General features: G+C 43.6%; 6 protein-coding genes and 1 pseudogene across 14 annotated transcripts; 3 read left to right on the forward strand and 4 right to left on the reverse strand.

Annotated features, from left to right (window-relative positions):
- Window positions 1-1,118: 1,118 nt before the first annotated feature.
- Window positions 1,119-17,095, forward strand: TRIM31 (tripartite motif containing 31). The gene is given in 11 exon segments (XM_039467880.2): window positions 1,119-1,610; window positions 2,254-2,343; window positions 3,448-3,578; window positions 3,580-3,644; window positions 3,647-3,676; window positions 5,918-6,052; window positions 8,497-8,571; window positions 9,561-9,626; window positions 10,176-10,284; window positions 16,907-17,022; window positions 17,025-17,095. Coding segments are annotated over 11 exon segments (1,305 nt in total). The 5' UTR covers window positions 1,119-1,193.
- Window positions 17,096-40,452: 23,357 nt separating this feature from the next.
- On the forward strand, window positions 40,453-46,398 carry RNF39 (ring finger protein 39). The gene is made up of 4 exons (XM_003944839.4): window positions 40,453-41,161; window positions 42,872-42,894; window positions 43,105-43,196; window positions 44,975-46,398. Exons 1-4 carry the CDS (start codon window positions 40,799-40,801, stop codon window positions 45,553-45,555), a joined length of 1,059 nt encoding a protein of 352 aa, XP_003944888.3. The 5' UTR covers window positions 40,453-40,798; the 3' UTR covers window positions 45,556-46,398.
- PPP1R11 (protein phosphatase 1 regulatory inhibitor subunit 11) lies at window positions 46,335-49,474 on the reverse strand. 3 transcript variants are annotated; one of them, XM_010332857.3, is made up of 3 exons: window positions 49,383-49,474; window positions 47,949-48,057; window positions 46,335-47,547 (listed from the first exon to the last, which is right to left on the reverse strand). In XM_010332857.3, exons 1-3 carry the CDS (start codon window positions 49,425-49,427, stop codon window positions 47,345-47,347), a joined length of 357 nt encoding a protein of 118 aa, XP_010331159.1. In that variant the 5' UTR covers window positions 49,428-49,474; the 3' UTR covers window positions 46,335-47,344. The 3 variants fall into 3 exon arrangements, with proteins under 3 accessions (XP_010331159.1, XP_003944892.1, XP_074254464.1); XM_003944843.4 differs by having other exon boundaries at window positions 49,141-49,432; XM_074398363.1 differs by lacking the exon at window positions 49,383-49,474 and adding an exon at window positions 48,412-49,065.
- A 2,229-nt stretch (window positions 49,475-51,703) lies between these two features.
- Window positions 51,704-55,496, reverse strand: POLR1H (RNA polymerase I subunit H). 5 transcript variants are annotated; one of them, XM_039467423.2, is made up of 5 exons: window positions 55,315-55,494; window positions 54,722-54,876; window positions 54,370-54,470; window positions 53,985-54,094; window positions 51,704-51,932 (listed from the first exon to the last, which is right to left on the reverse strand). In XM_039467423.2, the coding sequence occupies exons 2-5, from the start codon at window positions 54,855-54,857 to the stop codon at window positions 51,908-51,910; spliced, it is 372 nt and encodes a 123-aa protein (XP_039323357.1). In that variant the 5' UTR covers window positions 54,858-54,876; window positions 55,315-55,494; the 3' UTR covers window positions 51,704-51,907. The 5 variants fall into 5 exon arrangements, with proteins under 5 accessions (XP_039323357.1, XP_039323356.1, XP_074254466.1 ...); XM_039467422.2 differs by having other exon boundaries at window positions 55,363-55,493; XM_074398365.1 differs by having other exon boundaries at window positions 55,294-55,317.
- On the forward strand, window positions 55,354-67,108 carry LOC101050545 (putative uncharacterized protein ZNRD1-AS1). Its single transcript, XM_074397106.1, has 4 exons — window positions 55,354-55,431; window positions 55,899-55,987; window positions 60,343-60,418; window positions 60,825-67,108. Exons 1-4 carry the CDS (start codon window positions 55,354-55,356, stop codon window positions 61,581-61,583), a joined length of 1,002 nt encoding a protein of 333 aa, XP_074253207.1. The 3' UTR covers window positions 61,584-67,108.
- Window positions 67,109-85,094: 17,986 nt separating this feature from the next.
- LOC101050862 (eukaryotic peptide chain release factor subunit 1-like) lies at window positions 85,095-86,930 on the reverse strand (annotated as a pseudogene).
- Window positions 86,931-116,258: 29,328 nt separating this feature from the next.
- On the reverse strand, window positions 116,259-120,036 carry LOC104650390 (saoe class I histocompatibility antigen, A alpha chain). Of its 3 annotated transcripts, XM_074398344.1 has the most exons (8): window positions 119,902-120,035; window positions 119,503-119,772; window positions 118,970-119,245; window positions 118,102-118,377; window positions 117,853-117,969; window positions 117,363-117,399; window positions 117,177-117,220; window positions 116,259-117,015 (listed from the first exon to the last, which is right to left on the reverse strand). In XM_074398344.1, the coding sequence occupies exons 1-8, from the start codon at window positions 119,972-119,974 to the stop codon at window positions 117,011-117,013; spliced, it is 1,098 nt and encodes a 365-aa protein (XP_074254445.1). In that variant the 5' UTR covers window positions 119,975-120,035; the 3' UTR covers window positions 116,259-117,010. The 3 variants fall into 3 exon arrangements, with proteins under 3 accessions (XP_074254445.1, XP_074254443.1, XP_074254444.1); XM_074398342.1 differs by having other exon boundaries at window positions 117,177-117,224; window positions 117,367-117,399; window positions 119,503-120,036; XM_074398343.1 differs by having other exon boundaries at window positions 119,503-120,036.
- Window positions 120,037-142,789: the final 22,753 nt, after the last annotated feature.

Below are 142,789 nucleotides of genomic sequence, written 5' to 3' on the forward strand. Positions count from 1 at the left end.
AAGATGGCTCCAGGCAAAGCAGAATGTATGATCACTCTGGCTATTATTATAAAATCATCCACAAGCTCTGTTTGACCTAAAATTAAGATCAAATAAAAATTAATGGTATACTTCTTGCTGGGGACAGATGGCCAATAATGGAGAGAGGGGAGGGAAGCTAGATCAAGGGAAGAGGTAGGGAGGAAGCATCTTTTTCCTTAAGACAAGAGGGAAGGAGGGAAGGTTAGGATGTGAATGTACAGAAGGGAATGTATGTGACACTGGTTGATGTATTCCTAGTCAGAAGCCATGGGGAAGACAAGTCAGGGATCAGAGAAGCACCAAGAAGGAAGAGGAAGCACATATAGACAGAACTGGCAAAGCGAAGAATGGGCATGGAGACATCAGCGTATTGGAGACATACAGGGAAGATACTAACAGAGGACAGACTGCTGCAGGTGCTGTGGGGAGGCAGAAGATCACCAGGGGCCAGAGCAAAGTACAAAAACAAAGAACCACTTTTCAGAAAGGAAGTTCTTTGCCTCTCCTGCTGACCTAGGGAGTGGCTGGTTGACCCTGTGACTGGAAATTCTCCAAGGTAGGTGATGATAACCTCCACATTTTCACAAAATTCTGTGAGGAACCAAAGTACCTAAGGTAGAGAATTGCCCTTCCCTTCCTTTCCAGATGCTGTACCCAGGCTTGAACTTCGAATACAAGATGCCCAAAGCATTATGGTGAACTAGCTGTGACCTTTCGGCAGGCATCCCCACCCACCCCTCCACTCCCTACTCAGAGCTGATGGAAATCCTGAGTGGTGTTTGGTGCCCCCATCATTCTGATCTCAGTCAGCCACCATACAAACATACCTTTAGTTCAAAGTCCAGGACAACTTATCCCACTTTATAAGCAGCCTATTACACATTCAGACTATCCATTTGTTCTCAAGAGGTAGCAAGGTAGGATTGCCCGTCTGTTTTCCTCTCTTTATAATATTTTCTAGATCTAGATTTTACCCTTTTCTATCATTCTTTTTTTTTTCTCCCTCTTCTTTTTCTCTCTCCCTGCTCTTCTAACTAATTGTCAGAATCTCTGCCCTCCACCTTTTCTGACTCCCTTCTCCCTTCCTAGAAGTGGTGTCCACAGTGGACTCCTGGACTCCTACAGACTTGACACAGCTTCCTGAAGTCTTGCAACAGCCCTGCTGATCTGTCATGGCCCGTGGGCAGTTTGTGAACAAACTGCAAGAGGAAGCGATCCGTTCCATCTGCCTGGACATTCTGGAGAAACCTGTCACCATCGACTGTGGGCACAATTTCTGCCTCAAATGCATCACTCAGAGTGGGGAAGCATCATGCGAATTTTTCAAATGTCCCCTCTGCAAAACTTCCGTAAGGAAGAATACAATGATGTCCAACTGATTGTTGGTGAATCTGGTGGAGAAAATCCAAGCTCTAGATGCCTCTGAGGTGCGGTCCAAAAGGAAAACGCCTGCATGCCCGAGGCACCAGGAGACGTTCCATTATTTCTGTGAGGACTATGGGAAGTTCCTCTGTTTTGTGTGTCGTGAATCCAAGGACCACAAATCCCATAATGCCAGCTTGATCAATGAAGCTGCCCAGAATTATCAGGTAGACATTTGAGGTTTTATTCCCTGTTCCCCTATCAGCCCAGGCGTTCAGTGAGGCCCTGGAAACTGCTACCTTCCCACTGTGGGTTTGCACCCCATTGCCCCCACCCCTTGGGCACGAGTGGACAGCTTGCAGTCAGGCACAGTGCGTTCGAAGAGCTGAGTCTACGGAACTGCTGACTGTTTAAATCAAGGCTCAAGGCAGAATGGAAAGGATATGAAAATTTGACTCAGAAGGTTTGGGCTTAAATTCAGTCTCCTGAGTTTACTGTGCAACCTGCAAGAATCACTTTACCTCTCTGAGCCTCAGGTACCTCACCTTTCAAATGACGGAAACAAAACATCTCCCTTAAAGTTGTTGGTAGGGCAGATGAAGGGAAGTGGGTAGGAGTTCTTTGATAATCCCAAAGCACCATCCATAGTCTCGGTCATAAAAAACCATGTTCTGTTCATTTAGGTCACTTGGGCTCCAGATTTCTACCTTCCCAGCAACCCTTTTTCCCCCAGCTTGAGAAAGTCGAGTTCTTAATAATTACACAAGGACTCACCTGGAGAGTGTCACGTGCTCTCCTAAGAGTCCAGGAGGATTTTATGAGGCCCAGAAATCACCAGGCACAGCCTGCCCAAACGCCCTCTCTCTGCAGCGGCAGAGCCAAGCGCAGATCGAAGTTTTACAGCAAAAGGAGACGGTGCAAGTGAAGGCACAAGGCGAACAGAGCAGCCGTGTCTTCAGGGTAAGAAAAACTCCATCCCACGATCTCCGGAAGCAGAAACATCTCTGCCAAAGCTCCTGCAATCCCCTGTTACACTGATCCCTCAGAAAAAGGCACAGTGATAACGAAGGAGTGGCGCAGAGCGGAACGGAGCGCGCGAGGAAGGGCCTGGGACGGCGGGCGCGGCGCGGCGGGTGGGCCAAGTCCTCTCCTCTGCGCCGGAGCCCCTGACCCGCCAGGCGGCAGCACGTCCTGTGACCGCGGGCTGGCTGCTTCGGTCTGCACCTGCAGGCAGGGTGGGCGCGGGAAACCGCGCTGGTCTTAGAATCGCAAGTTCAGGTTTAAGATCCGGCTGCGCCCCCAGCGGATCCCGCAACTACAAAATGAAAACATTGACCGGGCGTCGCCAGTAATCCCAGGGCTCTGGGAGGATCGCTTGAGCCCGGGAGTTTAAGACCAGCCTGGGCAACACATCAAGGCCTTCGTCTCAGAAAAAACAAACAAACAAACAAACAAAAAACAAAACAAAACAAAACAAAACAAAAAAACAACAACAACAACAAAAAAAAAAAAAACGCCGAGCGTGGTGGGGGCACGCCTGTAGTCCCAGCTACTCCACAGGCTGCAGGTGAAAGAACTGTTTGTGCCTGGGAGGTCAAGGCTGCAGAGAGCCGTGATCATGCCACTGCACTCCAGCCTCAGTGACAGAGTGAGACCCCGTCTCGAGAGAGAGAGAGAGAGAGAGAGAGAGAGAGAGAGAGAGAGAGAGAGAATGAAGACATTGTGACCCCACCCAACACCTTTACTTATTTTCCTGTGTGTGTGAAAGGAATAAAATCTATATGAAAGAGTATAAAGTGAAAAGCCTTCTGGAAATGTATCAGACACTCAGTTCTTCGAAGGCAAATGATTAACCATAAATTAATAATATCGCCTAAAGCTGAGCATGTAGTAAGTGCTTTTAAAAGTTTGTTCTCCTCTCCTTTCCTTTCTCCCAGCCCTGCCCTGGCACACTGCTCTTGTTGGGAACTTCAGATAAACTTAATGAAGTTAATAGCTGAATAAAGTGGGCTAGAAGCACCTTCGAGGCCATCCTCTCATCCTCTGCCTGTCCCTGTTTCTTAGGACCAGGTGGAACATGAGAAGCAAACGATCCTCATAGAACCTGAACTCCTGCATCAGATCCTAGAGGAGAAGAATTTCCTGCTGTCATGGATTTACTGGCAGGGTCATGAGGGAGCTGAAGCAGGGAAATACTGTTGCCTCCACCGAGCCACAGCTGAACAATCTCAAGGAGCTCATTGATTCCTTGAAGATCAAGAGAAAATGCCACTCAGGCAGCTGCTGGAGCTGAGTCCCTTGGGGAAAGAACTGTAGAGAGGCAGCAGCCCGTCCCTAGTCTCAGGTCAGAGCATGGGTCACTGGCAGAATACCTGAGATTGCCCGACCATCCTACCTCTAGTCCAGTGCTGTCCAATAGCAATACGTGAGCCACATGTATTAGAATGACAATGTGAGCCACACGTATAATTTATAAATATAATACAGGCCACATGTATGCTTTAGAAATGTAATTTCAGCCACATTTGGAATTATAAATTTTTCTAGTTAGCTACATTAAAAAGATAAAAGTGAAATAAATTTTAATAAAATATTTAACTCAATGTATCTGAACTATTATCCTTTCAGCCTGTAATGCATATTTTAAAAGTATTAATGAGATATTTCAGATTCCAGGTTTTCGGTTTTTTTTTTTTTTAACATTGAGTCTATGAAATTTTGTGTATATTTTTCACTTCAGCACATCTCAATTCAGATGCTAAATTGTCAATTGTTAAAGTAAAATGTAGTTCTACCATATCAATAAAGTTGTGTTTAATGGAAAAAAGTTTTTTTTTTTCTTTGCTATGCATGAGCAGAAAAAAGTATTTTACACTTTTTCTTTTTTCTTTTTTTTAGATTGAGTCTCACTCTGTTGCCCAGGCTGGAGTGCAGTGACACAATCTCAGCTCACTGCAACCTTCACCTCCCGGGCTCAAGTGATTCTCCTGCTTCAGTCTCTTGAATAGCTGGCATTACAGGTGCTCACCACCACACCTGGCTAATTTTTGTATTCTTAATAGACATGGGGTGTCACCATGTTGGCCAGGTTGGTCTTGAACTTCTGACCTCAGGCGATCTGCCCACCTTGGTCTCCCAAAGTGCTGGGACTACAGGTGTGAACCACTGCACCCAGCCTCTATTTTAAGTTTAAATTTGAATTAGTAAAAATTAAATTAAAAATTCAGTTCTTTGTCCACTGGCCACAATTTCAAGTGTTCAGTAGCCACATGCACTGTATTGGACAGTGCAGGTCTAGCTGGTGCTCAAAACAAGCTGAGATGATCCCTCCTCGAGCCATCTCCTATTCTCCCATAGCTTCAAAAACCCATTCACTTCTTTTAAGAAAGATTATACAAAGCCATTCTAGCCTTTCTCCTGCCCTGGCTAGCAGGGTTCCCCTGTTCAGTCTCAGAGCCAAATCCATCTTCTAAATCTCACTCTTCTCTTCTTCACTCAGTTCTTCTTGAGGTCTAAACCCTTTCCTGCTTACTGGCAGAGCAGGAGCTTGTTGGAGAAGCCCTCCGTGGGGAGGAGCGGGGAGGAGGATGGGGCGAGAGAGAATTGGAGGGGTTCTTACTCCTCCTGCTCTGCTCCGCACCCAGCAGGGTCTGCACTTCCTTTTTGGCTCCTGGGAATCAGCCAAGTGCTGAGGCTGTGCTTTTTCTTTCTCTTCTGGGATATCAGAGTTGTCTTGAGCAGGTATGATGGGCCACCCCAAATGTATTTTGCCTACTGATTCATCCACATGTACAATACTCAAAATATACTCAAATGCAGTCAACATGGCTCTCTCACCCACCTCTAACTTTGCAGTTAGACATTTAGTCTGCAGCAGCGGAAAGGTAGGCCAACCATATTAGCAGGTGGTTGGTTGTTAAAGTAACCAACTGTTTTCTCAGGCTTCCTGCTTCTTCAACACAGATTCTCCTATTTCCTGAATGCCCCCTCGCTCAACTGAATAGCTCCTGGGTCCCCTACTCTGTCTCCCTGACCCTGTTTTTTTTCTCTCTTCTCTGTCTCCATCTCTCATCTTCATTTCCACATATCTCCCTATGTCCTACCTTATTCCTGCCTCATATCCCTAGCCCTGGCCCTCCCCAGGTCTGTTTTTTTTTTTTTTTTTGACGGAGTTTTTCTTTTGTTGCCCAGGATAGAGTACAGTGGCACAATCTCAGCTCACTGCAACCTCCGTCTCTTGAGTTCAAGTGATTCTCCTGCCTTAACCTCCCAAGTAGCTGAGACTACAGGCACTTGCCACCAAGCCTAGATAATTTTTGTATCTTTAGTAGAGATGAGGTTTTACCATGTTGGCCAGGCTAGTCTCGAACTCCTGACCTCAAGTGATCCACCCGCCTCAGCCTCCCAAAGTGCCAGGATTACAGGCATGAACTGCTGCTCCCGGTCCCACCCTAGGTCTTCATCCGCTCATTTCTCAGCCCCATGTCTCAGATCCTCCTTCTCCCAGACCTTATCCCCTGATCTCACCACCCAGCTCAGCCACATCTTCCTAGGAATGAAGGGTTTCAGTTTCTCAAGCCAACCCCTGTTCCTCCGGAGCTGGAGAGAAAACTCAGTGAAGCAAAATCAAGACATGAGTCTGTCACAGAGAGCCTGAAGCAATGAAAAGGTAAGGAAGAGGCTGCATTTTCTCCATTCACCTACTTCTAGGAGATTCTCTCCCTGCTCACTCCACTGAAACAGAACTGACTTATATGTGTCAGTAATCCCTGGGCCCTTCTAATGCCAGGCTCCTGGCTGAGCACTTTCCATGCCTCTCCCAGACATTTCTTATATTCTATCTTTGTGATATGTTACTTATCTGCCTCCCTGACCACTATGAGAGCCATAAAGAGGGCCTGGACCTATTCCACACGTGGATGCCTGGCCTGGAGCAGTGTCTGTTGGGAAGTTGGTGCTGAGTTGTCTGGTGAGCCAGCAGTGGCCCTCAGGCAAGGACTGTGATCTCTGGCTTTTACTTCCCTGGTGCACACTGGCATCTTCTCCTGACTATAGAGGAAGAGAAAATAAATTTTAAATCAGTGACATTTTGCAGAAATCCCTCTTCCAGCCTTATAGGGAAACAGAAATCAGCAGAACAGTACTGGATGACTTGGATTTTAGATGTTCTGCCAGATATTTTTAAAAAACCTGTCTGTGTTTGCAGCTAGGAAGAAGGGTTGGTGTTTGTAAGGACTCCCTCTACTCTGAAGGCTGTGTTGGTCTAAGCCTGGAATACAGACAACTAGATGGCACGTTCTGAAAGTATCACCAGGAGTTCCACGCCCTCCTCCCCTGCCCTTACCCCCAGCCCTCCATACACAAACACTTCCCCTTGGGACTCTGGAAAAGGAGAACCAGAGCAATGCCCCAAGATCCCCACCCATTCAGCCAGGCATCTCCACTCGGCAGACATAAACAGATTCTTAATTTTGTGGTCTGAGTTTTTCTTTTGTCCACTAATGCTCTGCTTCGCCCAGCTCCCCCTATCCCACTGGGCATGATCTCAGCCAATCCAGCAGCTTTATAGTCTCTTCAGGTCAAGAATAGTTTGGTTCTAGTTTGGGATTTCAGTAAAGGGGACCAGCCCTTTCCCATCGGGTTTGGAGTGGGGGAGATCAGTGTGGTCTGCTGGGTATCTCCCTTTCCTCTCCCTCTCTCACATACACAAACTCACACACACACAGTCCCTCAACTCCCACCTGGCCCTATTTCCTTCTTTTATTTTTACCCCAAAGAAGAAGGCACAATGATCACCTGGCCCTATTAAAGCCCAGGAAAATACAGAAGGTGGTAGGGAATCTGTGTACACCACAGGTCTGATCTCCACGGTTCTTATTATGAGGGTTGCTTCTTCCTGCTTGAGGTGACTGAGTCTGGAGCCCATAGATGGAGATGAGCGTGGCTGGGCCCTGAAGTGTCCAAAGGGCCTTGTAGGTGAAGTGCTCCCCGGCAACGTTTCCTCTGCTCTAGATTTGCAGATCCCTCCTAAGAGGGCCACCGAGTCTGCCCCGAGCAGTCCTCATGACTGGGCTGGTGGCTCTCAGGGAAGCTGCCCATGCTTATTCCACTACCTAGCCCCAGGCTTGGGGCTGCAGGACACTGGAGGTAGGGTGCTGGGGCCAGAAGTAGCTCCCCATCTAGGGGCTCTGCCCTACAGCACTTCACTCAGTCCAGCACCCCTACAGGAAATCTAGGCCAGGAATGGGCCGTTGTCCCCAACTTCTGGACTCATCCTCTACCTGCAAAAGGAGTCTCTTATGCTCTGCCCCTATGTCTGGCAGAGGTGAACTGGGAGATGAGGGCACTCAGCCTCCCCTTTCAGGAGGTCTATCTTCGTTCCCCCTCTCAAGCCCTGTTTCATGGGGAAGAAGGCAGGACCGTCATCCAGGGTTTAGGAGAGTGGGGTCCCCCTCTTACCCCACCTGGCTTCTGGGTGGCTAGTCCCACAGTAGGCCTTCTTCTGAAGCTAGAGAGGGAAGCCTCAGAGCATTCTGTCCCTAGCACCTCCCTTCGTCATGTAGTGAGAAAGGGGCTAGCTCTGAACTGTCGTGCTTCAGGACAGTACTGTACTGCTTGGTAGCTGCTAGCCACATGGGCTGACAGGCATTTGAAATGTAGCTAGTCCAAATTCAAATGTGCTATATGTGAAGAATCATTAATTTCACAAGATTGGGTCTAAAAAGAGACTAAAATATAGCAATAATTTTTATAATACATGTTGAAATGACATTATTTTGAGACTATCGAGTTAAATAAAATGTATAAAATTAATTTTACTAGTTTCTACTTTTTAAATGTGACTACTAAAAAATTTAAAATTATGTAAGTGCCTCACATTTGTGACTCAGATTACATTCGTGCTGGACAGCGCCAGGCTAGGCAACCACCACAGGAAAGCAGAAAGGGCATCTTCAGGGGTTTCATGCCTTCCTGGTCCACTAAGCATATGAGAGATAAATGCAGCTCCCACTTCTCCCAGGCATTTCAAATCAGTGCCTTGCTGTGTGATACGGAGTCCTTTGCTCAACCCCTCTGGACTCTCACCATTTCATCCCATTCTTTATTCCCCAGACCACCTGCAGGCTGATAGGAAAAGAGATAAAAATAGATTCTTCAAAAGCATGAATGAAAATGCCATGAAGAGCTGTAACTGAGAAATGATGGTTGATTGCTCCTGCCATTTGGGGAAAGTGAGAAAAGGGGAAGAATCGTGTCTCTGTGATTGCATGAAGGCCACATGTAAGTGAGTGCCCATTCCTCAGCCAATTGAGAGAACAGGCAGATGGTTGTTTTATTATTTCAGACTTAGGCAACTCACAAAGCAGTGACTAATCCCAATCTTTAAAGTATTTAGAAGTAGTAGAAAATTATAAATTTATTTCTTCACTCTAGAGACAGAGAAGAAAAAGCGGGACAAGAAGGAGGCAGCGTCATCTCTGTAGTATTCACCGCCCTACAGGGCACCAGGTTTCTGGACAAACTCCTCTGGGTGTGAGGTCAGGACAGCTCAGGGGATGGAGACCCAGTGTAATAGCAGCCTGTGTTAAAGTTATTAGAGATGGTTTTGCCACCGAAGATGATAACAGTAGAAGTACCATTTCTGAAAAGTGCACATCTAGTGTTTCAAAACCCCACAACTATCCTCCATGGTAGGTGTTATTATCTGCAACTTACAGTGAGGTCCATGTGGCTTCAGGGAGGGGAGGTAAGTTACCCAGGTCGTATGATTATTAAATGAAAGAGGCAGAATTTGAACTTCTTTCTCCAAAGCCAGAAACTATACAATGCATTCCCAAGCCAGAGAGCAGGATTTACGGATCCTACTCCACCAGCATTTCTCCATGAAAGGAGCTACTGGTGTTTAGAAAGGCCGTCTTTATTATGCTCCACGGTTTTTGACCTGTTAAATGCTTAGCAACCCAGGCCCCGGAAAGCACTATAAGCCAGTAGAGAACCCTCCTTCTGCTGTCACTGAGACAACCTGACAGGTTTCAACACTTCCCCAAGGGTAGGGAATGGACCCCATTGAGAACCATTAACAGTTCTGATTGATGGTGGCAGGGTGCTTGTTTTTGTTGTTAATTTGCAGCTTCTGGCTATCAAGATCAAATTTCTTTTCTCTCCCCAACACCTAGGGGGCTTGTTACAGAAAAATAATTCTAAAATGGAAAAAACCTCCGAGCCTGGGTCATCTTCTCCAGGTAAGAGTCCTGTCTCTGAATGCTAAGGGACCTCCAAGTCTGCAGGTGGTCAAAATGCTGTATCCACTCAAATCACAAATGGAATGACCTGACACAGGGGAATAGTGGAGCCTAGACTGCAGAAAGGACTTCCTAACATGCAAGTCCCCCTCTGACCAAAGCTGGGTGGGAATAAATGATTTCTCTCAGTTCCAACCTGAGATGGAAGAGAATAGGGAAAGAGCAGAAAGAGGGATTTAGGGAGGCTGCCAGGGGGACCGAGGCTTGTGGGACTGTGGAGTCTATAGTTCTTGAAGACTTCAGGTGCCAGAAATGTCACAGGTAGATGTGGGGTGGGATGGAGACAGGCATCTCATCCATTTCCTCAGTTCCTCCCCAAATTACACCTCCACCAGGAAACAGTGGGCCCCCGACTTGTTCAGGTGTACTGTCTTGAGTTTCACCGCCAACCCTCCTGCGGTGTGCAGAGCTCAGCTGTGCTGTCTGGCAGTGGAGGATTGCTGCTGAGGGGATCCCACTGACCTCTTCTCTTTTCCTTTTCCCACACAGGCGGCAGAACAGTTACATCAAGGCCACCAAATTGCCACTCCTCAGCCCCATCCCACTCCTGGTCTTGGGCCTCCTCTGCTGGGAAAGTCGCTCTTCCAGAATGTCTCCTGGCCCTCCTTTTCTGTTTTTGTTTTTACATTTTCATAGACTATTTTCTAGAGCAGTTTTAGGTTCACAGCATAAGTACAGAGCTACTTCCACTTACCTCCTGCCCCGCCACATGCATAGCCCCCATTATCATAAACATCTCCCACCAGAGAGGTACATTTGTTGTAACTGATGAACCTATGTTGACACATTACTATAACCTAGAGTCCATAGCATACATTAGGGTTCCCTCTTGCTGTTGTACATTCTATGGGTTTGCACAAATGCATGATAACATGTATCTACCATTACAGTATTATACAGAGTAGTTTAACTACTCTGAAAATTATCTGAATTTTTTTCTTCTTTCATTCTTTTTTTTTGTTAGAGACAAGGTCTCACCGTGTTGTACAGTCTGTCTGGTCTTGAACTGCTGGCCCCAAGCAATCCTGCCTCCTCTGCCTCCAAAAGTGCTGGGATTACACATTCCATCCATACCAAAACCCACAGTTTTTTCCAAATTTTATTCTAAGTTTCCAGCTTTCTTTCATGAATAATCTTGTCATGAGTAAATTCCTTCTCTCAAAGCTGACCCGATTTTTACAAAGTACAACCAAAAAAAAAAAAAAAAAAACCAAAGTCTACTTGCAAATTTAAATTTCAGTGGCAGGGCCAGGTGTGGTGGCTCACGCCTATAATCCCAGCACTTTGGGAAGCCAAGGTGGGCGGCTCACTTGAGGTCAGGGGTTCCAGAGCCAACATGGTGAAACCCAATCTCTACTAAAAATACAAAAATTAGCCAGGTGTGATGGCACACATACCCCTGTAATCCCACCTACTTGGGTGGCTAAGACATGAGAATCACTTGAACCCAGGAGGTGGAGATTGCAGTGAGCTGAAATTGCACCATTGCACTACAGCCTGGGCAACAGAGTGAGACCCTGTCTCAAAAAAGAAAAAAAAAATGGCAAGTGTTTACACAAATAATAACAAATCTCTTTACAATATGAGACTCATAAAACCTCAAGAGTTTAAAAAAAACAAACTCAGACCGTTCTTTTTTTTAAATTACACTTTAAGTTCTGAGATACATATGCAGAACGTGCAGGTTTGTTACATAGGTATACATTTGCCATGGTGGTTTGCTGCACCCATCAAACTGTCATCATTAGGCATTTCTCCTAATGCTATCCCTCCCCTATCCCCAAACCCCACAACAGGCCCCGGTGTGTGATGTCCATGTGTTCTCATCGTTCAACTCCCACTTATGAGTGATAACATACAGTGTTTGGTTTCTGTTCTTGTGTTAGTGTGCTGAGAATGATGGTTTCCAGTTTCATCCATGTTCCTGTAAAGGACATGAACTGATCCTTTTTAAAGGCTGCATAGTATTCCATAGTGTATATATGCCACATTTTCTTTATCTAGTCTATCTTGCTGCATATTTGGTTTGGTTCCAAGTCTTTGCTATTGTGAGCAGTGCTGCAATAAACATACGTATGCATGTGTCTTTATAGTAGAATGATTTATAATCCTTTGGGTATATACTCAGTAATGGTATTGCTGGGTCAAATGGTATTTCTGGTTGTAGATTCTTGAGGAATTGCCACACTGTCTTCTACAATGGTTGAACTAATTTACAGTCTCATCAGTAGTGTAAAAGTGGTCCTATTTTTCCACCTCCTCTCCAGCATCTGTTGTTTCCTGACTTTTTAATGATCAAAGTTCTAACTGGTGTGAGATGGTATCTCATTGTGGTTTTGATTTGCATTTCTCTAATGACCAGTGATGATGATCTTTTTTTCATATGTTTGTTGGCTGCATAAATGTCTTCTTTTGAGAAGTGTCTATTCATATCCTTTGCCTACTTTTTGATGGGATTTTTTTTCTTGTAAATTTGTTTAAGTTCTTCATAGATTCTGAATATTAGCCCTTTGTCAGATGGATAGATTGCAAATATTTTCTTCCATTCTGTAGGTTGCCTGTTCACTCTGATGATAGTTTATTTTGCTGTGCAGAAGCTCTTTAGTTTAATTAGATCCCATTTGCCAATTTTGACTTTTGCTGCCATTGCTTTTGGTGTTTTAGTCATGAAGTCTTTGCCCATGCCTATATCCTGAATGGTATTGCCTAGGTTTTCTTCTAGGGTTTTTATGGTTTTAGGTCTTACATTTAAGATTTTAATCCATATTGAGTTAATTTTCGTATAAGGTGTAAGGAAAAGATCCAGTTTCAGTTTTCTGCATATGGCTAGCCAGTTTTCCCAACACCACTTATTAAATAGAGAATCCTTTCCGCATTGCTTATTTTTGTCAGGCTTGTCAAAGATTAGGTGGTTGTAGATGTGCGGCATGATTTCTGAGGTCTCTGTTCCATTCCATTGTTATATATATATATATATATATATATATATATATATATATATATATCTGTTTTGGTAACAATACCATGCTGTTTTGGTTACTATAGCCTTAGAGTATAATTTGAAGTCAGGTAGTGTGATGCATCCAGCTTTGTATTTGTTGTTTAGGATTATCTTGGCTGTGTGGGCTCTTTTTTGGTTCCATATGAAATTTAAAGTAGTTTTTTCCAATTCTGTGAAGAAAGTCAACGGTAGCTTGTTGGAGATAGCATTGAATCTATAAATTATTTTGGGCAGTATGGTCATTTTCATGATATTGATCCTTTCTATCCATGAGTATGAAATGTTTTTCATTTGTTTGTGTTCTCTCTTATTTCCTTGTGCAGTGATTTATAGTTCTTAAAGAAGTCCTTCACATCCCTTGTAAGTTGTATTCCGAGGTATTTAATTCTCTTTGTAGCAATTGTGAATGGTAGTTCACTCATGATTTGGCTCTCTGTCTATTATTGGTGTTTGTCTATTATTGGCTCTCTGTTTGTCTATTATGCAGGAATGCTTCTGATTTTTGCATATCAACTTTGTACCCTGAGACTTTGCTGAAGTGGCTTAGCAGCTTAAGGAGATTTGGGGCTGAGACGATGGGTTTTCTAAATATACAATCATGCCATCTGCAAACAGAGACAATTTGACTTCCTCTCTATTTAAATACCCTTTATTTCTTTCTCTTGCCTGACTGCCATGGCTAGAACTGTAGGGTCCAGCCCCACAGAGTCCTGTAAGCCCCTCTCAACTGGTGTGGAAATGAGAAACTGTGGAAATAAAGACACAAGACACTAAGATGGACAGAAAGAGAGCTTGGGCCCAGGGGTCCACTGCCAACCAAAGTACGGAGTCTGGCAGTGGCCCCGAGTGCCTGCACACTCTGACTTTTATTGAGTACAAAGCAGGGGGCAGGGTAGGTAGGGCGAGGCGTTAGTGTTCAGTGATAGCGTCAAGTACATCGTGTGTCATATAGGTAGGGGCCCAGGACTTTCAAGTAGTCAAGAGGAGGGAAGGACTATAATGCGTCAGCACTTCTCCATAATTGTCAAGAAAGAACAAAGACATTAAGATTTATGTTACTTTTACTGATTCTATCTCAGATAAAAAGGGACCAGGTGCAGAATCGGAACATGAAAATGCACGTGGAACATGACCACTGAAGCACAGCATCACAAAGAGACAATTAAGCCCCTGGATGTCTGTGGGTCTACCTGACAGCCATCAGGCCCACTGCAAGAGCTTGGGGGAGTGGAGTTTTGTCCTAGCTCCTCTGAGGATCCATAACCTGATAAACAGCAGGTGCTTTCCCAATGCTGGTTCTGCCACATAGCCAAGGCACCCTCCAGCAGCCCTTACTTGGGCATGACAGAGGGCTGAAAGCGTCTGCCTTAGGGCCACTTCTGTCACAATGTCACCTTAGGTTCACACTTCATTACCCAAGAAACATTAGTAAAAGATTATGCTGAGTATATATATACATATATATATATACACACACACATATATATACATATATACAGATACATATATACACACACACACGCACCCACATGTGTATATATATATACATGTGTATACACATATATATACACACATATATATATGTGGGTGCATGTGTGTGTGTATATATATATATACATATCTGAATGTTTACCTATGAATAACTAAGATCACTTATGAATAACTACTATGGTTATATTCTTCTTCATTATTTATATGGGAACAGGCTGAGGCTTTGGACTCCTGCCTTGGCACTTACGGGATCTCCCACCCACATAGAACTTCCAATACTATGTTGAATAGGAGTGGTGAAAGAGGGCATCCTTATCTTGTGCTGATTTTCAAAGGGAATGCTTCCAGCTTTTGCCCATTCAGTATGATATTGGCTGTGGGTTTGTCATAAATAACTCATTACTTTGAGATATGTTCCGTCAATACCTTGTTTGTTGTGAGTTTTTAGCATGAAGCAGTGTTGAATTTTATTGAAGGCCTTTTCCTCATCTATTGAGATAATCATGTGGTTTTTGTCATTGGTTCTGTTTGTGTGATGGATTATGTTTATTGATTTGTGTATGTTGAACTAATCTTGATCATGGTGCATAAGCCTTTTGATGTGCTGCTGGATTCAGTTTGTCAGTATTTTATTGAGGATTTTCACACTGTTGTTCATCAGGGATATTGGACTAAAATTTTCTTTTTTTGTTGTTGTCTCTGCCAGATTTTGGTTATCAGGATGATTCTGGCCTTATAAAATGAGTCAGGGAGGATTCCTTCTTTTTGTATTGCTTGGAATAATTTAAGAAGGAATGATACCAGTTCCTCTTTGTATGTCTGGTAGAAATCGGCTGTGAATCTGTCTGGTAATGGGCTTTTTTTGGTTGGTAGGCTATTAATTACTGCTTCAATTTCAGAAATTGATATTGGTCTATTCAGGAACTCAATTTGCTCCGGGTTTAGTCTTGGGAGGGTGTATGTGTCCAGGAATTTATCCACATATTCTAGATTTTCTAGTTTATTTGCATAGAGGTGTTTATAGTATTCTCTGATGGTAGTTTGTATTTCTGTGGGATTGGTAGTGATATCCCCTTTATCATTTTTTATTGTGTCTATTCAATTCTTCTCTCTTTTCTTTTTTATTAATCTGGCTAGTGGTCTATCTATTTTGTTGATCTTTTCAAAAAAACTGCTCCTGGATTCATTGATTTTTTTTTTTGAAGGGTTTTTTGTGTCTCTCTCTCCTTCAGTTCTGCTCTGATCTTAGTTATTTCTTGTCTTCTGCTAGCTTTTGAATTTGTTTGCTCTTGCTTCTCTAGTTCTTTTAATTGTGATGTTAGGGTGTTAATTTTAGATCTTTCTTGCTTTCTTTTGTGGGCATTTATTGCTGTAAGTTTCCTGCTACACACTGCTTTAGCTGTGTCCCAGGGATTCTGGTACATTGTGTCTTCGTTCTCATTGGTTCAAATAACTTACTTATTTCTGCCTTATTTCATTATTTACCCAGTAGTCATTCAGGATCAGGTTGTTCAATTTCCATGGAGTTAAGCAGTTTTAAGTGAGTTTCTTAATCCTGAGTTCTAATTTGATTTCATTGTGATCTGAGAGACTGTTTGTTATGATTTCTGTTCTTTTGCATTTGCTGAGGAGTGTTTTACTTCCAATTATGTGGTAAATTTTAGAATAAGTATGATGTGGTGCTGAGAACAATGTATATTCTGTTGATTTGTGGTGGAGTATTCTGTAGATGTCTATTGGTTCTGCTTGGTCCAGAACTGAGTTCAAGTCCTGAATATCCTTGTTAATTTCCTGTATCGTTGATCTGTCTGATATTGACAGTGGGGTGTTAAAGTCTCTCACTATTATTGTGTGGGCATCTAAGTCTCTTCATAGGTCTCTAAGAACTTGCTTTATGAATCTGGGTGCTCCTGTATTGGGTGCATATATACTTAGGATCGTTAGCTCTTCTCGTTGCATTGATCCCTTTACCATTGTGTAATGCCCTTTGTATTTTTTGATCTTTGTTGGTTTAAAGTTTGTTTTATCAGAGACTAGTATTGCAACCCCTGCTTTTTTTTTCTTTCCATTTGCTTGGTAAATATTCCTCCGTCTCTTTATTTTGAGCCTATGTGTGTCTTTGCATGTGAGATGGGTCTCCTGAATATAGCACCCGATGGGTCTTGACTCTATCCAATTTGTCAGTCTCTGTCTTTTAATTGGGGCATTTAGCCTGTTTATATTTAAGGTTTATATTGTTATGTGTGAATTTGATCCTGTCATTACGATGCTAGCTGGTTATTTTGCCTGTTAGTCGATGCAGTTTCTTCATAGTGTTGATGGTCTTTACAATTTGGTATGTTTTTGCACTGGCTGGCTGGTTTTTCATTTCCATGCTTAGTATTTCCTTTAGGAGCTCTTGTAAGTCAGGCCTGGTGGTGACAAAATCTATCAGCATTTGCTTGTCTGTAAAAGATTTTATTTCTCCTTCACTTATGAAGCTTAGTTTGTCTGGATTCCTTTGGCAAGGGGAGGGAGTTCCCTGACCCTTTGCACTTCTGGGGTGAGGCAACACTCCACCCTGCTTTGGCTTGCCTCTCATGGGCTGCATCCACTGTCTAACAAGTCCCAGTGAGATAAGCTGTGTGCCTTAGTTGGAAATGTAGAAATTACCTGCCTTCTGCATTGATCTCACTGGGACCTGCAGACTGGAGCTGTTCCTCTTCTGCCATCTTGCCAGCCACCTCCCGGCCTCTTATGCTGAGGTATCTGGTTGCAGAGCCAGCTCTCAGAGCATGAAGAGATTTGACGCTGCGGCTGTCCAAGGAGCTCCCCGTGGCACTGAGTGGCTGACAGCGATCCTGGCTTGTTTCGTGAGGTTCCTTCAAGCCAAGCCAGCTCAGAGAACACGGGGAGCCGGGGTGCTGCTCAGACGTAGGAGCATATAATGGCACTGAGTGGGTTCCTGATTGAGTGGAATTGGGTGGAAGGAGTGGAGAAGAGGCAGGGCTCCGGCTACTGAGAGTGGGGATGGGGGGTGATGGTGGTGAAGAGAGCTGGAGAAGGAATCGAGTTCTTGAGCAAAAGGAGGGGAAAACACAACTTTCAGCCATCCCGCCCCAGCTTGCGTTCCTATCGCTTTGGCTTTGGTGCCGCCTAGTGGAGAAAGGAAGCCCCTACAGCGGCCGGCACTCTAAGCAGCTGTTTACGGAGGGCACCAGTTCAGCCAGGCGTGAAGTCCAGAGATGAGCATCTGCCGACCTGGGTCACAGTCCGTCAAACCCATGAGCCCGACCACTCTCACTCTTCCTTACATTCCCACATTCTCCAGCTCTCCCAACCCCTCACATCAGCAAGGGAAATTAATTAATGTGATTGGATAAATCAGTAGGTAGAATGAGGTCCCCATTCTGAAATACTTAGCAGAAACTGGAACCACCATGCAAGCCTCTGTAGGGGTGGATGGAGACACTTCTAGCTTTAATAAACTGTGATTGAGCCGGGCGCGGTGGCTCAAGCCTGTAATCCCAGCACTTTGGGAAGCCGAGGCGGGTGGATGACAAGGTCAAGAGATCGAGACCATCCTGGTCAACATTGTGAAATCCCGTCTCTACGAAAAATACAAAAAATTAGCTGGGCATGGTGGCGTGTGCCTGTAATCCCAGCTACTCAGGAGGCTGAGACAGGAGAATTGCCTGAACCCAGGAGGCGGAGGTTGCCGTGAGCCGAGATCGCGCCATTGCACTCCAGCCTGGGTAACAAGAGCGAAACTCCGTCTCAAAAACAAACAAACAAACAAACAAACAAACAAACAAAAAACTGTGATTGAACGTGGGATCCTAGAAGTGTGTGTGTGTGTGTGTGTGTGTGTGTGTGTGGTGACTGTTCACTCATCCCTGTGTTTGAGGAACTCCATTTTAGAAAATTACTGGAGCTCAGAAAGTCTGAGCCTCAACACCACTTATACTAGATGCAATTCTTAGATATTGGGAATTAGGGACCAGGGGAAATGGGTAAGGAATAGATGGTCTCATCTTTGGGTGTTGAAATGATCTCTACCACCAATGGGGAACTTCTCTCTGCATCCACAGAACAACACATTGTGAAATGTAGGGATTAACTTTGAGAAGAAGGAGGCAGGGCTGGGCGTAAGACTTTTCTGGGGACCACAAAGGCTGTGACTGGGAAGAGAAAGCCTCTCTGGCTGCATGGAGCGGAGCTAGGAGTGGGATAGGGGTATCAGAGGGAGGTAGGGGGTTTGGACAATTTGATCCAGGGTTGTCAAGAGGGGTTGGCCACTTCTTTCTCCTCATCTTCTCACAGCCCCTGTAACACTGGATGCAGCCTCAGCCCACTCGGACCTCATCCTTTCCCAGGATCTAAAGACAGTGACACTGGACCTCGAATCCCAGGGTGGTTTGTGGAAGCCGGGCTACTGCAGACCCTTGTGCCAGTTCAGCTCTGTGGAAAGAAAGTTGCCCAGGTGCCACAGCAAGAGACAAGGCACAATCTATCCCAGCATAATAAATAACTGATTACTTAGTCATAGCAATGATACCATTTTTTTTTTTTTTTTTTTTTTTGTGACGGAGTTTTGCTCTTGTTACCCAGGCTGGAATGCAATCGCGCGATCTCGGCTCACCGCAACCTCCGCCTCCCGGGTTCAGGCAATTCTCCTGCCTCAGCCTCCTGAGTAGCTCGGATTACAGGCACGCACCACCATGCCCAGCTAATTTTTTGTATTTTTAGTAGAGAAAGGGTTTCACTATGTTGACCGGGATGGTCTCGATCTCTCGACCTTGTGATCCACCCGCCTCGGCCTCCCAAAGTGCTGGGATTACAGGCTTGAGCCACCGCGCCCGGCCCGATACCAAATATTTTTACTGATTACTTACAGCAATGATATATTTGCTGATTACCTAGTTATAGTAAAGACACCAGATCGATATTAGATTCAATCACATAATCAATTATACAATCAGTCTTATTACGCCATTATTCTCTATTAATCTTTGCTTCAGTGTAGGAACATTTTAGTTTTATAGTATAGACATAATCGGGTGACATATAACTAGGACTGAAGGGACATTGTGAGAAGTGATCAGGAGGTGAGAGTAAATGCTTTGCAGTAGCACCAGCGCCTGGGAAGGCGCCCGTTACTTAGCAGGCAGGCCTTGCGGCAGGTAACCCCAGCGTCTGGGAAGGCACGAGTTACTTAGCAGGCTGTGAGGGGAGTTTCCCTTTCACTGGGGAGTTCAGAGAAAACTCTGCTCTGCCGGCTCTTGACGAAGATCTGACACTAGCCGGGCCGGCCCACAGGTATCCAGGGGTTTAAACACCTCTCCACCGATGGTCACCATCCTTGTCCACTTTCATGTTCCGCTTTCCCACTGATGCTCCCTTGGAAATTCTTAGAAGCTGTGAGAAGTAAGAATAGAAGATTCCTAAAAGGCCTTTGATCTCTCTGATAAGTGCATGGAAAGATACTGACGTATGTGCCTCCCCTCCTTGCAGCGGCTACCTGAGAGAGGGGCCGTCTGTACTGTACCCACCTGACCCTCTGTACTATACTCACGTGGCCCCCTGAACTGTACCCGCGTGCCCCCCCATAGTGTAAGAATGTGATTTGCTTGACCCCTACCAATCATGTCAGATGAGTTATTCTCCCGCCCTGCCCCCCTGCCTTGTATACAATAAATATCAGTGCGTCCAGGCATTGGGGCCACTGCTGGACTCCGCCCCGTGGTAGCAGTGGTCCCCAGGGCCCAGCTGAATTCTTCTCTTATCTCTGTGTCTTGTGTCTTTCTTGTCTACAATCTATCATCTCCCTACACAGAAGAACACCCACTAGACCCTTCGGGGCTAGACCCAGCACCGCTGGGTGCTGGGCTCGCCAGGGGGCTTTCCTCAGGCAGATGCGCCTGGGAGGCGGAGCTCCAAGGTTCCGGGGCGGGGCCTACATGCTGGGCGTGGCCTCGGAGCTGGTTCCCAGGCGGGGCTTTCTGGAGGTGCAGCCTTTGCTGCACGTCACCGGCTCCCAGTGCCAGGCGCTCCCTGAAGGATCTCCAGGTCTGTCTAAACAAACTGGGCCTCGGCGTGGATTACGGTGGAGAGGTAGTCTTCTGCGATGCCACCTCGAGCACCCACATCTACACTTTCCATGCCTCCTTCCCAGGGCAGATCTTCCCCTTTCTCCAGCTTCTGTTTTCTGGCACCCAGATCACCCTGGGTCCCTAGAGTTGTTCTTCGCCTTCCTCTGCATCTCCTCCCCACTCCCTTCTCGCCCCCAACACCTCACTTTGGGATGTGCTGCAGCTGGAAGGCTTGAAGCTAGGCTACTAGCAGCCCTATGGGAAGGTTACACCCTTCGGGCTTCCTCCTGATCCAGTCCTGATGTCTGCTTTAAATATTCCTTCTGTCTCTCAGTTTCTTCCTCCCTTCAATATGCCTGGATTGAAAAGGAATTATCAAATACACTGAAAGGCTATACACAAAGCTGTTCATTGCAGCACAGTTGCTAACGGGGTAAGACCGGAAACAAACGTCTATCAGCAGGTGGTTGAAAAAGCTGCCAAGTGCAAGCATCTAGCTGCATCTGGTTAAGACAGACTCGGGGGCCTGGACCACTGACCTCGGCTTGTTCCCCCTGTCTTCCTCCACCTTATCTCCTGCAGCCCCCATGGCCCTGCACAGGGCTTTGACCCATCCGAACCTCTTCCTGAAAACCGACATACTCAGAATTTTTCTAGTTCTTCATAGTACTCAGAAACCAGAATTTATCCTAGGACCAGATGCTTCCTCCACTCAAATCCGCATCACCACTACCCGAAACAAAAGTCTTGATCATTCCTGGTGTTGCCATGTGAGGGACTGAAGTTAAACCCAGAGGAGGAGGACTGCTCCTGTTTCCTAAGAGATCCCCAAAAAGTAAAAGGGAGAGAAGGTTGGAAACACAGAGACGAAATGACCCACGGAGAGTAAAACGCACGATCTGGGCCAGAGTTTGAGATGATTATGGGTTCCTTCCTCTTCCTCTTCCTTCAGTCCGGCTGGGGACTGAGTAGGTGGATGGGATCAGGCGTCTGTAGGATTTTCCAGCCGCTTCGGTGGGGTAGGGAGAAGGCAGTTTTGCAGGAAGCTCGGGGAGTCGCCCGCCTGACCACCTGGCTGCCCGGCGCGTGGCTGCGCAGCGGGAGGGCGGGCTCTGGTGTTAGGGCGCGGGAGCGAGCCAACGCCCGGAGCGCGGATTCCAGGGGCGCGCAGTCAGCCCTGGCCCGGCTCCCCCATCCAGTTCCCCCAGTCGCCCGCGAGGCGCCGCCGATTACATAAACAGCCTTCACCTCCCTAAGGAGGGGAAAACCGGGGGCTGGAGACACGCAGGCCGAGACCAGCAAGCAACGCCCCTCCGGACGTTTATTCAGATCACCCGGGACTGCCCAAATTCCCTATTTACAGTTCTCACAGCCCTCGTCAAGGTCATGGGCTTCGCGCCTTTTATCTTGTTTCCTTTCATTGTGTACAGATTTAACTTCCTTGCTGGAAAGGGAGATCTTTCTCCACTCCACTGTCTTAAGATCATTTTATACTTCCTGGCTCTACCAACCCCTGACACTTAGCACAAACCCTGGAATGGGGTAGTTTTTAAATAAATATTTACTAAATTAAAACCATGTGTTAATTTCTCTTTTTCCCGCAAAAGACTGGTGTCTTGGAAACCCCACTCAATTTTTGTGGACCAGCTCCACCTCACCTCCTCCAGAAAGCCTTCCCTGGCAGGCTCCACCTCACCTCCTCCAGGAAGCCTTCCCTGGCAGGGCTCCTGACTCTTCTTGTTGGAAGCGTGCACACTCCCAAAGCCACTACAGCTGTCTCCCTGCAGCACTTACTGCAAGTTGACTGTGAAGTCCTGAGAACAGAAGCAGCGTCTTTGCTCATTTTCGTGTCACTCTCCCACCCTCCTTGAGCAGTACAGAGCCTGGTTCCTAAAGGGATTTAAATGAAGGAAAGATTCAAAGTAAATGAAAGAATACTTTGTGGCAAGGTTTAAATTTGGGAAAGTTTTCCAACCTGGACCTTAATTTAACCTTGAACTATGACCACACTCTACTCAGCTGTGAGGGATAGGTGTGCCCTCTTTAGAGGAGCCTCTTAGAAGCACATTTACTTAAAGACTGTCATGGCCAGCTCGGTGGCTCAAGCCTGTAATCCCAGCACTTTGGGAGGCCGAGGGGGGTGGATCACGAGGTCAAGAAATCAAGATCATCCTGGTCAACATGGTGAAACCCCTTCTCTACTAAAAATACAAAAAATTAGCTGGGCATGGTGGTGCGTGCCTGTAATCCCAGCTACTCAGGAGGCTGAGGCAAGAGAATTGCCTGAACCTAGGAGGCGGAGGTTGCGATGAGCCGAGATCGCGCCATTGCACTCCAGCCTGGGTAACAAGAGCGAAACTCTGTCTCAAAAAAAGACTGACATGAAGTCAAATGAATACGGAATCCTTGCCAAGAGCCTAGATTTCCATTCCCCAGTCCAAAGTGTTTACTGCCCCTTCACACAGCTATAATAGTACTTACAACATGTTTACAGAGCTAGACAGTTTACTAAATAGATTCAGATACCTTATTCCATTTGCTTCTCACAGCTGCCTGAATTAGGTGTCATTGCATTCCCACATGCCAAATATGGCATGAATGTTTGAACTCAGGTCTTTCAACCCAAAGTACATGCAAAGTTATCTTCAAAAGATAAATTCCCATAAAATACATAATAAAATGGTTATAACAAATAATAACCTTTCCATGATAGTTCCCTACACAGACAGTCACACACATGCACACATGTGTACAGACACACTCACAATTATCCCCTATATTAATTTCCTAGGGCTTCCATAACACATCACCATATACTGTGTGGCTTGAAACAATAGACACATTCTCTTACAGTTCTGGAAGCAAGAAGTCTGACATCAAGGTGTCAGCAGAGCCATGCTCTCTCCAAAGGGTCTAGGAAAGAACGCTTCATTGCCCTTCCAGCTCCCCGTATTTGCTGGCGATCCACGCCATTCCTTGGCTTGCAGATGCATCACTGCAATCTCTGACTCCATTTTCACATGGCTGTCTCCCCCGTGTCTGTGTCAAAATTTCCCTCTTCTTATAAGGGCCCATCCTAATCCAGTGTGGCCTCATTTAAACTTGATGGTAAGACCCAATTTTCTTTTTCTTTTTTTGAGACAAGGTCTGGCTCTATCACCCAGGCTGGAGTGCAGTGGCACAATCTCGGCTTACTGCAACCTCCGCCTTTCTGGCTCAAGAGATCTTCCCACATCAGCCTCCCAAGTAGCTGGGACTACAGGCACACACCACCATGCCTGGCAAATTTTTGTATTTTGTAGAGACAGGGTTTTGCCATGCTGGTCAGACTGGTCTCAAACACTTGAGCTCAAGCGATCTGCCTTCCTTAGTCTCCCAAAGTGCTGGGATTACAGGGGTGAGCCACCTCAACTGGCCAAGACCCTATTTTTGAATAAAGTCACATACACAGGTACTTGGGGCTAGGACTTCAGCATGTGTTTGGCAGACACAATTCAATGCACAGCTCCATAACCTGTCACCCACGGGAAAGTGAAGACATGAAAAAGAAACAGTGGCGTTGGAAAAGAGAGCCAACGACAACACTTGGGGGAGGCTAAGACGAGGAGAAAGATAAATAGATAGTGGGGATGGAGGGTGTATTCTCGAGGAAGGATCCAATTTGAATATCTGGCCCGGGAGACCAGAGAAAGGAGAAAGATGGTTCCAAAACATAAAAGACGAGAAAGCATGGCGGGAGTGAAGTCATTAGGAGGGTGGAAGAGCTGCTCTCTAGTGAGGGAGAGGAGCCACTCCACTCATGGGGAAATCCAGTGAAAACTGGGGCAAGTGTCAAGAGACAGAGGCCCACGGTGCTGAGTCCCTTCCCCTGCCAGAGCGGCCCCTTGAGGAGCCAGGGGTCTGTGAGCTCCCAAAGCATAGTCCCACTGAAATGTGAGGTCATGAAGTCATCTTGTCCCGCTTCCCAGACTTGTTCCTGCTGCATGTTTCCTACTCATTGTTGCTACCAACGCCCACCCGGTCACCCAACCTAGATGTTATCCTCAACTCTTTCTTCTTCCTCATTCTTACAGTCCTTGAGGTCCCAAACTCTTTGATGTTGGCACCTACAGCAGGACTCCACCCACCTTCCTCCCGCACTGTCTAGATCGGCCCTCACCTGGATTATGACAATGCCTTTCTCATCTCCCTGCCTCTGGACTTATTCTGCCCAATCCATCTTCCATTACCCGGGCCAAAGTCTATGCTTTTCTAAAATTTTATTTTGAAAATCCTCTGACAGATGATTGAATGAATTTTACAGTGACCATCCAAATACTCAACACCTAGATTTTATCATTAGCATTTTACTCTACTTGCGTTATCAAATATGTTTCCATTGATCCATTCCTTCATCCATCTATCCACCTTATAATTGTATGCATTTTAAAGTAAGTTGTAGATATTCAAATGATTTTTTAAAATATAATCTGGTCATGTTAGGACTTTTTGGACTTTCAATAATGCCTGACCCCCCAACCCCAGCCCAGGCTTCTCTAAAGGATAAAACCTGAACTCCACATTGGCGTGCCTTCAGCCTAACCCTTACCCCTACCTGCTTCCCATTTTTCACTCTAGAAAGGCCAAATTGCCTAAAATTCCCCACTCACCACACCGTTTACATCTCCCTGACCCGCTTTCATTGTTCCTTCTTCTTAGCTTGTCCTCAGCCTTCCAGGGCCTCAAATACCTCCGTCCCTGAAAGCCTTTCTTGATCCTCCTCTCTGACACTAGTTTAGGCACCTCCTCTATGAGCACATAGCAGTCCCCAGGGCACACCTTAATCACTGCACCAATCTCCACAACTCAAGATGGTCTGTTTCTGTGTGTTTCTCACCTCTACCCCAGCTGAGAGCTTCCTGAAAATCCAGGGATTCTGCTTTATTTGTCTATTGTCCTTGGCACCTAGAACCATCTGTGGCATGCGTGGGCGCTTCATAAATATTTGTTGAGTGAATGCATGACTGGTTCTGTCCTTTCTGCGAGTACCTCCTGCCTTTGTACCAGCTTCTCCCACACAGCATGGGGCCAGGTCTTCAATGTAGATCCCAGAGGGTTAAGAAGGAAGCAAAGAACACTGAGTGTTATCTGGGTTTTCCAGCCAAAGACCCCCCCAGGAACATAACTGCCATTGAACACGCTGGGTTCATTACTCCTTACAGCAAGGGAGAATGCACCCCACAGGGAGCGTGGGCCATCTCAAATAAGAGTGTTAGGAAAAAGCCTACGATAGGATTTGGGCTTTGGCTAGGTGATTTGGGGGGAGGTCTAAGGAAGTGGGGGTTTGTTGTAGATTAAAGCTGCTCAAAAGTAGAGCAGATTCTGTGAATGAATATCCAGATAAATATTTTCTGTAGGGAGGGGAGACTAGAATGAGGGGAAAACTGTAATTGGTAAAGAAGTAGCAAACATTTCTTTTAGCCAAGAGAAGGGGTGTTTGGTGTTTTGTGGGTGGCACAATGACCTTTTCATGGGTCTGTGCTCAGACAAACTTATGAAACAGGCTTGCTTTGTCTCACTTAATCAAGGTCCAAGAGTAAACTTGTCTGAGATTGGTATTCTGTAATATAGTTTATGCCTAATATGTGAATAACATGGTTTAGCTGTGAGGAAGTCTGGAGTTTATTTCCAAGGCATCCACCTCCAGAATCCAGGAGTACAATTTCAGGTCACATGGCTGACAGTTTCAGCCCCCTGTAGTCACAGACCCCTGGTCCAGGTCCCTGGTGGCTCTGAGTTGTGGGGAGGGAGGAGCTGCGACCTCTCTCAGGCATCTTCCTGGACATCCCTTGTTGCGCCAGGGCAAACAGTCTGCAGCTTGTTTTCTTGGCTGGCTGGTTTTGTTTGTTACCCTGCCTGGTATCACAGCCTTCTGGTGACTCTGGATCCTACTCATTTGAGCCCTGAGGAAAACCTATTAGATATGAATTCTTTGTTGGTTTTGTGACACTGGCCTCTGACTAGACGGGTTCAGCTCCCTGGACCCCAAGAGCCTTGTTGTCTCTGCTCCCTGCCTTCTAGGGTGATGATCTCACCCTTGCCCTCAGTTTCAGGGATCCAGTGACTCACTGCAGAATAAATCAACAGCACGGCAGATGCCTGGCACCCGAGGGCTCTGAGGACACTCGCTGAGGATGTGGGGCTGTGACCTTTTGTCCCTCAGTCCGGTGCTTCTGTCTGACTTCATGGTTCCCCTTTCCTGACAAAGCTTTTAATACTTCCTTCAAATCAGACAGCCCTGAAGTTGCTGCCTCCTGCCTTCATTATTCCTTTCTGCACAAGGCTGAATTAATTCTGTTCTGAAATATTTCTCATCCCTGCCCTACACACACATACTCACACAATGTGTGGGTTTCTTTTTCATGGCCTCTTGTCTTGTGCTTCTCTTCCTTTTGGTTCAAATCTGCATTTTTGTTTGTTTGTTTGTTTTTTGAGACAGAGTCTCACTCTGTTGCCCAGGTTGGAATGCAGTGGTGCAGTCTCAGCTCACTGCAACCTCAGCTTCCTAGGTTCAAGGGACTCTACTGCCTCAGCCTCTTAAATATCTGGGATTACAGGCACTTGCCACCATGCCTGGCTAATTATTTGTATTTTTAGTAGAGATGAAGTTTTGCCTGTTGGTCTGGCTGGTCTCAAACTCCTGACCTTGGGTGATCTCCCTGCCGCAGCCTCCCAAAGTGCTGGGATTACAGGCATGAGCCACCGCGCCAGCCAAAAGTCTTCTTTAGCTATGATCTTCCTGAATCCTAGTTTGATTTGGTGCTTCAGGACATGTTTCTGTGTATTTACATACATGGTTTTAAACACATAGAAATATATATGTGTTTATGTATTTTTGAAATAGCTATAGACCAAGGACAGTGGGAATAGTGAGGATATGTGTTTGTGGGACCAAGTGAGACTGTGGTTAAAAGAAAAAGCTGTATCTTTCACAACAGCAAATAAATAATAGATAATGCCTAAAATTAGAAGAGCAAATAGTAGTAATATAATGCTTGTATTTACAGATGTGAAGATGAACACCAAAAAAAAGAGTTGAAAGTAGTGGAGATGGGGGTGAGGGCTGCTATTTTTTTTTTTTTTTTGAGATGGAGTTTCACTCTTGTTGCCCAAGCTGGAGTGCAATGGCACGATCTTGGCTCACCGCAACCTCCGCCTCCTGGGTTCGGGCAATTCTCCTGCCTCAGCCTCCTGAGTAGCTGGGATTACAGGCACACGCCACCATGCCCAGCTAATTTTTTTTTAGTATTTTTAGTAGAGACGGGGTTTCACCATGTTGACCAGGGTGGTCTCGATCTCTTGACCTCGTGATTCACCCGCCTCGGCCTCCCAAAGTGCTGGGATTATAGGCTTGAGCCACCGCGCCCGACTGAGGGCTGCTATTTTAAAAAATTAACCCATCTAATTGTTTAACTTTTTATTTGCATGTGTAACTGCTATAAAAATCTTGAAAATAATCGAATTGTGTTCTGTGCTCCTTTCTTTCCCCTACCAGCCATGTCAAGATCTGTTGCCCACTCACTTCCTCAGCCCAGCTTTACACCCTTGCTTCCTGTCCTGCAACTTCGTTCCCAGGGTCCGGCCTTATGCAGCCCTCGGGGTGTCTCCTACCTGACTGCTCTCCTCCTGCCTCCAATCTGTTCCCCACCTGCAGCTAGAACAGTCTCTACAATCAGAGTATGTTTTGCTTCCACTTGAAAACTCTCTGAGACTTGCCTAGTGAAACAGGACTGAGTTCTGCCCTCAGTATGACCAGCTCCATGTCCCTCTCAGCGCCGGCCCCAGGCACGCAGCCCGCACCAGACCCAGATGTGCCTCCTTCTCTCGGCTGCCCTGGCTCTGTACTCCCTCTGACCAAAACCCTTCCCCTGTTGTGTTTCTTTACTGTGGATCACAATTTATAGTATATAATGTTCTGAACTGACTTTTTCTTTTAACCATGATCTTATAGATCTTCTCATGTCAACCCAAATAGGTCATCTTCAGTATTTTTGACTGCCACATGAATTAAATTACATAATGTATATAAAAGCATTTTGCATGCCATCTGGCATATAGAAAGTCTCAAGTATTTCCTTATATCATTGAAGCTCCCATTACCACAACATAAGGGCAAAACACCCTTTTCCTCCTGTAACACTAGAGTTGTAAGATTCTTCCTCAACCCTTATTAAGTGATGCACTGTACTTTTCAAAAGAAAATGGATTTTTTTTTTCATTGAGACAAGTCTTGCTGTGTTGCCCAGGCTGGTCTCTGACTCTTAGACAAAGTGATCCTCTTGCCTTAGCCTCCCAAAGTGCTGGGATTATAGGCATGAGCCACTGTGCCTGGCCCTATGCAATGGTTTTAAAGAGATCATGAATTACTTAATGTCACTGTTCTCCCCAATATTTCTTTAGCTTTTCCATCTAGTTCCCGACACATCCCTCTATTGTGGTTCTCAACTCCTCCGAGCTCTCCCACACACTCTGCTTCCTGGCTTTAGCCTGAAATACCCTCTGCCATCCCCTTCTACCACCCACTGGCGAAATGTTTCCTTTCTTCCCAGACATCCCCTATAAAAGCTTCCCTAGGCTGCCCTCTCCCAGAGGAGCCCTCAGCCTATGGGCAGCCCCACGCATGTCTGGTTTGCACCACCCATATCACTCCTTAACCACAAGGTCAGTCTTTTGAAAGCAGGCTGCCTTAGTATCTTCAGTGTTTAGCATATTGCCTGGCACATAAAAAGTGCCCCATATATGTTTGCTGGATGAGAATCCTCAACTTCTAAATGTTTAATCTCATTTTTCTATGTAATACACCACATACAGAAGCAGCTGCCACTGTGGTATAGAGGAGAATGTATTACTAGCTGTGCGATCTTGGGCAACTCACATCACCTCTCTGAGCCTCAGTTTCTTGATCTGTAAAATGGAGGTAATGATATCTATAATGAACTAATGATGAAATAAAATACATGAAGATGCTCTAAAAATGTAACAAGTGTTATTATTAGTCTTTCTTCAACCTCATTTCAAACTTTCCATAGTTCTGACAAAATCCTTTCCTCAGGCCCAGCCCCTTCTGTAAGATAATGTCTCTCCTCCCCACTCCTGGTCCTCATTCCTTTCTGGTGCTGTTGCTTCGCCCTCCCATTCCCTTCCCCCGACTTAGTCAGTCTTGCCTTGATCTTGTCTAATTTCTCTTCAGTGTCGACTTCTCTGAAGCCTTTGCCTTTCTCCTTTCAGAGCAGCTCTATCTTCACAGCTTCCTAGAAGCGATCCCAAGGGCTTTTATGGGTTCCTTTTCATCTGCTTCCTTGAAGCTCCTCCCTGCTCCTCCTGGGGTACATGCCACCCCGGGGGCAGGGGAGCCTGGCATGGGCGTGGATACCTGTACCAAGCGCTGGTTTCAAGGACGCTCACAAAGGTGCTCAGAGATGGCAGATAAAAGGGCTCGAGATACCATGCTCTGTGCAGGGAGGGGCTGGATGTGCGGAGCCAGAGAGTCCAAGGCAGGTCCCGGGGCCAGTTTTCCTTCCAGAGATTCAGGGCAGGGCAGAACAGAGCTGGAGGGGTGTGTTTGGGAGATGGGGAGGTAACATCTGAGGCTCAGGAGGCAGTCAGAGGGAGTGGCTCCTGAACTAATTGGCAGGCTGGATGCCAGCAGCGTGCCGGTGATGTTTTGGTGACTGGTCACCAGAGGAGAGGAAGGAAGGGAGGGAGGGACAGTCTGTCATGTGGGCCAAGACCCAGAGGCACACGGGGTCTGCTGTCAGCTGGCTCTCAGCTCGTCAGGCTTTTCTAGGTCACTCTGCGTTGCTGCCTCCCTCACTGGGTTCCCCTGCTCTGCCTTGTGCTGCCTTTCACGCCTCTGGCTTGGTTTCTCTGACTCACAGTCCACGTCCCGGACACTCTCCTCATGTCCCTGCCTCCCTGGCAGTCGGGGCTCTGACACTGTTGGGGAAGAAGCACTTGAGGCCCAGCAGGCAGCTTTGACCTCCATCCTGCATGGGCCCCAGTCTCCTCCCTGTGCCTGGAACGTGACACAGGCTCCTGGAGGAGCTAAGAAAGTGTCAAATCCTTAAGGATTTGAAATTACAAAATTACAAAATTATTGTTGTGTTAATATGAACTATTCTTGTTCTTTCTGTTTCTGCCACCACTCCTAATGTCAGATTCACTTGCACTGGTCTGCACAGTTCACAGCACTGCTGGATGGCCAACGGGCCTCCTGACTTCACACGTCCAACATGCCACCCCTGATCTCCCTGCCAGGCCAGCTCCTCACAGTTCTTCCCATTGCAGTCACTGGCAGCCAAATTCGTTAGTGCTTCCTGCCTTCTCCTTTGCCCTCACACCCCAATGCAGAAACTTGTGTTCAGAAATCAGCCCCTTCCTACCACATCCAATCCCTGCCAGAGACTCAGCTCACCCAGTACTGAAGAAAGTCCTGACAGTGACTTCTCTGACTTCCTGCTCCACGCCTAGGCTCCCTCTGCTCCAGCCGCATGGACTTATGTTAAATCCCAAACACATCAGCAACTTCAGCTTCACAGCCTTTGCCTCTGCCTTTCCTTTCATCTGGATGATCCTTCTTTCAGGTAAGCACTTGATGACTTTTCTCACCACCTTCAAAAGTCTTTGCTCGAACAGAACCTATTGAAATTGTAACTCTGCCTACTCCATCCAGCACTGAGGAAGGCCCATCTTCTGAAGTGATATTTAAGGTGAGACCTGAGAGATGAATAAGATCATGATGCACGGAGAACAGAGAAGAGAAAGGCATTGCAGGCGCAGGTGATAGCTTTACATCAAACTAGAGGCAAGAACAATTTCGGCTAATTTAAGTGAAGTTGGCACATAATGATCTGGGAGTGAAGATGGTACGAGATAATAATGAAGACTTAGTTGTGGAATAAGCAAGAGTGCAATGGGGCAGACCCAGGGCCACTACTTGCTAACGGCATTCCCTGGAGTTGCATAAGGCAGTCATCCCAAAGAGAGAAAACTATGCCAGTATTTGTATCTTTCTTCCCAGTTATACGTTGCTTCGTCATACCTGCCATACATTCCACTTACTTATTTGTTATGAGCTGTTTTCCTGACTGCAGTGTAATTCCCATGAGGGCAGGTTCCTGTCTGCGTGATCTCCACTGAGTCCCTGGCTTCCAACACTATCTGGCACATAGTAGGTCTTTAATCAGTATTTGTTGAATGAATAAATATAAATTACTTTTTCATTCCTAAAACAATTTTTTGATGCAAGTATAATTGTTTTCACTTTATAGTGTTTCTAAGTCTTGTCAATGTTCCTTCATACTGTATAATTTCTTATCCGGTTTAGTCAAAATCGGCAAGGCTTCAGTTTTTTTCAATTTAAAATGAGTTTGTACTAAGGGATTGCCCATTTGCTGGGTGGTGATGCCGGCTCCTTCCTCCAGGGCCTTCCCTGCTGCTTCAGTTCTTTTCCCTCTTCCAGCCTCACCTCTTCCTGGGGTCTGGACAACAGAGGTTAAGTGGTTTAAAGGCCACTGGGAGACTGTGGATCACAGAAGCACGGGAATTCTTTCCGTTTCTAGCTGCCTACACTCCATCCATCTCAGGCTGAGGCTCCGATTCTGTTGAGGAAATAGGATGACTACAAAGCTAAAAGAAAGGACAGAGAATTCGAAAGAGAAAATGATGAAGGGGAAGACAGGGAGGAAGGAGAGAAGGACAGGGCAAACAGGTCTCAGTGCATGTTGGGGGACATTCTGCAGAGAGGAGAGGCATTGTGGACTGTTGTCCAGCTGAAACAAAACAGCTCATCACTTTGTCCTTACCCCCTCTCTTGTGATCCCATCTCAACATCCAAAGCTCATCAAGAATGTCGCCCATTTCTGTAACAGCACATTTGCAATTACACGGTTGTCCATTCCAAAAATTAGAAATTCATCTTTGATTTTCTCCTCCCTCATCACCCAAAGGCCACTTCAAAATTTCTGTCAATTCTATCTACAAAATGCACTTTAAATTGGGCTGCTCATTTTCATTTTCTTTTTTTGAGATGGAGTGTCGCTCTCTCTCCCAGGCTGGAGTGCAGTGGTGCGATCTCGACTCACTGCAACCTCCACCTCCTGGGTTTAAGCGATTCTCCTGCCTCAGCCTCCTGAGTAGCTGCGACTACAGGCACCTGCCACCACACCCGGTTAATTTTTGTATTTTTAGTAGAGATAGAGTTTCAGCATATTAGTGAGGCTGGTCTCGAACTCCTGACCTCAGGCGATTCACCTGCCTTCGCCTCCCAAAGCGCTGGGATTATAGGCCTCTCTGCTGGCCACCACTCCTGGCTGGACTGCTCATTTTCAGCTCCACTGGAGCCCACTAACTCAAGCCATCATCCTTTCTCACCTAAATTACTGGCATAGTTTTCTCTCTTTGAGATGATGGCCTTATACAACTCCGGGAATGCAATTCGCATGTAGTAGCCCTGGGTCTCCCCCATGGCACTCTTGCTTATTCCACTACTAAAACTTAAGATTTCACTTGCTCTGGTCTCTGCCTAAGTCTTCATCATTATCTTCTGCCCTCTTCCCTCTCAGCTCATCATGTGCCAACTTTGCTTAAATTAGCCCAAATTGGTTTTGCCTCTAGGTTGATGCAAAGCCGTTGTCTGTGCCTGGAATGCCCTTGTCTCCCCTCGCTGCACGATGATCTCTTATTCATGTCTCAGGTTTCCCCTTAAATATCACCCCGGAGGATGGGCCTTCCTCAATGTCCCCATTTAAATTAAGGACTTCTGCTCTCAGTCTCTGTGCTGGATATTTGTCAAGATGTCAGATTTACCAAATAAAAGTACAGGATGTCCATTTAAATCTGAATTTCAGATAAATCATAAGCAATTATTTAGTACAAGTATGCCCCATACAATATTTGGGAGATATTTATATCAAAAACTCATTGTTTATCTGAAATTCAACTTTAACTGGATGTTCTGTATTTTATCTGCCAACCCTACATATGTAGATTGACTTCATTTCCCTCTGTTGAAGAGACTGAAAAGTAAAAACTCTATTTTTCAGAATTTTTGGAGCTAGGATCTGGACATGAATTAAGTCCTTCCAACTAAACGTATGTGTATAAGATTTGAAAGGCAAAAGTGAGGTGGAGGCCATTTTCCTACAGAAGAGCGTGGATGAGCCCCAGTAGATATGAGATGTGCATTGGGCAGCTGGGCTAGTGGCCGCTATGCCAGCGGCCCAGCATTACTGACCTATGGTGATTGACCTTGAAGCCAAGAGTCCAGTTAGGACGTCCTGACTTCTTCTTTTCTTTCTTCTTCTTCTTTTTTGAGACAGGATCTCTCTCTTTCACCAGGCTGGAGTGCAGTGGCATGATACTGGCTCACTGCAACCTCCACCTCCCAGGTTCAAGTGATTCTCCTGCCTAAGCCTCTTGAGTAGCTGGAACTACAGGTGCGTGCCTCCATTCCCGGTTAATTTTCTTATTTTTAGTAGAGACAGGGTTTTACCATGTTGGCCACGATGGTCTCCAACTCCTGACCTTGTGATCCGCCCGCCTTGGCCTCCCAAAGTGCCGGGATTACAGGTATGAGCCACCGCACCTTGTCGACATCCTGACTTCTTTTTTTTTTTTTTTTGTATTTCTTAAGCCCTTTATTTCAACCCTACTGCAAAAACGAAAGAACACATGGACACAGGGAGGGGAGCACTACACACTGGGGTCCGTTGGGGGGAAATGGGGGAGGGGCGGGGGAGTGGGGAGGTGGGAAGAGATAGCATGGGGAGAAATGACAGATACAGGTGAGGGGACGGAAGGCAGCAAAGCACACTGCCAAGTGTGTACCTATGCAACAATCTTGCATGTTCATCACATGTACCCCAAAACCTAAAATGCAATTAAAAAAAAAAAGACATCCTGACTTCTAATCCTCCAGCCCTTTCAATGATTTTCTTATCATTTAGTTCTCTGCATTAAGTCCCTTGCTCCTTAAAATACCTAGAGTGATTTCCCTTCCTGTCCGGAGGTTTACCTGATACAGTTCTCCTGCTCTTGTACTTCCACAGGTTCACTCTGTGATTGTTTAGGATCTCTGCTGGCCACAGACTCAAAGCTGCCTAAGGGCAGTATCCGTTAAACATCATTATACCCCAGTCTTGCTGTGCATGAACTTCTCAGTTACCTCTCTTTCTTGTAGAGCTGGGCTTTGACTCTAGACATATCATGCGTGCTCAGTGAATATTTTTTTAATTGAAATAGGTGCCTAAAAGACAGGAAGAAACCTGCTTCTGCATTCTTGAGGGATGAGGATCATAAAGTTTTCCTTACTTACACACCAGCTAGATCATCTCTCTGGGTATCAATTTTCTTATCCATATTATAAGGGCTAGACTACACATTGTTAGTGTCCCTTTCAACTCCAACATTCTACAAATCTATGATTCTTTGAAGTCTTTGATAGAGGTGAAAGGCAGAGCCAAATTAGCCATATTTGGTGCACTTACTAGAGACCCTTGTACGGGTTAATAAATAACTTGTTTGGGAAAACTTATTCTCCCTGGTGGGGAAGTGGACATGGAAATTCGATGATCATCTTGAATGTGAATAATGTGAAGGGGGATGTTAATTAGAAAAGAAAACTGAGAGAAAAGACTACTAGGACAAAATGAGCCCCAAAATACGCATATCAGGCTGAGTGTGGCAGCTTATGCCTATAATCTCAGCTCGTTGGGAGGCCAAGGTGAGAGGATTGATTGAAACCAGGAGTTTGAGACCAGCCTGCTCTAAAAGCAACCAATCAATCAACTGGACCATGTAAATACCACACTTAAGGCTCCTTAGTGGCACTCCTCTACTCTTAGAGTAGTCCTTATCCTGGTCCCTAAGGTCCCACACAGCTTGGCTCTTAGTACCTTTTCAATCTCACATCAAGCCATTGTCATCACACTTCATACATCTTCAAGAGCTTTCCCACTTCAGAGGTGCTACATCTGCTGTTGTTGCTGTTGAGAGGGCTCTCCCCCAACTCTTGTCACTGCCAGCTCCCTCTCATCAGTCACCTCCTCAGAGGAGCTTTTTCTAACATCCTATTAAATGTAGTACACACCTCCTCCAGTTAATTCCTGTTATATTACCACTTTGTGTTCTTCAAAGCACTGATCACAATCTGTAATTACCTTGTTAATTTATTTGTTTACTTGCTTATTGTTGGCCTTTTTCAATGGAATCTAAATTTCCAGAGGACAAGGGACTATGGCCGGCTTGTTCTCCACTGTCCGTAACTCCCAGAACAATGCATGGTACATAGTAGGTGCTTAGTAAATAGATGTTGAATAATTAAGTGAATGGATAAGTGAATGCACAACACTTAAAAGGAAACTGCTAAGGGCTTGGTGAACAAGAAGGCCTTGAGAAAATTGAGCAGAGAAGAACGAATAGTGAATGTTTAAGGGAGAATTTAAATGATGGATAGAAATATTAGTGACATTGAGAGGTAGGTTGTTAGAAGGAAACAGAACAAGTGAGCACCTAGGATGGACTTGAAGGATGGGCAACATTTCAGAGAAACTGTTAGCCCTGAGCAGAGATTTAAAGGGAGAGAAAGGAAGGAGAATTCCAGGAGGGACAGAAAAGAGAAAGTAAGTCTCAAAAGAAAGAAATTCATATTTAAGGAAAAGAATACAGACTTCGGAGCCAGGAGGTTTGAATCTCAATCCTGGCTCTTGCCATGCTGTTTGAGCCTCGTCAAATCCCTTACCATGCCGGAATCCCAGGGGGCTCACTGTAACATGGCTGGACTCGGTCTCGCAGCTGTTATAGGGTTAAAGGAGAGAATGGACTATGAAGGTGACATTTCTGTATCGTGGTCATGTATTTGCGTGTCAGGGTTAATTGGATTGATCTGGCTGGATCTTCTTCCTCTAGCTCTGCCTCAAGCCAGTCCTCCTAAAACTGCCTTCCCCATCAGGGCTAGTTTTACTCAGTGTCCTTGGAGCAGTTGCTTAGGAAAACTGCTCTGCTCTGATAGAATTTCCAGTTACGTGAAAGCACATTGTAAACATCCAAGTCCTTAAAAAATGAGTCATTACAGAAACAATCAAGATTGAAGAAAATCTTTGGGAAGCATAGTGACTATGAACTGAGAAAAAATTATGATCTCTTTCATTTGGATTTCTTACTTCCAAGGCCTTCTTTTCCCAATCCAGAGATGCTTCACATTCTTTGCTCAGACCTTTTCACTTCTCTTCCACTCAACACAACCTTCCTTTCATTCATAGGTCACTGCCTCCTGGAAGACTTCCTGAAATCATTCCCACTTGTCCTTCAATATGTCAACAGAATCCTCGCTCACTCTCCCCCCATCACTGCACCTTTATAATTTGGTAATGACAGATTTAAGTTGACGATGGATACACCTTATCTGCCGTATTACACACCCTAATTCATTAGTGGTAAATTTTGTTGATGAATGGGTACACTTTACCTGCCTTATCACACTTCCTAAGGGCAGGGACCATGACCGTCCTCTCATTAGTTTCCCAAACACCTCTTCATACTTCTCTCTCCCTCTTGAAAGATTCTAAAAACTTGCAGGGTTTTGAAAAGCATGAGGATGTTACTAACATGGAGGAGACACAATGAAGGATAAATAAAAGGAGAGAAGACAGAAGAGGAAGAGGAGAAAAGAAAGGGATGGGTCAAGACCTCTCCCACCTCTAACATTCCCTAGTGCCATGCATGGGCATCAAGCTGCCACACTCCACAACACCACAAGTAGGAATCCTGGAAGGAGTCGGAAAGGGGAGGCACCGACATTAAGGAAGGAAGATGTGGATCCTAGCAGAGAGACAGGATGCCATCATGATCAACTGGAGCAAGCAAAGCCAAGCCGACACACATAAAATCACACCCGCCCTTCCAGCTCTCTGGAAATAGAATGAATTTGGAAGGTAATTAGGGGATCAAGTTTAGAGTTGTTAGGGATTATGGAAAGGGAGGGAGAAATTATTGACAAGTGAGATGTTCCCTGGCAGAGTCTGTCTCCAAATGCCTTTTCCCTTACTGGTGTCCTGGAACCATTAGGTATGAACTCATTGTAACCAGGACGTAAAGGCTGAGCTGATGCTTTGTTAGCAGGATCCTCATCATCTGGGTATGGAAGGCAAACGACAACTAGTCACGAGCTTCCTAGCCAGACTGAGTACCATATGTCTCACATCACATGAGCGTTTCCCAGCACTGTGCCTGGCATATGTCAGTGAGGCATGACTACTGATTGAGAACGATCCGAAGGTCTAAGCAGTCACTCAAATGACCCTCTCACATTGTCCAATCAGTAATGAGCAATTCAACAACTGGGCCTAAGTTTATCAAGACTCACTGTGTGCCAGGTGCTGTTCTAGGTGCAGGGAAAGCAGCAGCGAACACGAAGGTTAGTTCTGTTGGATAGAGACAGACAAAAAGTCGATAAGTAGGTTATTGCAGATAGTAATAAATACCAGGAAGATACTAAATCTGGGTACAGAGATAGTGAATGCCTTTGAGAAAGACTACTTAAGATACATGTGGTAAAAGAAGTCCTCTCTGAATGTTACCTTTGGGTTGAGACATGAGTGAGAAAATGGAGAAAGCCATGTGAAGCTCTGAAGGAGCAGAGGCCCAAGCAGAGGGAGCAGCGAGTGCGAAGGCGCCACAGCCACACCAGCAGTGGCGTGCTCAGGGAACAACAAGGAGAAGGCGCTGCAGCCAGAGCATAAGGAGCAAAATGGAGTGACAGCTGTCATTCAAGGCCATGGCTTCCCTGTTAGCTAAACACTGAAACCACCTGGAAAGCTTATCAAAGTCCTGACATCTGGGACCCATCCCCGGAGTGTCTGTTTAATTGGTCTGAGGTGTCACTTGCACATCAGGAATTTTAAAGTCTCCCAGATAATTCTAACGTGCAAATGAAGCTCTTAACCACTGACAAGCTCATGAGGGCCATGGCAAGCCACCTGGGTTGGTGACAATTGAGGTTCTTGAGGAGACTCAGGAACATTTCTCTAGTACTTCAAGCCCAGATCCAAAAAGGTCCTGAGAGGCCTTGGAGTCGGGGATAAGCCAGGACAATGAAGTAATCCAGAGGAAAAGAGACAACAGGAGACCGCCAAGAAGGTCAAGAGAGGCAGAGAATCCAGATAATGTGACAAATTGGAAGGTGCGACAACAGAGAGTGGGAATAGATGCAGACAGCCAGAGACAGGAGGAGAAAAGGCAACCTCGCGTAATGATACTGTAACAAATTACCAGAAAAGTAGGGGCTTGACACAATACGCATTTGTTACTTTATTATTCTGTAGTTCAGAGTATGAAATAAGTTTTACTGGGCAAAAATCAAGGTGTCAGCAGTGCTTGGTTCCTTCTGAATGGTCTGCTGGAGACTCCATTCCTTCATCTTCTGCAGCTTCCAGAGGCCCTCCACTTCCTTAGCTTACGGTTTCCAGCCACAGTCTCCAAAGCCAGCCATGTCAGGCCGATCACTTCTCTTGCTGCTCTCTCTCTGGTTCTCCTCATCAGCCTTGGTCCTCCACTTTTAAGGACGGTTGTTATTACATCGGACCCATGCGGATAATCTGGAATAAACTCCTTACTCTATACTCAACTAATTAGCAATCTTAATTCCACCTGAGAGCTTAATTCTCCTTTTCCATATAAGGTAACATATTCACAGGTTCCAGGAATTAGGATGTAGACAACTTTGGGGGACCACTATTCCTCTTACAAAATAGATTTTGGTCATAACTATAGTCTTATGCTTGGGTATCTGTGCGCTTTATGAGCACTGAGCTGGAAGGGCTGTCCCAAGATGAATGTACCTGTGTTTGTTTGTGCAGGTTTGTTTATCGGGGTGTCATATTTGAGTGTCTCCCTGATAAGTATGAGGGAGGAAGAAGAAGGGTGCCTGGAGGGGGTGCCTAATGAAGTCCTGCTGCTCCATAAAGACTTACTGCTGTTATACTGTTGTTCTTATTAATAACAAAACTAATGATAGGGTATCTGCCTCTTTGCCTGTTTTCTTTGAGCATGTCCATCTGTTCCTAAATAACACTGGACATTTATCCCAGGGATATTCGGTGTGTATGAGGCTATTCAAACACAGGATATATATCTGTGGTGTTTGTATTACATGAGTGTTTTCATCTGCAGGTTTACGCACATCCGGGCATTTGGACATTGATGGATGCAGACACATGTTATGTAACTGTGGGTGATCATAGTTGTAGACTTCTGGATGTTTACTTATGCACAAAGCCCATGAGTATCCAGTCAGCTAGACCTGGCATTGAAAGGGTAAAGAAGCTAGGAAGAGGCGGGAGCAGAGAGGAAGAGGATAGGTGGGGAGAGGAGCAGGTAAGGAGAAAAAGAGAGAGATGGAAGTGAGGAATGAAGGCATAAAGGAACATCAGAAAAAAATCAGGAAGCAGGAGGGAGTCCCAGGGATCTGCCAGCGAAAAAGGCAGGGTTGAGTCACAGCAAGAGCACAAGTCAGAATAAGACTGGGGTAGGCTCCACTTCTGGTCATTCCCTTGCTATGTGACCTCGGCTATTCCAGCTCCTTGAGCCTCAGTGAACTACCAGAGTGGAAACAGAGAATACCGGGTACACTCCAAAGAAGGAGGGAAAGATAAAAATGAAAATAAAAACACACACAGGGAAAAATAGAGAGAAAGGATCAGAAAGAGAGACCCAGGAAGAAAGTAAGGAGAGCCCCTGGGAGCTGGCCAGACGTAGAACGGAGACAGCTCTGCTCTGACTCCGAGGCCGAGTGTGGGCGCCTGCTCCCCACCCCTTACCCTAGAGCTTCAGAGTGCCCTTAAGCCCTTAATAGGTAAGGAAGGAAGACGGAAAGGCGAGAGGCACCGGGAATGACAACCACACATCAACACTCAGAGGCTTGCCAAAGCCACACAAACCAGGATCTGTGCTTCCGGGCCCCCAGCTCCCAGAGGTAGGTGTGCCAGCCACCTGGAATGACTCATACCTTGGCAATGTGGGCGCACATGCCAAGAGCGAGCCTGGCCACCCGGCCCATGCGCGCACCACATGCATAAAGTAAAATTGGGGCTCTTGTGGGGGGGTTCACAGAGGGCTACCCTCCCTCTACAGGGCTACCCCGTCCCCAGAGCGCCTTCTAGTGGCAGCCTCTTAGGCTCGGGGACCCAGGTGTACTATTCTCCCCTCCCTCCTCCCCCAAACCTTACTCGGGAAGCGGGAGAACCAGATGAGGCGTTGCGCAAGACCTGGTGTTTACCTCCCGCGGGAGCCTCCTCCCTCCCTATAAAGCCTGATGTGGTGGAGAGATTGGCCGAGACTGAGACTGGTTGAAGAGAGAGGCAATCCCAGGAGAGGGGCGGAAAGCGGCAAAAGTTAATGCGGGAGTCGGAGAGAAGGGCATCTACACAGCAAGCAGCAGGGGCGGCCCGCCATCTGCGCGCTCGAAGGCGATCGCGGTGGTCGCGGAAAGGGCGGCGTCCAGATCCCGGCTTTCCATGGATGCGCCCGAGCTGGGCCCGGGGCTGGTGGAGCGTCTGGAGCAGCTGGCGACGTGTCCTCTGTGCGGGGGCCCCTTCGAGGACCCGGTGCTGCTGGCGTGTGAGCACAGCTTCTGCCGCGCGTGTCTGGCCCGTTGCTGGGGGACCCCGCCGGCGACTGGCACAGAGGCTTCCCCCACCGCCTGTCCCTGCTGCGGCCTGCCGTGTCCCCGCCGCAGCCTGAGGTCTAATGTGCGGCTGGCGGTGGAGGTGCGGATCAGCCGCGAGCTGCGACAGAAGCTGGCTGAGCCTGGGGCCCTCGCGGGGAGACGCCGAGGGGGGCGCATCCCCACCATGGGCTGCCTGGACCCGCACGGAGAGGTGAGGCTGGGCGCGCGTTGCGAGTGCGGAGTTGTTGGTGTAAGGGGGAGGTTCCTGGGTTCCCGGGGGAAGCCGGGAATGGCACCTCCGGAGCCGGGGCCCCTGTGGAAGTTTAGGCAAAGGATGGGGTGGGGAGAGAAAAGCAAAGGATGGGGGGGGGGCGAGGGCTGACCCTGGCTCCTCAAAGTGCGAGGCGCCGGGAAGGACGGATGCCTGAGTCTTGTGAGAGGGGCTGGGGAGAAGAGATTGGGGAGGCAGAGAAAGGGTACTGGTTGGAACGCGGAGAGCCCTGGAGTTGCCGCGAAGAGCGCGGGAACTGCAGGAGTTTTGACAGGGCCGCTGCAGGCGCCTGGGAGGAGGAGAGCTGGCGGAGGGGAGGGAGCGGCGGGCGCAACGGGGAGCCGACCCAGGCGAGGTCGAGCGGGGGTCTGGGAGGATGGTGGGCGAGGGCAGAATATGCTTAGAGGAGGGGGAGTAGGAGGTTGGGCCGGTTGGTGGGTGGCGGAGAAAAAGCTGGAGAGGGGACTGATCAGAGGATGGAGGAAGTGGGGAGGGGAGCGCAGATCCAAACGCCCCTATAGCGTCGCGGGGGTTGGTCCGGGACTCTGGCTCCAGCTAAACTGTGTGTTGTTTGTTATTGTTATTTCGGCTCCTCCCAGGGCCCCAGGCAGGAGCGGCGACGGGTGGAGGCGAGGTGCGGGAGAACCAGGGCGAGGGTCTCTGGCTCCTCTCCACATCTCAGTCTTAACACCCACCTAACCCCGCGCCTCTCCTGCGTCCCGGCTTCTTGGCCACCAACAAACCCCATTCCCTTGCCCGACCCCTGGGCGTCTGAGATTCCTGAATGGCTTCTCCCCAGCAGCCAAGCTCGTCTTGGGTCTTGCTTCTGCCCTTTGAAGTCTTCATAGACCTAATTAGTCTGAGTGTAATTGGCACAATTAGGCAAATTGTTTCTCTCCCCCTCTCCACCTTACCGGCCTACTCCAGCCATCAGCACTGGACAGTGAAGTGGAGGGGTCGGCATCCCAGCATTCGGAGGGGAGCATCCAGCGCCCTCTCCTGGCTCCCATAGTACTCTGCAGATCTGCTGGGCTTTCAGGGACACACTCAAGCCCAGCTGCCTCCCTGGCCGCGGTCCAGAGACACAAAGCAAAGGGCCCAATAAATGCCACTGGGCTTTTACTGCAAGAGAGGAAGCAGCTTTATTGTAAGGCTTTTATATACCAACTCTTAGCCCAAGGACTCTGGGTGTGTATTTGGTCTGTGTGATGGAGGGTGGAAGGGACAGATGTTTTTCTGGGACGCACTGGGGAAGACAGATAAGGATGGAAGCACTGAAAGAGACAAAGAATGGGACTGAGGAGGCAGCAGAGGAAGGCAAGGGCTCTGGGGACAAGAAACAGGCATGGATGAGGCTGGGAAAGGAGAATTGAGAACCCTTGGGGAGTGGAGACGGGGAGGACAGTGCGGATGGAGTTAGGAGGATGAGGGAAAAGTGATGGGGTTAGAGGAAGGAGGGATCATGAAAGGTGAAGGAGGAGAATGAGAGGTAAAGGGGCACAGCGGGTAAGGAGGCGAGATCAGTCTGAAAGGTAAGGAAGGACACTGCCAGCTCAGACAGAGCTCACCTGGGGAGGGGGGAAGATAGGGAAGGATGCCCACAGAATGAAGCCCAGAGCTCACATCCATGTTTGTTTCTGCCCATTCTAGGATATGAGGAAGACGTGGAGACGGTGAGTTCTGCTTTTACTGTTCTTTCCTTTTCACTAGCAGCTACCATAGCCATCATGTTCCTACTGGGCCCACATCTTTGTTCCCATCAATAGGCAGGTTTTCTGGGGGTACGGCCTCTCCCTTCTTCCTCTAGAGATTCGAGTGAGGTATGTGTGGGGGGCATTAGCATCAGAGGGCTGATTTGCTGACCCTGCCCCTCATCTCTCTAGATTTGAAGTCCCAGCACCCAAGTCACCTACTCCGGAGGATGATCTCCCTGAAGATTACCCAGTGGTCAAAAACATGCTTCATAGACTGACAGGTAAGGAGGGAAGGGAGGGAAGGGAATTGAATGAGAGTCTGCGTTAGATTTTCTCCCTTTTAGCCCTAAAAAAGATCAGGTGCTTTTTGATGTCTCCATTAGTTTCCTGGTACTGCTGTAATGAAGTACTATAAAATAGGTGGCTTAAACCACTGACATTTATCTCAGAGTTCAGGAGGTACAAGTCTGAAATCAAGGTGTCGGCCGTGTTGGTTTCTTCTGAAGGCCATGAGACAGAGTCTGTTCCCTGCCTGTCTCCTGCCCTCCGGTAGCCTCACATGTGCTTTGGGTGACAGATCTGCACATTTTCTTTTGTATGCATTTGTCTGTGCCCAAATTTTCTCTTTTTGTAAGTCAGCAATCTGTATTAGGGGCCACCCTAATGACCATCATTTTAACTTGATTACCTCTCTAAAGATCCTGTTTCTTTCTTTCTTTTTTTTTTGAGACAGAGTTTCGCACTTGTTACCCAGGCTGGAGTGCAATGGCGCAATCTTGGCTCATTGCAACCTCCACCTCCTGGGTTCAGGCAATTCTCCTGCCTCAGCCTCCTGAGTAGCTGGGATTACAGGCATGCGCCACCATGCCCAGCTAATTTTTTTGTATTTTTAGTAGAGATGGGGTTGACCAGGTTGGTCTCGATCTCTTGAGCTCGTGATCCACTCGCCTCGGCCTCCCAAAGTGCTGGGATTACAGGCTTGAGCCACCCACCGTGCCCAGCCAAGATCCTGTTTCTAAATAAGGTCACATTCTGAGGTTTGTAGGACTTCAACCTATCTTTGTATGTGTGTGTGTGTGTGTGTGTGTGCGCGCGCGCGCGTGTGGGGAGGGCACAATTCAGCCTATAACAATGTCCATCCTCGACTCCTCATATTCCAACCATTTTCCCTCTTCCTTTTTCATACAGTAAACAACAGCTCCCTGAAGGTTAGGTGCCTCCCAGGAAATCTCTGCTTCCACCACCTCTCATCACTCCTCTCTGGAAGGGGACCCTAGCATCTCCTTGACCCTTCCTTCCTCGCTCACTCCCAAGAACAAGGGTGCCCTCCACCCTTCTTTAAACCACCTAGAGAAGATGGTTCCTCCTCTTGGTCATCCATCATCTCACCTAGTCCAGATTGCTTCTGGTACCCCTAATTCAGAAATCTTTCTTCAAAGCACCCCATACATACAAGATCAATGGTTCTTTCTTTCTGGTCTCTGGTTATCACCACTTGCCCTCCGCCTCTTCCCCACACCCTCTATAGAAATAGGCCTGTCCACCCCCGCCTATTCCAGTGGGTGGGTGGTCTGGTTTCTCAGGATACCTTGGATTCCTTCCTGTGCCCCTCCCTGCCACTTGAGGTTCACTTGAGTATCAGTATGCCTTTCTCTTTAGATGAGCCATCCCCATTTTGCTGACCCAGCTCCCATGCTCCACCCCAGATGCTGCAGATTGAGGTATCAGTCCTCACTCCTCCCTCGAAGTCAGATCAGCCTCACTCTTCCTCCCCCAACCCCACAGTCTCTCCTTTGATCTTCCTGATGTGCTCCCCCAACCTGGGCCAGTATGATCCTTCCCCAAGTTCAGTTCTACAGAAGTGGTGTATCAGAGCAACGTCCCATATTGCCCAGGCCTGCTCGTCTTATGCCTTCCTTCTTTTTGGTCCTTTTGAGCTGTTGTGGGGTCACTAGCACTCAGTCTTTTACATGCTCTCCGTCGACTATTCTCCACCCTACCCCACCTGTGGTTTAGAAAACTCTCTCATGAGGTCCTCTCCCTGCCTCCCCCTCTTCAGCCGACCTGACCCTGGACCCCGGGACCGCACACCGCCGCTTACTCATCTCCGCCGACCGCCGCAGCGTCCAACTGGCTCCACCAGGGACGCCCCTGCCCCCTGACGCCCCCACGCGCTTCGATCAGCTCCCGGCTGTGCTGGGCGCGCAGGGCTTCGGGGCCGGCCGCCACTGCTGGGAAGTGGAGACTTCGGACGCCGCCTCCTGCAGAGACTCTTCTGGGGAGGATGAGGACGACGGGGAGAGCCACTACGCTGTCGGCGCCGCCGGGGAATCTGTGCAACGCAAGGGCCGCGTGAGGCTGTGCCCTGCGGGGGCCGTGTGGGCCGTGGAAGGCCGCGGCGGCCGCCTGTGGGCCCTCACGGCACCCGAGCCCACCCTGCTGGGCGGCTCCGAGCCCCCGCCGCGGCGCATTCGCGTGGACTTGGACTGGGAGCGGGGCCGCGTGGCCTTCTACGACGGCCGCTCACTGGACCTGCTTTTCGCCTTCCAGGCGCCCGGTCCCCTGGGGGAGCGCATCTTCCCGCTGTTCTGCACCCGTGACCCTCGTGCCCCACTCCGCATTGTACCAGCAGAAAGCTGAGTCTTGTCTCCAGCTAGAAGTCTGGCCCGGCCACTGGCCCTGTGGCTGCTTCTTTTTGGGCGTGGAATTCCCTTCTCATTTCAGGGAGCTCATTCATACGCCCATTGTAGGAGTATTAATACCAACCCACATTTTTCCCCCAAAATGATAAGACCTCAGCTGGCCTCCAAGTTTTCACATCCCTGCTCAAAACCAAATCCATTCCTGTTCCCTGGCTCTGAGGATCTTCTCTCCCCTACAGCTACTACAGTATTTCCTGACTTCCCTCCTTCTATACTATTCTAGGCCTGCAGTGGGGAACAGGCCCTCCCCAGAAGTACCGGTAAAGTGACTGCGTTTCCTACACAGAGGCTCTGCTAGTCGAATACTTAACTCCCACTCTTGCCTCTCTTAGCTCCAAAGAAGGGTTCAGGGCCTTCCCCACAGATCTAAGGACTGGGCTACCCTGCCTGTCCACTGAGGTTTCTCCTAAAGCAAGAGGCTTGACCCTGGTCTGGGCCCTGTGATCCTCTAGGAAGCTTCATGACCCTTTAGGGGGATCAGGGGGTGGGGACAAGCTAGTTCCCTAACCTCCTATGACTGCTTTCTATGCTCACAGCCTTTTTTCCATAAGAACTTTCTTGAAACTTCTCTGCGCACATACTCTCAGAAAGAAACCAACGGTGCTACTTCCCTTCTCCCCTCCTCAACCTGGGAATACTTCAGACATCCCCAAATTCATCCTTGTGTATAGTCTCACGCCCTTCCCCGTATGTATAAATGGGCCCATATTTAACACATTTTGTGATTTTAGGTTATTTATTTTGTGCATCTGTGGCAATAAATGAGATCTCAGTGGTGGTATGGATTTGACTGATCTCTGCAGTTGTGTATGGCAAGAAGGACTGGAGAATGAAAACCAGATCCCAGTAAGGGGTAGGGAGGGCCAAGAGAACTGAACATCTGGACTGTAGAGAAATCAAAGCCTAGGAAGTAAGAGGTAAGAGTGTAGTACAGGGGATATACCCCCATCTCTTTGCTCCCTCCCTTTCCCCCCAGGTCCCTGGGACTGTATTGGATTTGTCTCTGAAGGTGAAAACCAAAAGGCTGAGTAGATAGTTGGCTCTAAGTGATCAATCTCAAGCCAGCTTTGTCAGAAATCCTAAATCACAGGAGAAGGGTGGGAAGAAAGGATATGATCATTTCTCGTTCCATTTTCCATTAGAGGTGAGAATGGCAAGGACCTCTCTTCTAACTCCTCTTGAGGGCATGAGGAGGGTTAGCAAAAGGAGAAGGGCTGGGAGCCCTGAGGTCTCCTGTAAGACCTCATATCTCACAGGCAAGAACTAAGAATTGGATTAAATATTTCAGTGGGATAGCTCTAAACCAGGATTAGCAAGCATAGCTAGGGTGCGAATTCCTGGAATCTGACTGGGACCCTGGCAGTGAAAGCTGGGATTGTTGAAAACCCAATTTAAGTGTTCGCTACTCAAGTTGAGAGTGCAGGGCCAGGATAACTAGATCCCAGGACAGGCAGTTTGGCAGTGAGAACAAAAGGAAGAGACTGGGACCAGGGTGCCTAGATCCCTCGAGAGAGAAGGGTGAGTACTGGGAGGAAAAATGAGGACTAGGGGAACCCAGGAGCCTGGGTTCTGGAATAGCAGCAAGTCAGAATTCCAGGATCTCTGTCCACTCTTCTCTTCCTCTTCCCTCTATCAGGCAGAAGAGAGGGAAGGAAGGGGCTGGAGAAGTAGCCACATGGATACATTCAGGGCCAGACAGACACAGGAATGGTGGGGGAGAGAGGAATTTAGTGCTGCATTGGCCCTGGTGGGGGCTGGGAAGGGTCAGGAGGCTGGGGAGGGGTGGTGGGGGTCGGTCCCAGGGACGCACGACGCCGTCCTTTGCGGTGGCCACGTACACAGTGTGTATGACCACAGCCCTCTTCTTCCTCCTCATCACTTTCCGTGGAGCTCTCACCAAAGGCCCGAGGTTTCTCATAAATACAGCAGCCTGGATTTAGAGGGAGGAGCCCAGTTAAAGAGGAAGGGCAAGATGTATAATCAGTTCCATTTCCACTCAATGTCAGTGAAAATTTCTATTTCCTCCTACCTTCCAGGATCCAGCTCCCCCAGGCCCACCCTTGGGACTCAGGCCCCAGCCCACTTGCCCTCTTAGAGAACCAAGAAATCAAAGCCCCACTTCTGCCACCTCTGATACTTCTTGCCGGCAGACCTAGGCAATTCCAATTCTAGCCCTTCCCTACCTCTTTCCCTGATACCAGAGAACCACCAAAAAAGTGACAGAATTATAAGCATCTGGAGGCTTCTGGAAAGCCAGTGGATATGCGTAGATACAAGATATGCCGAAGGGAGCCAGAACTCCAGGGCTACCGTGGGCCCACAATTACTCACATTTTGATGAGCGGCGGCCCATGTGTTCATTGTCCACAGTGTCACTTGTCCATTCCACCTTTTTCTCTGGCTTCCGTTTCCGAAGTTTGATGGTAAGGCTCCGGTTCTCCTAGAAGGTTAAGGATGGGCATACCTATCTAGTTCCTACCTACTGACCGTTCCCACTCCCACCCAAGGAACCTATTCTCTTTTCTTCTTTAGTTCAATCAGTACCATAGACATAGCACCGGAGGAGCTGAGACAAGATAAAGCAGAACAGGTCTTTTACCTCAGGGAGTCCCTTGAGGAATAAGTATTATTTCCTGTTCGTATACCACCAGTATAAGAGAATTCAATTCCTAACCTAGGGAAGGTCCCAGCAGCCCTTCAAAGGAAAATATAATCCTTGCTGTTTCTCTGTCTTCCTCCCCAAATCATCCTTGGTAGTATTAATACATGAAAATTATTTTTCAGTCCCCAGTACCTCATCTTTGATTTCCTTTCCTTTTTCCAGATCCTGTATTCTTTTTCCCATTAAAAAAAAAAAAAATTCTCAAGTTCCAGCCCTCTCTACCTCTTATCCACCTAGTCTCTTGCATCCTGGCATCTCTAGTAGTGAGTATTACTAATCTATTAATTAATAAACTCCCTTTAATCCAAGAGTATTAAGTCCAATGCAACCTTCTCCCTTTGAAGGCAACTTAACGTGTTTTTGGAAAAATATTTCTTGTTTCTCCATTTACATCTTCGCTCTCCGATTTCTCAAAATTCCTGTTTTCATCTCCTTTTCCTGTTTCCTTATTCCTGTACTTCCTTTTACATTCATCCATTCAACAAATATTTATGATAAGTATTGATAAGTTGGCCTCCAACCATGTTATCTTACACTACCTTTGATTTCCTCCCAACATCTTCCTGGCTCCTTAACCCTCAATTTCCCATTCGTTCATTACTTATACACATAACCACTACAAGCAGCGTACATCCATATCCTAACTGTACCTCCCTATTACATGTCTCTTGACCAGCCTCCTGCACCACCTCTGCCACTCCAAAGAGCTCCAATACCTTCCGATTCTCCCAGCCCCAGATATCCAACCCCACACCTCCCATATCCCCAGGCCCAGCTCCTCCAGCAACTCTTCTCATCCCTGTCCCCTCCCTCCCAGTATCTCCCAGACCCCTAAACAGCACCGCCCCCCGCCTTTCTCACGGGCTCGGTTGTCACGGTAACCGTTGTCTCAGTGACGGTCTCGCTCAGCCCAGCCCCTGCCTCGGCCATGGCTAAGGCTCACGAGAGGGACGAGAGGAGGAAGGCGGATGAGACACCCTTCCCTTTTTCTGTCTCTGAGGTCTAAGAGAAGCAGTATCGGATTCGGACTGGTAGTCAGGATCCTCCACCTTCTTTTATCCCCCCTCCTCCCGGGCCTCTGCTTCTCCACCCCTCGGGATAACCTGGCCAACTCCACTTCCGGCTCTCTGCTTCCGGGTGTGACGCATTCTGCGGTCCTCCTTTTTCCCTTCCCCGGCACCAAATGCGTCAAAGCGCAGGCGTCGCTGGATTAGTTCCGCCGTAACGTGCCAGCGCGCAGGCGCCGCAAGAAAGAGAAACAAATTTGGCGGAAGGGGTATCACTGCGGGTATGGGAGGCGGGGCGAGAGTCACGGGCCTCTCGGGCTCGCACAGCTAGAGGAAGCAGGAGAGGCGCCCAGATGGGTACGGCCGGGCCCGAAGCTGCATAGTGGGTGTGGCGAGGGCGGGGTGTGTGTGCATAAGCTGAGTCCTGCCGCAGTCCGTTTATCCTGCCTGGGTGAGTGGACGGGCGAGAAACTTGAGAAGCAGTATAGAGCCTATCGTGGCCTATTTCTCTTTCCTTGTTGTTTCGTCTGGGTTTCTCTAATGAAAAGGGAACTTGGGAGCAGTTGGAAGCACACTTAAGACTCAAGCGATGTGGGTCCTAGCCCTCGCCCTGTGCCTGTAGGTGTTTGAGCAGGGCAGTTAAGTGCACGTTCAACGTGGGTTTTTTTTTTTGTTTTTGTTTTTTCCAGTCGCTGTGCTGCGCCTTGAAGATGGAGGCGCGTAAGACGCTTAGAGCCTGACTTTTAGCTCCCAGTCTAGTAGGAAACATAGGCAAGCTGAAAACTGACAAAAATATGAAGTATAGGGGCATTAACAAATGCCATGTCTGATCTGTAAATCTGAATTTAGTTACTGCCAACATACTCATTCTCTCTGGGGTGATGAGTAGGATGAAGCAGAGAAATGGTCATAAATTACAGTATAGGCCATTTTATAAAGATATATGCACATTTCTTAAGAGGGCAAAAGAAAGTGGTAAAACAAGAACCAGGAAGGCAGACAAGTAGGTTTTAGAGAGGAGCTTACAAAGTTGTAGATGTGTGCACTACAGGAAATGGAGTTTTGTACTGCTTGGATCTGAGGGAGTGCCAGATGAGGCTTGACAGGTAAGCAGTGGTTATATGCAAGGACCTGAATGCTTTGCTAAGAAACTTGGGCTTAATCCAGTCAGTGTTATGGGCCAGAGAAAGGCTTAAAGTAGAGTAGAAACATGAATAGGTTTGTTTCATATTTCAGGAGTGGGTCAGGAAAGTCAACTGCTGCAACAGTTCAAATGTACAGTGGGAAAGATTGCCCTGCCCATTCTCCAGGTTGCTGTCACACAAGATAGCTATGTTTGAGAGCTCTGAATATATATAAAGGGCCACACAATTATGTGATAATTATTACTGTAACCCCTTGGTCGCCATTTAAGCCCAACAATGCAGAACCTAGTATGTATTTCTTCCCCTTGAAAGTTTTTGGTCCAAACAGAAAACAGCAAGACAGTTCAGCATATCTAGTATAGTCCATTAAGAAAAACCAAACACATATATAGCACCACACATACATAGAGCCACATATATACACACAAGCACAGATACACCATATAATTTGGTTATCTCTGTGGCGTAGGATTCCTTGTGACTTTACTTTTTCTATCTTACTATATAAGAATCTATTATAATATACAGTTGATCCTTGAACAACGTGGGGATAAGGGGTGCTCACCGTTTGAACAGATGAAAATCCATATATAACTTTGACTTGCGCAAAACTTAACTACTGTTGACTGGATGCCTTACCAATAACATAAACAGTTGATTAACACGTTTTGTATATGCATTATGTATTGCAATCTTACAACCAAGTAGGCTAGAGAAAACATTATTAAGAAAATCATAAGGAAAGGAAAATATATTTACTATTCACTAAGTAGAAGTGGATTACATTTTCATGTTGAGTAGGCTGAGGAGGAGGAAAAGGAGGGCTTAAATGTGCTGCTATCTTACGGGTATCAGAGGTGGAAGAAAATCCACATAAGTAGACTAAAGCAGTTCAAACCATGTTGTTCAAAAGTCAACTGTATATTTTATTTATCTCAGTAGTAATAAAATATCACTAAGTGATCGCTTAGTGGTATTACATAGTATCAGATTTTTTGTTGTCCAAATTTATATGCTGAAGAGATCCAGTTAAAATTTCTGTGAAAGGTCTCAATATCCAAATTCCTAGTTTTTCTTACCTTAAATTCAGGAACCAAATAGACTTAAGTAGAGTGGCAATACTTATAATTGCTTTTTGTTTACATTAGCCTCATTTCTGACTCTACATTTTTGTCCTTATTTTTCCCCCTTTTCGTTTTCGTGTATCTCTGTAAACTCATTTAAATTCCTTTTGAAATAAGGTAGATTGTAAGTAACATACATATGTCAGGGTCTTATGGAAAAACATAACTTTAATAAGGAAATTCAACTAAAGCTAAGAGTACTCTGGGAACAATGATAATCTGCACATGATGATCTGATTCTCTTCTGGGAGCAAAACTTTGCAACCAGACGGGATGGACAAGGCATCGAGGAACCCAGCATCCTTCACTTTCCAAAAGGAGGGAGGGAGTGTTGAGTTGCCCAGAAAAAAGGTCAAGAGTCTTCCTTCTCCTGGAACCTATGAGGAAAGAAAGGACTTGTTATATTCACCCAAAGAAGAGTTTCTCGTGGTATAAGATAAGATATGCAATTAAATAATCAAGGAAGGACTTTTATTTACGACATCATTGAGGACTAGCTCCCTTAAATAATTCTCCAATTCCAATTCCAAGGCAACTAAAAATGCTGGGATTAAAAATATATCCAATGAATTATAACCTCAAAGCAAAGGTTTCTTAGGACACAAAAAGCACTACCTGTAAAAGATTTTTAAAAAAAGGATAAGCTGGACCTCATAAAAACTTAAAACTTCTGCTCATTTAAAGAGGGTTAAGAAAATAAATAGGCAAGCCACAGTCTGGGGAAAAAAAAATCTTTTTTTTTTTTTTTGGTAAAATGACAACCAGTGATAGGAAAAAATACTCTTACAAGATATATCTGACTATGAATATTTTTAACTCATTGATGAGATGGCGAGAAAGTAAAGGCAAACTTCACACTGGTAAAAGTTATGCAAAACCAGAAATCCAGTGAAAAGTGAAGTCCCAATGAAACGTGACACTATGGTTCCCCTAATACTGTTACGACGGTCACTGAAAGCATAGGAAATGAGGGACCAAATGTATAAGGTCTGATAGGAGAGTCCCTGCATAAATTTGGGAACTGCAAAGAGCTGCCCTTTTTTGTAAAAGTGAACAAGAAAAGAAAAAAAATTCAACTCTATAGAAGGGGAATTTGTCTCAGTGGGCAGAAGGAGAGAAAACTCTCTCCTGAGAATTTCTGACTATAAGCTGACCCTTACATGGATTTGCAGCTCAAATTCATACTATCTGTCTGCTCCAGAAAACATGAAGCCAAGAATTTATTTAAAGTAATTCCAGCTTGATAGTGCTTCAAGGAAAAGAAATGCAAATGCTGAGAATACAGCACTCACTCAAGGTCTCAAAGAATTCCTGCAGTTCAGGTTCTAAAAAACTCAAATTTATAGACAAAATCACAAAACAGAGAAAAAAGGCACCATGAGAGAGACAGCAGAAACAAAAGACAGCAGCATCAGAAGACAAAATCTATGGATATCAGAATTATGAGACATAGAATATTATAACCATATTTAATATTTTAAACATACAAAGAATAATAAAAGAACAATTTAAAATATGATTAAGGAACTGAGGTTTAAAAATTGAGATTTGAAAAGTTATTAAATAGAACTCAAATAATAATAAAAAATAATATTTGAAATAAACTGAAGACAGAATTAGTGACATAGAAGAGGGACCTGAAGAAATTAACCAGAAGGTGGTATAAAGAGAAAAGCGATCGAAAATACGAAAAGAGGGTGAGAGAAATGGAGGACAAAAGAGACCCCTCTCTTCTAGTAACTAATAAGAGGTCCAGAATGTGAGGACTGAGAACATGGAGGAAAGGCAATATTAAATGAGATGATGGCTGACAATTTTCCAAGGCCGACAAAAAAAACCAAATTCATTCTCAGTTTCAGAAAGTGCAACAAATCCCAAACAGAATAAAAAAAAAAAAATCACATTTTGATATAATACAGTGACTGACGGACACCAAAGACAAAGATGACGTTTTAAAATAATTTAGAAAGCCCATGTTCCCTAAATCATGCGTGACTAATTCTCTCCAATGTAAAGCTACCTTGACTGCAGTTAAAGACTGCAGTATAAGATGCTGACCACTAAGCAATACCTGCTTCTTATGTTTTTTGTTTGTTTTTTCATTTCCTTTTATGTATCCTAGAAGTAGGTCGGGCGAGGTAGCTCATGCCTGTAATCCCAGCCCTTTGGGAGGCTGAGCTGGGTGGATCATTTGAGCTCAGGAGTTCAAGACCAGCCTGGGAAACATAGAGAAACCCCATCTCAACTAAAAAAAAAAAAAAAAAAGTTAAGAAAGTGTAATTAAAAAAATAAACCCCCCCCCACAAATCTCCCTATTACCAGAACTGCACAGAAATGGGACAAAAGGAAACAGTGGTTTAGAACAACAACAGAATCACTGGATTTGTTTAGTTAGCAAACAGACTGAGCAGAGGGGAAGGGATGCTCACTTGCAGTTGGTACAGGTGTAGAAGACAGTTTGCCCTTCATCTGCTGAACGCATCTGTCTGGTGTGGTATGCCATTCCTTCATGACCACATCGAGAGCAGCGCCTGTCAACCTGGGAAGAAACTGGTGGGTTAGGGAGGCCTGGTCATATCCCCTCACTTCCCGCAGGAATCAGGCGATCACTCCTCTCAAACATCGATGCTTTACATCTCTTTTCTTGGACTTGGGCACACAACTCTACAGATCTCTGCAACCACTCCTCCGTTTCTTTCCTACCCACCTTACGGAACCAGTCCTTGAGCACACAACTCTACAGATCTCTGCAACCACTCCTCCGTTTCTTTCCTACCCACCTTACGGAGCCAGTCCTTGAGCTTATTAACTTACCACAGGTCCCTGGAACTCGGGCCCTTCCTCCACCGACACAGGCATGGCTGTCCCCAGCTGGTGGAACACAACTGAAGTCTTCACAACCTTCCCCTCAAAGTCTGCCCAGGGAAGTAAGAACTGGTTACGGGACAACCAGAGGGAGCTGACACCGGAAACCTCCCCTCTCCCCTGGCTGGTTAGGCCAGGAAGCCCTATATCCTTTCCTTCATTTTTCATCTCTAGACCAGACCAAACGTACAATTGTCTGATCTCCTGCTCTAGGGTCCCCTCCCGAACCCAGCCGATCTTGAGGTCCCCAAGTTTCCGACCCTGGGCCCTCCGCCAGGACCACTGCGTACAAGCCTCTCACCCCGCACGTTGATGTTGAAGCCACAGCGAGGACAGGTAACCGTGTCCTGAGCCCCCGGCAGAGGCAGGACCGAACCGCACTCCGAACAGAAATCCAAGTCCGACTGGAAGCTGGAGCAAGTGCTGGCGAGGTCCATGACGCACAGGCGATCAGGTCTGAGGAGGGAGTTAGAAGTTATATTAACAAGTGCCGGGCGCGGTGGCTCAAGCCTGTAATCCCAGCACTTTGGGAGGCCGAGGCGGGTGGATCACGAGGTCAAGAGATCGAGACCATCCTGGTCAACATAGTGAAACCCCGTCTCTACTAAAAATACAAAATATTAGCTGGGCATGGTGGCACGTGCCTGTAATCCCAGCTATTTAGGAGGCTGAGGCAGGAGAATTGCCTGAACCCAGGAGGCGGAGGTTGCGGTGAGCCGAGTTCGCGCCATTGCACTCCAGCCTGGGTAACAAGAGCAAAACTCCGTCTCAAAAAAAAAAAGCAAAAAAAACGTTATATTAAGAAAAAGACAGAGGAATCCCCCCAACACAGAGGTCATAACTATTCTGTCCCAGTGCCTGGGAGTATACAACCCGAGCTCTCCTCCCACGCACGCCTCCTGCCTCTGCGACCAGGGAGCCGAAACGCCCGGAATGGCTTACCAGCTAGTGTCGGGTGCTAAAGGACTGGGAACCCTTTCCTGGGGCCGGCGAGAGGAGCGGGCCAACTCCGTGGGCTAGAGCGGCACCTCTGCGCCCGCGGCTGAGCAGCGAGCTAGAGCCGGCTAGAGCGTCGCGCTTTCGGGCTGACGCTGGGTTGTGACGTCATAATTAATTGCGACCCTAGTCTCGGGAGCCTTAGAGATGGAGCCTAACCTCTTCAAAGGAAGTTTGCGGCTCCACTTTCACCCTAGTGCTGAGACGTTGAGCACAAAACTGGTAGCCAATGCTGCGCTTCCAGCTAATTTTCCCACCAGCACCCAATCCTGGGATATTTATTATTTGTCTCACATCCTACAGGAACCGAGTCCCTGGGGATATCCCCCTGAAAACCGTATTTTGCCGGAAATCATATTTCAAAATGCTGATTTCCTTGGATAAGAGAACTACAACTACCCTGATCCTGAGCCGGTATTTCCCTTTTGCGGCTGCAGAGTAGTTAAATAGAAAACTAAGTGTTCTGGGACGTAAAGTTTTAGCGTTCCTTGGGTCCCGCCGGCGAGCGTGGGCTTTCTGCAGAGCGCAGCCAGCCTCGTGTGCTTTGGGAACAGATCGCCGCTTGTAAGGGGTAAGTGGGATTCTTGAGGGACAGCAAGTGGTGAGGGTGGAGTCAGGAGGTATCGGGTCCAGCCCTGCAGGGTTCTATGAGCCCCTCTCTGTTGGTGTGGAGACAAGAAACCAGAAATAAAAGACACAAGACACAGAAAGTTTGGGCGGGGTGGCGGGGGGCGGGTGGTGGGGGGGTGGGCGGTTCACTGCCGTCCAGATCGCGGAGTCTGGCAGTGGCCCCGTCCGTGTCTGCACATTCTGACTTTTGTTGAGTACAAAGCTGGGGGCATGGTAAGTAGGTGTGGCATTGGTGGTTGGTGGTCAGCCACCGGGGGAAGGGTAGATGGGGCATGGCAGTGATAGGGTGAAGTACATCACATATCATACAGGTAGGGACCCAGAAATTTCTAGGAGCCGAGATGAGGCAAGGAGCCTAATGCGTCAGCACTTTTCCATACTTGTTAAGAAAGAACAGACATTAAGATTTATATTACTTTTTTTTTTCTTTCTTTTTTTAAAGACGGCGTTTCACCATGTTGGTCAGGCTGGTCTTGAACTCCCGACCTCAGGTGATCCGCCCGCTTTGGCCTCCAAAGTGCTTGGATTACAGGCGTGAGCCACCACGCCCGGCCAAGATTTATGTTACTCTTACTGATTATCTCTTCTTCTTTTTTTTTTTTTTTTTCCTGAGACAGAGTCTCGCTTTGTCGCCAGGCGCCAGGCTGGAGTGCAGTGGCGCGATCTCAGCTCACTGCAACCTCTGCCTCCCAGGTTCAAACAATTCTCCTGCCTCAGGCTCCCAAATAACTGGGACTACAGGCGCGCGCCATCACGCCCAGCTAATTTTTGTATTTTTTTAGTAGAGATGGGGTTTCACCATGTTGGCCGGGATGGTCTCGATCTCTTGACCTCGTGACCCACCCGCCTCGGCCTCCCAAAGCGCTGGGATTACAGGCGTGAGCCACCGCTCCCGGCCACTGATTATCTCTTTTAAGAAAATAGGAACCTGGTGCAGAAGTAGAACATGAAAGTGGACATGGAATGTGACCGCTGAAGCACAGCATCACATAGTGACAGATAAGCCCCCGGTTGTCTGTGGGTCTACCTGACAGCTGTCAGGCCTACCACAAGAGCTTGGAGGAGCGGAGTTTTCTCTTAACTCCTCCGGGGAATGAGACGTCTAAGCCATCTTTGGATGCCACCTTCCCTAGCTGGCTAAACAGCGGGCATTTTCTCAGTACCGACGCTGTAGCACAACCGAGGCGGCCCTAGTAGCCCTTAAGCGGGTGTAGCGGGGCTGCAGAGCATCTTGCCTTAGGGTCATTTCCTTCACAAGTGTCACCCCAGGTTCTCCCTTTCCGGCCTGAGACCTGAGAGGCATTAGTAAAAGAATTAAGATCGCCTATGAATAAGATCACCTGTGAATAATTAAGCTTACCTAAGAATAACTAAGGTCACCTATAAATAATTACTGTGGTTATATCTCTAGTTATTTTCTTCTTTATTATTTGTATGGAAATAGGCTGAAGCTTCTGACTCCTGCCTTGGCCCCTATGGGGTGTAGTCCCAGTGGATGAAAGGAAGCAGGGATGAAGTGGGACACTGAGAAGGGGCTCAGGACTTTGGAGGTGGTGGAACAGAAAAGCTTGGGACTTCCCCTCCTTGGACTCCTGCTGGATAAGTGAGGCTAGCAGTAGTCCAGGGAGCTCATTAAATAGGATTTCATAAGACTTAGGTCGAGTTTGGCTTTTAGTTGTGCCTGCCACCTGTCGAACTCTTAAATCATTATTGTCATCCGTTAAGTGGACAGCTGACATTTCCCTGATCTTTTATAAAACATGAGAATGTGTCTTTGGAAAATGTTGCTATTTTCATTAATCTTTAACTTATATTCTAAGTAGAAATTTTCCCTGAAGGGGCAGCTTGTAGTTGTTTCCTAGTTTCCTTCTAGGCCTCCCATCATCACCCACTCTGATAGCAGTGCTAAGTTCTTTCATATACAAGTTCTGGAGCCACCGCTATTTTCTCCTGTGAAGGACAGAAGCTGTAGTCTTTCGCTGGAAGAGGCTCCCATCTGCCTTTCTCTGTAATAATGGAGAGAACACCATAGTGAAAGGGTTAAAACTCAACAAACTGCTGAAGAGTGACAAGACCTATCACTTAACTGTGAAATTGCTTGGTATTTTGTCTGTCTTACAAAGGGAGATGTGTTGTTGAGCTGATTGTCATAGGCAGTTTTTATTCTCACTTATCTGTGTGTCTGCCTCCTTTGACAATGGAACTTGAAATTAGCCTTCCACCCTTCTCAGTTTTCTCTTTTTAATTTGAAAAACAGCCAACATCCCCTGTGAATTTCAGTAAAGGAACACAGCATTAAAAGGCATGTCCTTTTTCCAACAAAAGCTCACAATCTATTCAATAAAGTATTTATTGAGCAACTATTCCAGGTTTTGAGCTGAGGCTGCAAAGTTGAAATCTGTGTTCTCTGACATCAATGAACATGAATGAGTAATTAGAATACAATAAAAGTATGCTAGTAGGTACAAAATGTGAGAGCCCAGAACATGCATATAAAGAAAACATGTCTGTAAACTTCAAGGAGGACTGGGAAATGATTTAATAAAAAGATAGATACAATGTTATGACAAATATTTAAAAAGATGTTCAGATATTATGTGTCAAGGATCATCAGCAATCAACAAATCATTAATTTTGAGAACTTGGGATCACAGACTTTAATGTTAAGTACTGTGCTAGAAGCCATGTACAGAGAAGTAAATGACGATCATACTTTTAAAATCTTAAAATAAGCTTACATAGGCAAATAAGAATGTTCCTAAGAGGTCAGTGAGACCAAATATTTGATATCAGGTCCTTTCCAATAATGTAGAGGCATCATAATTGTAGATACAAATTACAGTTTTCACTCCTTATGAGCCGAAATTTCAGCATCAAAATGTTAAAAGCGATATATGAATACAGATATCACAGTGTAAGTCATGGTTAATTTTCAAATGAGTTGTAGAAATAAAATATATCAAGTGTTTAGAGGAAGGGAGACTCACTGTGACGGAGTAGACCAGAAAGACTTTATAGTCAGGAGCTTGACCTGTGAAGGACAGATAGACAGAATTTATTGAGAACTTATCAAGCTCTTTACATTGAATTCATATTTGTTCTTTATAACCCTGACAGGAGATTTTTGTCTTACATTTCCGTTTTATAGATGAGAAAGCTGACAGAATTTACTTACCCCGAGTCCCACACCTAGGAAGTGGTGGAATTAGGGTTCAGATCTAGCCCTGTCAGACTCTAAAGCCCATCCTTTGAACTGTAAATGGTATAAAAGGCACAGGGAGGAAATGTCAGACATCCTCAGTGACTTAAATATGACCTCACAGTAAGCTCAGGTTAGACCAGGGATGACACATAAAAGTTGATAGTTTTCATTTGTGTTGCTATCAGCCTCCTCTACAAATAAACCCAGAGTAACCACAGATTCCCATCCTGAGGAGTCCAACAGGGAACAGTTTTATGATGGATTTAGGGTAAAGGATGATTGGCATTGGAAGGCAGGCAAGCAGAGGGCCGAGCAATTAAATAACAGAATTTCAGGCCAGGCACAGTGGCTCACGCCTGTAATCCTAGCATGTTGGGAGACTGAGGCAGGTGGATTGCCTGAGCTCAGGAGTTAGAGACTACCCTGGGCAACATGGTGAAACCCCATCTCTACTAAAATACAAAAAAAATTAGCTGGGTATGGTGGCGCACACCTGTAATCCCAGGAGGTTGAGGCAGGAGAATTTCTTGAACCTGGGAGGTGGAGGTTGCCATGAGCCAAGATGGCGCCACTGCACTCCAGCCTGGGCAACAGAGCGAGACTGTCTCAAAAAAACAAAAAACAAAAAACAAAAAAGGCAGAATTTCAGAACAAAAGATTGGAGAGCAGAAATGCTGTACTTGCTGATAGAGGCAGAGAGGGCTCAGATCATGAAACTACAGAAAGAGAAAACTAGAAACCTAGAATCATCTAAAAAACTAGCACCTAGAATCATCTCAGAACACAGAGGAGGCTTGATGACTGAGCAGTCTGACACAGATATACTTGGACAACACCTCACCAAGGAGCATGTCTCTTCCCACTCACAATCCCCAATACAGGATTCACAGTGGTTCACGCTGAGTCCACAGGAGAAGTATCCTTGTTCATATGAAAGGAAAGATCCTCTTATTAGAAGAGCATTCATTATTTTCCACCACAGGAATGCACTGGTTTCCCATGGGGGAAATGACCCTGCTATAGTCCTGCCTATTAGCAGCTTTGTTCTGATACCTCCTACATTTTAATTTACCTTTGTTTTTTTTATCTTCCAGATTGGACTGGGCTACTTCTTCTAAAGATCCTAGGATTGCTGCAGGTCAGCAGTCTCCACTGGAGAAAATGATCTCGGTAAGTAAACTGTCTTCATATCATACAGTTTAGAACTACACAGAGAAGGAATCTTAGGTTTAAATCCTTCTGCCCAAGTGACACATTCCGGTAGTATGTCTACACTGGCAAATGTTTCCCAGCTATAGCCACAGTTGCGAAATAAAGAATCATTTTGAAAACTTCCAACACCATGCATTTTTAAAACTAGTTACTGATTTGTGGTAGTGAATACTTCATACTTTCAGAGCTCACAGGCTCACCTGAGAGTGATGGGAATAAAAATAATAGTTATTAGGCTAAAGTAAATAAAAGAACATCTAGCTTTTCCTGGTGTCAGTAGGGAGTGTGGGCTTGGATCTTGTTTAAATGTGTTCTCAAAGGAAAAAGATGATCACATTATAAATTCCTGACTTCACTTTGACAGAATCTGGGTGGTGTGCATACAACAGCAGCAAGACAGTTGATAACTCAGAAATATCAAGATGAGTATGAAATACTCTGTAAAGAGCAAGCTCTTTCTCTTGACTACTGGCTTGCCAAAGCAGAATCTTTTTATCATAAAAGAATACTACTGGAAATGATGAAAGAAGAGACCGGCACTGAAATCAAGAAAAAAGTGAAAGGGAAAACAACCCAAAGCACAGAAGGACTAAAACAGTGCTATTTGGTACCTGAGAGAGAGATGAAACACATAGAAAGGCACATAAATTGTACAGGACAGGCTAGAAAATCTAAGAACAAATCATTTAGACAAGTACTACAACTCCCCAGTGAAACAAAATTACCAAAAATTATGCCAGAAGGGCATGGCATCTGGAATGCACAGAGAAGAAAGCAGGTAAATGAGAGGGAACAGATGCAAATTAAGGATCACCAGGAACGCATGATTCGAGGGAGAGCACTTACAGAGCAAAGACTCAGGGAAAGAATCTTGAGAAGAAGCCAGAGCCAACCACCTACATATGAGAAGCATGAGAGAGTAAAGAAAGAGATAAAGGAGTTGGAAAGAGTTATTGCGTATCCTCTTTTCCAGCCATGCAGTAGAAGTCGGATCAAGGTGAATATTCTTATGGAAAAGTCTCAGGATGGAGAGAAAGTGAATACAATTATGAAACCATATCAAAGAGAATTCTTGACCATGCCACCCTTTTTAAGAAGTCAAATGGGAAAAATAAGAGATTAAAGTTTCAATGCTGTTATGATAAAATGATCTCTTATGTGAACCTTTTTTTTTTTTTTTAAATGCTCATTCTCATTTCTCCCTGGGGTTCAGTGGATATTCCCGTTTGTATCAGATATATAAGATAGTTCTGGATTTGAAAATTAGCTTAACTATTTTTAGTTGATTTGCATTTATTCCAAGTTGCATATCCTTTCTAATGTTCAGCGCCACCCCCCCCCCCCTTTTTTTTTTTTTTGAGATGGAGTCTCACTCTGTCACCCAGGCTGGAGTGCAGTGGTGTGATCTCAGCTCACTGCAACCTCCACCTCCCAGTTTCAATGGATTCTCCTGTCTCAGGCTCCCGAGTAGCTGGGATTACAGGCACATGCCACCACGCCAGACTAATTTTTGTATTTTTAGTAAAGACGGGGTTTTACCATATTGGCCAAGCTGATCTCAAACTCCTGACCTCAGGTGATCCACCCATCTTGGCCTCCCAAAGTGCTGGGATTACAGGCGTGAGCCGCCGTGCCCAGCCTCAGTGTCCTCGTCTTTAAAGTGGCAATAGTAATATTTGCTAGCATTTTGGAAGGACTATTGTTTTTGTGAAGTGTAGGTATATATTAGTTGTTTCATAAATGTTAGTTTTCCCGCTTGGGAAGACTAGGATTGGGCAATGATGGTGAATAAAGAATTGTTCTAATCTGCTTCTTTTATTCTCCCTGCTCCCCAGCCCTCCAAGGGTTATTTTGATGAGATTGCTATTGTTTAGTATATTGTCTTTAATATCATACCTTCATCAAAGAACTACTAACCAGGCCCTAAAAATGTAACTTGCCCCATACAATTTATTTGTATGAGAAACTTAGAGAGCCTACTACATGCTTCCTCCTAGGCGTTGTATTAGTTACTGAAGGTGAATAAAGAGAAGTCTCTGCCCTTGACTAGTTTTCAACTAACGGCATAGATCACTCTACAAACGTAATGTAGTAAAGGTTGCAATAGAAGGTACAGGGTGCTGTACAAAGGACGGATTCTAACCTGGCTCAGGTGAGCAGGGTGGAAAGGAGAAAGGTCAGAGAAGGGAGTGTAATAGTCTCTCACGTTCCTTCCAGCTCTTTTTGTCACTTTCTATCACCCGCTTAAGCAAGACCTTCCTAATGTTTGGATCTACTCAAGGGTAATCAAACATAGCCTTTCTGAAACTCGGGCCTTCAGCATTCATTGATAAATCAGAAATTTATAAACTTAAGTGAGAATTACACTTGTAAAGCAGAATGAAATATATGTTTCCTAATCAGTTATTTTCTTCCAACATACCAGAAAGTTGGAAAAGCAGGGATCCAGAGTTGGTGAGCAGAGATGCAAATAAATGGAAATGGATGTCATCAGGACTATTATGCTTAAGTTGTGATAATTCTGATGTCCACCTTGCTTTACTAGCAGAACACCCTTTACCCTGGATATTGTGAGGTCAGCCACTGTTCAATAGAACTTTGAGTTATGATAGAAATGTTCTATGTCTCTGCTCTTCAGTACAGTAATCCTTGCTACATGTGGGTATTGAGGCATTTAAAATGTGGCTAGTGCAGCTGTGGAATGGAATGCTTAATTCAATTTCATTTAAATTTAAGTTGCCACATGTGGCAAGTGACTGCTCTGTTGTACAGTGTGGCACTGGATAAACATAACTCCTGTGTTCTAGACTCTGGACGGTCCCACCAGTAGCTTTCTGTTTTGACAGTGTTTGCTGGTATGATAGGTCACTATTCATTTTATATTACTATCAGTTTAGTTTCCTTTATATTAATCCCTTCAAGAGATTTAAAAAATCAAGGTAGACCACTTCTGTCTGAAAATAAGAGGGCTGAATTTGCTTTGATTGGAATTAGGAACTAGCCCTCTCTTTGCTAGTTCTGGAATTTGGCCAGGATGCATATCAAAATCTCATTCCTACCCTCCTGATTTGCCTCATGCAAACTTTGTTGCTGTGTCTGTCCTCTGGCCTTCTATCACTATGTCTCAGCTTTAGATTCTCTATCTTGCTTAGAAATGGGTCACCAGAATGCAACAGGCAGAAGACTTAGAAGGGCAAATCAGTAGGGTAATGACAAATCCTTTGAGTTCAGTGGGGCTGAAAAGTAACCGAACACATGACCTTTTAGTAATTGTTTACAATGAGGATTTTCAGAGCTGGACACATAAAATTACGCATATCTAGCATAAAAGCAACTGGTGATCTGAGGGCAATTTCATACCTAATGTGACTAAGAATAAAAGTCTGTGTTTCAGGAGCTCAGTTTGTGCACACCTGAACCCATCATCTCTACCTCACAAATTATATCCACCTTTTCATTTCCTTGCACTGTGTCTGCATGATACGATAATACTCCCAAGCACCATTGTTTAAATCTTTAGTCACACTTAATGCTTTTTTTGGGGTCTTTTTTCTTTTTATTGTGAAATAGGATATACAAATGAAAATATTTATTTAGAAGAACAATAATAAATGTCCAGGTGCCCATTGCTCAGACTGAGAAATGGAACATTACTACATCCCAGGAGCCTCGTCTGTTCTCCCCATTCATATCTCCCTCTCCCACCCCTAGAGGCAACCACTATCCTGAATTTTGTTTAATTGTCACCTAGCTTTTATAGATTTTACTATGTATCCCCAACAGTTGCTTATTTATAGCCGTTATATAAATAGAATTATACTGTGTATGACTACTTTTGCTCATTATTTTTGGATTCATCCATGTTGATGTGTGACACTGTAGTTCATTTCCACAGCACAAATATGTCACAACTAAATTATATATTCTGTTGGTGTCATTTGGTTTCCGGTTATTGTTTCATTTTTTTAAAAAAAAATTTAGATAAACATTCCTTTAACATGTTTAATCTCATGTTCTGGTGCCTGTGTGCCAGATGTATATACGATATATAAGTTGTGGCACATTTATTTGACAAGCCTGATCTTGGAGCCCATTAGATTTCTATTTCATTGTGGCATTATGCCTGTAAGCCTGTTCTGTAGAGTCTGGCACATGTTCAGCCTCTTAATATATATTTGCTGAAAGAAAGAGGGGCATTTGTTAACTGCTGGAGACAAAACTGTGTCAGGCAGAGCCAGGACCAAAATACAGAAATAGCTGGTAACAGACCACTTTACCTTCTTACTCATCCTGCCCAGGTACAGTCATAGTCAACCTTTGTTTATGCTTATATTTCAGTTGAGGTATTAAATATTTGTTTACTTAGTTGATTTTTAATGAGCCTCCAGTAAATTCAAGATTTGTTTCTCTTTCTGTCACTTTTCCCAAAACTTTCACTCCACTGCTTTCTACAAAAGGTCACCCACATGTCCTCTCCAAGGCACCTGCAGCATGATAAAGTTTTATTTCTAAACAAAAGGGTCCCCAGAGAAGGAGACAAGGAGTCTCCTTTTATGTTTTCTTTCTTTCGTTTTTTTTTTTTTGAGATGGAGTTTTGCTCTTGTTGCCCAGGCTGGAGAACAATGGCATGATCTTGGCTCACCACAACCTCTGCCTCCTGTGTTCAAGCGATTCTCCTGCCCCAAGTAGCAGGAATTACAGGCATATGCCACTATGTCCAGCTAATTTTTTATTTTTTATTTTTAGTAGAGACGGGATTTCTCCATGTTGGTCAGGCTGGTCTCGAACTCCCAACCTCAGGTGATCTGCCCACTTCAGCCTCCCAAAGTGCTGGGATTACAGGCGTGAGCCACTGCACCTGGTGGAGTCTCCTTTTAGTACTAGGTTTTAGTACTGGGTTGCAGGAGTCCCTAGAGGGTCAAAGGCTGTGTAATAACAGTTTCTTCTTGTCTGCAGGATGAAAGTTTCTTAGCCCTCAAGCACCCTGTGACTTAGTTCTGATAGAGTACTGAGTTTGGACATGGCAGAGTGGGGACCCAAAACAAATCTCCCAATTCCAAATTCAGTTTTATCCAGGTTTTCAAATGAGATTTTAAAATGTTAAAGTGCTTTATTTATTTATTTGAGACCAAGTTTCGCTCTTGCCACCCAGGCTGGAGTGCAGTAGGGTGATCTCAGCTCACTGCAACCTCTGCCTCCCGGGTTCAAGCGATTCTGCCTCAGCCTCCCGAGTAACTGGGATTACAGGCACCTGCCACCATGCCAGGCTAATTTTTGTATTTTTTAGTAAAGATGGGGTTTCACCGTGTTGGCCAGCCTAGTCTCAAACTCCTGACCTCAGATGATCCACTTACTTCAGCCTCCCAAAGTGCTGGGATTACAGGCATGAGGCACTTCACCTGGCCATTAAGTGCTTTATAGCCATAAGATGCCACATAATGTTATCTGTTGTTATTGTCCTTCTATTGGATTTCTCCCCCTACTTTCATACTGTACCATAAGCTCCTACTAGAGGCAGGGAAATCTCATAGTTCAAGTTCAGAATGCCAAAGAAAAATATGAATGAAAAGACAGCAATTAGGAGACAAGGAAAAATAGCAAACTGGAAAATGTAGGCTGATAATAAAGTGCTCCAGTTTTGCCAAGAACATATCTACTGTATGAGCTTGTTTGAAATATCTGGGGATAGGTTACTATGGTAGGCTCCTATTGTTTGCATAGTCTGTGTCCCTTTAGTTTCCTTATAAATTTACAAATCAGTTTGCAAATCTCTACAAAGAAGTCATTTAGAGATTGTGCTGAATCTAAAAATCACTTTGAAAATATAATCATTGAGTTATATGAAGTCTCTAATCCATGAACTTTGCCACATTTATTTAGATTTTTAATTTCTTTCATCAGTGTTTGATTTGCACTTCTTTTGTTAAATTTGCTCTTATTTTGTTCCTTTAAAGCTATTACAAAGGAATTGTTTCCTTAATTTCATTTCTGGATTTGTCATTACAAGGGTTTAGAAATATAATTGACTTTTGTATACTGGTGTTATTGTTAATATCCTTTATCCTTGCAGAACTTACTAGTTCTAGTAACTCTTTAGTGGATTCTTTAGGATTTTTTTTTTTTTTATGTAAAAGATCATGTTATCTGTGAATATAGTTTTACTTCTTTCTTTCCAATCTGAATATACTTTATTGCTTTTTTTGGTTTAATTATCTTAGCTGTGTTGAATAGACATAGTGAGACAGGATATTCTTGTTTTATTGTTGATCTTAGGAGGAAAGCAATCAGTCTTTCACAATTAAATATTGAAATGGTTTGGATTTGTGTGCCTGCCCAAATCTCATGTCAAATTGTAATCCCTAGTGTTGGAGGAAGGGTGTGGTGGGAGTTGATGGGGTAATGAAGTTGAGTTCCCCCTTGCTGTTCTCGTGGTAGTGAGTTTTCATTGAGATTTCATGGTGAGATTTGGTTGTTTAAATGTGTGTGCCACTTCCCCCTTCCCTCTTTTTCCAGCTTCAGCCATGTAAGATGTACTAGCTTCCCCTTCACCTTCCACCATGATTGTGTTTCCTGAAGCCTTCCCATAAGCAGAAGTCTGTATAGCCTGCAGAACCTTGAGCCAATTAAATCTCTTTTCTTTATAAATTACCCAGTTTCATGTATTTCTTTATCACAATGCATAAATGGAGTAATACAAGTATGTTGTTAGCTGTGGGTTTTTCATAGATGCCCTTTATCTGGCTGAGAAAGTTCTTTTCTATTCCCAGTTTGTTGACTTTTTTTTTTTTTTTTTTGAGATGGAGTTTTTACTCTTGTTACCCAGGCTGAAGTGCAATGGCGTGATCTCGGCTCACTGCAACCTCTGCCTCCTGGGTTCAGGCAATTCTCCTGCCTCAGCCTCCTGAGTAGCTCGGATTACAGGCATGTGCCACCATGCCCAGCTAATTTTTTTGTATTTTTAGTAGAGATAGGGTTTCACCATGTTGACCAGGATGATCTCGATCTCTTGACCTTGTGATCCACCCGCCTTGGCCTCCCAAAGTGCTAGGATTACAGGCTTGAGCCACAGCGCCTGGCCTTTTTATTTATTTATTTATTTATTTATTAATTATTATTATTTTTTAAAGTAACATGATCTCAACACATTGCCCAAGATGGCCTCAAATTTTGGCTTCAAGTGATTCTCTTGCCTCAGCCTCCTTGAGCATCTAGGACTACAAACACATGCCACTGTGTCCACCTCTTGACTGTTTCTATTATGAAAGAGTATCACATTTTGTCAAAACCTTTTTTCTGCATCTATTGAGATAATCGTGGGTTTTTAATTCTGTTGATATATTAATTGATTTTTGCATGTTAAACCCATCTTGCATTCCTAGGATAAATCTCATTTTGTCATGGTGTATAATTATCTTTGTATGTTGCTGGGTTGTTTGCTAGTATTTTCTTGAAGATTTTCACATCTGTATTCATGAATAGTGATCTGTAGTTTTCTTGTGATTTTTTTGACTGTTTTGGTACCAGTCTTTTAGAACATTCCCTATAGCATATGTTGGGTAGTGTTCCTTTTTTTTTCCTTTTTGGAAGAGTTTGTGAAGAAATGCTTTGATATCATGTATTCATAGACCAGAGTTTGAGTAGCATGGTGACAAATCTAGGATAATTTTTTTAGACTTTTATGGATACTCTAGATGGAATGTTTGTGTCCCCAACCCTCCACCCAAATTCATACATTTAAAATTAATCCCCAGTGTGATGATATTTAGAGGTGGGGCCTTTGGGAGGTGATTAGGTTATGAATGCAGAGCTCTCATAAATGGGATTACTACCTTTATCAAAAAGACCCCAGACAGTTCTCTTGACCTTTCTGCCAGGTGAGGCCACTTGGAGAGGACATCCATTTATGAAACAGGAAAGAATCCATCATCAGACATGAAATTAACCAACACCTTTGCTCTTAGCCTTTCCAGCCTCTAGAAGTGTGAGAAATACATTTATGTTGTTTATAAGCCAACCAGTCTAAGGTATTCTGTTATAGCAGCCTGAGTGGACTAAGACAGTGGGGACATGTGGTGTTATATATTGGTTTTTAGCCACAGTTCTTGGCTCCTAGCTCCTATATTCCCTTCTTACAGTCTTTTGTTATAATGTTGGGTGTATTAGGCCTTGGCTGGCCTCAGGAATCAGAATCTCTCTTCTGCCCTCATTTCACCTGCCCCAAGGCAGGGCTCTAATCTTCTGCCCTTCTAATTATAGGTCTTAAGACCCTCTCCAGAGAGGGTCCCACCCTGTACCTTGGGAGAAGGAATGCTGGCGTCATGAAGCTTCCATAAAAACCCAGGAGAATTAGGTTCAGGGAGCTTCCAGATAGCTGAACACGTGGAGGTTTTTGGAGAGTGGTGTGCCCAGAAGGGCATGGAAGCTCCATGCTCCTTACCTGATACCTCACCCTACATGTATTGTCATCTGTATCCTTTGTAATATCCTTTATAATAAACTGGTAAACATAAATATTTCCCTGAATTCCTTGAGCCACTTCAGCAAATTAGTGAAGCCCAAAGAGGGGGTGGTGGGAACTCCAACTCAAAGCCAGTTGATCAGAAGTTCTAGAGGCTGGGACTCACAATTGGTATCTGATGTGGAGTCTTGGGGATTAAGCCTCCAGTCTGTGGGATATGATGCTATCTCCAGGTAGATAGTGATGAAATTGAACTGGAAGACACCCAGCTGTTCACTGCTTGATGTGTGGGGAAAAAGCCCCACACCTTTGGTCACAGAAGTCTTCTGTGTTGATGATTGTTGAGGTGGTGTGAGAGCAGAGGAAAAACATGGTTTGAAAGAGGGTTTCCTAAAATAGCATAACAAAAACATAAATGTCACAGATACTCTTTCCAGAAAATATGTGCATATACAAAGAAATATAAATATTAGTATAAAATCTTAGTGTACACACAAGTCCTCTGAAGTCTTAGAAATCTAGATTTAAAAAAATCCTAACAATAGATAAGTTTTGAGCAATCATTTCACCATCCCACAATGCCACTCTACTTATGTGAATATAAACTGATCAGAAAAAAGTTGTACCTCATAACAGACTATCAAGGGACTAAGTTGAAAGATGTAATTCATTAGTCACTCATTCATGCAACCGAACCCAAGTGTCTATGATGTACCAGATGAGGTTCTAGTCTCAGATTACTGCTCTAGGAATAGACATTTTTTCATTCTTTTTCCACCCTATCTTCCTGTGTCCCAGCACCTGAACCCACTTTCCATGTTAGGAGAATTTCATACTTAGTCATGGTAGGAGGCAGACACCAACTCCTTCCACAAAAGAGAAAAACTCACTTTTCCAAACATCTGGCAGCTGGATATGGTATGAGGCTTAGGTTCCACCAGGCAGATAACCACTTGCTGGATTCTGACTTGGCCTGGTGACACAAGCTGGTACTGTGCGCACATTTTACTAAGTGTGGTGTGAGTGGCAGCAGCAATGTCCGATTGCCAGCAGCAGTAGTGACAACAGTTCTGTCTGCAGGGTCCAGTGTCCAGCTTTAGAATCTCATTGGTATGAACAGTGACATCTGTGCCTGGCATCAGGGGCAGTGATTCCTATGTGAGACTCCACCTAGGGTGTGATTATAGATTCTGCTCCTGGCTATGTAGCCTTAAACCTATTCTTGTAGGCCTTCCCAAAATAAACACCGACCTGCTTAATATAGATAGATAAATTCCTTTATGTTTAAATTGGAAAAAATAGCATTTACATGTGAACATAAGACCCCATCTCACCCTAGGCACTGTTGATTGCTTCCCAAAGTGGTTCCCAATTTGGCTGATCACCAGGATTCCTTGTAGGATTGTTACAGAATATTCAGGCTTTTCCCCGTACCCACCATCTCAGAAGTAGACCATGAATCCCAGGAATGACAACCTGCAGCTGAGGCTGATGCAAAGCCAGGTGGGAATCCTGGTCTACGTTCTTGGCTACTAAAGGTGTGATCTGAAGACCATCAGTGTCTGCCTCAAATTTTTTATAAACACAGAATCTCATTCTCTACTCCAGACCACCTGAATCTTAGAAAGTTGTCCAGGTGATCCCTATGCACACTAAAATCTGAGATTCTCAGGTTTATATATCATCTAGATGTGTTGTTAGAACTGTGCAGTCTGCTGTGGAGGGTGTTCTGATGGAATCCCTTAGCACTGGAGGTCCAGGGTTCAGTCCTTGTCCTTTTTCTATAGCCATCACTCCCTTGGTGACTCATGCATGCTCTATGCTTTAAATGTCATTAATACGGTATTAACTACCAAATCTATTTTCCCAGCCCAGACATTTCTCCTAAATTTCTTGCATATCCAACTGCCAACACAACAACCTCACTTGAATGTCTGACATCTGAGATTCAACATTTCCTAAATTGAATGGCTATGGTGCCCCCTCCTCAAATATGCTCCTTTCAGAATTTTCCCCACCTCTGCTGACAACAACTTAATTTTCTACTTGCATGGTCTGAAATTTTGGGGTTCCTCTTTGACTCCTTTTCATACCCTAGACTTAATCTGTTAGGAAGTACTGTGAAGTCCATATTGAGAATATATCCAAAATCTGGTCACTTCCCACTCTTTTCTCTGCTCACACCCCAGGCAGAGCAACCAACATCTCCAGTCTGGAATACCGCACTGATTTCCTACAGTTTTCTCACTTTCTCACTCACCCCTCATCTGTCCACTGTGTTCTCAGCAGAGCAACCAGGGTGATCCTTTTCCCACTAAAACATATGCCCCTCAAGGCCAGCAATTTTTGCATGTTTTTAGTTTCCAGATGTAAAACTAGCATTTCATACAGCCAGCACTCAACAAACATTGGCTACATGAGTGATCACCTCCCTATTCTAGAAACAGTATCTTTATTAATGTAGCTGCAGACCACATCCTGTTTTGTGTCAGTTACAGTGAAACAACTGCTTAGATTGACATCTATGCTGAATGTATTTTCCTCACAGAGAACAGAAATGCTGTTCTCGCCTCCCTCCCACACAAACCCTCTTACATACCACAGCACGCAGTTATAGTTCCCTTTTCAGAAAAAAATGATCCTAGGCTTATGGACGGTATTTTCCAACCAACTGTGAATTAAATTAGAGTCTAGAAATCCATGAGTTTGGATTTGAGCCAGCACTAGGATTCTTACAGCTAAAGGCAGGGATAGGGGTAGGTGAGCCAAAAATAAATTCCTGTTAGAAACCTAACTCGAGTTTATTTAAGGTGAGAAACTGGGATCTGGTCTCTAATTCCAGAATTTGGTTTCCTGAAAAAGATTGGGGAAAAGATGGAAAGAACAATCCAGGAAACAGCCCTGGAAGGAAAAGAGCCGGATGGGTCTAAAAACTGGTCTTGGACAAGCCAGGGTCAAGAATAAGACCATCCCTCTGACAGACAACACTGGGACTGAGGAGCACCTGGGGAAGTTTGGTGTCATTTGCTTGGAAGACCTCATTCAAGAAATTGCCTTCCCAGGGAAGCATTTCCAGGAGATCTCATGGTTCTTGCGCCCTTTCCACCTCTCAGTGGCCCATCATGCTACCAAAAATAGAGTGGGCTTCCTCAAGGAGATGGGCACACCTGGCTGTCGGGGTGAACGCATCCATCAGCTCGTCCGCCAGCTGAACTAGAACCAGGTGCCAAACTGCAATACATTTTTGTCAATGAAGTGGAAGCATGTGTTTTTGGATAATGGAGAATTTGTATCAAGTATCTTCACAGAAGATTATTTCCTGCTTTATCTTTAAAAACTGGAAAGGAAGGGTCAAAGAAAAGACAGTAGCTGGCCAGGTGTGGTGGCTCATGCCTGTAATCCCAGTAGTTTGGGAGGCTGAGGAGAGTGGATCACCTAAGGTTGGGAGTTTGAAACCAGCCTGACCAACATGGCGAAGCCCTGTCTCTACTGAAAATACAAAAATTATTGGGACGTGGTGGTCCATGCCTATAATCCCAGCTACTCAGGAGGCTGAGGCAGGAGAATTGCTTGAACCAGGGAGGTGGAGGTTGCAGTGAGCCAAGATCGTGCCATTGCACTCTAGCCTGGGCAACAAGAACAAAACTCCGTCTCAAAAGAAAAAACAGTAGCTTATGTTCATGGCAAGCACTTCTCATCACAGTCCAGTTCCAAGGAAAAATTACAGCGTTTTCTCCATTGGCTGCTGCCTCGTCCGAAATCAGCACATTCCGTGGAGGAAAGAGTCCTGCTTTGCTGCGTCTCCTATAGTAGTGTTTAATGTTGGTAATCGAGTAACTCTAGCATTTGTAAAGGCTCCCTAAGACTCCTGCAGCAGTGGACAAGCCCAGGGACTAACTGAATCTGGAGATTCCTGGGGCATTGTGAAAAAGACTTGAAATACACATAAGAGGAAAGGTACAAAAATAGATGTTCACTTGGCTCTGCAAAAAAATAAAAAAAAAAAACTGTTCTCTTGATATCACAGAGATTCCTGTGAACAGGGGCCACCCCAGGTCTTGTGAGGACAATGGCAGCAAAAATAACTCCTTCTGCTGCCCTAAGGGAGATTGGAGACTTCGAGACCAAAACTCAGACAAGAGAACAAGAACAGGCATAGTCCTCTGTCAAAACAAAACAATGCAAAAGGTGGGGGCTGAGGGCCAGACCCACGCCTGAGCCTAGGCTGACCTGGCCACACAAAGCCCTTGCCACAGTCCTAGGGACAGGATAAGGCCTGGGCAGGGTCCACATCCCTGTGATCACAGGTTCTTATGGTACAAGATGCTACAAGGGACAAGGACCAAGATGACCCAACCAAGAAGTGACCAAGTGGAAGTCCAGAATGAACTGAGCACCAACTGGGCACAGGCCTCAGCTACACTTGGCTCCTCACCGCCTTCTCCTGTCCCCACCTGCAACAGACTCCACACAGCAAACACATGGACTCTGGGAACATTCTCAGGTCTTCCATTTATTGCCTCTTTCCCATTTTAGGAATCTTGCTTTTTTAAATTGAGCCATCACCCTCACAATCCACAGCACTAATCTGAAAGAACAAATTCATATCCAGGTTCTTATTTTCAATAAAAAAACAAGAAGTTGCAGTTCGTGGCAATGTAGAGTTAAGGCAGGGATGGAGATGGCCCAGCCTTGCCTCCCCTAGAACAGGAAAGTCATTCGTGGGGGAAAGAGAGCACAGGTCAGTGTGAGGAGAAGTCACCAAACAAGTCAGCAACATCGTCACTTTGTCCTAATTGCAATGCACATACATTCAGATGCCAGTTGCAAAAAGAGAAACTATGAGTTCTTAAAGTCACAGATTGGGGCGTGAACAAGTCTTACATCACTTAGTCCCACACAGGTAGCTGTCTCTTGCCATAGAAGAAAAATAATCATGGATAAACACACATCAGTCACTGTAAGTCTGACTTACACTGAACCATACACTCAAATGTCCAAATCCAGAGAATCCCCATAGCCCAGCTGAGTCCACTCTGCCCCACCCACATCAGAGCCCTGAGCACTGTCATTGCCTGGGATAGAACAAAACAAGACCAGGCAATAGTCCACAGGTGATGTGACCAAAGGAAGAACTGTAGGGTGGGTGAGCTCCTCCATGTGCTCCTGTCTACACTGTCCCAAGGGTCTCAGGAACCAGCCCTGTGGACCCCACTCACTAGCAGCCTGAGTGTAGCTCCCTCCTTTTCCACCCATGGGGAAAAAAGTCCAGTGAGAGGCCAGGGAGGAATCAGGGCCACAAGGTCCCAGAGGAACGAGGTAGTTATAGACCCCAGGAGGTTCCCAAAAGAGACTGCAGACTTGGGACAGAATCTGGAGACATGAGGGAGGGAGGTGTGTGCCACTGCACCAGCCACCCTCTTAGAGGTCTGGTGTCAGCAGGGGCCTTCCCCTCTGACCTGTGACTGTCAACAGTCAAGTCTCCATCACGAGAATCATCAAAGTAAAGTTTTTGTCATCCATTTTCACGTGTGTTTTACAAAAGAGTACGTGTTGGCGCGCAGGGCCCCAGGCTGGCTAAATGTGTGCAGATGGCAGGAGACAGGCAAAATCCTGTGTGGGGCTTGAAATCCTCCAATTTGAAATGCTCCACTTTGTGACTTCAAGAACCCTGTCTAATGGGACAGGAAAACTCATGTCACCTCCTTTCCCTACTTGAGGACTTCTTCCTCCACATCACAGTAACAACCACAGCTCCCATGAGAACCAGGCCAGCAACAATTCCCACAGTGATGATGGTGGGCTGAGGAGGTGGCTCAGGGAAGCGTCGGGAAGAGAGGGGCCCTGAGCCCCAGGCCTCATTCCTGACCCTGCCAAAGGTCTCCAGAGGGCTCCCGCTTTCCCTTAGAAGAGATGTGGTCCCTCATCTCAGGGTGAGGGGCATGGGTAGCCCCTTAGGCTACACATAGCATGTGTATCTCTGTTCCTCTCCAGAAGGTGCCACTGTAGCTGCCCACTTCTGGAAGGTTCTGTCCCCTGCAGTCCTGGTCTCCACAAGCTCTGTGTCCTGGGTCTGGTCCTCGCTACCCACTGCCAGATCAGTGTGATCTCTGCAGGGTAGAAGCCCAGGGCCCAGCACCTCAGGGTGGCCTCATGGTCACAGATGGGGTTTGGGTCACATGGGTCTTTGGGGGATCTGAGGGGAAGAGTCAGAAAATTCAGGCACTTTGCGCTTTTTATGGGACACCCCAGCAGCACCCATGTGACCATCCGGAGAATGGACAGGACACTTGGGGTGGGGGAAGGAATGCAAAATCCAGACTCTATCCTGGACTCAAGTATCAGGGATAATGTTCCCATTGCTTGGAAAGTTCTAGAATCAGAGTAAGGCATCTCAGGTTAGGAGGCTCCAGGTCTCTGAGAGAAACTTCTAGTCCTGACCTGACTGGAGGCCAAGTGACTCAGAAGAGCTGAAATCAGACCCCCTCACACACACTGAGTAGGAGACAGAGAACAAGGCCCCAGAGAAAACACATGATGCCCAAGGCTGCTGCAGGGTTCAAAGGGAGCCACTGATCAGTATTCCAGGGGTTGTCTTCCCTCCATTTCCTGAGAGACTCACATCTCTTCATTGTTCCAGAGACCAGGGTGGGCCGTCGGAGTCACTTTCTGGTACAGAATCTGGAAACCCAAGAGGACTCATCCTCCTCTAGACCCATGGCAGGGCGATATTCTAGCTTTGGTGCCATTTTCCTCCCTTCCTCCTGGGAGGCCAGCCCGGGAGATCAACCGGAGATGGGGAGGGTCTCTGTGGCCCCCACGCATTGCAGCGTCTCCTTCCCATTCTCCAGGTATCTGCGGAGCCGCTCCACACAGGCGCCCTCCAAGCAGGCCCTGAATCTCCTCTGAGTCCCGAGTCTGCCGCGGTCCAGGGCCTTGTTCAAGGCGAGGTAATTCACGCGGTCTTAGGCTGCCTGTTCAAACCCGCGGAGGAAGCACCTCGGGTCTCAGGTCGCAGCCATGAATCCTCTGGTGCGTGTGAGGCCTTGGCTCCGCCCCAGCCCCACCAACTTGTGGGGATTTTGACCTAAACTGAAAATGAAACCGGGTAAAGGCGCTTGGGGCTCTCCCAGGTCGAGGATCTCGGTGAGTCCCGCAGCCTCGGGGTGACCCGGGCCTTAGGTGGAGAATGGGGAGGGGTCGTGACCTGCGCCCCGGGCCGGGGTGGCTCTGGTTGCAGCAGCCGCGCAGGGTCCACAGTCCCACTTGGAAAGTGCGCGTTGGCCTTGGCGATCTTGGATTCCCTGTGGGTTCGTGGGGATTTTAGAACCTGGAATTGCGGTGAAGCTGATCGACTTCTCTAGCAACCTAACACTCAATGAGAGGGAGAACGCGGCGTGAGTATCCAGGAAGAAGGTCCGGACACAGCTTGGGAGACGGAGAAGTGGAACTCCTGGGACGGGGAATCCTAACGCTGGGTCTCCCAAATCCAGACACTGCCCTCGGGGCACGAGACCCTGAGAGACAGGCCCGGGGCCCTGGGACTTTGCCCTGCCCGCCTCCTCCTAAACCAAATGCTCTGTCACACATTCTCCCTTAATCCAGAGCTAGGAGTTCGTCATCGTTTCTCAAACGTTTTAGTTTCAGGATCTCTGCATGCTCTTAGGAATTAGTGAGGACTCCGAAGATAATTTTATGTGAGTTATATATGCTAATATTTACCGTATTAGAAATTAAAACTATTTAAAATATTTTATTCATTTAGAATATTAACACATTACATGTTAGAAATATTTTTAGCGGCCGGACACGGTGGCTCAAGCCTGTAATCCCAGCACTTTGGGAGGCCGAGGCGGGTGGATCACGAGGTCAAGAGATCGAGACCATCCTGGCCAACATGGTGAAACCCCGTCTCTACTAAAAAAAAAAAAAATACAATAAATTAGCTGGGCATGGTGGCGCGTGCCTGTAATCCCAGCTACTCAGGAGGCTGAGGCAGGAGAATTGCCTGAACCCAGGAGGAGGAGGTTGCGGTGAGCCGAGATCGCGCCATTGCACTCCAGCCTGGGTAACGAGCGAAACTCCGTCTCAAAAAAAAAAAAAAAAAAAAGAAATATTTTTATGCGAAGTCATTATTTCCCTAAATAAACAGTATAGTGAGAAGGGTGCACCTTTTTACATTTTATATGTTTGTAGATCCTTTTCTCATGTGTCTCATTAGAAGATTAATGAATTTTCATCTCCTTTTCTTCATCTAATCTGTTATTTTAGTTGACGTATATGAAAAAAAAGTCCATCCTCACACAATCACATTTTTGTTGCTGTTCTTGTTTTGGGTTTTGTGGGGGGTTTTGTTTGTGTTTGTTTTTTTCTTTTGGAGACACGGTCTCTTCCTGTCACCCAGGCTGGAGTGCAGTGGTGTGATCATAGCGCACTGCAGCCTCGAATTCCCTGGTTCAAGGGATCCTCCCAACTCAGCTTCACAAGCAGCTGAAACACCACCCCAGCTAATGTTGTTTTTGTAGAGATGGGGGTGGGGGGCTCTTACTCAGTTGCCCAGGCTGGTCTCAAACTCCTGAGCTAAACTCCTGGGCTCAAGTGATTCTCCTACCTTGGCCTCCCAAAATACGGGGATTACAGGTGTGAGTCACTTTGCTAGGACAGAAACATTTTTAATAATATATTTTAGAAAATTGCAGATATTCATCCTTGATACTATACTAAAATAAGAAAAGTGTTAGCTTTAACAAGTGTTAAAGGTTGTTTGTAATGTGGAACATTAAATTATCAATAATGATTTCACATGCCATTACATTAAGATACATAAGTCCATCTTCCACATTGAATGCATCTTCTATAATACATGACTTTTAAAAAAAGAAACACAATTTCACCAAGTTTTATCTTCCAGTGTTGACCTATCTAACTGCAAGTTATCAGAAAATCACATTTTTGAAATTACACAGATACCACCAGAAAAACTTGTAAGTGTTGGGAAGCTATCAGGCTTACGTTGGTAGATACAAGTTCTCCAGGATTACAGTTTTCTTTTGTGAGCTTGCCTTTTATCATTAACAACAATACTGTCAGTGCATTATGTGGAAGGGACAGGCTCATGTTCATTTTTGAGAAAGTATCAGCCAAATATTCAAGTCTAAATGATAATCATTTCTGTCATTTATTCTTTCAGGTAAAAAGGATATTCATAAAAAATAGACTAGTACAACTCACAAAATGATTTTGTTGACACGAACATCCTAATGTGTTTTTGTTTTAAGACAGGGTCTTGCTCTGTTACCCAGGCTGGAGGGCAGTGGCATGATTTTGGCTCACTGAAACCTCTACCTCCTAGGTTCAAGTGATTCTCCTGCCTCAGCTCCCAAGTAGCTGGGACGACAGATGCACACCACCATGCCTGCTTACTTTTTGTATTTTCAGTAGAAATGGGGTTTCACCATATTGGCCAGGCTGGTCTCAAACTCCTGACCTCAAATGATCCACCCACCTAGGCCTCCCACAGTGCTGGAATTAATGACAGGTGTGAGCCACTGTGCCTGGTCTCAAACATCCTAATTTGGAATGCAGTAGAAGTATCTTATGTGTATTTCCCACTTAATCATTTAAATATTAAAATGTGGACCCTGGGATAGAGATTTAATAAAGTTAACAATTCTTTGATACTTCAACCAGGACATATTTAAGTGAAACCTGTTTTTTCTAGCTTCTATAATTAAGAAGAGGTTAAGAATATAATAACTACTATTGCAGTTTGGTACCATAGCCTCCATTCTTGCCAAATTTTACTTTAGTACAAATAATGTCGTTATGTTATAAAAATAGTTTTAATCTTGTGGGTCTAGGAAGAGGTTTCAGCAGCCCATAACGGTTCCACAGATTGAACTTTGAGAAATCGTGTTCTTGGTAAGCTGCGGAGGGTTCTCGACTGGCCCCTTTGCTTCTTCTTCATATCCCCCAGTTTTTCTCTCTGAACAGGACTCCCTGTGTCCCAAAACTTAGCTAGCACTAAGTTTGCTCTGTCCTGGGCTCTTATAGAAGAGAACCTATTAACTGTAAATTGGACGCAGAGTTCCTTGGTTTGGGAACAGAGGTGGCAGATGAGTTTCCCCTTTGGCACTGGGAATGGTTTGTGCCTGGAAGCACAAAACAGAGATTTACTCCTGACCCACTTTGATTTTGCAGTCTCCACGAGAAATAATATTGGCCCTTTCATTTTTTTTCCAAGATGGAGTCTCACACGGTCACCCAGGCTAGAGTGCAGGAGCATGATAATGGCTAACTGTAGTGTGAACCCTTGGTGGGGCAGGGGGAGGCTCAAGCAATCCTCCTGCCTCAGACTCTTAAACTGCTGGAACTACAGGCTCTTGCCACCATGTCCAGCTAATTTAAAAAAAATATTTTGCAGAAATGGGGTCTTGCTATGTTACCCAGGCTGGTCTTGAACTTCTGAGCTCAAGCAATCCTCCTGCTTTGGCCTCCCAAAGTGCTGGGATACAGGTGTGAACCACCACAACCAGTCACCTTTTTATTTTAAATGTGTCTAATATACTTGACTTGAGGCCCACATAGCATTAAGAGAAGTTATCTTAGTCCATCAGGCTCCTATGACAAAAATATCCTAGACTAGGTGGCTTATAAAAAAAATAAATTTATTTCTCACAGTGCTGGAGGCTGGGAGGTCCAATATCAAGGTGTTCACTAACTCTGTTTGGTGAGGGCCTGCTTCCTCATAGCCGTCTTTTCACTGCGTCCTCCCCTGGTGGAAGGGGCAGGACAGTTTTCTACGCTCTCTTTTATAAAGATACAAGTTCAATTCATGGGACCTCATGACATGATCACTTCCTCTAAAACTTGCTTCCAAATATCATCACACTGGAGATTAGGTTTTAACACATGAAACTGGGAGGAGCATAAAATGTCTATAGCAGTAGTGCTGCTCAAAAGCACGTTCTGTGGTGATGAAATTGATCTGTATCTGCACTGTCCAATATGGGAGCTTCCAGTTACATGTGGGTATTGAGCACTTGGAATAGGGCTAGTGTGATAAAGAGTTGATTTTTCAAAAGTTTTATTCAATTAGTTTAAATATAAATAGCCACGTGTAGCTAGTAGTTACCATTTTTGATAATGCTTATCTAGAGTGCTCTTAGTTTTCAATCTCCTCCACAAAAAAGATACATTGAGATTCCTAGATTGAAATACATTAAAATTATCTTCACACAGAAGCCACGGATTTGATCATGTGGGTCTTAGACATATCCCTAAAATATAGCAGGCCCAAGAAAGTTCAATATGTATTAACAATTAAGAGTGTACATACAGATTACTAAAACATGATTCGTCAACTCAAGGTCATACATTTTCAAAAATGCCTATTCACCATAGCTAATCCTTGTCTATATTTCATTGAGACTCTTCATGTTATATTTCTGTAACCTGGTGAACACAAGGAGGTATATATGTCATTACTTAGCCCAAGAAAAAGTATTTATTGAAGGTGCCATGTAAAATATCTTATAGGCTTTGTAGGCATATTTTAAAATTATAAGCAAAAGATTTAAATTTTTTTTCTTTTTTTTCTTTTTGAGACAGAGTCTTATTCTGTCACCCAGGCTGGAGTGCAGTGGGACAATCATGACTCATTGTAACCTCGGCCTCACGAGTTCAGAGGATTCTCCCACTTCAGCCTCCTGAGTAGCTGGGACTACAGTCATGTGCCACCACATCCAGCTGATTTTTGTCTTTTCTGGTAAATAACCATGTTGGCTAGGATGGTCTTGAACTCCTGACCTCAAGTAATCCACCCACTTTGCCCTCCAAAAGTGTTAGGTTAACAGGTGTGAGCCAACACACCTGACCAGGTTTTAAATGTTAAAACTGCACCTCTCATCATATCATCTGTACCTAGATGAAAATATATGTTAAGTTTTACAATTGTGAAATAGAAAAGGATTCTCTAAGCATGACCCAGAGATGAAAAGCCATAAATAAAAAATAAAACCTCTGTATGTCAACCAATACAACTTCTCTATGTCAAACTCACACATATACTAACATATGCCTGTGATCAAATTCAAAGACACGTAAAAAATCTGAATGACTAAAGGTAGCATATTTCAACGTCTTTCAGCCAAAGGCCACCAGAAACACCTATAGTTGAACAACTGGGATTTATTACTCATTGCCAAAAGAGAGACTGCACACCGTGTAAGCATGAGGATATTAGAAAGAATGTAATATAATATTTGGTCTTACAGACGATATATTTGGAGAGAGCTAAGGAGGTAGGGTTTCACTACAGGTTGGGTATTGCTAAGACGCAGGAACATTTCTATTACTGTCTGAATAAATCTTACCCACAGTGAGTGCAGAGCAGAGCAAGGATGAAGTTGTGGTTGGTAAAGAAAGAGCTGTCACTCATATTAGCCAGCAGGGGGAGAGGCTTGATATTTTGTGAGTCGCATGGTGCCTTGGTTTTTGTCTGTGCTTCTATGAAATTCTGTAGTGCTCCTTTTTCGTCTTGCTTTATCATGTTCCCAGAGTATCCTTGTCCGATGTTGTTTTGTAATATGGTTTATGTCCAAGAAGAAAATAATATGGCCTAGTGGCGACCAATAGGACAGCTTCTAACAGCGCTGAAACCTACTGTCATACAGGCTGATGAAAAATTTCTGATGTATAAATTTCTAAAGGGGACTTTTGCAAAACATGTTAATAATATAAATGGGCTTACATTTTAATGCAGATATTTCCCTTTCAAGAATTTTTCCTAAGAAGATAACTACACACATTCTAAAAAATACATGTTCAAGAATGTTTCTTGAATTTTGGTTTATAAAATCAAAATGATGGAAACAACCCAAATGCTATAATCAGTATAGGGATAGTAGCTATGAGTAATGGAACACTTAATATACCCCAAGGTATAATACCATGTGTTTTATTGAGAGAGTCGAATTTGATCCTTAAAGCAAACCCATGGGAATCCCAGTACGTGATACCTTTGTATAGACAGGGAAAGTGAGGTGAAGCAGGTGGTGGAGCTGCAATGGACCCAGGGAATTTTCTCTCAATGCAATCATCTTTCATTGATTCCCTGTCCATCTGGTGGTGGATATGACTCTGTATCCCATGCCAGTGAACTCTTTCAATGTCCCTGAATGTTCTATGACAGGAGGTCATGCGATGTGGTGCTCAGGAGAACATTAAGGGACAGTTCATCAAGGAAGTCTGACTTTCCTGCTTAACCACACTTGCATTTCCTCATCCAGCATGTATTTTGAGGCCTCTAATGAACCATGTGATTTGCTAAACACTAAAGATACAGTGAAGAACAAAAGTAAGATGCTGGCAATTTGATGTTCGCACTGTCATGAAGGAGATGCACATTTAGCAGAACATACAAAGATAAATATAAAATTACTACTAAGCTAAGTGTGGTGAAGAAAGGTTCATGGTATCATGAAAGCAGATAACCAGGAGATCTAACAGGGGCACTACCACTATTCTCAATAATACCTAAAAGATGTAATAATATATGGCATTTACAAATGATGAATAGAATTATATAAAATTATATACAATCAGAGAACCAAAAAGCACTCTTGGAAATCAAAAACTGATCATTTAAATAAGTAATTCAATAGATGAGTTGGAAGAGCAAATTTGTACTACCACTAAATATTAAAAATGGAAAAGCAATGTCAAGAAAGACAGAAGAACTATACAAATGCTAGTCTATCAATCAAAGATTTCCAGCAACCTAATGATACAAATTCTGAAAGGATGGAAAGATAGAAATGATTTAAAATTTAAAAAAATTCTTCAAGTTTACAGACAAAAATTTAACTTGTAATGACCCCTACCAAGTTCTTACTATAGTAGATGAAAACACCCACACCAAGATGCATCACAGTGAAATTTTAGAAGGTGGGTGGAAAAGAAGAAATTCCAAAAACATCAAAAGGCAAGAAAAACAACATTGGAAACTAAAAAATATTGATAAAATGTCATGGAAATTCCTAGGAAAAATGTTTTTGACACAGAATTCTATACCCAGTCTAGGTTGGAATAAGTGCTAGGGTAGCCTAAAGACATTTTCAGAAGCTTAGGCTTTCAAATTTTACTTTTGTGTTCCCTTAGGATACTGCTAGATGAAATGAAACAAAAATGATGGAGAAAACCAAAAAAGGGACGCATGGGATTCAGGCAACAGGAGAGCCAGCACAAGAGACAGGCAGAGGGATGCCCAGGATGAGGTGAAAGTCTTGGAAGTCAACCCAGATGTGCATGCACCAGTCCACGTGTGGCAGGACTGAGGGAAGCGTCTTCATAAAGATGAGGTTGGTAGAATATGGGACGTGGTTGTGTGTATTCATGGAGACTGCCTTAGTTTATTTATGCTGCTATAAAAGAATGCCATAGTCTGGGTCAGTTGTGAAGAACAGAAATTTGTTTTTTCAGTTCTGAAGCTGGGAAGTCCAAGATCAAGCCACCAGCATTTGGAAAGGGCTTCCTTGCTGTGTCTTCACATGGCAAACGGGTCAAGGGCAAGAGTCAGGACAGTATCATTATTGTCGGCCTGTTCCCACACTAATGACATTATTTATTCATGAGGGCAGAGTCCTCATGACTCGACTGCTTCTATTAGGCCTTACTTTCCAATATGACCGCATTGGGGATCAACCTTCCAATACATGAACTTTGAGGGACACATTCAAACTATAGCAGAGGCCCTGGGGGGAAATTTGGAAGAGATTTTATAATGAGTATAACAGAAATTGAGCACATGAAGGGATAAAATATTTATTAATTCCAGGGAAAATAAAAAGTCAATTCAACAAAGGAAAATAATCCTTGTGAATAGTATTTCCTAGTCTAGTTGTGAATAGCATTTTTGTGGTCATAATAAAAATACAAATAGTGAACACCCAGCTAAGCAAAATTGTAAAATAACTATATTGAGAGGACAGGGATATGTCAAAGGGAGCTATTCACTAAGCATGATACATAAGAGTGAAAAACAAAACAGTACTATAACACACAATTTAGAGGCACAGATGTAACAATAAAAAAAAAATTAGGCAAAATAAGTAAAGTAGATTGCCTCTGCAATTCCGGAAATGGTGTACATGAAAGATTGGGGACATCTGTGTTTATAGCAAGCCTTATAGAAGTATTTGACTTTTGAAACACTGTCCATAAATCCATTTGATATTTAAAAAAATCATGAGACTCAGGAATTATTCTATAAGAAGTGTCAGAGAAATGGGGCAGTAGTTGGAGGGAGACATGGAATCAGACAATAGATTTTTAATTATTTATTTATTTTTATTTTTTTGCTTCCACTTAAATTGCGTGTTTTACTTCTCCCAATCCAAGCAATAGCACAGAAGCCCCATGATATCCACCCCAGACTGGTTTTGAGTAGGTTAAGGTTATGGGAACCCTTGTCAGAACACTGATACAAAGGACTCCCAAACGCTGGGCACAAATATGTCTGCAAACAGATGGAAGTAAACAGTGCACTGGCCCAAATGCTTCATGAGGCAGTTTGATTTTGCATTGCAATTTACATCCTTGAAACTGCCAGTCTGGAGGGGGATGGAGTAACGTGAGGGAGTGAAGTTGAAATTTACTCCTCTTAGCTCACCCTTTCAATATTAAGCAGAGACCAAGAGAGAAATGGTTCCAACATTTCACCACATTTATTTCTTACTGCTAAATGCAGCAGTTTAATTTTTCTCCAACCAAAATAAGAAACAAAGCAGTATGATTTCACTTCTATTAACTTTTGAAGGTTTACGCAGTTAAGGTGTTTTTGCTTCTATGTATGAAGGTTAAACAATCATTTTTTTCACAAATACAAGAGCAACCAATTTCACCATCGAGTACAAGTAAAAACTGGGATTCTTTTAAAAATTAGCCCAAAGTGGCATTTAGAAACTGTAGGCTGCTGTGCCAACACCATGACAAAGCACAGTGTAAGGTTGGGTCTGGTTTTGCTTCGGTTTTCTTTTCAATATCCAATCCTCATGGATTAAGTTCTGGAAATGTTCCAATTGTAAGACAGGGATCTGTTTGGATTCCACCATGGGTATGCTCCTTGGGTTGGATGCTGGAGACTCAGGCCCGTTTTGCTGAACCCATGTCAACTACCTAGTAGTCATCAAGGTCAAAAAATTCATCATCTCTTCCTTGGTATTCCATTCCCTGGTAATCTACTCGGCACCGCAAGATACCCCAATTCCGTCAAATCCTGTTACAAACTTGAGACACTTCTTGTGATTTATCTGTGACAATTTCCAACATAGCTCCAAGTTTTTTATAGTTGTTAGAAACCATTCCAATAGGGGCATGCTCTCGATAAGCTCATGTTCCTGTCTGATCTCTTTGTCTGTGAAAGGACATTTATTCTTTTCTTGCTCTGGAGCAGGCGTCCCCAAACCACGGCCCGCGGGCCGCATGCGGCCACCTGAGGCCATTTATCCGGCCCCTGCCGCACTTCAGGAAGGGGCACCTCTTTCATTGGTGGTCAGTGAGTGGAGTACTGTATGTGGCGGCCCTCCAATGGTCTGAGGGACAGTCAACTGGCCCCCTGTGTAAAAAGTTTAGGGATGCCTGCTGGAGTAAGATAAGAGAATTTTCTCCTCTTCTGTGCCTTGGCAATGAAGAACATATCTTATTATATCCAGATTTTCGTAGACTATTAGAATTTCTACAGCTCCCATTCCAAAGCCTTTAGTGTATTTTCAGTGCCCAAACAGTACTTGCCCGTGTCCTGGCTGATTTCATCAAAGTATAGTCCTATTAATTTCTTCTCTTGAATGAATTTCATGTTGGAGAGGACTTCAGAAGATAACTCCATAGCTTGGTTGAATCAATTTTCACCACCATATGATATATCAACTAATTCTAAAACTTTCCATTGTAACCTCTGATCAAACATTATTGACTTAGTTCAGTTTTTTTTTTTTTTTTTTTTTTTTTTTTTGAGATGGAGTTTCGCTCTTGTTACCCAGGCTGGAGTGCAATGGTGTGATCTCAGCTCACCGCAACCTCTGCCTCATGTGTTCAGGCAATTCTCCTGCCTCAGCCTCCTGAGTAGCTGAGATTACAGGCACGCGCCATCATGCCCAGCTATTTTTTTTTTTTTTTTGTATTTTTAGTAGAGACGGGGTTTCACCATGTTGACCAGGATGGTCTCGATCTCTTGACCTCGTGATCCACCCGCCTCTGCCTCCCAACGTGCTGGGATTACAGGCTTGAGCCATCGGGCCCGGCCGACTTAGTTCAGTTTTAAAGTCAGTGGATCTAGCTAAAACTATACCAACCACATTCACTTTGTCCCCAGAAATAAACAGCTGCACAGCAGTCTCTACTACTTTCCGAGCATAGTTATGTCGCGTTTCCATTCCGAAATGGGCAAAACGCAAGGCTGACTGAACTCCTCTATCATGTTTCTTTGGGAGATCCACAGTGAATTTGTGCAGAACTTCTCTTGTGTTTCCTTGGCCTGTGCCAAAAGGTGCCCCACTACCATCTATTACAGTGAATCCAAACTTGCCTCATCAGAAAGTAGTGCTGTAAGAACCTTTGTATGGAATTTGTTGTCACACAAATACAATGACATATTAATTGGTTTGAAAGTTTCAAAGTCAATATTGACTTTCTTTTCCTTTCCTCCTCCTGTTACGATTGTTCCACAGTAAACAACCACACCATCTGGGGGTACTTTGTTATAAAGTTTGAGTCTTTGTTGTACGGATGCAATGGCTCCCAGGACTGAGAGTTGATTTACTTGTGACTTAATGTTAGATGCAGTTGCAAACTCATCTGCTAACATTTCTGCAATTTGTGAAATCTGATCCTTGGGGGAATGATCAATGACATCATGCTGGTGCCATTGCCACGGGCCACCTCCACACTCTCAATGAGCGTCTTGATCTTCCAGATCTCCACGTTCCTTTAGGCAGCACCTGCGTTGTCCGCCATCTTCCTGCCTCCTCCTCCCAAAGGGCCCAGTCCCGGGTGGCAGCGGTTGCTCCTCCCCGGTGTGGCGGCCCAGGCAATGGAGTTTTTTTAATGGTAGGATTTTATTTTTATTTACTTTTGTTTGTGTTAATGGGAAATATTATAGCATTTTGTATGCAGTTTGTATGCAGGAATGAATGAGCCAGTAGAGAGGGAAAACTCATGTAGGGGAGGCAAGGGTGGATCCTGTGGCCTTAGACAGGAGCTGAGGACCATCCATCATCACTGGTGGGAAGACCCAGGAGACAGGTGGAGCTGCTGGGTTGTCTTGGGATGATGATGCTCTTTTTACCTGAGTCCTTCTTTTTTCTGAGTGAAAAGCAATAACCTTATTATCTAAGAGTGAGGAGTGGGAAAATATTGGAGGGGTGTGAGGAGGAAAAGAAAGTGAGAAGTAGCCCTCTCAGGAGATGTGAGAATAAAGTGACATCTGGAAAGTGAGGGCTGCAGCCACTGAGGTCAGTGCTCATCAACAGAGAGAGAAGCACTCAGGCAGCAGCAGGAGGAGGATACATAACAGACTAGAAGGAAACGCAACAAAATATCTCTGGTGTGAGGTTTGCAGGTTATTTTAAATTTGTGATTTATCTTTGACAGCATCTTATAATGTTTCCACGGTGAATATACACTGTATCATATATTATGCCTTATGTATTATAATGTATCAGAAATCAAGAGCTTTGTTTGAAATGTTAAAAGGGAAGGCAGATAGATGGGTACAAAGTGAGGAACATGGGGCAAAGAGCTGGACATACAGGGCCCCTGTGTCTCGGCTCCAGGCAATGAACTCACAGAGCCTTTTCTGCATTTCTGAGGCCACTGCTTTCTACGAGGCCAAACAGCATCTTCCCTTCTTTGTGGGGTGCAGACATTTATTACCATCTTATCAGCAATTTGGTGCTTTAAGAAAGTCAGTTTTGCATTTTAAGTGGCACTTTTAGCTTTTTCAGTGGGAGGATTTGTTCATATAATCTAACTACCTTTTCCAGAAATGGAAATTTCAAAGCAAAATAGTTCAATTAGAACATCATTGGTCCTAGAATAGGGGATCAGAATCTGAGTCTTAACACATGATCTGGACACAATCTGTCAAGGGTTTCACAAGTGGGAGGGATTTTGATATAATTTCTTTTTGAGAACATTATTAATGTGCACACAGAAAATTCAAAAGATAGTATAAAATATACAAAGGTAAGTTATTCCCATTGCTCCCCACCCCCACCACCATTGCTTGTCCCTTAGGTCGTCTACCTGGAAACCTTCACAGTTAGAAATTTCTCATTTCTTTTCCCACAAATAAATATGTATGCATTAGTGTGTGTTGTTATGCCAATAAAGGCTACAGACTGGGAGAAACTATTTGCAAATCACAAGGCTGATAAAGGACTTGTATCTAAAATATAGAGAGAACCCTTAAAACTGAACAATAAGAAAACAATTTACCCAATTTAAAAATGGGCAAATGTCTGAACAGACACCTCACCAAAAGATCCACAGATGGCAAGTGAGCACATAAGGAGATGCTCAATGTCATTTATCATTAGGAAAATACAAGTAAAACAACAATGATATACCATTACACACCTACTACAATAACTAAAACCCCGAAATCTGGTAACACCAAGTGCTGATGAGGATGAAGAGCAACAGGAACCCTCATCCACTGCTGGCAGGAATGGAAATGGCTCAGCCACTCTAGAAGATATGGGCGGTTTCTTTTAAGGGTAAACATAGTCTCATCAAACATAGCTTCACCGTAATTGCCATACAACACAGTGATCATACTCCTAGGTATTTAACCAACAAATAGAAAACTTACTTTGCACAGAAACCTACATGAAATCTTTGTAGCAGAACATTCCCTACGTGTGGGCTGCATATAGTGACTTCCTTCCAAAGACAATATGAAAAGGCAGAAAACAAAAAAGAATTTGACAGGGGAGAAACTGGGAAACACTGCCTTAGGCAGGTGATGAAGGTTGACATCACCAGGGATAAATAAAGTGGGTAGCACCTACCCCTGATGTGCTGAGAGTGGTATTTCATCTTTGTGCCTTTCCTCCCCAGCACCCACAGCCCCAACCACATTCGAGTTAAAGGACATTCCACAATATGCCTGACCAATGCTCCTCAAAAAATGTTAAGGTCATCAAAAACAAGGAAAATCTGTGAAATCATCACAGCCAGAGGAGCCTTAAGAGACATAATGGGGACTAAATGTAAAGTGGTGTCCTGGATGAGATCCTGCTGCTCTCACGATGAAATGGCCTTATCTTAGGAATCAACTCTGGATTCTCCAATCCCTGGATGGGGAAGGGGAGGAGAGCCCCTGGAGCTTTGGCCCAGGAAGATGAGGGAGGCTCCTGGAGAAGCCAAAATGGGAGGAACTCAGGACAAGAAGAGAAAAGAGGCCAGAAGGAGTAGAGGGGAAGGAGATAAATAGGAGGGGGCATGGGGAGAGGTCAGCTTAGTGGACATCTGTGTGGGATGGGTTCTGTTTGAAGGGAGGCAAAAGAGCTTGGGTGGCTGGCATAGGTCTCTGATTTTCACCAGGGTGGTAAGTGCCCAGGAGTTAGCTCTGTAACTCATCAGTAGCTATATTTAACTTTTAGGTAGTTTTATGTACTGACAGGAATAGTGTAATTCAGAAACACACATGGAAGAAACAGGGAAAGAAGAGAAGATGAGAAGGGAGGGGATGAAGGAGTTCTCCTATTCCAGAGCCAGATTCTCCCAAATGCTGGGGTGGCAGGAAGAATAAGAAGTGGAGGAAGATGTAGGAGCTGGTGGTAATTTTTAGATATTCCCCTGAGAGGAGCCTTTACTGAGAGAGTGAAGTCCTGAAGGAGTTGGGGAAGTGAGCCCTGTGGTTACTGGGAGGAAGAGTGCTGTAGGGTCAGTCTGCACATCTGAAGGAAGCACTAAGGCTGCAGACTTCAGGAAAGACTTCCTGCTGGAGATTGTGGACATTTGGGTTTGTGTATCTCACAACTGCTTCCCATTTGTGCTTGAGTTTTCCTAATGTCCTAGAGACTGGGCAGGGGCGAAGGGCCCGTGACTGGAGAGGGCTGGGAGAGGAGCAAGCTGAGGTTGGGTCCCACTGCTAACTGTGTCTGTGCTGGTTCTCACCTGCATCCAGAGTTTGAGGTGTGATTCCGTTGTGTTTAGTTTGGAAGTTGGCAGAATCAAAACGGAGTCACTAATGTTTTTTTAAACTCTGACAAATAGAGCTGGGAAGGTGATGAAGAGAGGGTTCCCATGCTTCTATACCTGATAACAAAAACTATCACAAAAGACTACAAAAGTCACAACCTTGCACAAAGGCAATCACAGCTTTACATGAAAATACTTCTATAAGGGTATCTGCTGAGCAACCACCTGTCCAATCTTGGACTGAGGTCACCCTTGTTATTGATCATTGTAGCCCTTTAAAAACCTTTGTCTTCCTTTACCTCCCCAAACACACACTTGTTTACTATGGCACATATATTCCAATTGCAATGCGCTGTTTCCAAATAAATATTTTTATTTTAGAGAACCATTCTCTGTTCCTATTTGGGTTGACGTAGATGGTGTCAGAAACAGGACTTGGAAAAGGTCACTATCAGAGCCTAGTGCAGTGGTGTACACCCATAGTTCCAGCTACTCAGAGGCCAAGGCAGAAGGATTGCTTGATCCTAGGAGTTCGAGGCCAGCCTGGGCAAGGAAGGGAGACTCCATCTCTAAAAATAAGAAGTTTTTTTAAAAGGTCCCTGTCAGAAGGAATCAGTGATCATTGGAACTGGTTTTCCGTACTCACTTGAATTCTTTGAGCTCTGTGCTTCCACAGCTGGCCTTTCCTGCCCTGGTGTCTTCCCTCAGGCTGAGCCTCCCTCCTTTGGCAGAGGTTTTCTTATATTATTTGGAATCTGGTTTGGATATGGTCCCCATAGTAAAGAACCATGCATAGCTCCTGGATAATAAAAGACTTTTGGTCTTTTCTATTAGGGCTTTTCTGGATTGAATACTCTGGTTTCCCCAGAACTTACATACTGTCTGTGAGGCAAGTTTGTGGTGAATTCACTTTTGGTCATGTACCTGGTTTAACATTTTGTTCAATCCTCATGCCTGGGTTAAAATAATTGTGTACATTCTTATCTCGGTCTGTTTTTGTTTGATTTGACTCCATTGTGATGCCTGTTCCTGACAGTCTTCCAGCAGCAAAAATAAACATTCAAAATGGGCACTGATGGCTAATTAAAAGCCACTCAAGGCCGAGTGTGATGGCTCATGCCTGTAATCTCAGTACTTTGGGAGGCCAAGGCGGGTCGATCACTTGAGTCCAGGAGTTTAAGAACAGCCTGGGCAACATAGTGAAAACTCATCTCTACAAAAAATACAAAAATTAGCTGGGCATGGTGGCACAAGCCTGTAGGCCCAGCTACTAGGCAGGCTGAGGTAAGAGGATCACTTGAGCCTGAGAGGTCAAGGCTGCAGTGAATTATGAGTATGTCACTGCACTCCGGCCTGGGTGACAGAACAAGCCCTGTCTCAATAATAATAGTAATAATAATAATTAATTCAGAGCAAAAGAAAATTAAAGTGCAGTATTTTATCCTCTCTTGTGAATCTCTTAGTTATTTACTTTTGCATAATAAATTACCTAAAACTTAGTAGCTCAAAACAACAAATATTTATTATCTCCTACAGTTTCCAGTGATTACTGGTCAAAGCTCCTAACACTCCTTGATGGGATTTATACAATTTTTTTTGCTCTTGAGAGAGTGATAAGGAACAAAATGGCATTTTTTTATTGCATTTTAGGTTTTGGGGTACATGTGATAAACATGCAAGATTGTTGCATAGGTACACACTTGGCAGTGTGCTTTGCTGCCTTCCGTCCCCTCACCTGTATCTGTCATTTCTCCCCATGCTATCTCTTCCCACCTCCCCACCCCACTGCCCCTCCCCCATTTCCCCCCAACGGACCCCAGTGTGTAGTGCTCCCCTCCCTGTGTCCATGTGTTCTCATTGTTCAACACCCACCTATGAGTGAGAATATACGGTGTTTGATTTTCTGCTCTTGTGTCAGTTTGCTGAGAATGATGGTTTCCAGGTTCATCCATGTCCCTACAAAGGACGTGAACTCATCGTTTTTGATGGCTGCGTAATATTCCATGGTGTATATGTACCACATTTTCCCTATCCAGTCTATCATCGTTGGGCATTTGGGTTGGTTCCAGGTCTTTGCTATTGTAAACAGTGCTGCAATGAACATTCGTGTGCACGTGTCCTTGTAGTAGAATGATTTATAATCCTTTGGATATATACCCAGTAATGGGATTGCTGGGTCAAATGGGATTTCTATTTTTAGGTCCTTGAGGAATCGCCACACTGTCTTCCACAATGGTTGAATTAATTTACATTCCCACCAACAGTGTAAAAGTGTTCCTATTTCTCCACATCCTCTCCAGCATCTGTTGTTTCCCGATTTTTTAATGATCGCCATTCTAATTGGTGTGAGATGGTATCTCAGTGTGGTTTTGATTTGCATTTCTCTGATGACCAGTGATGATGAGCATTTTTTCATATGTTTGTTGGCCTCCTGTATGTCTTCTTTTGTAAAGTATCTGTTCATATCCTTCGCCCCAAAATGGCATTGTTAATAGTTAAGGCATGACAGGTTTTCTGAGAGTCCTGCCAGCTCTATGCTATGACCCATTCTTGTGCACATTTGTAAGTGGATGGGCAAAATGAATTAAGGAAAATTCAAAACTGAAATGGTCATTATTTTTAAAACCAACAATTATGGAGTTAACATGTAAAAGTTCTCTATCTTTTTTTTCTGCCTACTTTGAACGTACTGACATTTCTACAGGTGTTGAGATAAAACTCACTGCTTATGGCATTTCAATTAAGGGAAGAAAACAGTTTTAAAGGCATTGAAACTAATGGCTTTACAGATTACAATAGCTCCATGGTAATTAACCACCTTGACACCTTTTATAAATATAAATTTAGGTTTCCCTAACAATTATGTACAATAATGAGATACTTAATTGAAAAATTAGTAACATAAAAGGAAAAGAAATAAATGTTTATGAAAGTTAGACTCTCAGACCAAATAGGTCAAAATATTGAGCAATAATATATTGCTGTTCAACATAAAAATTTTGTTTTTTTGTGCCATGCCAAAGCCAAAAAGGAAAAGGCACAAAATAAAAACCCAGCTAAAATTTTTCCCTGCACACATTTGCTAATTAAGCAAACAAGACTGGTAAACAAAAGATTGATTTGTGACTAATTCAAGGCTACTTAGAGATATTTCGCTTATACAATTCAGTTGCTCCTAGCTAACAGTTAAAAAGAAACCCATAACTCACTTGAAACAACACCAACAAAAAAGGTGGGGGCAATGAAAGAAGTTTTTAAAGAATCTAACTGCCATGGAAACTGCTATACCCAAAATTTTGGTCCATAGGTCTCATTAGATTATCAGGGCAAATGAAGTTTAACATGGACACATAAAATGTACCAAGATTGAACCAAGAAGAAATTAAAAACCTGAAAATACCAATAATGAGTAATGAGCTTGAATCAGTAATGAAAAGTCTCCCATCAAAGAAAAGCCCAGTGCTGGATGACTTCATTGTTCAATTCCACCAAACATTTAGAAAGGGATTAACACCAATTTGTTTGAAACTATTCCAAAAAATTGAAGGGGAAGGAGTTCTTTCAAATTTATTCTATGATGCAAGCATTACTGTTATCAAAACCAGAGAAGGATATAACAACAACAACAAAAAACTACATGTCTAAATTCCTGATAAACACAGATGCAAAAATTAACAAAATACTAGCAAACTAAATCCACAACACCTTAAACAGATTATATGCCATGATCAAACAGTATTTGTTCCAGGGATGCAAGAATGGTTACATATCTGCAAATCAATACATATGATAGATCATATCAACAGAATGAAGGAAAAAAATAAAATGATCCTCTCTAGGTGCTGAAAAAACATTTGATAAAATTCAACATCACTTTGTGATAAAAATTTTCAAACACTTAGGTATAGATGAAATGTATCTAAATACAATAAAGGCTGTATATGACACTTCAATAGTCGACAACATACATAATGGAAAAAAAGTTGAAAGATTTCCCTCTAAGAACTGGAACAAGAATAAGGATGCCTACTTTAACTGAATTTAGCATAGTAGTAGACTGATAACTATGGAAATGGATAGAAAATTTAAAAAAATTACAACAACAATAAAAATACAGCATTGGAAGTCCTACCCAGAGCAATTAGGTAAGAGAAAGAAATAAAAGGCATCCTAATTGGAAAAGAGGAAGTCAAATTGTTGCTGTTCGCAGATGACATAATCTTATGTATAGACAAACCTAAAGACTCCATCAAAAAACTCTCAGAACTGATAAATAAATTCAGTAAATTTGCAGACTATAAAATCAACATATGAAAACTACAGAATTTCCATACAAATCAATAAACATAATAGAGCTTATCAATGGAATGAAAGACAAAAATAATATCATCTCTATAGATGCAGGAAAAACATTTGATAAAATTCAATATCACTTCATGATAAAAACTCTCAACCAATTAGGTATAGATGGAATGTACTTAAACACAATAAAGCCATATGTGGGAAACTGAAAATAATTAACTAGCTGAAAAATCAAGAATGAAATCTCATTCACAGTAACTATGAAAGCATAGGAATAAATTTAACCAAGTATGTAATGAAATCTATAAAATACTAGTGAAAGAAATGGAAAAGGACACAAAAAGGTGAAAGATATTTCAATACCATTTATTGGAAGAATTGACATTGTAAAGTGACCATACTATTCAAACCAATCTACAGATTTAATGCAATCCCTATCAAAATACCAATGTCATTCCTTATAGAAACAGAAAAAAAAAATCTTAAAATTTGTATGGAACCACAAAAGACTCTGAATAGCCAAAACAGTCTTGAGTGAAAAGAACAAAGCTGGACATATCACAGTACCTGATTTCAAAATATACATCTATAGTAACCAAAATGGCAAGGTATTGGCATAAAAATGGACAGATAAACTAATGGGACAGCATGAGATGTTGATCACCAGTTGGGGAGGTCTTTCCTGCAGACTTTGACTCAGCAACAGATGAATGAATGCACTCACACACACAGAATACAGTGTTGATTGGGCTAGGGATGGTTGTCAGCTGCTTTCAGAGGGCAATTGCAGCTAACCAACCATGACTTCTTGTTCCTCCTTGCATTTATTCATTATAGGTTTAATAACAGAGGTTCTAAGTCAACATGCTTGTGGATAATTAACATGGCTTAAAGAGTGGTCTTATGAATGATAAAAACTTTTGGTTCTGGGGCCTAGAATAAACACCATTAATGGGTAACTCCCCTTCAACTTCCCTCTGAGAGGACCATTCAACACAAGTTTACATGAATAAAGAGTAGAGACAAAGGAGTGTGGGGTCGGGTAAATAGACTTAACTGGGGAAGCTTTTATTATCTTAATCCTTACTTTATGAGTTAGTACTCTAATGTACAAACTGGCTGCCTTCAGCCCATTCTATAAGTTAATAAAGACCTTTCAGCCTTCCTAAAGGTTAGAGACTAAATTTTATAACTTTTCCCCAATAGTTCCCTTGATATCTTGCCAGCCACCCTGAGTGAATCTTGGTAGTCATCTATAATTTCTTTCAGCAGTGTTTTGTAGTTTTCCTTGTAGGGGTCTTTCACCTCCTTAGGTTAGGTATATTTACATTTTTTTTTCCTGCTATTATAAAAGGGATTGAGTTCTCTATTTGATTCTCACCCTGGTCACCGTTAGAGTATAGGAGAGCTACTGATTTGTGTACATTAGTTTTGTATCCAGAAATGTTGAAGAATTCTTGTGTCTGTTCTAGGAGCTTTTTGGAGGAGTCTTTAGAGTTTTTTAGGTATACAATCATGTCAGCAAACAGCAACAGTTTGGCTTCCTCTTTACTGACTTGGATGCACTTTATTTCTTTCTCTTGTCTGATTGCTCTGGCTAGAAATTCCAGGACTGTGTTGAAGAGAAGTAGTGAAAGTGGGCATCCTTGTCTTGTTCCAGTTCTCAGAGGGAATGCTTTCAACTTTTCCCTTTTCAGTATTATGTTGGCTGTGGGTTTGTCATAGATGGCTTTTATTACCTTGAAGTATGTCCCTTGTATGTCAATTTTGCTGAGAGCTTTAATCATAAAGCAGTGCCAGATTTTTTGAATGCTTTTTTTTGCATCTATTGAGATGATCATTTGATTTTTGTTTTTAATTCTTTTTTTGTGGTGTATCACATTTATTGACTTGCCTATGTTAAACCATCCCTGCTTTCCTGGTATGAAAACCACTTGATCATGGTGGATTATTTTTTTGATATGATTTTGAATGTTTCCATCACAAAGAAATGGTAAATGTTTGATATGATGCATATGCTAAATACCCTGACTTGCTTATTACACATTATACACATGTATCAAAATATCACACTGTACTATATTAATATGTATAATTATGTCAATTAAAATAGTTAAAAATAATATCTATGAATTTAAATAACTTGAGAAATAATATAACTGACCAGGGGATGAGAAAATAACATGACCCAGTCCTCCAATCAGGGTTTCCCACACTGTACCACATCTCCATAGCAACAGGTATTGGTCCAAAGGTCATCTTCTCTTGTTCTTTATTTATAAACATTGTGAGAAAGATGTCTATTTTTCTGCTGAAGCTGTTAAGGTAGGATAATATGAGAGGAGTTGGAACTGATAAGTTGATACTGTCTTCTTTAGAAGTACAGAGAGATCTGATGACAAATTTGAGTCTCTGAATCCAATCATGTCTGTAGCCATCCTCACCCCTGGCCTTTCCAGATAAATTTACATGTTGAATCTTTTCCTCTAATACTGTTAACCTGTGACTGAAGGGATCTTGCTTCTATAACACAAATATTATTTGTTTTTAAGTGAGGGCCCAACAGATTTTAATGTTTTTTTTTAATCAATGAACTATAATTACTAGAAGTGTAGCCTTGTACATGTCTCTTATATTAATCTTTCTAATTCCCAGTGTCACATCTGAACTTTGAAGACATAAAATGAGCTTTGACCTATTATAAGGATTAGGAGGTAGAATAAATGTAAAGTACTAGCAACTGACAGTTGGAAAGTTTTTTTAAACATCCCAGCTCTTTTAATCTTTTGTAAGCTGCACTATTAATTTGTTAACAGTTTTTGAGACAAAAATCTGCATTAAACATATATGCAGTGTTTTTGGCTGATTGGCATACTTGTATTTATCCCTTCAATTATGTAACATTTTCCCACCAATATCAAAATTTTAAGACTCATACTTTTGAGAAATATTGAGTCGAAAGCATTTTCTGAATGGATTTTGGCCACAGGTCTGCACAGCATCACTGAGACACACCTATCTCAAAATTTTTTTCTTATACGCACTCTCCAAGACATATAATCCTGTATTAAGACACTTGAATTTATACAGTGATGCTGGACATTTCATCAGGACCTTACGGCATTGGAGGCAGATAATATCTTTCACAATCAAACTAGCACTCCTTGGCCTGAAACCTCACATGCTGAGATACGGAGTTCCTAGGGTTCTTCCTGAATGTAGCCTTCAAGATGAATAGAAAATTTCAGGCTATGGGATTCAAAAGAGAAATACCTCCCCCGAAATCAGGACCAATTTTAGTACTGGATTCAGACCAAGAAAGATATAGAAGCTAAATATAGGACCACAATTTGAAGATATAAGAAAGGTAAGATTTTAGAGTGTTAGTGCTGAGATGGGGCCAATTGTACAATATGATCCTAGAATTTCAGTGCTGACATCTTTCCGAGTTTAATCTTCCAGTTCTCCAACTTGGAATGTCATCTTTTCCTCCTTCATTCCCACGTCACTTCCTGTAGTGCGTCTCTGCATGGCATGCCAAAAATCTCCTTCAATGGCTATTTTCTGTGCTTTTCCCTGGAGTCTTCTCTGTGTTGTGTCTGTGATCACACTGTTCTATAACCAGCTTCTTCCCCAAAGGACTGAGGACTCCCTTCATGTATGTTCAATACCTAGCACAAAATGAGTTTTATTGCATACTTTACTTCATTTTTATCATATATCATTTACAAATGGTTCTATGAGCCTATAGTGAAAACTCAAAGTTTTCAGAGATGAGAATTTATCCCTGTCCCACATCTTCTAATCTGAAAATTTCTGTTTTGTAGAAGCAGTCACATTTTATTCTTCAAAAAATTTAACGTAGCATTATCATATGACCAGCAACTCCTCTCCTGGGTATAGAGCCAAAAGAAGTTAAAGCAGAGACCAAGCAGATATTTGTATATCATGTTTGTAACAACATTATTCATAACTACCAAAAGGTAGAAAAGCAACAGAGTATACATTCATGGATGGATTGATGAACAAAATGTTGTAGATTCATACAATGGAATATTTTTCAGAAGAAGGAAGGAAAATATTTTCCTATAATATGTATGAACCTTGAAGACATGAAGCTAGATTGAATAAATCAGACTGAAAAGGAAAAATATTGCATGCATCCACTTACATGATTCACCTGGACTAGTCAGATTCATAGACAGAATGTAGAATGGAGGTTACCAGGGGCTGGGAGGAGGAGAGAATGAGGAGATGTTGTTTAACAGACAGAGCATTTCAGTTTGGGAAGATGAAAAAGTTCTGGAGATGGAGGATGGTGATGGTTACACAGCATGCATACACTTAATGTCATAGAACTGTATGCATAAAAATGGCAAAATGGTCAATTTTGTTATATTTTTTAAATCACAATTTTAAAAATAAGCAGCTACTCTAAATGCTTTAAATAGCTTCTTCTTATCCTTATCTCCATATTTCTTGTTCAAACCTTTTTCTTTTTGGAGACAGGGTTTCACTGTGTCACCTAGACTGTAGTGTGTTGACATGATCTTGGCTCACTGCAGCCTTGGCCTCCTGGGCTCAAGTGGTCCTCTCACCTCAGCCTCCCAAGTAGCTAGCCTGCCACACCTGGCTAATTTTTCTGTTTTTTGGTAGAGATGGGGTCTCACTATGTTAGGCTGGTCTTGAACTCTTGGGCTCCAAAGGGCTAGGATTATAGACATGAGCCACTGTGCTCAGCCTCAAACTTTCCATCATAGAAAACTTCAAATACACAAAAAAAGAATTATATAATGAATTCTCATTATCCATCATCACATTCAATAATGACTAACATTTGTCCATCATGTTTCATATATCTCCAATATTTTTCCAGGAGAATTAAAAAAAAATAGACTTTGGTTCTAGAACAGTTCTAGCTACAGGAAAATTGAGAAATTGTTTGAGTGTTCATCTACCTCAAACTCAGTTTCTCCTATTATTAACATCTAACATTTGTATCATTCATTTCTTACAATTAGTGAATGAATATTGATGCATTATCTTTAACCAAAAGCCATACATTACTCAAGTGTCTTTGGGTTTTACCTAATACTATTTTTCTACTCCAAGGTCCCATTCAAGATACCCTATTACATGGAGTTGTCATCTCTCCTTAGACTCCTCTTGGCTGTGACAATTCCTCGGATTTTCCTTGTTTCTGATAACCTAGACATTACTGAGGAACACTAGTTAGGTATTTTGTAGAATGTTCCTCTGTTGGAATTAGGTGTTTTTTTTTTTTCTTTCATAAGAGGAGTTATGGATATGGAGGAGGAAAACCAAAGTGAAGTGCCATTTTATTACATCATGTCAAGAATTCACACTTCCAGAAGAAGGAGTTGATGCTTTCCCTTTAAGGACAGACTCTCTACCTGCCTTATTTGGAGTTCTTCTTCAGGGGAGATTTTGCCTCCTCTCCTCCACTGATTTACTTATCACATCATTGATATGATTATAAACTCATCTCTCGAGGATTGTAAAAGCAAATCCTTTACATACAATTTCACAGTCAGCATGCACCTTTCACAGAATAGGGTTTTTAGAAAACATAAAACCATGCTATTCCCACACCAACAAAATTAACAACAGTTCTCTAATTTTACTAAGTACTCAGTGCATATTCAAATCTCTCTTGTCTTTTTCAATTGGTCTGTCTGATACAGAATCTAGAGAAGGTCCACACATTACAATTGCTTCTTATGTCTCTTCTTTGCTCTTCTAAACATACCACCTGTCCCACCTATTTTTTTTTTTTCTGAAGCCTTTGATTTGTTGGAGAAACCGTTACCAGAAAAATGGGTTCTGATCCTGATCCCAAAAGAAGATTCTTGGATCTTGCACAGGAAGGAATTAAAGGTGAGTCGCAGAGCGCAGTGAGAAGGAGATAGTTTATTGAAAGTTACTCAGATACAGAGTAGGTGTCCTCCGAAAGCAAAAGGAGGACTGCACTGTCTTTGCTGTAAACTCTTCTAAAAGCTAAGTTATGTCTACATGTGGGTGCTCTGACAGCATGACAAAATTTAGTACTTTGTTGATTTAAAGAAAGTTATCCGGCCAGGCTCAGTGGCTCACACCTGTAATCCCAGCACTTTGGGAGGCCGAGGCGGGTGGATCACAAGGTCAGGAGTTCAAGACCAATCTGGTCAAGATGTTGAAAACCCATCTCTACCAAAAATACAAAAATTAGCTGGGTGTGGTGGCACGTGCCTGTAATCCCATCTACTCAGGAGGCTGAGGCAGGAGAATCATTTGAACCTGGGAGGCAGTGGTTGCAGTGAGCCGAGATCATGCCCTTGCACTCCAGCCTGGGTGACAGAGTGAGACTCCGTCCCCCCCACCACCAAAAAAAAAAAAAAAAAAAAAAAATGGAAGTTATCCTTGGCATTTTAGTTAGTAAGTACATCAACTATAGTAATCTTAAAAGCATTTATTGTTATGTGATGTCAGGACATGTGGACATTCTGTTGTCATTGGCATTTGTTCTTACAGGCATTATTAAGCTGTTTGTTCAGCTGTAAACTTATAACCATGGGTTGTAATTGGCAAGGAATATGACCTGCTAGTTGAAAGACAGAGTTGATTTTAAATTGGTGTCACCCAGGCTCTCCTATGCTTCTTTTTCCCCAACAAAGCCAGATTACTTGTCCTGTAGAATCATCCACATTCTGAATTTGGCTAATGGCATTCTCATAGTATTAACTTGTTTCTTTATATATTGTATTTTCTGTTACCCACAAAATAATTCGGATACACATTTGTAACCTTATCATGCCAGCATCTGCTAGTCATCATATTACCAAATTTCTGTTCAAGGACCACTAAAGCCACAGTCATAGACATTCCAGACCTCTAGAGGAGGGTGCAGATGCTATCCTTAATATGTTCTCACTTAGGCAACCTCCCCACTTGGCATGGTGACGCTAGACAAGCTACAGAATTTGCTACACCCCAGGCCTGCACCAGCCCTCTCCTAAGACCTTAGGCACTCTCATTCCCTCCCGCCAGCCCTCCCCCACCGTGTTGTTTTTTAAAGGAAGTCATAGTTTCTCATAACTTTTGCTAGTGTTGCTGGGCCTTGGTTGTTCCCTGAGGCTGTGATCTCCGCACTGCTGCCATCACTGCTGGAACAGAGGTGCAGAGAGCTCGAGAGAGAGAAGGGAGGAAAAGCTGGAGATTTTGGGTTATTGTTGCCTTCCTGACTCCGGTAAAAGTGCTTTCTCCACCTGCAGCCACTTCTCTGTTTCTATACGGTTGAGTCTTATGTTCCTAAGTCCAAGGGAAGCACATTTTCTTTAAAGCCAATCACAATTTCTGTTGGCTGATGGAATATCTGTTGTAGTACAGTTGGGTTCCTGCTCTCAAATGCAAAACGGTTTGATGCCACACACATTCCAGGACTTAGGCTGGAAATGCTGTTCCTTGTCCCTTTGTTACCTTCTGACAGGGATCAGTTCATAGTGTAGTTGAAGTCACAACAGCCCCGAAGAAGCCTTTCAGTAGATACCCAAATGTGATTCAAAGGTGCACGGGCACACACCATGGTGCCACATGGTGCCTATGCAAAGCAGGTATACCAGGAGTGCTAAGCAGACAAGCAGCAGAACACACTGATTCCCATGTTCTCATTGTATACTTGGGTGCAATTAAGCTGACAAGGTGGATGTTCCCGTGGCTACTGTTCCAGTAGCGTGGATGCCCCCAAAAGCTGGATATTTACTAGGACAACCAGGCAGAGACAGTCGCGTACTATGATAAGACAGTAGTCCCTTTTAGAGGAAGTGAGCTGGTTAGAAGTGGGAGTCTCTGAAGCTCTTCAGAGCTGTCACTGGCCTGCTTTTCCATAGCGTCACTTCAGACCTACTGGCCCAGCTATCCACTCTGATAACAGGTCTGTCTCTGCTAACAGGTCTAGCTCTGTCTCCTCAGCGAATGTTCTAGGCTCTGACTGCAAGGGCTTATTTTGGCTCACAGCCCCACACAGACCCTCTGTTCCATGAAAGGGCCATATATGCAAAATGCCCCCCAAATGCCGAAGGAGCCAATAAACCAACTAACAAAACAGACAAATCTATTGTGACAATAAAGGGTGTTTTATTGGGAAACTTGCAGACAGAAACGTGGTCTTGGATGGCAGCAAGATAGGTAGGTTTCTGCACTTGTTACCCCCACACCCAGGGCTTATATACCACAGGGAAAGAGTATACGTGCTCTGTGCGAGACAAAGGTAACTGTCTAGAACAGGAAAAATGCTAATGTGTCATAGCCCAGAATTTGTGTGATAACATCAAGGTTGACATGTTCTTACAATAGGAATCGGGAGTCATTCCTGGGACTGGTAGTAATCAGAAGTCAACATGGTGAATTAGCATCCAAGAGGGAGTCATTTTCTTTCCACATCCCACCCCTCTAATCCAGCTCTTACAATCTCATGAACTCACATTTCCTCCCATGGTCCCGGAGCCTTCAGGGGAGGCTGTGGGTGACATTTTGATGCTGTGAGTGACACCTTTTGTCAATTTGTTTTCTACATGTTAAGCAGGGGCCACAGCGATAACACAGCCAACAGGTAATGATATGTATGCCAGCTGTAAGACACAGAATTAAAAATGCCTGTTGCCATGTTTATTCAGGAACCAAACCAAGAGATGCAGAGCAGAACAGCAATAAAAACAGAAGACTATGGGTGGAATTAAAAATGTTTAGCAGGTACCCGGTGGGGCAGTTCTTCCCATTAAACAGAATGACTGTGATAGTTCCATCTCTGTTGGATAGGACATGGGATTATGGGTGGGGAGCCCATACCAAACATGTTGCCGGGTGGGCAAAGGTGCTGGTATTTTCTGTAAAGTTACAGGGGCAGCAAAGGACCATGTCAAATGGCAGCCAGGATGCTTCTTTAAGGGGCTGTGTTTATTGGTATGTGGAGTGTTTTGGCCCAGACTTTAACAGGATCAGTGAGACAACTTTAGTAGGAAGGGAATTCCTTGTGGTCTGGGAAGAAATGCTCTGTCCAGCATAGGGAAAGTTGCTAATCCAACCCTCATTCAGGCATCCCCTCCCCTGGCTCAAGATCCTGGGAGTCCTAAATAACCTTTGCCATTGGCCTTTTATCTGCTCCAGTAGAGATGCATCTGGTTGGACTTTCTTTACTACTGTGGTTCATGGACCCTCCTCTGTGGTGGTCCTGAGTCACTGATGTGGTGCCAGCGCCATATTTGTCTCAACCAAATTAAGGTTTCTAATGGCCTGAGGCAAAACCTTTGTCTAACTATGCAAAATATTGGATTTTCAGAGTGCTCAAAACTGTGCCTTCAAAATACCATTTTTTCATATCAGTCACTGTGTTGCTTGGGGGAGTACACAGCAAGTGAATATCCAATCTATGTCCTTTTCATGCATCCAGTCTTGAGCACCATGTCTGGTGAAATGCATGCCTCAGTTGCTATCAATGTGCTGAGGGTATCCATACATGACACCGAGTTGCTCTGAGCCCCTGATGGTGGCTGTTTTGTTTGCTCTTATAAGAGAAGGCTTGCAACGATCCCACGGCAGTGCATACACGTTAGCGCATACATTTGTCCCGACATTACTGGCACGGGTCTGATGTAGTCTACCAGTCTCTCACAGGGGCGGCTGTCTTATTTCCATGTCCAGGTGTATGTGGGATGTGGCAGATGTACAGGTGGAAACACATGAAGCCGTTTGCTACTCCCACCACTAAATCAGCATAGCAGAGAACTAATCTTGATCCCTTTGCTATTTGCCAGCCCACTCCTGCACTGGGATGCCCACTATGGTACGTACCTAATCAACCAGCTCAGTATTCTAAGTTTTGCTAGGATATCTGCCTCCATGTTGGTGGGAAGTGAATCTGACCAGTGTGCTGAAGCAATTAGGTCCATAGTGGGTTCCTGTAGACTTTTCCAAATGTCTTTCCACATATCAGCTCCCCATAAGGATTTTTAAATTATATACTCATTATCTCAGGCCTTTTGGGCAAGCCAAATTATAAGACTCTTAAGTACTGCCAGATGGTCTGTATAGAGAATTATAGGTGGTGGTTCATAGGTACAAAGCAGCCATGCAGCTCGGAGTTCTGCCCATTGACTGCTCTGTTGCATTCCCATCTCAAATCAGATACTACCTGTCTGTGGTTCTGCAGCTGCTACTGTCCATACACAGAGATACCTGGGCTCAATCCATCTGAGTACCAAGCATTGTCAGGAAAGGGGACCATTCCTTAATGTACCATTGGAGACATCTCCTGTGGGGGCTCCACAGTAGGGGCAGCACTGGACTCATAATGTACTGGCCCTAAGATAACAGGCAGTTCATCTCCTAAGGAATGCACGGAGAGGGCACTATGTAGTTGCACGTATGCATGCCACTTTTGTAAAGTGGAGACTTGGGCAGTAGTTAATGCAGGCCTGTCAAATACTCCTTCTACCCAGTCCTTGATAGGACCTGTTCTCCCTGGTACAGGAAAGCAGCAGGTATGGATTCAACTTGTGGCAAGACCTTCTATACCCCTGGGACCTGTTGTTCAATTGGGAAATCGTAGGTTTCAGTACCCTTCTATAATTGTGACTAAAATCCTAAAGGAACTGCTTCTCTATGCTGGACTTGTCAGAAGATCCAGTGGTCACATCCAAAGACACTGGTATTCCAGGAAGCAGGGACCCTAGGGGTTGTCTAAGACCCTAGTATTTTAGTATTTTATTCTTCTCAAATGCTTCCTCTTGTTCTTTACCCCAGCACCAACTGATCCCTTTCTCGTTAGTCAGTATAAATGTGGGATAAAAACCCACCAATTTCACAAAAGACCTAGAAAAAGTTATAGCTATTTAACAGTTTTGGGTAAGACATCCATGAGTGCACCTGGATGTTTTACCCAACCAAGCGACCTCTAGGAACTTTACAGCTGATTCTGGGCCTTGTGTCTTTTGCAAACTGATGGCCTATCTTCTGGTTTGGAGTAGGATGCACAGTGCATAGAGATGTTGCTATAGCAATAGCAAGTCTTCAGAAATTAGCATAATATCATCAATATAATGCCTGTGAATCAGGGTGTAAAGTGATGCTAAGGAAGGTATTAGCCAAATCTAACACAGCATGGTAAATGCCTGTATCTTGTGTTATTTGTTCTATCACTTGAGTTATATTAGGCACAACAGCCTGTATCTTGAGAACCATTTTATTTAATTCTCAGTAGTCGGTTGTCACCCACCAGGTGTCATCTGGTTTTCTTACTGGTCATGGAGCAGGCTCTGGGCTGGCCAGATCCTATCAACTTTTTTCAGTTCCTGTATGGCTGTAATTTCTTCTCTCTCAACAGGAAGATGATATCGCTTCACATGAATAATTCACTGTGGCAGAGGGAGGTACCATGTTGCCAATTTGCACTCCTCTTATGATAGTTTCTACTGTTCAAACTCATTGGCAGAATTCACAACAGATGTTCTAAAGTACATCCCAAAAGGATGTCCATAACCAAGATGTTTTCTAAGACAGATGAGATAAAGCCAGTGTAGAAGCAGGGGGGACTCCATCTAATACCGAGAAGGATTATTTTCCCCTACAATAACCATCTATGGCTGCCCACTTACCAGGATGTCTCTGGGTTCCCATAAATTAAGGTGCATTCTGCACCTCTGTCCACTAAAACTAAGGTTCTCTGCTTGAGTTTTCTTTGTAGTGGGGGCATGGACTTGCACAGATTATAAGCTCCATGTGGGGCCTCTGGTCACCCCCTATTGCTGGTACATGAGGGCACCCTTGGCCCCCTGCCCCAGGCTGTAGGCCAGAGAGGAGTTCATTCCTGGAACACAGAGACTAGAGTTCTTTTACGTAGGGTTTCTTCTCCTTTTCCCTCTTCTGGCAGGGCACTAGGAAGGGAGCCAGGTCTTTCTGGGCATTCTTCTAATTCACTAAAACTGCATTAGGTTGTCAATTTATATTTTCTGTCTACTTCAGGTGAGATCAGATCATACAACATTTGTTTCCCGGTGATCCTAACTGGGCTGTTTTGACCTCCCTGTTTTGGTCCAGCAGACCTTGTTTCTCATTTTTCCCTGTTTAGTGATCTGTCAGACCTCATCTCTTTCTTTTCTGTCTCTCCAAGATCAGCTATGGCTTCTCTCAAATTATATACATCTTGTCTCCCAAGGGAGTTTAAAAGGGACATGAGGTCATGCCAACCTGGGAGCATTCTTGTGATAACTTTTCATGCCTGCAGTAAACACAGCCTTATCTGGTCCTTCAAATTGTTGGGCATAGGTAGTCTGACACATGTCCAGCCCCCTTAGATGGCTCTGTGCTTCTTCTAAAGACTGCCGTGGTGGGCTGTGTCCAAGGAAGGCTCGTTCATTTGGCCAAGCTTCTCTCATGGCCATTATAATCAAACTCACAAGGCTATGATTACCCTCATGGTGCTCACATTGTGCAAACACTGTCTCAAAATGAGACAAGTGGCCATATATTATATTACATCATATTATAATTATTTTGCATACATTTCTTCTATGAGATTTGTAATTTTGGCACTTATATTTAGGTCTTTGATCCAAGCAAAAAGAAACCTCAAACCTGAATAGACTAATAGCAAGTAACAAGATTGAAATTGTAATAAAAAGTATCTCAGTAAAGAAAAGCCTGAGACCCAATGGCTTCACTGCTGAATTTTTCCATACACTTAAAGAAGCACTAATACCTTCTAATATCATTTCTACTCAAACTATTCCAAAAAATAGAGGGAGGGAGAACACTTTCAAACTCATTCTATGAGGTCAATGTTATCCTGGTTTCAAAGAGAGCAAAAGATACATTGAAATAAAACAAAAACCAACAACAAAAACTACAGGCCAGTGTCTCTGATAAATATTGAGGCAAACATCTTCAAAATACTAGCAAAAAGAATTCAACAATACTTTAGAAAGAACATTCATCATGACGAAGTGGGATTTATCCCAGGGCTGCAAGAATGGTTCAACCTGTGCAACTCAATCAGTGAGATACATCATCTCAACAGAACGAAGGATTAAAAGCCATATGATCATTTCAATTGATGCTGAGAAGCATTTGATAAAATTCAACATTTCTTCATGGTAAAAATCCTAAAAACACTGGTTACAGAAGTAACAGACCTCAAAATAATAAAAATTTTATGCAAGGGACCATCAGCTAGTATCATACTGAATGCAGGAAAACTGAAAGCCTTTCCTCTAAGATCTGGAACATGACAAGGATGCCCACTTTCACCACTGTTATTCAGCTGGAATCCTAGCTAGAGCAATCAGAGAGGAGAAAGAAATAGTGGACCTACAAATTGGAAAGGAAGAAGTCAAATTACCCTTGTTTACAAATGATATGATCTTATATTTGGGTAAACCTAAAGACTTCACCAGGAAACTATTGGAATTGATAGATCCAGTAAAGTTGCAGGTTTTAAAATCAACATACAAAAATCAGTAGCATTTCTATATGCCAACAGTGAACAATCTGAAAAAGAAACTAAAAATTAATCCCATTTACAATAGCCAGAAATAAAATTAAATATCTGCTAATTAAACAAATAAGCGAATGATCTCTACAATAAAAACTATGAAATACTGATCAAAGAAGTTGAAGAGGACACTAAATAATGTAAATATACTTCATGTCCATGGGTTGGAAGGATAAATATTGTTAAAATATCCATACTACCCAAAGCAATCTGCAGTTTCAATGCAATCCCTATCAAAATATCAATGACATTCTTCACAGAAATAAAAAAAAATCCGAAAATTTATATGGAACCACAAAAGACCCCGAATAGCCACAGCTATCCTATGTGAAAATAACTAAACTGGAGGAATTCCATAACCTGACTTCAAATTATATTAGAGCTATAGTCACCAAAACAGCATGGCACTGACATAAAAACAGACACATAGGCCAACGGAACAGAATAGAGGGCCCAGAAACAGGTCCACACACCTACAATGAACTCATTTTTGACAAAGGTGCCAAGAACACACACTGAAGAAAAGACAGTCTCTTCAATAAACAGTGCTGGGAAAACTGGATATCCATATACAGAAGAATGAAGCTAGACCCCCTGTCTTTTGTCATATACAAAAATAAAATCAAAATTGATTAAAGACTTAAAGGCCTCAAAACTAGGAAACTACTATAAGAAAACATGGGGAAAATCTCCAGGACATTGGTCTGGGAAAAATTTCTTGAGCAATACACCACAAGCACAGATGGACGAATGGGATCACATCAAGTTGAAAAGCTTCTGCGCAGCAAAGGAAACAATCAACAAAGTGGAGAGACAACCCCCAGAATAGGAGATTTGAAAATTACTAATCTCACAGGGGATTAATAACCAGAATGCATAAGTAGCTCAAACAACTCCGTAGGGAAAAAATCTAATAATTCAATAAAAAATGGGCAAAAGATATGTGTAGACACTTCTGAAAAGAAGACATACAAATGGTAGGCAGGCATGTGAAAAGATGTTCAACATCATGAAACTACAGAGAAATTCAATTCAAAGCAGTGAATTATCGTCTCACCCCAGTTAAAATGGCTTCTATCCAAAAGACAGGCAATAACAAACACTGGCGAGAAAAAGGAACCCTTGTACACTGTTGGTGGGAATGTAAATTAGTACAACCACTATGAAGAACAGCTTGGAGATTCCTCAAAAAACTGAGGTAGAGCTACAATACGATCCAGCAATCCTACTGCTGGTTATATACCCAAAAGAAAGGAAATTAATATATTAAAGATACGTCTGCACTCCCGTGTTTGCTGCAGCACTGTTCACGGCATCTAAGATTTGATGTGTCCATCAAGAGATGAATGGATAAAGAAAATGTATTATATATACACAATGGAGTACTATTCAGTCATAAAAATGAATGAGATTCTGTCATTTACAACAACATGTATAGGACTGGAAATCATTATGTTAAGTGAAATAAACAGGGCACAGACAGACAAACATGGCATATTCTCACTTATTTGTGGGATCTAAAATCAAAACAATGAAACTCATGGACACAGAAAGTAGGAGAATGGTTATTGGAGGATGGGAGGGTAGTTGTGGGGGTGGAGGACAGGTGGTAATAGTTACAAAAAAAATAGAGGGAATGAATATGACTATTTGATCATATAGCAGGGTGACTATAGTCAATAAAACAATTGTACATTTTAAAATAATTAAAAGCATGTAATTGGATTGTTTGTAGCACAAAAGGTTCAATGCTTGAGGGGATGGATACCCCATTCTCCATGATGTGATTATTGTACATGGCATCTCTGTATTAAAATATCTCATATACCCCATAAACAAATATATCTATTATGTACCCACAAAAATTGAAAATAAAAGAACTGTGGACATTAAAATAAGAATAGGGTCAGTGGGTCAGTCTGCTTCTGGAGTGAAGTAAGTGCTGGGGAGATGTGGCCTGAATTGATGAAGAATAAATGAACTGGAAATCTGGATGAGTAAAGCAAGCATCAACATCTTCCACCATCCGTTCAGACTGATTGGGGAAGGGAGGTGGCGAGGTGAGATAGCTCCCCACCCTGTTGCGTGGGGTCCTTCTAAGAGTGTCGGTGAGGTGGCAGCAGAGGGGCTGTCAAACAGACTCAAGGCAAGGATGAGAGCCCTCTGTGCAGGAGGAGTGGATACAGGACCTTCCTGGAAACACCAGAAAGATGAGAAACCTTAGTCAGGTCCTGATACCTGCTGCCTCAGTTCACAGGGCAACCAGTAAAGGAGATGGGGTAGAGAATTCATTTATGAGCTATTCATCCAGAGATGTGTTTATTGACATATTCTTTCATGTTTTTATTCAGAGTTGATGTTACACACATATTTATGCATGACTGTTTTATGTTAAAGTATTTTTATATTTTAGTTAACCTATATCATTGTTGAATACAGTTGTCATTAGGCATAAACTTGCATATTCATTGAAGTTTTTGCTTTTATTTTAATCAAATTTACAATTGTCCATGATTGAAAGAGTCAAATATTTGCACAGGATTGCTTGAGAAAAGTAAGTGCCTTCTCTGCTTCTTATCAATTTCTGCTTTTCTAGGGAGCAACCACTTTCTTAGCTGAGTTTTTTTTTTTTTTTTTTGACTTGACCTCCATATCTCTAAGTACCATTTGTTTATTAATACTGCTTGTTTTTTTTTTTTTTTGTTTTTTTTTTTCAGTTGCAGCCATTGTTGCACAGCACAGTGGTGGGCGGATGCAACAGTTAGAACACTTGTTCCCTTTCACCCTTCCCATTCCTTCCTCTTCCCAGTATATTATATAGTAATTATGTTTGGTTCAGTCATTCCTTGTTTCCTTTTCCATGACTAATACTCTCATATGTCAACTTTAATACTTTTCACTTCTGGCACATTTGTTCTTCCAGGAGTTAATATTTGCCTTATTTTTGTTTATTTTCTAGATAACTCTCATTAATTTAACTTTGATATCTCTTCTGCTTGTATGACTCTTTTAATAAGTTAGAAACTTTGGGTATTCTATTAATTTTACTTTCTTCCAGGAGTAAAACTGGGCTCTTCTGGTATTCTCCCATCTGAAATGGAAGCTTCTACCTATGAGCAGAGCCACCTTCCTAGGATGTCCCTCCACCACCATCTGGGACAGTGCTTCTGTGTGAAGTGGAGCCACCTGGGGTCCTGCCAAAATTCAAACTGATTCAAGATGTCAAGGCTGGGCCTTTGAATCTTTCTGTCTTATTTCGTGAGATGCTGAATCTGCTGGTTCATGGGTGATAGCAAGGATCTCTCATGGTTTTCTGTATCACTTTCTTCATGGTAAGCATCTACTAGTATATTTTTAATGAATTTATGAGCTTTTTTCCTCAATTAGTTACAGGGCCTTTTTTTTTTTTTTTTCATTGAGCCAGAAAACACACTACATAAAATTTGGTATCTTCACTGTTTTGAAATGTGCAGTACTGTGGTGTTATCTGTAAGCACACTGTTGTGCCACAGATCCCGATAACTTTTTATCTTACAAAACTGAAACTCTATGCCGACTGAACAAAAACTCCTCATTAATCCCCATTCCCCCCACCCAGCCCTTGGCAATCACCATACTACTTTCAGGTCCTAAGGGTTCAGACACCTCATATAAATGGAATTGTGCAGCACTGGAGCTTCTTTGTGATTGGCTTATTTCACTTAGCCATGTTCTCCAGGTTCATCCATAGTGCAGCGTATAACGGGATTTCCTCTTTTTAGGCTGAATAATATTCCATTGTCTGTATGTACCACATTTTCTTAATCAATTCATCTGTTAAGTGATGCTTTGGTTGCCTCTATTTTGTGGCTGTTGTGAATAATACTGCTATGGGCATGGGTGTGCAGATGTTTTTTCTGTACCTTCCCTCATTTTGGTGGAATTAATCTTTCAGTAGCTACTTCTGACAGCACATATTTAAAGTAAGTTTGTATGTTTCAATGTTGTCCATTATTGTTTTGCTTCTCTCCAGGAAGAGGATAGGAGTGCATGAGGGCGCCCTTTGGCACAGCATTTTATAGGGAAGAAAGAGATCGTGTAACTGACCAGTGCTGGGTCTGGACATTCTGCAATTTCAGAACTAATGTGGATACAAAAATAATTTTTTTTAAAAAAAGTCCTTCCCAGCAGGGGGAGTCATCCCCAAATATGGTGGACCTGGGACAGCAGACTCCCCTGCCAGGCCTCTTCCATGGGGACCCTTTTTGCAGTGACTGAGATTTCTTCCCATTTTACTCTAGTCAGTGTCTTGACTCGAGGGACAAGGTATGTCTGCAGCTGTGCCCACACTTGGAGGAAAACTCAGTGGTGTCAGTACATTATAAATATTTGCTTATTATGTGTTATTTGATTACTTATGAGGTATGTATTTTGATTTCATTTTACTGGCAACACAATAAACGAGGATGTGGTGAACGTAACAATCACATCCACTTTTCTGGGTTAAAAAGGCCTGCCTGGTCAAAAAGACCTGTCAGAAAAAGACAGTACTTGCAGCCATAAAAAAGAATGAGTTCATGTCCTTTGCAGGGGCATGGATGAAGCTGGGAGCCATCATTATCAGCAAACTAACACAGCAACAGAAAACCAAACACCGCATGTTCTCACTCATAAATGGGGGTTGAACAATGAGAACACATGGACCCAGGGAGGGGAGCATCATACATTGGGTCTGTCGGGGGGTGGAGCAGAAGGGGAGGGAGAACATTAATAGGAGCAGCAAACCATCATGACACATGGATACCTATGTAACAGACCTGCATGTTCTGCACGTGTATCCCAGAACTTAAATAAAAAAGAAAACACGGTCCTTGTTAGATTGAGGATTCAGGAAGAACCAGATGGGCTGGGCAGGAGGGTTTTTACTTGGAACCTGGAAAATGAGGAATGACATCCTCTCCCACCCTGTAGCTCAGCCCCAGCAGCAACCTCCTGGGTGCAGGAGCAGCACAATGGCGCCACCTGGTGATTGGTGCTCTTCCTTTCCCAGATCAAGCACAGCCCTGAAATCCACCTGTTTCTCCTGTGTGTCTGGGATTTCTTCACTGGACACCAGCTCAGTCAGCTTTCCTGTAAAGCAGAAAAAGCACGAGGTTAAACCATTTTAAGGGAGGAATAGTATCATCTCCATCTCTGGAGAGATCCCTGTCACTGTGTTCATGGGAAGGGCCAAGCCTCACTACCCATGCAGAGAAGAGGCTCGGGCCACGGTGGCATCTGTGGAGACCTGAGGACCCGTGTCTTCTACACTGTGGCCAAAGCCTGTAGACTGGGTGATGGCTTCCCCTCAGCTGTGTCCTATCAGGTTCATCCAGGCCTCAAGGAATAGACCACACCCACTGCCTCCAGCGGTGTTGAAACGGTTACATTGTCTGGCGTAAATACCCACGCTTGTTGTCCTGTGATGGTTAATGACGATGACACACACGTGGAGCAGGTTAAGGTGCGGAGTGTTTAACAGACAAAGAAGAGAAAGCTTTATCATGCAGAGAAAACAGGTTGCCCCAAGAGGGTTTCAAGGTTGGGGTGATACAATCGACTTTTTGGAGAGGCTTCAGGAGGCAGTGATTGATTTACATAGGGCTCAGGGGATTGGTTGGACCAAGTGTGCCATTTACATAGCCTGTGAAGAAACTGGCCCTCCCACCCTAGTCTTTTATTATGCAAATGTGGCCTCTACCTGCCTGGCATCCTGACCTGCACACTCGGCTTTAACTGACCAGTGCTGTGAAACCCACACATGGGTAGACAAAGAAAAGGCAGGGGGAATCGCCATGTTGGGTGTACCTGGCTTTTCGTATAGCTGCCGGCGTTTACATATGCAAGCTTCCAGTTTACTTGCAGCTTTTCAGGCTGCTTTCTGTTAGAAAAGAAGTGGTTTTGGGACTGCTTTTTATTAAAGGGAAATTCCATCGAGAACTCTTTTATTCTAAAATAATTTCTTAATAACTTCTGTATTATTCCCCTCAGGAGTGATAACCGTAACTGCTGTTAGGAGGTGTTGGACGACGATTATTTTTGGCTACTTTCTGCTGAGAAGGGGGTGTTTTGTGGGGACAGCAGTTGGGGCTTCTCCTGAGGTTGATTTAAGGGTCCTGAGAATGGCATGACCATGTGCTGCTCTGTTTTCAGCACCACTTGGAGTTTGATTGCTTCTAGGTGAAAGGAGATAAATTTTACAAAAGGGTTTAAAATATAGAGTTAGAATACGAGGATTAAGATTACCATCATTAGTGAGGGTACTATACACCGTAATTATGACAGTGGGGTTTGACACCTGTTAGTGATTTTAATGGATTGTAACACCAGTTTGCCTCCACTAGATGTCACTGTACATCATTAGAAATCTGCATATAAAAATAACATTTTACTTTGGGAAAAACATGCATTTTTCTGCTTGACTTGCCATTAGGTGATAACTTTAGGTTTACTCCATTTTTTATAACTTGCGATATGATTGGGAGGCATACATCATTGGGTGGCTAAAATACCTGCTTTGGTCCACATAAATCCACTTTAAAAAAAATTAAAGATTTTGTCCATCTTTTAACTAATCCATTTTATTATTTTATCTCTGCATTCAGTTAATCCTTCCACACTCTTTGTTTAGTATATATTGAAATGTATCAATTCCAAATCTAGTAACAGTACCCGATCCTGCTATGACCTCCGTAGAGCTCTGATTCCTTTAGCACAGGGAATGTGTTATCGATTCTACTCTGTATGATCAAAATCAATTGATTTTACTTTACTTGTTTGAGATGTTGCTCCTCATCTGTAAAATGTACATGTGGATATAGCCTGAATTGCTAAGTGGTTTTATTTCTTCATTCCCCTGATATTTGTTGTATTCTTACTGCAAGTCAAACACATGGCATGACGTTGCTTCCTTGATCACACCACATCAGATGAGAAAATGAGACATTATAGCCAGCTGTGGTGGCACACACCTGTAGTCCTAACTACTTGGGAGGTTGAGGCAGGAGAATCACTTCGACCAGGAGTCTGAGGTTACAGTGAGGTATGATATCACCATTGCTTTTCAGCCTGGGCAACAGACCTTGTCTCTGAAAAAAAGTAAAGACATTGTGAGCTGTCTACACGTACTCTGTGTCTCATGAGATTCATGTCCTGTAAGTTTTCTAAATGGCATCTCCATGTGGTTTCTCATGAAAGTTTGTCTGGTATTTCTTTTCTATCCTTTTACTTTCAACTTTTAGGTACCTTCTACTGAAATTTATGACTTTTGTAAACAGCCTACAGTTATTTATGGATTGACTTATTTTCCGTTCTCTGCACTATTTGTCTTGTCATTGGAATGTGTGAGTACATTATGTTTAATGTCACTGTTGGCCTCATTGGGTTTAAGTCTGTGCATTGTTATTTGCTGCCTTCTAATATCTCTTTTTCACTCAACTATTTTTCTTCTGTTGCCTTCCTTTGATGAATAAAAAAACTTTGCATTATTGTGGTCTTCTAAATAACTGTTCTAGTTACAACTTTCATTATTTTTTTTAAATTTTCTGAGAAAGCACAATAATCCATGGTTTATTATAACCAACAGCAGACCGTAACTTCCCTGACTTTCACGAACCTGTGCAGACAGACTAGAGAGAATCAGTGCTCTGGCTCTGAAACACAGGGGGTGGAAGCAGGAGAGTAACTGGATGGTGAAGCTGTAGCTGCAGAGGCATCCGGGCCCCTCACCTGCACTCCTCGTAGATGTCTCCTCCACTGAATGCCTGCGATGCCCTCTCCTCCTTATGCTCCTGCCAGAATCTCCCCATCTCCACTGACAGCAGCTCCACCCTTCTACTCACTCAGTCCAACACTGTGGGTGTCCTTGATTCTTCTTTCTCACATCACAGATACAATCCATTAGCAAGTGCTGTGAAGTCCATCTTCAAATTCATCCGGAATCTCATCACTTCCCACCATTTCCCCTGCTCACACCCCAGTCAAGGTAACCAGCGTCTCCATCCTGGAATACTGGAGGGTGAGAGGGACAGGGGTCTGAAATTCTCTCCTGATACCACAAGGACTTCTGTGTGTAGAGACCACCCTGGTGACACTCAAGTGTCTGTGATCACTGGCCGTGGTGGGACTAGCTTCTATTGAAGGGCCAAGCCAATGGACAGCAAAGATGATCCAGCCTAGCAGTGACCACATAAAGCCCACGGTGTCCTGCACACCCACTGGGCGCAGCCCCATCTATTCCCTCCCCTGCAACAAATCAGCATAAGAAACACGTGGACTGTGGAAGGTTCTCAGGTCTTCCATTTATTTTGTCTCTCAAATTTCAGGAATCTTCTCTTTAATTAACCCATCAATGTCTCATGGAAATAATTTCAAGAAGTAAATTACATTCAGATTCTAATTTTATTATATTTTATTTTATTTATTTTGTTTTTTTTGAGACGGAGTTTCGCTCTCCTTACCCAGGCTGGAGTGCAATGGCGCGATCTCGGCTCACTGCAACTTCCGCCTCCTGGGTTCAGGCAATTCTCCTGCCTCAGCCTCCTGAGTAGCTGGGATTACAGGCACGCGCCACCATGCCCAGCTAATGTTTTGTATTTTTAGTAGAGTCGGGGTTTCACCATGTTGACCAGGATGGTCTCGATCTCTTGACCTCGTGATCCACCCACCTCAGCCTCCCAAAGTGCTGGGATTACAGGCTTGAGCCACCGCGCCCGGCCTCAGATTCTTATTTTAATAGGAAAGTAAGAAGTTACAGCTCAGTGCATCATTAAGTTGAGACAGGGATGGAGCCGTCCCAGCCCCACATCTCTAGAACAGGAAAGGTGATGGGGAAAGAATGCAGGTCAGGGTGGGGAAGGGGTCATGATGGACACGGGGCTGGGCTGGTCTCCCCACCTTCTCACATTATGCCTATAGGGACACAGACACATTCAGATGCCTTTGCAGTAAGAGAAGTCAGGGTTCTTGAAGTCACAAACGGAAGGTGTGGATAAATCTTGCCTCAGTCCCACACAAGGCCGCTGTCTCACACTATTAAAAAAAATTCATTAACAAATTTATGTCAGTCACACTTTAAACAACCCAACACCAGATCAATACATCCAAGTCAAAGAAACACCATAACACAGCTGTTCTCACTGTTCCCCCCAAAAACCCACACACATCAGCCCCCTCCCCTCCCAGGGTCTCACCTTTACAAGCCGTGAGAGACACATCAGAGCCCTGGGCACTGTCGCTACCTGGGGTTAAACAAAAACAGAACCTGGTCAGAGCCTACAGGAAACGCCGCTAGAGGAGGAATTGCGGGCTGGGTGAGCTCCCCCATGGGCTCCCGACCACAATATCCCAATGATCTCAGGGATCAGCCTCCTTCATACTTACTTGCAGCCTGAGAGTAGATTCCTCCTTTTTTATCTGTGGGAAGAAAATATTCTGTGAGGGCTCAGAAAGGTGGCAGGGCCATGAGGTCCTAGAGGAACCTCCTAGTCTTGGACCCCAGAGAAGTTTCCAGAAATGTGTGACTGCAGACTCAGGGAAGGATCAGGAGGGAAGGATCAGGAAAAACAAGGAAAGCAGGTGTGGGTCCTGGACCAACTGCCCTAAGGACTGTCCTCAGCAGGGACCTTCCCTTGTGACCTGTGACAGCTGGGATCAGGTCCCCATCACCAGTCATCAAGGTGATACATCTGTCCTTCATTGCCACCGCTGTTTTACAAGAGTAAGTGCTGGCACACAGGGCCCAGGCTGGGTCGGCTCATGAGTGTGGATGATGCTTCCCGGTAACCAGGCAGGGCACACTTCTACCTGGGGCTTGGAACCCTCAGTGGGACAAGAAATCTCAGACCCCACTCCTCACCTCTTCCTCACCTGAGCTCTTCTTCCTCCACATCACAGCAGTGACCACAGCTCCAGTGACTACAGCTCCAAGGACAACCAGGCCAGCAACGATGCCCACGATGGGGATGGTGGGCTGGGAAGATGGCTCTGGGAAAGGAGGAGAAGGTGAGGGGCCTTGATCCCAGGTCCCAGCCCCCAGCCCCAACCCTAAAGGGCTAAAGGTCTCCAGAGGATCTCCTGGTTTCCTTAAGAGACATGACACCCCATCTCCCTCCTTACCCCATCTCAGGGTGATGGGCTTACGCAGCCCCTCGTGCTGCACATGGCATGTGTATCTCTGCTCCTCTCCAGAAGGCACCATCACAGCCGCCCACTTCTGGAAGTTTCCATCCCCTGCAGGCCTGGTTTCTATGAGCTCCATGTCCTGGGTCTGGTCCTCCCCATCCCGCTGCCAGGTCAGTGTGATGTCCGCAGGGTAGAAGCCCAGGGCCCAGCACCTCAGGGTGGCCTCATGGTCAGAAATGGGGTGGTGGGTCACGTGTGTCTTGGGGGGCTCTGAAGGCAAGAGTCAGAAAATTCAGACATCTTGCATCTCTCATGGGACACCCCAGCAGCTCCCATGTGACCATCCTGAGAATGGACAGGACACCTGGGGTAGAGAAGGGAGCACAGAACAGAGACACCTGCCTGGACACAGGCACCTGAGATAATGTCCTGTTCCTTGGAAAGTTCTAGTCTCGGAGGTATCCGGGACTTCTGCTCCTGATCTGAGTGGAAGCCAAGGGACTCAGAGGAGCTGGAGTCAGACCCCCGCACACATTGAGTGTGAGGCAGAAGACAAGGCAGGAGAGAAAAATCCTGGTGCCCACGCTGCTGTGGGGTCACAGGGAACCCCTGATCAGTATTCCAGGGACTGACTTCCCCTCCTTTTCCTCAGAGACTGCAACCCTTAATTATATCAGAGAACAGGGCAGGCCCTCACCATCACTCTCTGGAACAGGATCTGGAAACCCAGGAGGATTCCTCTCCCTCAGGACCGAAGGGAGGACAATATTCCAGTGTTCGTCCCATTTTCCTCCCCTCCTTCTGCAAGGCCAGCCTGGGAGGTCTACAGGCGATCGGGGAGGTTACCCCCGGCCCCTGGTACCCGCCCGCTGCAGCGTCTCCTTCCCGTTCTCCAGGTGTCTGCGGAGCCACTCCAGGCACGTGCCCTCCAGGTAGGCTCTCCATCGCTCCGCCTCATTGGCCGCCTCCCACTTGCGCTGGGTGATCTGAGCCGCCGTGTCCGCGGCCGTCCAGGAGCGCAGGTCCTCGTTCAGGGCGATGTAGTCCTTGCCGTCGTAGGCGTGCTGGTCATACCCGCGGAGGAGGCGCCCGTCCGGCCCCAGGTCGCAGCCATGCATCCACTGGACGGTGTGAGACCCTGGCCCCGCCCCCGCGTCAGCCCCGCCCATTTTCAGTTTCGGCAAAAGTCCCCGCCCCGCCCCAGCAACCCGCGGGGATTTTTGCCTAAACTGAAAATGAAACCGGGTAAAGGCGCCCGAGTTTCTCCCGGGTCGAGGGTTTGGGCAGGTCCCGCAGCCTTTGGTGGATCTTGGACCCGGAGACTCGGGGCGACCCGGGCCGTCCGTGGGGGATGTGGAGGGGTCGTGACCTGCGCCCCGGGCCGGGGTCACTCACCGGCCCCGCTCTGGTTGTAGTAGCGGAGCAGGGTCCGCAGGTTCACTCGGTAAATCTGTGTGTAGTCCTTGGCTCTCCGTGTCTCCTCCTCCCAGTACTCCGGCCCCTCCTGCTCCATCCACGCCGCCCGCGGCTCCATCCTCGGACTCGCGGCGTCGCTGTCGAACCGCACGATCTGCGTGTCGTCCACGTAGCCGACTTCCATGTACCGGGGCTCCCCGCGGCCGGGCCGGGACACGGCGGTGCGGAAATACCTCATGGAGTGGGAGCCTGGGGGCGAGGAGGGGCTGAGACCCGCCGACCCTCCTCCCGGCGCGGCTCCCCGGGTCCTGCGGCCCCGCCGGGCGGACCCTTCGCTCCTCCCCGCAAAGACCGTTTCCCTCCCGACCCCGCACTCACCCGCCCGGGTCTGGGTCAGGGCCAGGGCCCCCGAGAGCAGCAGGAGGAGGGTTCGGGGCGCCATGACCGCCATCCTCGGCGTCTGAGGAGAATCTGAGTCCGGGTCGGTGACTGGGGACTTCAGAACCTGGACCGCGGCGACGCTGATTGGCTTCTCTAGAAACCCGGCACCCAATGGGAGTGGGACCTGGGTCCGCGTCACGAGTATCCAGGAAGAAGGACCCGACACAGGTTGGGAGAGGAAGAGAAACTCTGCGGAGACGGGGAATCCGCAACGCTGCGCCTCCCAATCCACACACCGCCTTCGGGACCTGAGACCCTGAGAGCCACGCCTGGGCCCTGGGACTTCGCCCTGACCCCGCTCCTCCTGTGCCAAGCGCTCTGTCTCAATGTCTCCCTGAGTCTTGGCCCAGGAGCTGCTGAGAAACCAGAAAGAAACCCTCGGCATGGGCCCCGTCCCTCTCCCTTCACTTTTCATCCCTGCATCCCCGTCCCTGAACTGGACTCCCTGCCTCCCACTCCTCACCTGTCCCCCTGGACTCTTCCAGAAGAAAACTCACCCCATGGAGCTTGGTGCCAGAGAGTGAGCTCGCCCTGGGAATGGAGGTGTAGAGACAGGGTTTGTTTGTTTGTTTCTTCAAATCTGGAAAAATTTTGCCCGAGAGCATGAGATAACATAGAGACCAGTTTGCTTTTTGTTTATTAACTACAATGGGTAGCAGAATCTTGGTAACCCCTGAATGATCAGGAACGTAATCGGTTTAAAAAAAAATGTGACTTTGGCCCGTTGATATATAAGTGTGTCTAAAAGCTCTTATCTGAGACAAGGCTAAATAAATAAATAAATAAATAAATAAAAGCATTGCAACAGGACTCATAAAGCTCCTGTTTCACTTTCCCAGACAATGTATCTGCGACTCCCGCTTGTTGTATTTTAAATATACCTTCATTCCACAGCCCTGAGTTTCTGTGTGAGTTCAGGACATCTCCTCAATACCAAGTAGCACACTGTGTTACTGTATGTTGCAACCAGGAGCCAGTACAGACTTCATTCACCTCACAGTGGCAAGTGTTCAAGGCCGTCACAATGCCCCTCACCAGTGCTCACGCACTGCCTGCTTTTAGGAAGTGTCCACGTCTAAGTGGTGTGTTTATTTTATAGAACACTTAGTATTTTCTAAACCTGATAAACATAAGAAACAATTAGTTTTTAGGCAGACCTACATAAGGTGTTAGAGCCCATCTGCAAAGAACACCCTGCTAGGCTCAGTAGATGGATGTATTAAAAATCTATGAAACAATGTGTTTAAAACTAAGAATTCTGCTGCTTTTGAATTCCTTCCCTCTGCTCCTTCTCCTCACCTCCTGCTTCTCCAGCCCTTCCTTCCATCCCTCTCATCCCTCAGGCCCTCGTCTCCCTTAGTCCCCACCACCCTGTCACTCCTTAATAGTGACTCTAGCACTGTCCCATTACCTGCTACGTGACTGTTCTCTCCACAGTGGTTCTGCTACTGTGAGTCAGAGTGTCTCATTTCTCCTGGTAAAAAACTCCAGTGGCCCCACCTCGGTCCTGTGAAGATTCTAGAATGTCAGGCATGTGTGCAAGTGAGCGCATACTTGGTTTAGTGTAGGCACTAAATTAATTTTTGTGACTGAATGATTAACATATGGGTGTATTAAAATGGACCACAGAAAATTACAAAATGTAAGACATGGAAAACGTTAAGCAAGATTTTATTTTATGTAACTAGTGTGCATATCAATTCATCAATTCATTCCATGAGTCCGTTGAGCCTGTGTATGCATTTTATAAGATGTATAACAAATTATTACAAGCATTGGCTTTAAAAAACAACTTTATTGCTGATTTATTTATTTTTAGAGACAGACTCCTTCTGTCATCCAGGGTGAAGTGCAGTCACATGATCATGGCTCACTACAGCCTCACACTCCTGGGCTCAAGGGACCCTACTGCCTCAGTCTTCAGTGCGGCTAGGACTGCAGGCAAGTGCCACCATGCCCAGGTAATTTAAAAAAAAATGAAAAGGCAAGTGTCTCACTACATTATCCTGGCTGCTCTCAAACCCCTGGCTGCAAGTGATCCTCCTGTGTCAGCTCCTCAAATGTTAGGATCAAAGGCGTGCACTACCACTCCTGGAAAACAACATCCATTGAACAGTTTATATAGTTCCTTAGTCAGAAGTCTGGGCAAGATGTGGATGGAATCTCTGTTCTGGACTTCTCAAAGCTGTGTTTTCATTTTGAATCCTCCTTCAGGCTTAAACAGAGGAGGCAGAATGCAGTTTCTGGCAGTTGTGAGACTGAGGTCCCTGTTCCTTGCTGGCTGTCAATGGAGAGAACAGGGAGGGCTGTGCTCAATTCCTGGTGCCCACCAGCGTTCTTTCCCACACAGCCCCTTCATTTTCAAAGCCCACAGTGGAGGAAACCCCCCATGCTGAATCCCTCTCACACTGTGAATCTCCGTGCTCAGGAAGGACCTAGTTCTTTCCTAGGCTCACCTGATTAGAACAGTCCAAGCAGGATAAACTCAGCCTAAAGTCAACTAATTGAGACCCTTAATTACATCTGCTGAATCCCTTCACAGCAGCACTTACATTAGAGTCGGTTGAATAAGTGGGAGAAGGTGAATGACCAGGAGGTGGTTGCTGGGGGCCATCATAGAATCAGCCTAGCAAAAACTGAATCTTCCTTTTGTGTTTAATTGAGACATAGCTGGAAATTGAAGTTCAAGTAAAGTGATCATTGTGAACGGCAATAAAATACATCCTCTTCAGCCATGGAAATTCTCCTTACCTTTTACAACTAAGTTACATATTTAATGTCTTATAGCTAATTTAGATCCGGTGTGGTGGCTCACGCCTGCAATCTTAGCACTGTGGAAAGCAGAGGAAGGCAAATTTGTTGACTCCAGAAGTTCAGCATCAGCCTAGGACACACAGTCAAACCCCCATCTCTACGAAAAAAGTTTTAGAAAATTAGCCAGGCATGGTGGCTCATGTCTGTAGTCCCAGCTACTCAGGAGGCTGAGGTCACAGGATCCCTTGAGCCCAGGAGGTCGACACGGCAGTGCATGGTGATCAGGCCACTGCACCCCAGCCTGGGTGACAGAGAGTGACCCTGTCTCAAAAATAATAATAATGATGATGATAAATTTAGAGCAAATGCAAATTAATGTGTAATAATACATCCTCTCTTGTCAAAATTAGTTATTTACTATTGCATAACAAATTATGTAAAACTTAGCAGCTGAGAACAACAAATATTCATCGTCTCCCACAGTTTCCAATGTTCAGGAACCCAGGAGAGGTTTTCCTGAGTGCTTCTGGCTCAATTCCTCTCACAAGGCTGTAGTCCAGTTGTCAGCCAAGGGCTGCATTATCTGAGCATTTCACTGGGGCTGAGGATTCACATGAAACATGGCTCAGTCACATGGCTTTTGGAAAAGGTCTAGTTTCTTGTTGTCTGGTCTCAGAAGGCCTCAGTTCTTAGCCACATGGACCTTCCTGCAGGGCAGCTTATAGCACAGCAGCTGGCTTACCCCAGAGCTCATGATCCCAGAGACAGAGAAAGTAGAAGCCGCAGCGAGTTTTACGTTCTACACCCAGAGTCACGAACTGTTATGTCAGCATCACTCTATCTGTTAGAGGTTGTACTAGCTGGTTCTCACAGTGCTATAAAGAAATACCTGAGACTGGGTTATTTATAAAGGAAAGAGGTTTAATTGACTCAGTTCTGCATGGCTGAGAAGGCTGTTCCAGGAAACTTACAATCATGGCAGAAGTGGAAGCAAACACGTTCTTCACGTGGTGGTAGGAGAGAGAAATGCAGAGCAAAGGATGGAAAGCCCCTTAAAAAACCATCAGATTTCATGAGAATTCACTCACTGTCATTAGAACAGTGTGGTGAGGGCAGGCTGGTGGCTCACGCCTGTAATCCTAGCACTTTGGGAGGCCAAGGCAGGTGGATCACAGGATCAGGAGTTCGAGACGAGCCTGGCCAACATGATGAAACCCCATCTCTATTGAAAATACAAAGATTAGCCTGGCATGGTGCCTTGTGCCTGTAATTCCAGGTACTCAGGAGGATGAGACAGGAGAATTGTTTGAACCCAGGAGGCAGAGTTTGTGGTGAGCTGAGATTGTGCCATTACATCCCAGCCTGGGCATCAGAGTGAGACTCCGTTAAAAAGAAAGAAAAGAAAAGAAAAAAAGAAAGAAATAAAAGAAAGAAAGAAAGAAAGAGAGAGAGAGAGAGAACAGCGTGTGGGAACCGTCCCCATCATCCAGTCACAATCACCTCCCATGTGGTCCCTCCCTCAGTATCGGGAGATTACAATTCACATGAAAATTCAAGATGAGATTCAGGTGGGAACGCAGAGCCAGGCCATATCAGAAGTGCATCGTTAAGTTCAAGCCACACTCAAGAGAGGGAAGTAAGCTGCACCTCTGGAAGGGAGCAGTATTAAAGGATTTGCATATATGTTGAAGCAAAATTAAAGATATTATTTCAGGATTTTGTAAATCAAAATCTTTTTAAATCTAATTATTGTTCTTTCATATGGTTTAACCTTGTTTTTTAATTTAATTTTAAAGAATGCTTTAACCTTGACTTTTAATTTTATTTCATTTTAAGTTCTAGGGTACATGTGCAGGATGTGAGGGTTTGTTACATAGGTAAACGTGTGCCATGGTGGTCTGCTGCACCTATCAACCCATCACCTAGGTATGAAGCCTGGCATGCATTAGGTATTTTTCCTAATGCTCCCCCCACCCCCAACCTCCCACAACAGTCCTCAGTGTGTCCTTGTGTTCTCATTGCTCAGCTCTCAATTACACGTAAGAACATGCAGTGTATGGTTTTCTGTTCCTGCGTTAGTTTGCTGAGGATAGTGACCTCCAGCTTCATCCATATCCCTGCAAAGGACTTGATCTCATTCCTTTTCAGGGCTGCATAATATTCCTTGGTGTAGGTGTACCGTATTTTATTTATCCAGTCCATTGTTGATGGGCATTGGGGTTGATTTAATGTCTTTGCTATTGTGAATAGTGCTGCAATGAACATACACATGCAGGTATCATTATAATAAAATGATTTCTATTCCTTTGGGTATATACCCTGTAATGGGATTGTTGGGTCAAATGGTATTTCTAGTTCTAAATCTTTGAGGAATTGCCACAGTGTCTTCCAGAATGGTTGAACCAATTTACATTTCCACCAACAGTATGAAAGCATTCCTATTTCTCAACTTCCCCAGCATCTGTTGTTTCTTGACTTTTTAATAATTGCCATTCTGACTGGCATGAGATAGTATCTCATTGTGGTTTTTATTTACATTTCTCTAATGATCAGTGATGTTCAGTTTTTTAAAATATGTTTGTTGGCTGCATGTATTTGTTCTTTTGAGAAGTGTCTGTTCATGTCCTTTGTCCACTTTTTAAGAAAGTATTTTTTTCATGTAAATTTGCCTAATTTATTTGTTGATTCTGAATATTAGATCTTTGTCAGATGGATATATTGAAAGATATATTGAAAAATTTTTCTCCCATTTTGTAGGATGTCTGTTCACTCTGATGATAGTTTCTCTTGCTGTGCAGAAGCTGTTTTGTTTAATGAGATCCCATTTGTTAATTTTTGCTTTTGTGGCAGTTGCTTTTGGCAATTTCATCATAAAATCTTTGCCAGTGTCTATGTTCTGAATGGTATTCCCTGGATTTTCTTCCAGGGTTTTTATAGTCTTGAGTTTTACATTTAAGTCTTTAATCCATCTTGAGTTAAATTTTGTGTAAGGTGTAAGGAAGGGGTCCAGTTTCAATTTTCTGCATATGGCTAGCCAGTTCTCCCAGCACCATTTATTAAATAAGGAATCCTTTCCCCACCGCTTGTTTTTTTCAGGTTTGTTGATGATCCAGTGGTTATAGATGTGCGGTCTTATTTCTGAGTTCTCTATTCTGTTCCATTAGTCTATGTACCTGTTTTTGTACCATTACCATGCTGTTTTTGTTACTGTCGCCTTGTAGTGTAGTTTCAAGTCAGGTAGCCTGATGCCTCCAGCTTTGTTCTTTTTGTTTAGGATTCTCCTGGCTATGCAAGTTCTTTTTTGGATCCATATGAATTTTAAAATAGTTTTTTATAATTCTGTGATAAGCTTCTCTTTTTAAATTAATGATTAAAATTTTGAGATATCACAGAGCCTTGGGTGCTCAGGGGAAAACAGTTTGAGACAGAGAAAGGAGATTTAACAATATCTCTGAATTTTTCTTGCAAATACCTTTAATAACAACGATGTTCTCTTCAATGAGTTAACACAGTTGAGAACATGGAGTAACTAGATCAAATAGTTTCAAGACTCCAGTGCCATAAAAATAATGCCTTGAAAATAAGTCTTTGTTGTGTCTAAGTTGTCTCAGATTTAGTGGAGGTGTGCCCCAAGTGCCAATTTTCTTATTGAAATATCATCTTCATAAAACATTTGCCTAAACTAAAAAACAAAACAAATGAAACAAACAAAACAACAAGAACAAACGCTGCTCTGTCTGCTCTGTCTGTGCTGCCCTTGTTTTGTTTCTTTGCTTCTCTGGTAAACTTGCTTTCACTTAGAAAAACATTGCCAAATTTCCTAATCAGATTGCTCCTCACTTACAAAAATGTGAATCTCATACTTCAGTCAACACATCTAGCTTAGCATGATGTCAGCAACTTTGGTTTGATGGAGTAAGCAGTAATAGTTCAAACTGAGAAACAAGTTTTTTCAAAAACTGGCTTTTCAGTGGGCATTCTATAATAAACAATATCTTTTGTTCTGGTATTGAATGAGATGTGATAGCAGTGATCTGGACACCACTATGATTCTAAATAGCACTGCTATTATATGCATTTGAAGTTTTTTTTTTTTTTTTAATTTTTTGCAGTCCTCTTGTTTTCCATTCATATTTGCTCTTCCATCACTGGTTATTCCTTTCTACTATTTTGTGGTTTCATTTATTTTGATCAATGTCGTGCATTTCCAATTCTGCAAAACTTTAATTCAGTCATATGTGCAGTAAAATGTGACATCATATCCTTTGCAAGATGGAATTACCTTGCTCATCAGATTGAACATTGTACACTTGAAAATCTAGAGAGAAGCCAGGGAACCAAGGATCAAATGACCTATTTCTATCCAAGGCCATTTTCATGGCGTCCTGGTCCTCTCTGTCACATGGCTCCTTACAATTCTCTGTGGTTTTCTTCTAATGTAAGTAGTTCTTCTTAAGGATCCTTGCAGTGAACCTTGGTTTTCTTTTCTCTTTCCTTTCTACAAAAACCAGATATATGTTATTTTGAAAAACTCTGTTTAAGGAATTATAATCAATTAACTATCAGGGTGCCTAGACTGGAGTAAAACACAACCTGTAAAGCTACCCTGAGCTACTGCCCATTCTCGTGCCCCAGAAGGAGACTCCATCCTGAATCTTGTGATTATTCCTGTGTGTTTGTTTAAATATTTGTGGAATATGTATATTATATATATATATATACACATACACATGTGTGTGAGTATATATATAAACTAACAAATAACATGTAATATATATGTAAACATATATATAACATATATTACATGTTTTATATACATAAGATAACATACAATATATATTATTTTATATATATATAAAAATAACAAAAATAACATGTACTATATTACATATTATTTTATATATATAAAATAACATATATTGCATGTTATTATATATATATAATATATATGTGTGTGTGTGGGGGGGGGGTGTGTATATACCTAAACCAAATATTAGTTTTGCTGGCTTTTACACTCTCTGTACAGCAATTCCTACTGCATTTATTTTCCCATAATGCAAATTATGTATAGGAGTTATCCGTTGTTTGGGAGGGAAAGAAGGAGGAAGGGAAGAAGGAGTGAAAGAAGAAAAGAAGGAAGGGGAAAAGGAAGGAAAGGGAAGGAAGGGGTGTGATAAAAAGGGAGGGCGAGAGTTTGAAAATAGAAAAGAAGGTGGGAGAGACAGAGGAAAGAAAAAGAAAAGAAGCAAAGGAGAGAAGAAACTAATATAAAGAAAAAGAAAAAGAAAAAATAGGCTTTGAGGATCTAGAAACCCCAGGCATTGCTAATATTATGCAAATGGGAGAAAATAAAACAGATGTGGATAACCTCTGGAGAACAATGAAAATGTAAGAGGGCTTCATTAGTTGTCCTTTGCTGTGTAACAGACTATCCCCAAATTTCATGACTTAAATAACAAACATCAACTAACTCAAAAGCATAATACAAATACTAGCAAAATGGAGCCACTGCAGGTAGAAGAAGTTGAATAAACAAGAGGATATTTTACAAATTGGAATAAGTAAGAGGTCACCGGCGCACAGATGAAAATGATTTTGTAGTCCAAATGCCCCCAAAAGCAAGCGCCATCATTAGATTAAAGTTACAGCATTTTATTAGGGGACACACCTGTCAGACAATATGGTGAGAAAGGTCAGTTACCCTGGGAAAGGCAACAGATGAAGATGCAAGTGTCACCCTCAGTGATGGACAGGAGAGAAGGTTTACTGGAGGGTCCTACACCACAATCTAAGGAGAGTTGAGCAAGGCCATGGAGGAGTCCTGGAGGCAGAATTGGCCATCAGAGGAGTCCCCTGTCTCCCAGGTGTTGGGAGCCAGCCCCAATCCTGTACGTGGGTGCCCTGAGTCCTGGCGGTGACGAGGGAGTGAGAAAAGAATTAAGACAAAGACAAGAGTAGAATTCTACAGTATATGCCCAGGGGTCAATGTACTCTAGGGCAGGGGTGACCACATTGGCGCTGAGCTCTGGGCTCCACATGCTTTCATTAGGTGCATTATATTATTAATCTTGCTGGCTGTGTGGAGGGGAGGTGAAAAGTTTGTTGGGGGAGGGGAGAGTGTGGATCTGCAGCATTCAATAGCAAATGTGGTTCTTCTAAGAAATGCTAACTTAGGACACTGAGTTTGACCACCCATTGTTTATCAAGGTGGATCTGTAAAGACGCACAGCAGACAAGGCCCCAGAATGTCTGACCACACACAATGTATTAAGGGGCTTTTATCTCCTGAGCAATGCAGACAAAGAGCAATCAGAATTACTCCATATTCTAAGAACACAGGTAGAGCCTGTGTTGTTCTGGTTACCTCTCTCTTGCAAGGCTTTCTGGCCTCTCAAGCTCCCATCTGCAAAGACCCTGAGGAGTCTTGTGAGCAGAGGCTGCATTCTTTCCCAGAGTTCTTGCACAAGCCCTCTTTACGAGACCCCCATACAGACCCTATGTTGGGAAGAGATCCTGGGACCAAAGCAGTCTTTGCTGCCTTGCAACCACACCGCTGTGTTCTGCTACTTCAAAGCGCTCTCAGATGGTCTTTACTAAAGACTTCCTGTTGTAGCAGGAGCAACCGTGAGAAACAGACCTCTTGAACACCAAACAGAGAAAGAAGAAGTTTATTATTAATATTATGGCTGGGAGCTGGGCAATGATTTGTCTAAATGACTTAGCTTCTGCAACAAAGAGAAGCTCTGCCTTTATATAGGCTTACACTCTAGATATTACACATGAAAGGATCTTAGGTTTACAGCTTTAGAAGTCACATATGAGGCCGGGTGAGGTAGCTCATGCCCGTAATCCCAGCACTTTGGGAGGCTGAGGTGGGCAGATCAGCTGAGGTCAGGAGTTCAAGACTAGCCTGGCCCACATGGTGGAACCCCGTCTCTATTTCTTTAAAAAATAAAAAATAAATAAAAAATAAAAAGAAAAAAACAAGAAGTCACATACGAAAGGGTCTTGGGTTGTTGCTTTGGCAGCACATATACTAAAATTGGAAAGGGCCTTGGGTTTACAGTTTTAGAAATTACATATGAAAGGGACTTGGGTTTACAGCTTTAGAAATTACATATGAAAGGGTCTTGGGTTTACAGTTTTAGGAATTACATATGAAAGTGTCTTGGATTTACAGTTTCAGGAATTACATGTGAAAGGTTTCTGGTCTCCAATGGAGGAGTAGGGTGGGGGTTTGATCTTGCTTACGTAAAAACGATGTCTTCAGGAGAGATTCCCCCAACACCATACCTGCTATTTACAGGAAGGTGATGCAGGAGGTGCCTGTCAGCCAGCCTTTTCTTCTATTGAAATGCAGTATGGAGGTCAAGGGGGAGGTGATCCTAGATGCCTGGGTCTCCTTCCTCACTGTTACCACTCAATTTCTCTTTTCACAGACCTTAAATAATTTGTATTGTAGTGCACCATAGTTTGGAGTCTTCTTAATTCAATATTTGATTCGTGGCCCAAATCTCAGTGTACAACAAACAAAAGCAAGCTTGTAATCATTTAACTAGAAGTAGCACAGCCCTGCCCCTGGCCATCCTGGCCCACACCAGGAATGTCCTGCCTTAGTGTCACTGGTGTGACCCATCACTGGTTGGGAGCAGCTCACGGGAAGCAGGGCCACAGCACCAATGCTACAGAGGATGTCAGAGCACAGGAGTGGGGCCTGCGGAGATTACCCAGGAGTGTGACTCAAACCTTCTGCCCTGACAGGTCTGGGTCCTTGGAAATCAGATTGTCTCAGGCTGAATTGCTGTATGATTCTGCTCACATTTACAGTGGGACAAGGGAAACCAGAAGGCCCCCTCGTGGATCTCTGGTTTCTACACAGTCTTCTTCCTTCATTGTGTGAAAGTAGCCATGCCTCCTCCTGGGGATCAGAATCTATTACCTGGGACTGGAAAAGAGGAGACCAACAAGAAAAGAAAACTTCAGGCCAATATCCATGATGAATATAGATGCAAAAGTCTTCAATAAAATACTGGCACATTGATTGCAACAGCACATCGAAAATATTATCCATCAAGATCAAATAGGCTTAATCTGGGGGATGCAAGGCTGGTTCAACATATGTAAGTCTATAAACGTAATTCACCAAATGAACAGAACCAAAGACAAAAACCACATGATTATCTCAACAGATGCAGAGAAGGCTTTCAACCAAACTCAACAGCTCTTTATGCTAAAAACTCTCAATAAACTAGGTATCAACAGAATATATCTCAAAATAATAAAAGCTATTTACAACAAACCCACAGCCAATATCATACTAAATGGACAAAAACTTTAAAATCTGGCACGAGACAAGGATGCCCTCTGTCACCACTCCTATTCAATTTAGTATTGGAAGTTCTAAACAGAGCAATGAAGCAAGAAAAAGAAATAAAGCATATTCAGTTAGGAAAGGAGGATGTCAAATTGTCTCTATTTGCAGATGATATGATTGTATATTTAGAAGACCTCATCATCTCAACCCAAAATCTCCTGAAACTGATAAGCAACTTCAGCAAAGTCTCAGGATACAAAATCAATGTGCAGAAATAACAAGCTTTCCAATACACCAATAACAGACTCAAAGAGAGCCAAATCATGAGCAAACTCTCATTCACAATTGCTACAAAGAGAATGAAATACCTAGGAATACAACGAACAAAGGATGTAAAGGACCTCTTCAAGGAGAACTACAAAACGCTGCTCAAGAAAATAAGAGAGGACACAAACAAATGGAAAAACATTCCATGCTTATGGTTAGGAAGAATCAATATTGTGAAAATGGCCACACTGCCCAAAGTAATTTATAGATTCAATGCTATCCCCATCAAGCTACCAATCACCTTTTTCTCAGAACTGGAAAAACCACCTTAAACTTCATATAGAACCAAGAGACAGCCCGCAGAGTCAAGACAATTCTAAGCAAAAAGAATAAAGCTGGAGGCATCATGCGACCTGACTTCAAACTATACTACAAGGCTAGAGTAATCAAAACAGCATGGTACTGGTACCAAAACAGAGATATAGACCAATGGAACAGAACAGAGGCCTTGGAGGCAATGCCACATATCTACAGCCATATGATATTTGACAAACCTCACAAAAACAAGCAATGGGGAAAGGATTCCCTTTTTAATAAATGGTGTTGGGAAAACTGGCTAGCCATATGCAGAAAGCAGAACTGGACCCCTTCCTGACATCTTACACTAAAATTAACTTCAGATGGATTAAAGACTTAAACATAAGACCTAACACCATAAAAACCCTTAAAGAAAACCTTGGCAAGACCATCCAGGACATAGGCATAGGCAAGGACTTCATGACTAAAACACCTAAAGCTTGGCAACAAAAGCCAAAATAGACAAATGGGACCTAATCAAACTCCACAGCTTCTGCCCATTCAAAGAAACATCATTAGAGTGAACTGGCAACCAACAGAATGGGAAAATTGTTTTACAATCTACCCATCTGACAAAGGGCTAATATCCAGAATCTACAAAGAACTAAAACAGATTTACAAGAAAAAAAAAAAAAAAAAAAAAAAAAAAAAGAAAAAAAAAGAAAAGAAACCCATTCACAAGTGGGCAAAGGTTATGAACAAACACTTCAAAAGAAGACATTTATGAGGCCAACAAACATATGAAAGCATGGTCATCATCACTGGTCATTAGAGAAATGCAAATCAAAAGAACACTGAGATACCATCTCATGCCATTTAGAATGACAATTATTTAAAAATCTGGAGACAATAGATGTGGGAGAGGATGTGGAGAAACAGGAACACTTTTACACTGTTGGTGAGAGTGTAAATTAATTCAATCATTGTGGAAGACAGTGTGGTGATTCCTTAAGGATCTAGAAATAGAAATTCCATTTGATCCAGCAATCCCATTACTGGGTATATATCCAAAGAATTATAAATCGTTGTATTATAAAGACACATGCCCATGTATGTTCATTGCAGCACTGTTTACAATAGCAAAGACCTGGAACCAACCCAAATACCCATCGATGATAGACTGGAGAAGGAAAATGTGGTACATAAACAGTATGGAATATTATGCAACCATAAAAAATGATATTTCATGTCCTTTGTAGGGATATGGATGAATCTGGAAACCATCATTCTCAGCAAACTGACACAAGAACAGAAAATCAAACAGCGCATGTTCTCACTCTTTGGTGGGTGTTGAACAATGAGAACACATGGAATACAGGGAGGGGAATATCAAATACTGGGGTCTGTTGTGAGGCAATAGGGGAGGGACAGTGGGGGTGGTAGGGAGGTTGGGGAGGAATAACATGGGGAGAAATGCCAGATATAGGTGATGGGGATGGAGGCAGCAAACCACATTGCTATGTAGGTACCTATGCAACAATCCTGCATGCTCTGCACATGTACATCAGAACCTAAAGTTCAATTAAAAAAAAAATATATATATATGTAAAAGAAAGAAATGAGGTCGCCCTCATTGCATGCAATGGAGTTCTGGGGCTGCTGGTTGTTCTGTGTGCTCAGTGTCCAGAGAGTGGGATGGAAGGAGGCTTTGTGCAGAACAGGATCCATGCCCCATAATTTATTTTTTGTTCATCAGCCTTCTTGTCATAAAATCAAACACAGGTAACATAAAAGAAAAAAGATCTTAAAATGGGGACCTTTAATCAAAGGTCAACACCCTTTAAGCATCAGAGAGAGAGAGAAGTTTGTCAACTGACCTAGAAAGCCTCATCAATTATCCCAGCTCAATAATAAATTCTTCTTCTTTAAAAATAAAAATCAATCACATTCTGACTTTTATGGTCTATTTTATATTTTCATCATCCATAATTATAATTTAGTTTTACTTTTTAAAATGTTTTTTGTTCTCATTTGTTCTGTAAGTTCTCCCTTTGAAATTAACATTGTCAGGTAAAGTTTCCTGTTGTTTGCATTTTGTGAATTTTACCCCAAGATATGGTTTAATATGTATCTCTATTACCTGTATTTTCAAGCATTTGTAGGTTGGTATAGAGGTTTCCATCTATTCAGTTTTTTCCCCATGAGTTTTGATAGTACTATATAATGATTTTCATCAAGAGAACGAGTTTAATACTGGTTATTTCCTTTTTGTGATGTAAATTGCCATTCTTTTTCAATGGCTAGATCTGGTAATTCATTACAAATATCAAAAGAGTTGTAGACTCAGTCTTCTATTTCTTCTCAAGTATTATTTTAATAATTTCTAAAATAAGAGATTTGTCCTCTTCTACTATTGGCCTATTCATAGAGACTTGTTTTTTGAGAGATTAAACCAAGCATCCCACAACCTATGACCCAGCAATTGCACTCCTGGATATATATATATATGTATAAATGCATGCATTGGTGCACCAAAAGATATGAAAATATTATTTATCACAGCATGATTTGTAGAAATCTGGATGTAACACAAATGTCGATCAATAGTGGAGGGACAGAAAATGTGAGCTGTTTATAAAGTGGGCCACCTGACAGCCATGGGAGTGTACAGGCTACGACCACACAGAGCAAGACGTGGAACATAAGAGTGACTGTATCCAGAACTGACTCATCTCATTTATGCTATTAGAAATCAACACAGTGTCTGCTCTAGGGTCAGAGAGAGTGATTTGTGATCAAGCAGAACCCTAGGATGCTTCCTGGAGGCTGGCAGTGCTGTTCCTTTATGTGGGTGCTGTTTACCCGAGTGTTCACTTTGTGAAAACCCACGGCCCATTTGTGGTTTGTCCACCTTTCTCCATGCATGTTGTCCTTCATTCAAGTATACATTTCTGGTGTTTTGAAACAGTTCTCTCTAAACTAATCTAGAATCTCTTGCTGACAGTCCTTAGAAAGTCTTCATTGAAAAAATTAGTGCATTTATTAAAAATCCAGGAAATAAATGCCTATGACTCAGATATAAAGAGCAGAATCTACAACAAGAGCAGTCAGCTTGGGAGCTGACATCAGAACACCTTTGGAAACGGCTTTTGAGCCAGGAACTAAGAGTCAAAACCAAAACAGGCCCATGGGAGGTGGGGGTGTGACATGATGTCCCAGCAGCGTGAATGAATGAAACATGGCTTGGTTGGTCAGTCTGGAACTTGGGGAAAATGAAGTTGGAAAACTGCAGGGTGGAGGAGAGAGGAACACATAGCCTTCTTGATATGGGCAGAACATGTGAAGATAGAGCTTCCATGTGAATGCCCACCAGTGGGTCTCTCAGAGAGTGGGACTCCTTGTAACCAGGTAAGCAGGATGGCGTGATGGTTGATGCCACTCAGCCACACAGGGCTTGCACATGGAGTCCCTGCACAAAGCATCCATGGTAGCTGGGATGGACACTGCATGGGCACAGCAACTGAGTCGCCATTCACCCAGGCTGACCTGGCAGCTGCCACTGCCGAAGGCACAGTCCGCTAAATCAGATGTTTGAACAGACATAAAATAGACAATGTTCACTATGAATAAAAGGGTTATGACAGATAAAGATGCCACTGCAGATATAGTACAGATTTACACAGTTTTGAAACTATGAAAAAATTATGTCAATGAACTTTTTACAAGTAAAGAAATTAAAACCATTGTGGAAATTCTATTTCCCTTCAACTATATCCAGTTTTATTAGTAAGTTCTACCAAACCTTCAAAGAACTTATATCAAGCACATGCTGACCTTATTTAAAATATTTAAGATGCATAGGAAAATATAGAGAAAGCCAACAAATTCACTTTATTACGCAGGAGTAACATTGATCACAAAACTAGTTAGGGAACAAAGAAGGAAACAAGTATTACAGAAAAATTACTTTTAATTAATTAGATGTGAAAATTCTATGAAAAATATTACTAGACAATATTAACCAATGTGTTATAAACAGACTGTCTTGGCCAAGGTATATATCCCAAGAATGCAAAAATATTTAATTTTTAAACCTTTTAATACATTTTACCACTTAATTAAAGAATAAAAAATAGAGATGATGTTATTTTACTAGAGTAAGAAATTATTCTAGATGAAATTTAGCACTCCATCTGACCCATATTTCTTTAGTCATCCCCACTTTAAAAATATCATGCAATCAGACTGGGCCACTCACATAATCCAAAATAATCTCTCCATCTGAAGTCCGTCCTCTTAATCATATCAGCAAAGTCCCTTTTGCTGTGCAAAGTAACATATCTAAATGATATGGGTCTTAGGGCTTGGTCATATTTGTGAAGCCATTATTTTGGGCTCCACAGTATATGTGGTGGCTAAATGAGGTTTAACATTAGTCTAATTAAATTCCTAGATGATGAGAAGTGAGAAAATGGAAAGAAGCATTCCATAAAGAGGTTATTTTAAGATATTAAAATAGCTTAAAATGTATTATAATACATTTTGATACATTGTATCACAAGATATTATGATACAAATGTATCATAATACTGTGAATAAAAAGAGATCCACATTTATTCACACTGCACTGGAACTTCACATGTTAAAGAGAAGCAGAGATCTTTAAAGTAGCCACAAAAGAAACACAGATCATCTAAGAAACAACAGGGTTAAAATGTACCTGACTTTTCCCTTTCAGCCACAGCAGCCAGAAAATACATCAGCATCAAAGATCTGACAGAAAACCAATGTCAAACTAAAAACTTGAGGCTGGAAATCTCTCTTTCATGAATAAAGGTAAAACAAAATGTTATTGTATAAATGAAATGTTTGCACTTTCCAAAATAGCCATCTAAAAATATCTACAAGAACAGAGAAATACGTAAGAATGAAAGAGAAAGAAAACAGAAATTTTAATTTGTAGTCATTGGTACATATAACTCAGTACTGTCATTATAAAATATTAATAATGTAGCTTTAAAAGAAAAAAGTCACGTCAAATACATAACATGTTGTGTTATAATTTCTTTATTTATCCTTGCACTCTCACTCTTGAATTCTATGAAGTCCAAGAAAGTTTGATTCTTTTTCTTGAGACTCAGCTCCGTTGACTCAATTCCATAGAACACAGTACCCAGCATTGATGAATGTTTACCATATGGATGAGTTTTGTGAAAGTACTTAGCAGGTCAGAAATTGTGGTGCATAAGCGCAATTTAAAAGTGGCTGAGGAGTGACATCAAAGAATATGGTGGCATAAGAACTCCAAGGGCCAGCCCCGCACAGAGACAATGTGCTTGTAAAACATTAGTATAGAAAAGTTCTCTTGGAAAGCTGTTAAAGCACAGATTCCTGGACTCAGCATTAGATATTCTGATTGAGTTGATAAAGAATCAACTGTGTCAGAACCCTGAAAAACCATCAAAGATTTATAGCACCTAGCAAGTCCAGAAAAATTTACTGGAACACAAGAGCAGAGCTTTGTGATACCATATCTTTTTTTCTGTTTGTTTGTTTTTACTTTGTTTGTTTGTTTGAGAAAAAAGAAAGGAAGGAAGAAAAAGAAAGAATAAAAAGAGAAAGAAAGAAAAAAGTGAAAAGGGGAAAAAAGAAAGAAAAGGAGAAAGGTGGAGAGAGAACAGGAATCTTGCTCTATTGCCCAGGCTGGAATGCAACCTAAAAATAGGCATTAAAAACCTCTTTTATGCTGACAATTGTGCTTAACAGTGGAGACAGGAAGGAATAAGGGAAGAAATAACCAACAAACAGCCAACCAATATTTCTTTTAAGTCTGTGAAATGCTATGCAAATGCTGAAGAGTGATTTACTTCCAATTATGTGGTCACTTTCAAAATAGGTGTAATATGATACTGAAAAAAAATGTATATTCTGTGAACCTGGGGTGAAGAATTCTGTAACTATTCACCAAGTTTACTTGTTCCAGGCCTGAATTCAAATCATAGATGTCCCTGTTAATTTTCTATCTTGTTGATCCATCAAATATTAACAATGTGGTGTCAAAGTCTCCTGCTATTTTTGTGCAGAAGTCCACGTCTCTTTATAAGTCATTAAAAACTTGTCTTATGTATCTGGGTGCTCCTATATTGGGTGCATATATATTTACGATTATTGACTCCTGTTGCTACTTTGATCTTTTTACCATTATGGAATGTCCTTCCTTGTTTCTTTTTTTTTTTTTTTTTTTTTTTCTTTTTTTTTTTATTGCATTTTAGGTTTTGGGGTACATGTGATGAACATGCAAGATTGTTGCATAGGTACACACATGGCAGTGTGCTTTGCTGCCTTCCATCCCCTCACCTGTATCTGTCATTTCTCCCCATGCTATCTCTTCCCACCTCCCCACCCCCCGCCCCTCCCCCATTTCCCCCCAACAGACCCCAGTGTGTAGTGCTCCCCTCCCTGTGTCCATGTGTTCTCATTGTTCAACACCCGCCTATGAGCGAGAATATACGGTGTTTGATTTTCTGCTCTTGTGTCAGTTTGCTGAGAATGATGGTTTCCAGGTTCATCCATGTCCCTATAAAGGACGTGAACTCATCGTTTTTGATGGCTGCATAATATTCCATGGTGTATATGTACCACATTTTCCCTATCCAGTCTATCATCGTTGGGCAATTGGGTTGGTTCCAGGTCTTTGCTATTGTAAACAGTGCTGCAATGAACATTCGTGTGCACGTGTCCTTGTAGTAGAATGATTTGTAATCCTTTGGATATATACCCAGTAATGGGATTGCTGGGTCAAATGGGATTTCTATTTTTAGGTCCTTGAGGAATCGCCACACTGTCTTCCACAATGGTTGAATTAATTTACATTCCCACCAACAGTGTAAAAGTGTTCCTATTTCTCCACATCCTCTCCAGCATCTGTTGTTTCCCGATTTTTTAATGATCGCCATTCTAACTGGTGTGAGATGGTATCTCAATGTGGTTTTGATTTGCATTTCTCTGATGACCAGTGATGATGAGCATTTTTTCATATGTTTGTTGGCCTCCTGTATGTCTTCTTTTGTAAAGTATCTGTTCATATCCTTTGCCCATTTTTGAATGGGCTTGTTTGTTTTTTTCTTGTAGATCTGCTTTAGTTCTTTGTAAATTCTGGATATCAGCCCCTTGTCAGATGGGTAGACTGCAAAAATTTTTTCCCATTCTGTTGGTTGCCGATTCACTCTACTGACTGTTTCTTTTGCCGTGCAGAAGCTGTGGAGTTTGATTAGGTCCCATTTGTCTATTTTGGCTTTTGTTGCCATTGCTTTTGGCGTTTTGGTCATGAAGTCCTTGCCTACACCTATGTCCTGAATGGTTTTGCCTAGATTTTCTTCTAAGGTTTTTATGGTATTAGGTCTGATGTTTAAGTCTTTAATCCATCTGGAGTTAATTTTGGTGTAAGGTGTCAGGAAGGGGTCCTGTTTCTGCTTTCTGCACATGGCTAGCCAGTTTTCCCAACACCATTTATTAAACAGGGAATCCTTTCCCCATTGCTTGTTTTTGTCAGGTTTGTCGAAGATCAGATGGTTGTGGGTATGTTGTATTTCCTGTGAGGCCTCTGTTCTGTTCCATTGGTCTATATCTCTGTTTTGGTACCAGTACCATGCTGTTTTGATTACTGTAGCCTTGTAGTATAGTTTGAAGTCTGGTAGTGTGATGCCTCCCGCTTTGTTCTTTTTGCTTAGAATTGACTTGGCTATGCGGGCTCTCTTTTGGTTCCATATGAAGTTTAAGGTGTTTTTTTCCAGTTCTGTGAAGAAGGTCATTGGTAGCTTGATGGGAATAGCGTTGAATCTGTAAATTACTTTGGGCAGTATGGCCATTTTCACGATGTTGATTCTTCCTAACCATGAACATGGAATGTTTCTCCATCTGTTTGTATCCTCTCTTATTTCGTTGAGCAATGGCTTGTAGTTCTCCTTGAAGAGGTCCTTTACGTTCCTTGTTAGTTGTATTCCTAGGTACTTTATTCTCTTTGTAGCAATTGTGAATGGCAGTTCGTTCTTGATTTGGCTCTCTTGAAGTCTATTACTGGTGTATAGGAATGCTTGTGATTTTTGCACGCTGATTTTGTATCCTGAGACTTTGCTGAAGTTGTTTATCAGTTTCAGGAGATTTTGTGCTGAGATGATGGGGTCTTCCAGATATACAATCATGTCATCTGCAAATAGAGACAATTTGATTTCCTCCTTTCCAATTTGAATACCCTTTATTTCTTTTTCTTGCCTGATTGCTCTGGCTAGAACTTCCAGTACTATATTGAATAGGAGTGGTGAGAGAGGGCATCCTTGTCTAGTGCCAGATTTCAAAGGGAATGCTTCCAGTTTTTGCCCATTCAGTATGATATTGGCTGTTGGTTTGTCGTAAATAGCTTTTATTGTTTTGAGATACGTTCCGTCAATACCTAGTTTATTGAGGGTTTTTAGCATAAAGGGTTGTTGAATTTTGTCAAAAGCCTTCTCTGCATCAATCGAGATAATCATGTGGTTTTTGTCTTTGGTTCTGTTTATGTGGTGAATTACGTTTATGGACTTGCGTATGTTGAACCAGGCTTGCATCCCCGGGATGAATCCTACTTGATCATGGTGGATGAGCTTTTTGATATGCTGTTGCAATCGGTTTGCCAGTATTTTATTGAAGATTTTTGCATCTATGTTCATCATGGATATTGGCCTGAAATTTTCTTTTCTTGTTGAGTCTCTGCCGGGTTTTGGTATCAGGATGATGTTTGTCTCGTAAAATGATTTGGGAAGGATTCCCTCTTTTTGGATTGTCTGGAATAGTTTCAGAAGGAATGGTATCAGCTCCTCCTTGTATGTCTGGTAGAATTCAGCTGTGAACCCATCTGGACCTGGGCTTTTTTTGGGTGGTAGGCTCTTTATTGCTGCCTCGACTTCAGACCATGTTATTGGTCTATTCAGGGTTTCGGCTTCTTCCAGGTTTAGGCTTGGGAGGTTGCAGGTGTCCAGGAATTTATCCATTTCTTCCAGGTTTACTAGTTTATGTGCATAGAGTTGTTTGTAATAATCTCTGATGATGGTTTGGATTTCTGTGGAATCTGTGGTGATATCCCCTTTATCGTTTTTTATTGCATCAATTTGGTTATTCTCTCTTTTCTTTTTTATTAATCTGGCTAGTGGTCTGTCTATTTTGTTGATCTTTTCAAAAAACCAGCTCCTGGATTTATTGATTTTTTGAAGAGTTTTTTGTGTCTCTATTTCCTTCAGTTCTGCTCTGATCTTAGTTATTTCCTGTCTTCTGCTAGGTTTTGAGTTTTTTTGATCTTGCTCCTCTAGCTCTTTCAATTTTGATGATAGGGTGTCAATTTTCGATCTCTCCTTTCTTCTCATGTGGGCACTCATTGCTATATATTTTCCTCTAGAGACTGCTTTAAATGTGTCCCAGAGATTCTGGTATGTTGTGTCTTCGTTCTCATTGGTTTCGAAGAACATCTTTATTTCTGCCTTCATTTCATTGTTTATCCAGTCAACATTCAAGAGCAAGTTGTTCAGTTTCCATGAAGCTGTGCGGTTCTGAGTTAGTTTCTGCATTCTGAGTTCTAACTCGATTGCACTGTGGTCTGAGAGACTGTTTGTTATGATTTCTGTTCTTTTGCATTTGCTGAGGAGTGATTTATTGCCAATTATGTGGTCAGTTTTAGAGTAGGTGTGATGTGGTGCTGAGAAGAATGTATATTCTGTGGATTTGGGGTGGAGAGTTCTGTAAATGTCTATTAGGTTTGCTCGTTCCAGGTCTGTGTTCAGGTCCTGGATATCCTTGTTGATTTTCTGTCTGGTTGATCTGTCTAATATTGACAATGGGGTGTTAAAGTCTCCCACTATTATTGTGTGGGAGTCTAAGTCTCTTTGTAAGTCATTAAGAACTTGCCTTATGTATCTGGGTGCTCCTGTATTGGGTGCATATATATTTAGGATCGTTAGCTCTTCTTGTTGCAGTGATCCTTTTACCATTATGTAATGTCCTTCTTTGTCTCTTTTGATCTTTGTTGCTTTAAAGTCTATTTTATCAGAGATGAGAATTGCAACTCCTGCCTTTTTTTGCTCTCCATTTGCTTGGTAGATCTTCCTCCATCCCTTTATTTTGAGCCTTTGTGTATCCTTGCATGTAAGATGGGTTTCCTGGATACAGCACACTGATGGGTTTTGGCTTTTTATCCAATTTGCCAGTCTGTGTCTTTTGATTGGGGCATTTAGTCCATTGACATTTAGGGATAGTATTGTTATGTGTGAATTTGATGCTGTCATTTTGATGCTACCTGGCTGTTTTGTTGGTTAGTTGATGCAGATTCTTGATTGTGTTGCTGCTTTTTTACCATTTGGTGTGTTTTTGGAGTGGCTGGTACTGGTTGTTCCTTTATATGTGTAGAGCCTCTTTCAGGAGTTCTTGTAGAGCAGGTTTGGTGGTGATGAAATCTCTGAGTGCTTGCTTGTTCACAAAGGATTTTATTTTTCCTTCACTTATGAAGCTGAGTTTGGCTGGATAGGAGATTCTGGGTTGAAAGTTCTTTTCTTTAAGGATGTTGAATATTGGCCCCCAGTCTCTTCTGGCTTGTAGGGTTTCTGCTGAGAGATCTGCTGTGAGTCTAATGGGCTTCCCTTTGTGGGTAACCCGACCTTTCTCTCTGGCTGCCCTTAGAATTTTCTCTTTCATTTCAACCCTGGTGAATCTGACAATTATGTGCCTTGGGGTTGCTCTTCTTGAGGAATATCTCTGTGGTGTTCTCTGTATTTCCTGGATTTGAATATTGGTCTGCCTTGCTAGGTTGGGGAAGTTTTCCTGGATAATATCCTGAAGAGTATTTTCCAGCTTGTATTCATTCTCTTCATCACATTCAGGTACACCTATCAGACGTAGATTAGGTCTTTTCACATAGTCCCACATTTCTTGAAGATTTTGTTCATTCCTTTTTGCGCTTTTTTCTCTGTTCTTGCCTTCTCTTTTTATTTCATTGAGTTGGTCTTCGACCTCTGATATCCTTTCTTCTGCTTGGTCAATTCGGCTGTTGAAGCTTGTGCATGCTTCACGAAGTTCTCGTGTTGCGTTTTTCAGCTCCATCAATTCACTTATTCTCCTCTCTATGCTGTCCATTCTCGTCAGCAGTTCGTCCAATCTTTTTTCAAGGTTCCT

Source organism: Saimiri boliviensis, chromosome 4 (genome assembly GCF_048565385.1).
Source record: "Saimiri boliviensis isolate mSaiBol1 chromosome 4, mSaiBol1.pri, whole genome shotgun sequence".
In the NCBI taxonomy this organism is placed as follows: Eukaryota; Metazoa; Chordata; class Mammalia; order Primates; family Cebidae; genus Saimiri; species Saimiri boliviensis.

Bases quoted from the DNA above. Each gene is read 5' to 3' on its own strand.
- POLR1H (XM_039467423.2), bottom strand. From the start codon at position 54,857: ATGGACCTCGCCAGCACTTGCTCCAGCTTCCAGTCGGACTTGGATTTC. The intron at 54,095-54,369 runs GTAAGTTAATAA...GTTTCTTCCCAG, and splicing joins CCGAGTTCCAGGGACCTGTG to GTTGACAGGCGCTGCTCTCG. The intron at 51,933-53,984 runs GTGAGCATCCCT...CTTTCCTCATAG, and splicing joins TACACCTGTACCAACTGCAA to GTTCCAGGAGAAGGAAGACT.
- PPP1R11 (XM_003944843.4), bottom strand. From the start codon at position 49,209: ATGGCCGAGGCAGGGGCTGGGCTGAGCGAGACCGTCACTGAGACAACG. The intron at 48,058-49,140 runs GTGAGAAAGGCG...TTAACCTTCTAG, and splicing joins TTACCGTGACAACCGAGCCC to GAGAACCGGAGCCTTACCAT. The intron at 47,548-47,948 runs GTGAGTAATTGT...CTCTAAATCCAG, and splicing joins GGGCCGCCGCTCATCAAAAT to GCTGCTGTATTTATGAGAAA.
- LOC101050545 (XM_074397106.1), top strand. From the start codon at position 55,354: ATGGCTTACCAGCTAGTGTCGGGTGCTAAAGGACTGGGAACCCTTTCC. The intron at 55,432-55,898 runs GTGGGCTAGAGC...GTAAAGTTTTAG, and splicing joins GAGAGGAGCGGGCCAACTCC to CGTTCCTTGGGTCCCGCCGG. The intron at 55,988-60,342 runs GTAAGTGGGATT...TTTATCTTCCAG, and splicing joins CAGATCGCCGCTTGTAAGGG to ATTGGACTGGGCTACTTCTT.
- LOC104650390 (XM_074398342.1), bottom strand. From the start codon at position 119,974: ATGGCGGTCATGGCGCCCCGAACCCTCCTCCTGCTGCTCTCGGGGGCC. The intron at 118,378-118,969 runs GTACCAGGGGCC...TCTTGCCTTCAG, and splicing joins GGAGACGCTGCAGCGGGCGG to AGCCCCCCAAGACACACGTG. The intron at 117,970-118,101 runs GTAAGGAGGGAG...CTCCTTTCCCAG, and splicing joins GCCCATCACCCTGAGATGGG to AGCCATCTTCCCAGCCCACC.
- RNF39 (XM_003944839.4), top strand. From the start codon at position 40,799: ATGGATGCGCCCGAGCTGGGCCCGGGGCTGGTGGAGCGTCTGGAGCAG. The intron at 41,162-42,871 runs GTGAGGCTGGGC...TGCCCATTCTAG, and splicing joins GCCTGGACCCGCACGGAGAG to GATATGAGGAAGACGTGGAG. The intron at 42,895-43,104 runs GTGAGTTCTGCT...TCATCTCTCTAG, and splicing joins ATGAGGAAGACGTGGAGACG to ATTTGAAGTCCCAGCACCCA.